Raw genomic sequence first — 144179 nt, 5'->3', positions numbered from 1 at the left:
TGAAATTCCTATTATTAAGAAAAATTGACTTGGTAACAGTAATAAACTTACAGAAATGACATCTCCCACACTTCCACATACCTGCATTAAAGGATGGGCACCATATTTTATTATCTAACATATTCTTAAGGTTTCTACCCCTCTTAAACACTATTGCCATCTTATCAGGTATCTTAAGGTGAACTGAAGGATCCTCCATCAGGATAAACCAAAACTTCTCAATAGTCTCCTTCAAATAATAAGAATCAAAAGAAAATGTGGTGATAAATTTTAAGGGAAAAGGTTCAGTATTGATGCTGTTAGTTTCTAAATTCATAGCATCAAATTGCTGCTCATTCAACACCACTTCAACATCATTACTTACATCTAAAGTCACAGGTCTATTAAGAATGGGCTTAAACTAACCATTATTTCTTTTATTAATAACCTCCACGATGATATCATCCACCAAGGGAGTGGGGTAATCTCTGTTAATGAACATATCTCTCAATATCTCACATTCAATAATAAAATCCTTGTCCATGGTGGTCATCCTAGCAGCCCTCACCATTTGTCCCTTCACCACACCTCTTTTCACATGAATGGGGTGAGAGCTGCCAAAATGTAAAAATGAATTTGAATCTGTAGGTTTACGATAAATCTTTGCTATATATCTATTTTCAATTATGTCCTTTCTTACCATAACATCCAGGTAAGAAATTACATCAGTGTTAAACTCAAAAGTAAACCTTAAAAAAGGTGTAGAAGTTAACATAAAATTCACCAAGGTTGAAGCTGTCTCATAATTTCCATTCAAAATGATGAATATATCATCCAAAAACTGGGTATACAAAACCACTTTCTCCTTATATAGGGGCAACTCAAAGAGTATTTCCTTCTCCCACCATGCCATTACACAGTTGGCAAAGCTCCCCCACAGGGGGAACCCATGGCAACACCGGTCTTTTGGAGATAATATTCATCATTAAAAATAAGGTAGTTATTGAATAACACTATGTCCAGTAAGTATTCAATAAGGTTGATTTCTTCACTAGGTGCACCTTTGTAAAGCAAAAATTCTCTTACCCATTCAATACTCAATGCTTGGGGTATCACAGAATACAAATCTTTAACATTGATCGTTAAAAAATAATACGATTCATTAAAATTAACTTTGTTCAAGGAACTCAAAAAGTCCCACGAATCCTGACAAATTTGTTTTTCAGTACCTAAAATTTTTTTTTTAATTTAAGATCAACAACCTTTGCACACCCATATGTCATAGATTTCCTACCATCCACAATGGGGCGAAAAGGTGGATTTTCTAAATTCTTATGGATTTTAGGTAATCCAAACATGACAGGAGTCACAGGGGAAGCCATACTAAGATAATTACACATCAATTTCAATTCTGCCTTCAGTAAACAATTCATTAATAAGAAATTGTATTTTTCTCTTTGCCCCATGAAATTCATTAATAGAAACCTTTTCATATGTCTCTGTGTTCAAAATCTGTAACAGTCTGTTATTATACTCAAATTCATCAATAGAAATCAGGCCCCCATCCTTATCAGGCTTTAGGACCTGTACACTCTGTGACCTCAACAGATTCAAAGAATCATATTCAACAGGTGACACATTTGGCTTGACATACATGGGTAGTTGGCTGTTCAATACAGTCCTAAAGTTAACCTCACAAAATTTTTCAAAAGTAGACAAAACATTGTGAAGGGGTGGGTTAACAGTACTCAAAACTGTAAGGTCATTGTTAAAACTATTGAAATTGCCAAACAGAATCCTAAGGGTCAACTTACATACAAACAATTTTAAATCCAGTATTGTTCCAGCCAAGTCTGCTCTCTTCGAGGGTACGAATGACAAACCCCTGGAAAGTAACTCAATCAATTGACTTGGTGGATCAAAAGTGGTATAATTAAAGATTTTAAAGTCCTTAGTTGAATTAGTAATTATTCGTAATTTTGACTGGGTCTGTACATCCAAAACGTCATGGTTTACGTTGTCGTTATGAGTTAACGTCTCCGTCGATTGTTCTTCTTCCACTGGGTATTCTGATAGTTTAACTAGCAACCTTTCCATGGATTCTGTTGATTCCCCTGTTGACCAGCCTGAAAACCCTGTTCATCCCTAATTTCACCATTTCTATTCAACCTTTCACTGCGCCTAACCAAATTATTAGTCACACTAGCCTGGCTGTTGTCTGTGGGCGTAGCCTGTGAAATGGGTTCATCTGATTGGAATGAATCACTTTCTTGCTCACCAACCAGAACAATCTGATTGGTAGACGATCTTAAATTAGTGGCAGGTGGGAGGGGAAAAGCAGTATCTTCAGAGTAGTCATGCCTATCCCTCTCTATTTTCTTATGTTTATTATCTTTAAGCTTCACTAAAGTGTTCTCAATGCTGACAAAAATGCGACTAAAGTCATATTTGTAACTCAAAAAGTCAACATGATTCTTAATGAGTTCTTCTAAAGGTAGAAGCTCAACTTTAAGATGCTCCATTTCCTCATTATAATATTTAATGAGGAGTTTCAGGTAGTCACAGCTCTGTTGATCAAATAACTTTAGCAACTCATTATGTAAAGGAGAGTTACAAATTAAACCTGATGGATATTTCCATTGACGAAGTCCCTTATGAATTAAACATAGTCTAATGAAGTCATTCAAATAGGAGACCTCGAGCTGTAATTTCTTAAATTTAAATAGCTTGTTATCAAACATTCTGAGGTTATCCACCAAAGAATTGTTTCGATGTTATTTTGGAGACCAGCAGCACCACTGGTAGAGTCAGCAATAAATAAAACAGACTCATTCAAGCAATTAATGAGAGAAGGGGTAGAAATATTATTGTCTTTTAGTTGCATTGAGTTACCAACCTCATTGTTGCTTCTTGGGCAACAGGCACCCCAATAATGAGACCCCTAGTTTCACGGCCAGAACCTGATGGAATTTGGAGGGAACCAGAAGAAATAACTGAAGCACTACTAGTATTAGCTTCCATTTTCTCCTGTCTACAAGGGAGAGAGTTGATACAATCAATCTTTGCTGATAAGGCGTCCACTCTGGAAGTCAACTGTTGTAATACCAAAGCCAAACCCCCTACGGTATTCACCTCAGTAGGGGAAGTTGAATTCTCTTGAGAGAATAAAGGTAAAGTGTTAGAGGAGAAACCACTTGCCATATTCAAAACTCAACTGAACCAAAAAACACGACAAACTAAGAAAACATCCCCAAAACATATGTTGTCAGTCTCCTGTCTGTTGATTCTCACACTTCCAACATTTATTATCTCTAGTGGTAAATATTTTTAATAGTCTATTTGGAATATAAAAATATTTGCGTAAACATTGCCATACAAAGATTCTGAATTTCCTAGCCCTCAAAGCTTTTTGTGGTAAAACCCCTATTTCTATCCAGTATTGAGTTATATTGTTTTCTGTTATCTCCTCCCTACTTCTTCTGAGCTCTTTATCTTTGTCAATCTCATTTGCTTGTAATATTTTGGCAGGGTGACTATGATGAGCATGACACCTTTTTTCAAGATCTTAATGCCAGTACTGTTTTTTTTTTGTTTCAGTTTCACCTTGGGTTGTAGAGGTTCTAGTATTAATTTCTTGGATCTAGAAATCACCATGGATGTATTACAAGGTACTTTCAAATGTACTATTTTTAGAAAAAACTACTTTTTGTCAATAACTTATGTCTAATAGCACCCTGATTTTATGAAAAAAAAACATAGTCAAAGGCCAATTTATTCATATATGTCGCCTCGTTAGTTTAGGTGGTAATTTTGAAAATGAAGTTTTTCACCTGAGACAGATGTTTTTTAGATGGAGGTTATACCTCTTGTTATTTGGACAGGATGGGTGATGAGGTCAAAAGTTTAAGGAATTCAAAATATCCACTGATTTTGATCAGAGGAATTCCTTTTTCTGGTAAAAGTAGACAATGTGACAATGATAATATATTCACAGGATTTTCTATGACTATTTCATCTGATGAATCAGACATCTGAAAAATTAACAAAAATTGGAAAATAATTTCTGGTAATAAAAACCTTGGTGAAGTATTAGGTGATACACCCGCATTTTCTTACAAGAAGAATTATGACTTTAAAAAATTATTTGAGTATATACTATACAAATAACCAGTACAAAAGGAAGGGAATTTTCCATTGTAATTGGTGTAAATAATGCAGATTATTCAATGAAGGTTCAAATGTGGTGTTAAAGCATAATAGTTTACAAATTTACTTGCAACTCAACATATGTAATTTATTTAGTAAGACAAAAAGGAGCACAGCAAACCGACAGAGCCAGCTGACAGCGTGTAAAAATAAACACATAAAATTCAGTTACCATAAAACGCTGTCGCGGGCGGCTATACCTCGTAGTCACAGTTCAAGAAGGCTTAGCGTATTCTTCTAAATGTCTTAAATACTACTCCCAAAAAAGGAAATCGTAGTCAGCAATAACAGAATAAAGTTAAATCCGTTGATACTACTCCTAAACATTTCCTGTTTGGGAGTAGTTTCAACGGATTTAACTTTATTCTGCTATTGCTGACTACAATTTCCTTTTTTGGGAGTAGTATTTAAGACATTTAGAAGAATACGCTAAGCCTTCTTGAACTGTGACTACGAGGTATAGCCGCCTGCGACAGCGTTTTATGGTAACTGAATATGTAATTTATTTGGCAACATATGACAACTGTCACTGTTTTTACACAGGAAAGACCATTAGGAATTTAAATAAATATAAATCAGAACATGTTTTAGCCATTAAAAATAAAGATGTTAGAAATGCTTTGGCCAAGCATACTATTACTTGTAATGATTTAAGTTTTCTTTTTTGTGGTTGACATTGTTAATCCAGTTCCTGTAACTGGTAACTTCAAAAACTACCTGGAGTTTAAGGAACATAACTGGCGAATCATTTTACAAGCTGACAAGTGACCAGGTATTAATGAATATATCAACATCAAATGCCTTTTAAAGGTTTAATTACTGTTCACCTTTATGTGTAAACCTATTTAAAGGATTTTTTTTGTGATTTTTGTAATGTCATATATATTTTAACATTTACTAGGAGTGCAGCTTTAATAGTTAATTGAGTTTGTCACATGACAGTTTTCAAAATGTATTTAATGATGGCTTTTTATACTGCACTACAGTTCTGAGGAAGTTCTGTTTTATACAATTAAAGAATGAAAGTGCTTAGCTTTATATCATGCAGTGGTCTTTTTTTCATATTTTAGATGCAGTTTGTTTGCCAACTCCAGTTCCCAGTGTTGCAAAGTTTTTATTTCTTCATTTGAGTTGGTGGCTTTCACTTTAGTTTTTTCTAATATTTTGCAAATGTCCGTTATATGGGTTTTCTGTTCTAAGTTTCCACTCCTTACAAGCAATGCCCATCTAGCAAAGTAGGGTGAGTCCTGTTCTTGTTTTCCTTCCCAAGGTATCCTTTCCATCTTCTTGAAGTGTCTCTTCAAAATTTCTCTGAAACTCAGCAGGAAGTCTGTATCCTGTTCTACACTCATAGGTTCATAAGTAGGTACTAGGCTATTAGCCCTAGGGCCTCCTATCTCATCAAGATTCCATCTTGGTATAACTGTTCCCGGTATTTTATGGCCATATTTTTGGTTTATGATTTACATGCCTTTGTTTTTATTGGTAATCACATTTTCTCTTCATTATTGTAACTAGACTAGATAGCCAGGCATGATTTTGTCCCGTTCTCCAAACTTTACCTCTTGTTTAATTTTCTGTAATAATGAGTACCAGATTCTTGTTTCTTCTCTCCTTAAAACACTTTCACTATTTCTTTTTCCCCTAACTAATTTTTCTTTTATTTCATCGTCTCCTTCCCCAATACCCAAAAGTTCTTATCTTGGCACTGCCTTAATCTAAACAGTATGTTGCCTCAATATATTTATTTAAATCAGGTGCACTTAAGCCACCCCTCTCTCTACTCATCCTAATCTTTTCCTATGCTATCCTAGTTGGATCATCTCCCCAGAAAAAAAAATCTCTCATTCAATTATTTATTTGTCCTAGAATCTTTCTTCCTGGGGGGGGTCCAAAAAGACTGGCATAATAAAGGATGTGTGGAGTGGTGTGGCAATGCAATATCCTTATTCTTTGATCTATCTCTAAATTCAAGTGTCTAAATTTAGTTATAGTACTTTAAAACTTTTGTGCTATTTCTTACAGGGTGTACAAGGCAAATTCTTGTATTGTCCTGACCAAATCTCCAGCTATTTTAATTTAGGTACAAGCAGCCATTCAATTTGTTCTTCTAACTGTGTCTGTGTTAATTTGTTTATCATAATTATTTTAGTCTTTCCCTTGTTACTTTTGTACCCAGAATATCTACCAAAGGTCTCCAGATGTTGAAATAATCACAGAAGGTCTCTGGATGGGTCCCTTAGTGTTAAAAGAATATCATCAGCATATGATTTTAATTTTAATTCGGTCTTACCCCATCTATAGTCTTTTATTTGTGATTTGCGAATTTTTCCTGCCAATCATTCCAGGTATATTGCAAATAATAAAGGAGACAAGTGACATTCTTGCCTATACCTCGGCTTAATATAAAGCTCCCTGATATATTCCACCCAGTAGTTTTAGTATAGAATTTGGAATTGCCACCTCCCTCAAAACCTGAAATAAAAACTATCACTCAGCTCTATCAAACACTTTCTCTGCATTCAAACTAACTAGTGCAAATTGTTCCCTTTCTGCTGTGCATCTTGTATTATTAATAATATACAATTAATAGTATCTAATGTCTTCCTACCTTCAATAAAACCACTTTGGTCCCCATGTATTAGTTACAGAAGAATTCTCACCAACTGACTAGTTACAATGCATGTGAAAATCCTATAATTGTGATTTAATATTGTAAGGGGTCTCTATTACTTATTATATCTTAGTTCCTTATCCTCTTTTGGCAATTTTGTTATGATCCTTTGTCAGCATGATCATGGTATCCCTGCTCCTTCTAGTATTTTATTGATAAGGCTAATCTATTTCTGCATCAATGCCTCTCCCCTACCTCCCCACCTCCATGGGAATTCCATCTGTTGCAGGCAATCTACCAAGGGCCTATTTACTCATGACTGTTTTAACTTCCTCCAAAACTTAACTTCTTTGTTAACCCTTCCCTTCTATCCATATATACATCCCTTCTTTATGGAGTGTTTCTCCCTCCTGTGCCTTATAAAGTTACTTGTAGTAAGTCCAGAACATTTCCAACTTCTCTCCTATCCTTACATGCTTTTTTGCTGTCTTTGGATCTGTTATATGAGGTACTGTTCTTTCTACCTATAGCAGTCTCAGCTTACTCTCTGTCACCTTCTTTGCCCTTGGTGAGTCTCTCAATTTCATTCATCCTCCCTCTGTTTTAGGACACCAATTATCTCTTTTTTTTCTCTCTTTGTCTTGTGATTTCTTTTCCCCCTTTTATTTTGTACATCTTTATGTTCTTGCATTACCTTTTTACTTTCTTTCAGTCTTATCCCTACAATATATTTTACATTATTCTCAACTTTGACCTGGATCATTGCCTTTTTAAGCCTAGCCATGCATCCCAAATCTCTGACAAGTTCTCACACCCCAAGGAGGGGCTTGGGAGATGAAACATTTACAAGCAGAGGCCTGGGAGATGAACCATTTAGAGGCTGCCTGTGCCCACTCTCTAATAGGTGCAAACCAGGGATGAGTTTCTTCTTCCCCATCCAATTGTCCAAGTTAAACTTGAATTGGGTTAGAGTGCAACTCTGCTTCACATGGATGAGGAGCCTGTTCCAGAGAAGGGATACATACCTTTCTCTCCAACAGGTCCTATTTATAATCACAGGCAAGGTTTAAGTCTTTAGAATAGGCAATTCTAGTGCTGTTTGTTTTGCGGATATGCAGGAGTCCATCAAAATTGGGTCTGACAATGCCTTGTATGCCAGGTATAGATCTCCCCTCAATAGTCTGTAGGGGACAATATACAGGAATAAGACCTTGAGGTGGTCTGCATAGGACATGTTATTTATGCCCTGTATTCTTTTAGTGAAGAACCTCTGTGGACTTTCCAGTTGTTGGATATAGTGGTTAGTACATACCAAAACGGGCATTATACTCAATGATAGGTCTGATGAATGCCAGATACAGTGGAACTATGACATTTCTGGACCTAGATGGCATACTTTTGTTTATATGTTGCACAAAATAGAATGATTTCCTCACTACTGTAGACACATAATGGTCAAATGGTTGATTATTGTCTATGTGTGTCCCCAAGTCCCTGACTACTGGGTCAGCTCTTTGGGGCGTGTTGGCAATATGATAGTTTCTAGAGGTGGATGACTTCCTGAAGGATAATATTATACATTACTTGGCATAGTTTTAGTCCATGGCTGTGACAGCAGTTACTTGTCTGTGTCAGCCTTTCCTGGAAAACATTTTTGTCAGTGGGGGATTCAGTGACAGCTCCTAATTTGAAATCATCTGCAGATTTAGCCAGTCAGATGCCATTGTCATTGTCCTTGACTCTCCTTGAGCTGATCCTTGAGGAAGTCCACTTGTAACTGGCCTCTTTCTAGAGGTGGACTCCCCAGTTCTAACTTCCTGGGTCCTGTCTGTGAGCCAGCTGGCTATCCACCAGATGACATAAAGGTTTATACCTAACTTCTTGGGTTTCTCAACAATGCCCGAGTGGGGTATTGTATCAAATGCCTTGGCCAGGTTAAGGTAGGCAGTGTGAACCATTTTGCCATCATTTAATTGCTTTGGTGACCTTCTCAAAGAAGTCCACTAGGTTGAGTAGGCATGATCTCCCCTTGACGACAAAATCAAATTGGGTTGGGTCCAGTGTCTGGAGGTTTCCTATGTCATTATTGATCATTTCCATGACAATTCTTTTCATGGGTCTGCATATGAGACTAGTGAGACTTATGGGTCTGTTGTTTCCGGGGTCTGTAGATGGCCTACCTTTGTGGAGAAAGATGACTGTTGCTATTCTCCATTCATGAGGCATAAAGCCTGTTTGGAAGCTACAGTTAAACAGCAATTCCAGACAGCATGCTAGGTCATATTGCATGCTATTTAGAAGGCACCTGGGGCTATTGTTTAGGTTCACTGGTGCATTGTTCTTGACCTTAGAGAGACATAGTAGTGTCTTAATCCAGGTGTTGTAATTTGCCTCTTGTAATCTAAATAGTGGGAATTGTCAGTGCCTGTTTAATTTCTACCTTTTGCCTAGGTCCAGCTAAATGGATAATAGAGTGTGATCAGAAAAAAGTAATAGGAGCTATTTCTGCTTTTTCACTAGTTCCTAATGTTCTCCCTTTTTAAAACCTTTGTCAGTCCTAGACCATCTTACATGTTGTGGAGAGTAATATGTGGATTCTTTGGCAGACTTAGGGTATTTTACTGCCCATACATCTTTTAGCCCATAAAGATGAAGTAATATTTTATATTTCTTTTCCCTACCTGTCAAATGTTTTTTTCCCCTTAGGGCCAGCCATTTCAGTACTGTTAAATATCATGCTCCAGTCATCAGCTATGTACAGAAGACCCTCCTGAAAATATAGTAAACTCTGCATCAATGTTAGTATTAATCTAATAGGTTCATAGGTTCATAGATTAGTACTAAGCTAACTGCCCTTACAAGCCATTTTAAGCCTAGCCAATTATCCCTTGTGAGACTCAAACCCTGCACTTTGTGTTTGTAAGGCAAACACCTTAACCATTAGACTACCCTCCCAACCCTAATGTTCACATTAGGATGAATGTATATAGATACTAAAATCCATTTCATCCCATTCATTTACTGCTGCCATGCACCCTAAGTGGTCTTCAAGAACTTCTCTGCTAATAACTTGCAGTGATCTTCTGAGAAGAATCACTACTTCTCTCCTTTTCGCCCCTATATAACTAGCACTGGCCATTAAAGCATATCTCTTTCTACTTAGTTTTAAATGTTCTTCCTCACTCAGAAGTATTTCCTGCAATAGTATAAATGCTGGGTTCTCTCCTTTTAATACATTAAGCAGCCAATCCCTTTTCACTGGGTGGGACATACCATTTACATTCCAGCTTACGATCCTTAGTTCCATCTATAGTACTTTATTTTACCTCCTGTGGTATCAGCAATGTAACTTTTTTTACTTAATTTTCAAATGCTGTCCACTTCTTTTCTGTGTAGCATTTGCCACCCTTTTCTTGATTTAGACCCCCCACCCCATGTTCTCTTTTTGTAATATGGATGTATGTACACAGTCATATCTCCAAGCCCTGTGTTGTCTCCTTCCAATTTACATCTTTGGTAGAATTTCTGTTCCATCCTTCTCCAGCTTGTCTCTGATTTATAGACTCTTCCATTCTTTTTTGTCTCGTTCCAAGTGTTTACATTTTGAAATAACCAAAAATGTTTTAAAACAATTAACTATATGCAACCTGTCTGCTGTTTCTTCCAAGAAGAGAGCATTCACTCTTATTCTGACATCAATGCTATGTCACTTCCCCCCTCATTTGTAGTTGGTAACAATATATGATGCCTGTGAGGTATAGTGAATGTACCACTCTCTCCCCTCATTGCCTTCTCATTCTATTATTTTCCAACACCCTGCCCCTAACAGTACTAATTATCATAAGGCCTGGATTTCTAATCTTTCTTCCTCAGTGATTTTTTTTTTTGTTCTTCTCAACTACAAATCCTAAGAGAATGCTCTCACTATCTATGGAGTGATCCATAATTTTATAATTCATAATTTATGTAAGATTCTCTTTATCTAGTGTCTTCTGTTTTCTCTTTTTATCTTCTGATTAACCACATCATTTTTTTCTTTACTTTTCTCCTTCTCTCCTTCTCCCATATCCTTTTTTTCTTTCTTTTTTATCTTTTAAAACTTCAGCTAGCTGCTTAAAACATGGAGTATCTTTTTGATCTTAAATCTGTAATCAGCACTCCACCTGTTTAGGATCAGCTGTAGAGATTTGACCCCTCCTATGTTCATTTATTAATTATTCAATCATCCATACTTCTCAACATCTTAATACAAGAAATCTGGACAAAACGCAACAAAAATAAAGACATATTTTAAATATTGTTTTATAAACTTAGGAAATTGCTTGAATAACAGGATTTGTGTCAGCATGCATTTTCTGAAGGATATGAAGTTGTTGTTGTTGGTCTTTCAGCTTTTCCCAGTTAGGGGTCGCCACAGCGGAACTCCAGTCCGCTAATGATTGTCAGTTTGTTTTTATGCTGTCGAGTTGCCAGCCCGATGCCCAGCCTTCAACGAAGGCACGCCCATTCAACGCATGTCTTTTGAACACCCACTCGACCGCGGGGAGGACATGCAGACTCCACACAGAAGGCACTCCCAACCCAAGCCGAGAATCAAACGGGAGAACCTCTTGCTGTGAGGCAACAACGCCACCTCTGCACCACCGCAGAAATGTTCTGAAGGATGTTAAAGTCAGTAAATAATGGAATGTGTTTGAGTTTCAGACTTCTGAAGGACATGAAGTCTGAAACTCAAACACATTCCATTATTTACTGACTTTAATCCTGAGATCATCCTATTGATTTGTCACAAAAACACAATTTTTATTAGGAATGGGCTAAAATATGAGGCAAAAATCTGGACATTATGTGAAAATTTGTACCGCTGAGAGGTATACAATCATCCCTCGTGACTAAACTTCTACTCCAGTTATTTGTTAGCGTTATATTTTCACCAGTTTTCCAAGCTACTCGCATACTAGGGAAAAATAGAAGAAAACTATGTTTATATAGCACATTTTATATTAAATAATCAATTTACAATAACTTGATGCTCAGGCCAAATGTTTCCTTCAGCTACATTAACCCCTTCTGAATATTCTTATTTCCTTCTTTGCTAGTTCAATTATAAGGGGTCACGCACAGCCAGATCTTTGTATCATTTCTTATTCAGGTCTTAACAGTTTACCCTTATCAAAATGTTAATATAAAAGGTCTGAAACCAATATCTATTCATTTTATCCTTTACTTCACGGAGGTGATATCCCTTCTTACTTGGCTTCCATATTTTCCTTAGTCTTGTCTTATTTATTCACCATAAGTAATGTTAGTTATTACTGTCTAATTTGTAGTCCTGAATTTTTATTCCTCTTCTCCTATATCAACTCCACTTTTTGTTGCAGTGTAGTGTATTTCTGAAACAACAAAAAGAATTTGAATGGCACCGGTATGCTTGTTGACAGTTTTTCACTGACCCCAAATAACTGTTTCAGTATCTTTTCACAAAATCTAATAAGTATCAAGTGTGTATTTCATTAATGATGATACTGTTATAGTACTATTGAGGTATGCTGGTAGGTACAATGTAGATATGATGAACACCAATGGCACAATAACAGCATTTACGATAATCTGTGCCAGACTTTATCTGCACCACATACTTGAGCAACTTCATGAACGCTGCCCTGCCATGACACTGATTCAGCCATTTTTGTCGGCAGACCTAGTGACGGTAATCCCCACTAGGTGATTACTTGGGTGGTTTGACTAGTGAGGTATCACCAGATGAAAACCTTGCTGAGTTTGTATCAAGTGGCCAAAATGTATGGTTATAAACTTAGCAATAGAAAAATATGTATGAAATTTTAGAATATTATGCTTAATATTGCAAACAGTGAGAAGATTAATTATAACTGTCAAAAGTCCCTAACTGAACATTTTAGCTGGGATGGCAACTCAGATATGCGGTTCAGTACACAAACAGTTAATGTATGCCAGTGATGTAGGGGTTATAAGTGAAGTTAACAAATCAAACTGGCACATTCTGACATCTCATAACCAAATACAAATTCAACTAATAAAACCAAACCAACAGCTCCAAGTACGATCCAAGATTAATAAAATTAAAATAAAATCCAAGGTAAGCACTTTCGGCTGTAGCACCAGCCTTCATCAGATGAAAGAAACATCATTATACATTCCCTTATATACAAAACCTCATTAATTAATTAATTGACAATTTTTAAAGCAATTAAAAAATTACATAATTAAAATCATTTATCTATTATCTATTATAAGACTTCATTTTTAAAACACTAGCAATATAAATAGTCTCATTTAACCCTGGAAATTTTCCATCATTTAAATAAATTTGCCACCAGTATTCTCTAGTTTCTAATGTAATTTTTCCATGGGCCTCCCCTAGGACCTACTTTAACTTGTTCCAAAACTAAAAAAAAAAAACAAAGCTATGACCTTGGTTCTTTTCTATATGCTTATAAAGATCATTAGTGTTCTTTAATTTACTAATGTCATAAAGATGTTTATATATACATTGCTTAATTTTACGTTCAGTTTTTCCTATGTAGTAAGAAGAACAATCTAAGCACTTAGCTGCATATATAACTCCCTTAGTATTACAATTAAAATAACCTGAGATACTAATAGTCATCCCACCCAACATAATTTCACCACATTCAAGAATGTTAACACACTGGCTACACATATTACACTTTCTCTTTTTCCATTTTATCGTAGTAATAGGATGAGAATTAGTGTTACACCAATCTTTTAAATTATTATCTCTCTTATATACTACATTAGGCTGACCACCCAGAACAGTATTTAATTCCTTGTCCCCTATAATAAGGGACCAATTTTTACACATTAAATGAAAAATGTTTTCACTATCATTCGTGTAAGTTGTAATAAAACTTAATTTCTCTCTTGACCAAGTACACAGGTCCATATTGATGTTCTGAGGTATCTCATTATTATTAATATTCAAGTTCTGAGGGGTCTCATTATAATTAATACTTTCCCCCCCTCATAGTCATATACTTCATCTATACCAAATTTCAATAAAGGCTTATATATCCTTCGTAGTCTTTTATCCACCACCTCTTTGGTTATTTTATCAATGAACTCTACTGGGTATTTCCTATTCTGAAACATTCTTCCAATAAAACTACATTCCTCTTTAAATTCATCCACATCTGTCACCATCCTGGCTGCTTGTACCATCTGGCCCTTTATGACTGCTTTCTCTACATGATATGGATGATCACTGGAAAAATGCAAGAATTTATTAGAATATGTTTTCTTCCTAAATATATTAGATTTTAAACATCTCCGTTCATAATCCTTACAAATTAATACATCTAAGTAAGAAATTTGCACAGTTCCAATTTCATGTGAAAAAAACAAAAAAACAGTACTCTGATTAATGTACTGTATAAATTATCTTATTACCTCTATTGGTCCATTCCATATGAAAAATAAATCATCCAAAAAGCATGTGTATAACTTAACATAAGCCATATATTCAGATGGAAACAAATATTTTTCTTCCCAGACAGCCATAACTACATTAGTATACAAGGGGCCCATTGGGGACCCCATTGCCACTCCTTTGATTTGTTTAAAGTAATGGCTGCCATGGAAAATGTAATTATTAGTTAACACAATTTCTAACAAATGGGACAAAGTGTTAATACTATGTTGGCCTATTGGGACCAAATCTGTAAAGAAATTCAGTGAACCATTCTATCCTTAATTGTTGTGGGATACATGTGAATAAATATTTGACATCTACAGTAATGAATACTATACCATCAATACCCATCATGGATGCCCCCACATTATTAACTTTTGACAAAAAAATCCCAAGAATCACGACATAAATAATCTAAGTTAAATACTTTATCCTTCAACTGTGTATCAACATATTTAGCTATAAAATATGTTTTGGAACAACCCGCATCCACTATAGGGAACAATGGGGGATTATTTAAATTCTTGTGTATTTTTGTTGTTCCAAATATTGTCGCCACCTTAGAATTTTCCACATACATAAATTTAGAAACCTCACTAGTTATTTGGCCCTGAGTCAACATATCTTCCAAAAAATAATCTATTCTGGAATATGAGATATTAATCTCATTCAATGAGGCTACAACATATGCATCTTCGTATAATACCTGCAGCATCAATTGATTGAAATCAATGGCATTCATCACCACTAAACCTCCGCCCTTATTGGGCTGCATAAAATGGAGGTCACCTCTACATCTTAAATCATCTAACAAGTTACTTTGTATTACATCCATGTTAGCATTTACCAATGATGTCTTTTGTTGTAACAAATGCCTAAAATCAAGTTCGCACATTTCTTCAAATAATTTTAGCACTGGATGTAAGCTAGGGTTAAAAGTACTTGGTATATTGTATGGGTTATTGTCAGGTGTAGATGCTCCCTGAAAAATCAAAGCCAAGTTAATTTTCCTGGTATATAACTTTAAATCTGTTATCAAGTCAGTAACTTTTGCTCATCTGTTTGGTACAAATGTTAAACCTTTCCAAAAAAATATCTGCATGTTCACGATCAAATTCAAACAAGCTATAATTATAACTTTTAAAGTCTCTGGTTTCATTTGTATCTAGTTGGTAAGTTACATTATCAGTCTGTTCACCTACCAGCTCTAATGAAAGTTACTCCATGAATAAGAGACTGTTCTCTGTTCCATTTGAATGGAACCCCTGCTGCATTCCCCCATTGGGGTAGTTCATATTCTTGTTCCGAAGACGTTCCAATCTCAAAAGCTGGCTGTCATCTAAAGGGACAGACTGTTGGTTTTTGGATATCACATTTGCATTAACAGCAGCACCTTCATTTCTACCAAAGACACATTCAGTAGCTTCTTCTTCCCTGTTTGATTGACCACATGATGGCTTCGGGTACACTCTACCATTGGAATAGTCCAGTTGGTCTCTTTGTAACTTTCAGGTTTTTCTTTCTGACACAATTTTACTATAATTGTCGACCTGGATGAAAATGTTCCGATACTGGGTTTGGCAAGCAGTAAATGCATTATTATGCTTAATTTTATCAAGAGCAATGATTTTTGGATTTAATTCTTCAATTTTCAATGAATTGTGCTTAATTAAATCTTCAAGGAGTTCACAGCCCTGCTGGTCAAACATTTGGATCAGCTCTTTGTGTAATGTGCTATTCTCCACTAACCCTGTTGGATACTTCCAATAACGCAAACCTTTCGGTACTTGTTTGCGCTTTATGCATTCATTGAAGTACACATTTTCATGCATTATTTTCCAGTACTGCCATACCAAATCATAAAAATCATCCAGCATAATACCAATGGTAGGTAATTTCTTACCCAAATGTCCTGATCCACCATCAGTTTGATTCAACCATTGTTGCAAGTCCAAGCCAAAGTCTACAGCTCCAATATTAGGGTTAGAAGCTACATTACCGGACAAGTGCTGATACTGCTCCTGTCCTGGTGGAATACTTTCCTGACTTTCTTCACCATCAGTCCTTTGCCTCACAGTTTGTTGAGTTAACATCCCATTACCAACAACAGTATTTCAACTCAATTGTTGGATTAATTGGGTTAAGTTGATGACAGATTGTTGCAACAATTCAAATTCCATCCTAGATACACCTGGAACATTTTGACATCTGATGACCACATTAAGAATACAGTTGGTGAGAGACCTTGTATTAGATAAAAAAATAAGAAGTCCCTTAAATGGCAGCTGTGTTACAGAACTATTTTTTTACCTTAAACTGCACAATGGGGCTGGTAACTGGAGGTAAAACAATTTACAAATATTCTCGAATAATCCTTAAGTTGATCCTCTGATGTAGTTCCAAAAAAACACGTTTATTAAGTAAACAAGTAAATCACATAAGCGCTTTCGTTTGGCCGCTGCCATTACTGCAATTCCACTATAGTCTAAGGCACCAGACTATGCAGAAAGTTACTGGTAATAGTTTCATAGTTTAGTACTAGGCTATCTGCCCTGGGGCATTTATAAGCCTAGCCATAGTGATGTGGCTTTCGCCACCCCATGTAATGGTACAAAAGTGTACAGAATAGATTTAGAATACTGTGCCTCTGTCTAGTAGTGACACAGTGAAGACCCCCTTACATAATAGAATTAGTTTACTGTGCCTCTGTCTAGTAGTGACACAGAGATGACCCCTGGGGTAAACCTATGATCTCCCATCCAGTCGTCAATATTTCTCTTGAAGAGAGTCAGTGAGGGGCTGAACTGGGATTCTGTTCCAGAGTATGGGAAGCCTCTGAGTTATGAATCTGTCCCTCCAGCATGTCCTATTCATATTTGTGCTGAGGTTTAAATCTTTAGCTCTCATGGTTCTGATGGATTTGGATTTTTTGAGGTGGAGCATGTCCATCAATTCCTGATTGGACATGGCCTTGTATGTCAGGCACAGATCACCTCTGAGTAGGCGGTACGCTACTGAATAGAGCTGGAGTTTCTTTAGTCTGGCAGCATATGCCTTATGTTGGAGACCCTTGATCCTCTTGGTGAGGTACTTTTGGGGTCTCTCCAGCTGTTGCAAGTGCCAGGTGAGGTACATACCAAATGGGGCATTGTACTCAATCATGGGCCTGATAAGGGAGGAGTATAGGGGTACAATGACCTCCTTTGATCTGGATGTGAATCCTTTCATGATAAGGTGGGCAAGGCAGAAAGTCTTTCTAACCACTTTGGCAACGTGGGTGTCAAATGAGAGGTCACTATTGACTTGGGTGCCCAAGTCTCTGATTACTTTTTCCATACTCAGTGGGTTACTGTCTATGTGATAATTTGTGGGTACTTTGTTTTTCCCAAAGGGGATGACTATACATTTTTTGGCATTTAGTTTAAGGCCATGAGTCCGACACCGGTTGTCTGTTTCAGTGAGGCCTTTCTGTAGGATGTATGTGTCAGCTGGTGTATCGACTATGGCGCCTAGTTTGCAGTCATCTGCAAACTTTGTCAGCCACAACCCTCCCATGTTTGCTTTCACATCTGAGAAATAAATGCCGAACAAGAGGGGTCCCAGGACAGAGCCCTGTGGGACACCACTTGTGACAGGCTTTGAGTCTGACATGGCTCCAGTGATTTTGACTTTATGGGTTCTATCCTTTAGCCAGTTTGCAATCCATCTTGTGACATATGGATTTACATTTAAGCTGTTGAGCTTGTCGATGATGCTTGAGTGGGGTATTGTGTCGAAGGCTTTAGCCAAGTCCAGGTAGGCTGTATGGACTGCTTTGCCCTCGTCAATGGCTCTAGTGACTGTTTTGAAAAAGTCAACCAGGTTCAAAAGGCAGGATCTGCCCTTTACAAAGCCAAACTGGGTGGGATCAAGTGTCTGTAGGTCCCCAATGTCTCTGTTTATGAGTCCCATAATGATTCTTTCCATAGCTTTGCAGACCAGGCTGGTTAAGCTTATGGGGCGGTAGTTACCAGGGTCTGTAGAGGTGCCTCCTTTGTGGAGTGGGACCACTGTTGCTGTACGTCAGTGTTCAGGTACATATCCTGTAGTAAGGCTAAGGTTAACTAGCATTTTTATGTGCGGGTTTAGCTCGTCTTGGAGTTCACGTAGCACGCAACCCGGGATACTGTCAGGTCCCATTGATGCTGTGTTTTTAGCTTTGCTGAGGGCAGTTCTCACCTGGACATCTGAGATGACAGGGAGGTTACATTCAGCTGGGATAAGTATTTCTTTTTTTGGGGGTGAGGGAGGGGAGAAATTTGCACTGAACCTGTCTGCCAGTATGTTGGCAATATCTGTGGGTTCAGTGTATTTTTTGTCATTGTGAACTAACTCTGTGCATATCTGAGGGTTTCCGCCCAGGTTTCTAACTTAGCAGAAGAAGGCCTTGTGGTTATCTTTAGTGTCCATAGTGATTTTTCTCTCAAAGTTGGCCTTGGATGTTTTTATGAGAGAACATAGCTTTCTACTAGTGCTGATCAGAAATGCCTTCTCTTTATGGGATTTTGCTCTGTCATGCAGTAGCTTCCTTCTTTTGTTATACAATTTGTTTATGGCTGGGGTCCACCAGACAGGACACCTGCCCTTGGTGGAGAGGGTCTTGGTTTTATTTGGGATTACATGATCCATGCATTCTTGGAGATGTCCGTAGAAAGCATTTGTGAAGGATTCAGCATTGTGGGATGTGGTTTCCACTGGCCCAGTGGGCTTAAAGGATACCATCTCAGTCTTAAGAAGTGTAAAGTCGGCTTTTGAGAAGTTTTTCACTGTAGTCTTTTGTGTTGGGGTGGAGGTGGGATATGTATATCCAGGGTGATTAGTTTGTGGTCAGATCTCACTAGTGAGGGGTATACTTCCGGTGTGGAGCACTTTGCCCCATGTTTGTGATGATCAGGTCTAGTATATTATCTCCCCTTGTGGGAGAGGTGACTAGCTGTTCCATTGCATTTGAATTTATGAATTCCAGGAACCTTTGGGCTAGGGTGTTAGGGCTAGAATAATGCACCCAGTCTATGTTATGGTAGTTGAAGTCTCCCAATATGATAGCGTTTGGTGAGACATTCATATCCTCCAATGTCTTCAGGAAGGCTGAATGGGGTTCCTGAGATTGGGAGGGTGGTCTGTAACATGCTACCAGTTGTATAGCAGTTTTATATTGTTTTATGGACAAAATGCAGTCATAAATGACTAAATGAGGCCCAAATCTGGCAGAAGATCACAGTTACACCACAACTATGAATGAAGCTGCAAGAATAAGGCCCAGATAGGAATTAAACTGCAAACAGCTAGTTTTTACAAGCTGTTAAGAAAATGAAAACACTGCCATCTGTGTTAGCATGTCTGGCAGGAGATTTGTGTATATTCTCTGATTAACTTGTATTGTATGCCAGCGTATCTAATTGTGAAAATGTAAATAAGTATTTGAAGTGTTCAGTATTTCCCTGTTTATACAAAATATATAAAGAATCTGTTTGTCTTTTGATACATTTCTAATAGCCCATGTTGGTGAGGGAGATTCTAAAGTACAAACTGTCTATGGAGAATCATCTGATCAGAAGGTGATGTCATTAGAATGTTCCTGGTTGCTAGGTGATTATTTGAACAGCTGACTGACAGGAAAAACATTTTTAAACAGCTGTTATATTTAAATAAGACAGTTGAGACTGTTAACCTGGAACATAAAAGAGACTGTTACAGTCAGTTACAATGCTGAGTAGTTAGTGAAGAGTTGCAGTCAGTGGATACCAAAAAAAAAAGGACTCACCAAAAACTGTAAGCCTGCCTTTGCTTTGCTGTTATGTTTTAGATTACATCAGAGACAGTAATCTCTAGTTAGATTAGGAAAGTTTACAGTAATCTCTAGTTAGATTAGGAAAGTTTAGTTATTTAGATAAAGTTTTTTTCTAAGATGATGGATTTCTATCCTACAGTTTAATTTTATATTTCTAGTGATCAAATTCTGGTATTTATTGAAAGTTATTTACATTCTTATAATCATTTTACTTATTATCAAATGTTTTCATTACTTTACATTGTTGCTGGACAATCAGTGTATTCTTTAGAGTTTAGAGAGTGCTTATACCTGTTTGATACTCCCCAGGTCACCTTGAATGCCTAGCTGCTTCTGGTCATAGCTATCATTTATGTTGATATTTAATTTTTAATAATTGATCACACTTTCAAGGGCATGTAGACCTGACTGACTCTGTTGGCAGAGTTTACTATTTGTATTGGGGAGGGCACAGCTGGAAATCTGTGTCAGGCTTCCCATAAGTGTTAGAGTGTGTGAGATTTAAATTTATTTTGAGTGTGAGTGAGTCAGAGGCCTTAAACTGGAACACATTGCTCTGAGCTGTAGGATAAGAGATTACATTTGGAATGGACAGAGGTATATAGTCTAGTCACAGAAAAAAAGATCATGTTCCTATTGTTCTCTTAAGGGAAATTGAGGAATTTTACTTGTGTGTGCTCTGTATTCTGGGTTTTCCATGACACTCCCACACTAGAGTCAGTAGTGAGGATCAGGGCTCCTTAATTACTGACCTGGGTTTTAAGTGGGGGATGTGACATTATTGTTGGCAGTCCAGTGGGATAATGGCCAGACATCACATGTAACTGTTGACAGCTTAGTGGGATTTGTAATTGGATTCCAGTAGCCTGTGGGTAGCTGTTATTAAGGTGTGCACTCCTGACAGCCAAAGGTAAACATTTAGAATTTCAATCTACCACAATTTATTTATTTTTTTAGTTAGATAGTCAGCAATAGTAGGCAAGGATGTCAGCAGAAGATTTTAGCAAGCTGACAAAGATCCATTTGGCTAAGGAGTGTGAAACCAGAAGATTGGTGCATGCCAACCTGACCAAAGATGCAATGATTTCAGCCTTGGTTGCAGCTACAGCTCAGACCAGCCATTTGGAGGATATCCACTTTGGCACTGGTGATGTGCAACTGGCTGAGATGGGACAGCCCACATTTTCTTCAGAAGATCTGAGAATTCATCTGAATTTAAGGAGATTGGAACTGGAGGCTGTGGCGAAGTGCCAATATGAACTGGGGGCTGAGTGGAAGGGGCGCCAATATGAACTGGAAGATGAGGAGTGAATGTGATGTCTAAAGACTGAGGAGAAACTGCACCTGGAGACCCAACATCCGGAGGCTGATGACAAACAGCATCAATGTGAACTGGAAACCAAATGTCTTGAACTGGAATCAGCAGTGACACTGAGGCATTTAGAAGCCGAGGACAATGAGAGACAGCACCAGCATGAAATAGTGCTTCAAACACTTCAAAAGGGTCATGGAGGCAATGGGGAAGGGGATAACTGGACCCCAGAAGCTGTAAAGGTCAGTAAATGTTTTCCTCAGTACAGGGATGGGGATGACTTTGATAGTTTTATTCATATCCTTGAGAGGGCATGTAGACAATATGATGTTGACCGTGAGCTCTGGATTCTGCTCCTGACTCCCTTACTCCATGGTAAAGCTCTTCAGGGTGTAGCAAATTTAAATAATGGAGATAGTTTGAATTATGACAAAATGAAATGTTGCTTGCTTGACTGTTTCAAAGTTACACCACAGATATACTGAAAAAAGTTTCATGGACATAGATGCCAGGCAGATGAACGTGTATGTGATTGTATTGCTGACTTAAGTACTTACTTTCACAGATGGGTGAGTGGGTGTAAAGTCACCACTTTTGAGGGACTGGCAGACCTTTTGGTGAGAGAACAAGCCCTTGGTACTTTGCCTGATGACATGAGAATCTGGTTAGCAGACCATGAGTGTAATTCTCCAGAGGAATTGGGGAGAAAGGGGGATCTCTACTTCGCAAGCAGAGCACCATTGCATAGGAAAGGAATACCCATGCTGCACATGGACATAAGGGAATCCATGGGGGGGGAGTCTAAACCATTCTAACAATGTACACCAGTAACAGGAGAAACTACTAATCCAAGTGCACAGTTAGCGATTAGATGTTTCAAGTGTAACAAGAGGGGACATATAGCAGCCAAATGTCCATTCAGGCAAGGTGAAAAACAGAAGATGAGGGAGCCAGTAAGTGTGGATGAAAAACTGCCAGTGGTAAGTTGTTTAGAAACAAATGGGCTGTCAAACTATCACCAAGATATATATCCTATCTTAGTAGATGGTAAACAGGTAACTGCTAAGAGGGACACAACTTCTAATATTACCATTGTGAGGCCTGTAGTGGTTAGAGAAGAGCAGTACATGCTTGGGCAGTCCACCTCAGTCAGAGCATTAGGACAGACCCCCATTCCAAATACCTTTGGCTCGGGTTCATCTTGACTGGGAGGGTGGAAGAGGACGCAAGCAAGTAGGTGTATTTGAGGATATTCCTGCAGATGTCCTGATAAAGAAGGACTTTGATGATGCAGTACCTTGTGTACATGCAGTGACATGCAGTCAGGCTTGAAGAAAGGCATGTAGGTTCAGTAGTGTGGGAGAGACCCAGAAAGATCTCATACCTGAAGCTGGGACTGGTGTGATGGCTATTTCAGAAAAGGTGCTATCTGACAGCAGTAAATTTGAATGTGAACCATAGCTGCTGGTGGGTACTGATGTTCTCTTTGACATGGTGACTGCAAGGATGGCGGTGAGTGGTGGTACTCAGAGTGACAGTGAGGTACAGCTTTCAGAAGTGACTAGTCTTCCTGTGGAAGGGGAGCTGGGCAAGGTCACAAAGGCAGAGTTGAGACAGGCTCAACTTATTGATCTGATGTTACAAAGCTTGAGAGAGATGGCTAAGGAGGCACCTGAGGCTCAAGGAAGAGGGGAGTCTGTATACTAGAACAAAGGTTTTTTGTATAGAGAGTGGATCCTGGAGGTGGGCTACTGCCCAGAGCTTACTGTCTGCCACTTTTAGCCATAGCACATGGTATTACTTTCTCAGATCATATGGACATAAGATGTACTAAGAGACGTATTATGCAAAATTTGTACTGACCTGAGATTGTGAAGGAGGTGGAGTATATTGTAGGACTTGTGAACAGTGCCAAAAAAGTTGGTAAAGCAGGGCACAAGACTAAGGCTCCATTAATGCCTTTGCCTGTTATTGAAGAGCCATTTCAGAGAGTGGTCTGGATATTGTGGGACCCCTGAGTATTCCAAGTTCTACATGAAAGAAATACAGCTTGGTGGTAGTAGACTATGCTACCAGATATCCTGAGGTGGTGGCTCTGTCATTTATTGAGGCAGAGAAGGTGGCAAATGCTTTGCTAGAAATCTTCAGCAAAATAGGGTTTCCACAGGAAATATTGACTGACTGAGGTGCCAACTTCATGTCAGACCTATGACTTGTCTGTGGAAGAATTGTGGGGAGAAACATCTAAAGATCACCTCTCTACCATCCATAGACTAATGGTCTTGTAGAAAGTTTAAACTCTACATTTAAGACTGTGCTACAGGCATTTGCAGACCAGTTTAAAAGGGTGTGTGACAAGTATTTGTCCCATCTGTTATTTGCGTGCAGGGAAGTACCACACGAATCTACAGGTTGTTCACCCTTTGAGTTGTTATACAGGCACAGGGTGAGGGAGCCTTTAGATTTAGTTTGAGACGAGTGGGAAGGTGAGAGTGAATCCCACAAGGAGTCAGTTGTTGCTTACATTCTCAAGTCCATGTAAAAGCCCAGTTTCATAACTAATAATCTGAATGGTTATCAAATACTCTCTATTCTTAGGTGCTTAAAAAGATTTTATAATTCTTGTAGATCAGTGTGTGTGTGTGTGTGTGTGTGTGTGTGTGTGTACCTTTAAGAAGCATTTCAAGATATAGCACATGCATATAAATACAGCGTTTATATCACGTTATCAAAAGATGAATTTCATTGGCCCCAAAACAACTAAACATGAAAATATCGAACATTCAGAACAGCAAATTTTTTCCCATGGAAAAAATTTGCTGCTCCAAAACACACACACACAACACAAGCACATCAAACAAACAGCAACCACACACATACACTTAAATTCCTACATCTAACACTACACTAAACTAAACATACTACTATCTACCCACTTACCTTAACCCAAACCCTAACCCTAAGGTCCACCACTATCGCACATTCACCTAAACCACGCCCTAACCCTAACTCACTTAAACCACCCCTAACCCTAAAGTTTGTCACTATCACACACACGCCTAACCCATGCCCTAACCCTAAGTCACTTAACCCACTCCTAACCATAATGTACAAACAATCACACTTACCTGAATCCAACCCATAACTTTCCACCACAGCGCTAAGAATAGCGAAGCCACAGAAACGGCCAACTGAATTCTTTCCCGAGAAAAGAATTTGCTGTTCAGCAGCTTTGTTATTCTTAGCGTTCGCTGAATAGTGCTCGATATCAGAACATTCGAAGTTTTAATACTTCGATGTTCTGATATAGACCCTAAATACAGGCCATGTGCAGGCAGCAGTGCCATTTTGAGAGAAGAGTCAGTGTTAACATGCATGTGTGGTAGTCAGTCTGTTTATAAGTTTACTTAAGTTTAAGTTACCAAGCTTCATTTCTGATGTGTTTGTGTGTAATAAAGCTGCCTGAACAGAAACCAAGAGTGTTTGTCTGTTTTATCCTGACAAGACAAGCAACATGGTGTCAGAACCAGGATTAGAAGAGCTACTTCTTCGAGACATGAGGTGCAGTGCTGAAGGTGAATGCAGATTAGAGTGAAATGGAGTACAAACACAGAAAAGAGCCAGAAACAAGCTAAATGTCAAGAAAACTGCACAAATTACTTATTGGGTAAAGAAAATGAAATGGCACATTTATAAGGCACAAAATGCATTATTAATCAAATGAGTACCACAAAAACATATTATTAAGCAAATGAAAGGTGCAAACCACATTAATAATTAAATGAAATGTTCAAAACCACAATATTTGATAAAACTAGCAAACCTATTCATATGGAGCTCAGAATCACCTTTGGTTTGCATAACAAGCATGTTTAAAGTAAAACTGGCACAAGATAAGAATAATGAGCATGATGAGAGAATAAAAAGGCATAACGAGTACAATAAAAGGGAAAACTGAGCTTAAAGAGCAAGGCTGGGTATAATCTACTATCTTGCATTGATTGAAGCCATTCAAAGCATAACTAGACTTGTTTGAAGTATCCAGAGTGTGTTTGCAAAGCGTGTGCTTTATTATGGTACAATTATTTCAAAGAGTTTGCTGTGTGCAAAGTACAATTACATTGCAAAGGGCAGTCAAGTACAGCCATTTTGAAAAGTTTCTTGTGCTGTATACATTTATTCATTGTGCTGCCATTTCAGAGTGTTTCAATCATTGTGCACAGTTGTTTCTCAAAGTACATCCATTATGAAAGGCTCATGCTGTGTACAGTTTATTTGCAAGGTGCATTCATCTCAAAATGTTTCTTACGCTGAGCTTCTTCTGCCATGTACAGTTTATTTGCAAAGTACAATCATTTCAAAGTATTTCTTACACTGATAAGGAGTGGTTTCTTAAAGCAGGAGCGGCCTTAGATCAACTGGTGCCCTAGGCAAAAGGGCTCCACGGCACCCCCTACCACATCACCTGGTACCCCCATCCAGGTCTACCTACCCCAAATAAATCCTGGAAAAGCTCACCTGCTAGAGCGGCGCCCTAAGCGGCCACCTAGTTAGCCTATGCCTAAGGCCGGCTATGTCTTAAAGTACAGTGATTTCAGAGTGTTCTTGTGCTATGGAGACTTATTTGGCAAAGTGCAGTTATTTCAAAGAATTTGCTGTGCTAGTGGGCATAATTACATGTACTAGCATAAAGTTCTGGCATATATATATTTGTGTGTGTATGTTTGTACATAATTTCAAGCACTTTGGAAAAATGTGCAACCACCAGACAAACGTTACATTACAGAGGCACTTATTTTACACAAGAGACCAAAAGCCAGGTAAAACTTTTGCAGCTTATATCACTGACTTGAGAAATAAAGCTGAAACATGCAGATTTGGTGGCTTGAAAGATGAGTTAATAAAGGACAGGCTTGTGTGTGGTGTTAACAGTGCTGCAGTGAGAAAGATTTTGCTTTGTGACAGTGATTTAACATTAAGCAAAGCCATAGAGATTTGTCAAATCCATGAGCTCACAAAGAGGCACACAAGTATACAAGTGATGAGTGCAGTTTCAGCAGCCTCCAGAGTACATGTTAATAGCATGCAACATGTGGCAAGCAGGAACGGGCCTAAGCACATGGCAGCAGCAACCCTTGTAGGTGTGGCAAGGAAACCCAAGAACTTTCTAGCAAATTGCAAGACTAGCTTAGTGAAAGGAGTATGGTCAGTACAGTACAAGGGTAAGTCAGCAAAACCGAAGTCAAGTCTTATTGTTAACTGTCATAATTGTGGTGCCAAACATGAGTCTAAAAGAGAGGTGTTTAACATTTGGTCAGCACTGCCACAGGTATAAAAACATGGAACCATTTACAAAAGTTTTGTAAATCAAGCAAGCCTCATGCAGTTATTAAGAAAGGTCACTAAAGAAAGCAAGTTGACCATATAGAGAGCTGCAACTCTACTTTGTATGTAGATGTATCAGTGGTTGGTGAAAAGGTTAATACAGTAGATTTATTGTCAAAGAACAAAGTATTTTCTACTGTCGTGATCAATGGTAAACCTACAGAGCTCAAAGTAGACACTGGTTCAAAGTGTAATGTAACATTTGCTAAAGTGAGGGCTGGTGAGCAACTTAATTTGGTCAATTGTGCGAAGCTTATTGCTTATAGAGGTGAAGAGATTCAAACCGAAAGCTCAGTAGTGCTTTCCTGCTATTCGGCTGGGAACAGATACAGCTTGTAATTGTATATAGTCCGAGGACCTGTGCAGTCATTATTAGGTCTCGCAGACAGTTTGAGAATGAAACTGCTTTCTTTTAACAAAGAAGAACATCATGTAAGCACATGTCCCAGTTCCAGCTTTACTGATGCTATTTTCTCAGAGTATGCTGATGTGTTCGACGACAAGCTAGGCAAACTTCCAGTTGTGTACTCCATGAAAGTAGACTCAGAGGTCAGTCCAGTGGTCAGACTTGCAAGAAGAGTTCCAATAGCTAAGCAGGACAAAGTCAATGTACAGCTGGTGCAGCAAGTTGTGATTTGTCCAGTCACAGAACCAACTGAGTAGGTATATTCCATGGTAGCTGCTACTCATACGAAGAATTTAAATGAAATCAGGATATGAATTGACCTAACAGACTTGAACAAGGCATTAAAGTGACCTCATCATCCTATGTGTACAGTTGAGATTGCAACCCTCATGTCAAATGCCACAGTTTTTTTTCCATCTTAGATGCAAACAGCTCATTTTGGCAAGTGATGCTTGATCGTAAATCTTTACTACTGGCTGCATTCAGTAGCGCATTTGGTAAATTCATATTCCTTAGGATGTCTTTTGGAATAAATTCTGCAGTTAAGTCTTTCAGCGTGCAATGGAGAACATTTTTTCAGGTTACCTGTGTGCAATAACAGTTGATTTACTAGTTGGAGACAATGATGAATTGGAGCATGACAGAAACCTCAGGAAAGTTCTGGACAGAGTGCGTGAAGTGAATTTGAAGCTCAATCCTCTGTAGTGAAAATTCAGACTACCAGAAGTTACTTATTTAGGTCATTAATTTACCAGCACAGGCTTACGACCAGATACTTCTAAGCAAGCAGGCAATCTTGAGCTGTCAACTCCAGACAATATCCAAGCCTTACAGCATTTTCTTGGCATGGTTAACTATTAGGGCAAATTTATTCCTGACTTTAGTGAGTTATCAGCACCTGTAAGAGAGCGGACATGCAAAAATGTTGCATGGTCATGGTTAGAACAACACCAAAGACCATTTGATAACCTCAAACAGCAAATTGTTAACCCACCTACTTTAAGATATTATGATGTCCACAAACCAGTAGTTCTTTCTTGTGATGCTTAAAGTTTGGTCTTGGTGCAGTTATTCTTCAAGAGGGCAGACCTGTTGCCTATGCATCTAGAACTCTTACCCAAACTGAGATGAGATGCAGCATGCTCAAACTGAGAAGAAACATTTGGTAATTGAGTTCACATTTTTGAACTTCTGTGATTATATTTATGGCCGAGCAATCCAAATAGAAACTGACCATCAACCTCTAGTTACTATTTTAAAGGAACCTATGCATTCAACTCCAGCAAGAATACAAAGAATGATGCTTAAATTGCAAAAGTACAATTTCACCTTATCCAGATTGCCCATAAATACCACAGAACAACTTGATGCAGAGAATTTTGACTATGATGTCAGGGAAGTGAGTAACTTTTCTACCACGAGACTTGTTGAGGTACGAGATCACACAAAGATTGATCCAATTTTGCAAAAGCTCAACCATTTCATCAATATAGGATGGCCATCAAAACAATCATGTGTATCACCAGAAGTACAACCTTACATCTGATTTTGTTAATCTTCTTTCCATTCATCACTGATGGGTTCGGTTCTGAGCCCCTCGGAACCGTGTCAGCCTAATACCAAGCTTGCGTGCACCAAAGACACTCGAGCTAATCTGCTACTCACAATGCCCTTCTCCGTTACCTCAGATCTCATTTGCCTCACAGCCATATAGCAGTGTTTCACCGAGCTCTCAAGCTAAGTGGTATTTTTCTTTATACTTTCTGGATATTAGCATATATTTCTCTTATTTAGTCACCCTCTAAATCTATTTCCTTCCTACTTCACTCATTTACAGTTATTTGTAACTTTCCTAACTAGCTCTCCCTTTCTTTTTACCATCATTGGTATGCTCTCTCCCTACCCTTGTGGTATCTCTTGATACGATCGTTGGCATCTTCTCTGTTTTCCTCCTTCCCCTTGTAGGTGTTTGATATTCTAGTTAACTTGTGATAAGTGTGTTTGGAAAAATGTCTGATAGAAAAGGGACTTCAGGGTTTAAGTATTGCACCTCTTGCAATGGTAAACTCCCTAACAGCGACTCTCACGATGACTGTGTTTATTGTCTGGGGGTTTCTCATCTCTCTGTTAAACCACCTTGTCAAATTTGCCAAAGTTTCAGCCAGCGGATGCTGAATGAAAGGAAAAATAAATTGATTTTGAAAGGCCTTCTTGCTTCTCCTTTCTCAGAGGCCCTTTCTGTGTTGGAGGTCTCAACCCCTCCTATGAAGGACAAGAAACGTCCCCACTCTGATCCCGCTTAACTGGCTGGTGATAGGAGTAAGACAATTAAACATAAGGCCCACAAACATTCCTTGGAGCATAGACTTGCTACTTCGGCTCTGACTACTGCTGCCCCAAGCTCTGCTCCAATTGCTACTATGTCTCAAGCCATGGATATTACTGGATCCTCAATAGCGGCACCACCTTCGGTGCCGACTCCTCCAGTTACATCACTGACCTTGCCTTCCAGTACACCTATGGCACCGACCTTGCCTTCAATTACAGCTACAGCACTGACTTTGCCTTTGACTAAACCAAAAACGGTTCCAACCTCTACCATTCCTTTGGAACCGATGATATCGACTCCGAGCACTTTTTCGGCACCGAGCCCTCTTACCATTCCATTGATTCCTTTCCTACCTGTCTCCAAATTAGAGACTACAGTGCCACTAGCTCAGACACCACGGACCCAATACTCCCCCTCCTTGGATCTATTCCTGGGTCAAATGTACAGCCCCTTTTTGGATCGACCTGACTCCCCTTCAGGAGTGTCTATGAGGTCCACCAGGAGTCTATCCAAACTTGATGTGATGGGCCTGTTGGATCAGCTGTTGATGGCCAGATGGATACCAAATGTTCCAAAGACTCATCCCCCTCTGGGATTTGGGTCTATCTCTCCCAGGACTCCAACGTATACTCCTCCTTCGGACCTGTCAGTTCCAAAGCCCATTGCTTTGAAGTCTTTTGTGGAACCCCATTCCTCTGCACTGACAGTGACTGTCACTGAGGCTTCAAGGCCATCCATTTGTTTTTTGGTTCCGACGGCACCATCCCTTCCTGTTGTATCCTGACCAGATGAGCTACAATTCTTAACTTACATTGTGACTCAACAAGATGAAAGACACCAGAATATATCCCCTCTTTAAGGGCATAGCTCTGTCTAAACTTCTAATTGGCTATTAATAGATGCCATATGGGGGAAAAGTTAAATTAATCAGATGTTCCCAACATCTTTATAAAGATGTGGAAGAGCACTCCACCACCAAAAAAAAGTAGAAAACAAACACTTGTCACTTCTTTGCCATTTTAAGGACAAGAGGAAGACAAGAACATAAGACAAAATTAAAAAATAAAGATTCCTTGTGTGACAGCATTTCTTTACCCCAGGCCAGTAATCGAGGAGCCTCAATTCTCACCACTGACACTTTTAGAGACCTCACTAAAAACAGAAATGGACTTACACCGTATTTTCAGATGCAGCTCTCTGCATTAAGTACAATTTTCCCTAAGAGCTCGCAGGGAACACACTGCAGACCTGAGACTAGACTCTCTGTCTCCCTAGATCCCAAACAAGAACCACTCTGGAGCACCGTTTCCCAGTTCTAAACCTGGGTATTTGATTTTCACACACACACACACACACACACACACACACACACACACACACACACACACACACACACACACACACTCCTGGGAAAGGCTGGCACAGATTTACTAGCTGTACCCCCTCTGCTCAGACTATAAGGTAACCACACTGCCACCAGTCAGCCACTAACTCTCTTACAAGGGTATCTAATTATACTGAGTAAAATCAATACTAATATAAATGATAGAGTATAACCAAAGCAGTAAGTCTTTTCGGAGTGGCCAAGGCATCACTAAAATAAGCTCAAGTACTCTCAAGATGTTAAAAGTAATATCTAAAAGACCAGCCACAATGAAAGGTATAAAAATATGTAATAATAAGTAGTAAAATAGAAAACATGAGGATACTAAATAAGTACAATCAACACCAGAGTTTCTGTCACAGGAGAAATAAAAATAAACAGTTGGACAGATTCAGACAGATGCAGAAAAAACATTACTTAACTAATATCATTGTATTTCCTGACTGGCCAAAATAACTGTTCATACCATAAGGCAAAATAGGATGCCGAGATGCTTACTTCCACAAAGCAAGGTGATGAGCTTCAAACTAAACTAAACTGAACTGAACTAACTCAACCTGACTGTGATAACTGTCATAGATCTTTATATCAGGTTCCAAAGAAAACAAAATAAAACATACTGCTGTTTGAGTTCCATGCTCTCAGTGCTGGTTATAGAATGACATTACATTTCATCACCTGACTCTGGTACAATACACACTCAGAGCTTTGCTAAGATCTGTTGCCGTATCCAAATCACAGAACAATTCCAAACCCCCCAACTCTTCCCTTCTAGAATTCCCCACCCAAGCATATACACTTAATCAGCTATAGTAAGACGGTTGATGCATTTTTAACACAAGCATCAGTACAAGTCAGTGTGACAGTCAAATGAAATAAAATTATTCACAAAACTCCAGCTAACTATGTTGGCATATGTTACACATGCACTGTCCAGATGGCAATGCCTCACATCATCACAAGTCTCCCCTCCTTTGAAGACCCAAGCTAGTTTTTCAAGTGACCCTGGAAAAACATTGCTTGACAGAAATGGGACTGTCTGGGAACACATTAACCCATACCCTGTCTTGAGAGTCCATTTGCATTGGTATTGCTGACCCCACTATGGAGCTGCACTATCATGTCATATGCCTGCAACCCTAGGCTCTACCTTAATAACTTGGTGTTTTGTTGGCTGACTCTATGTAGCCATGTTAAGGGATTGTGGTCTGTAACCACAGTGAATTTCTTTCCATACACAGGAGTCTGAAGTTTCCGCAGTGCCCATACTATGGCTAGACATTCTTTTTCTACAGCTGCATAACATTCCTCCCTGGGTTGGAGTCTATGGGTAAGATATTTAACTGGGTGTTCATCTCCCTCTGAAAAAAAATTGGCTGAGTACAGCCCCCACCTCATGGTTTGAAGCATCCGTCTGTACAACAAATGTTTTGCTGTAATCTGGACTGGCTAACACAGGAGGGTCCTCCCAAAGTCCCTTTAAGCTTTTGTAATGTTGGGGTCCACACCACCTTATCTGGCCTGTTTTTCCTTGTCAGGTCTGTGAGGGGAGCAGCTATTGTACTACAATTGGGAACAGTATAGTACCCCACTGTCCCCAAGAATGCCCTCACCTGTTTTTTGGAAACAGAGTCAGGCCATGCCTGAATAGTGTCCACTTTGGCAGGTTCTGCCCTAATCTTACAACTCCACACTCTATGTCCAAGGTAGGAGACCTCTGCCATACTCACCTGAAACTTTGGGCTTAATGGTCAACCCTGCCCTTTTCAGTCTACCCAGGACATCTCTGACATGCTTAAGGTGCTCTTTCCAAGAATGGCTGTAGATGGTAATATCATCCAGGTAAGCAAAGGCATAATCTCCTGCCTCTGCTAGGATATGAGCTACCAGCCTCTGGAAGGCTGCTGGGGCATTTTTTATTCCAAAGAGCATCTTTGTGAACTTCTACAATCCAAATGGGGTCACAAAGGCTTACCATTCTCTAATGATGGGAGTCAAGGGTACCTGCCTGTAGCCCTTGGTCAGATCAATAGTAGTTCGATACATAGCCCCACCCAGCTGGTCTAAGACTTCATCTGTCCTAGGCATGAGGTAAGCATCTGACTCTGTGTGATTGTTTAGTTTTCTGTAGTCCACACAGAATCTTATGCTACCACTTTCTTTGGTACAAACACCACTAGGGAGGCCCACGGACTGCTGGACTCCAGATTTTCCCCCAGTTCCAACATTTCCTGTATCTCCTCCCTCAGAGTCTGTCTGATTCACTCAGGCACTCTGTAAGAGGCCTGCTTGACAGGCCTTTGAAGTCCTGCATCCACATGGTGCTGCACCAGCTGGGTGCACCCAGGTTTCCCAGTGAACATGTCCCCAAACTCTTGCAACAATGTTCAGACTTCTCGAACCTGGGTATGGGATAGCCACTGGGATATTGCTACCCCTTCCACTGAGGTGTCAGTCTAAGCCTCATCAAGGAGATCAATCACCAGATCCCTCAGACTCCTCCTGCCATCCACTGAAAATACACAGCACCAGGGCCTCCCTATCATGGTAAGGCTTCATCATGTTAACATGGTGCAATTTGTGTCTCCGCCTCCTGCCTAGCAGGCTTACTATGTAATTAACATCACTAACTTTCCTTACCACGTTGAAGGATCCCTCCCAAGTTGCCTGCAGCTTATTGTATCTGACAGGAATGAGTGCCATAACCTGCTGTTTTACTGCATACTCTCGGACTCAAGCATTCCTGTCATACCAGACATTTTCTGTTGATGGGCTGCTGCCATGTTCTCATGGGCCAAGCCCATTAGTTCCCCAAGCCTCGTCCTGAGGTTTGGGACATTTGCCACAACAGACTCCTTGTGGGATTCACAGTCACCCTCCCACTCATCATGAATCAAATCTAAAGGCCCCCTCACCCTATGCCCATACAGCAAATAAAAGGGTGAAAAACGTGAATTTCTTGGTTACCTCTCTGTATGCAAACAGTAGATGGGGCAAATATTTGTCCCACTCTCTCTTAAACTCATCTGCAAATGCCCATAGTATGGTCTTTAGTGCAGAGTTTAACCTCTCCACAAGACTATTAGACTAATTCTGATAGGGTTGTTCTTTAGGTGCTTCACCCCACAATGCTTCCTCAGATAAGCCAACAGGTCTGACATGAAATAAACACCTCTGTCAGTCAGTATCCCTCTCAGGAAACCTACCCGCTGAAAATTCCTAACAAAGCATTTACCACCTTCTCTGCCTCGATGGAGGAAGGAGCCACCATCTCAGGATATCTAGTAGCATACTCTGCTATCACCACGATATATGTCTTCCCTGTGGAACTTGGGGTACTAATAGGCCCCACAATATCCATAGCTACCCTCTGAAATGGCTTCTCAATCGCAGGCAAAGGCATCAAAGGAGCTCTGACCTTGTCTCCTGTCTTGCCTACTTTTTGGCACTGCTCACAGGTCCTACAGTACCCAGTTACATCCCTTGCAATCCCAGGCCAATAAAAGTTCCTCATAAAACATCTCTTGGTACACTTTATGCCCTTATGACCTGCAAAAGGAATGCCATGGGCTATGGCTAGAAGTGCCAGACAGTAGGCTCTGGGAACTACCAACTGCTGTTACCTGACCCTCTAGCCCTCCCTCAGGGATCCACTCTCTATACAGTAACCCTTTCTTCCAGTATACAGACTCCTCTTTTCCTTGAGCATCAAGTGTCTCCTTAGCTACCTCTCTCAAGCTTGGTATGGTAAGGTCCAAAAGCTGAGCCTGTCTCAACTCCACCTTTGTGACCCCTCCCAGCTCCCTTTCCAGAGGAAGCCTAGTATCTTCTGATAGCAGTGCCTCACTGTTAGCCTGAGTACTACCACTCACCTCTGTCTGTGCAGTCACCCTGTCCACGGGAACATCAGTACCTACCAACAGCTGCGGTTCACTTTCAGGCTCACTGCTACAAGGTAGCTCCCTCCCTGAAATAGCAACATCACCAGCCCCAGCTTCAGGTGTGGGGTCTGTCTGGGTCTCCCCTGGCTACTAGACCTATATACTTGACTCCAATCCTAACTGCATGTAACTGCATGCTCACAATGTACTGCAATATCAAAATAATTCCCTATCAAGATATCAGCAGGCATATCCTCAAACACAGCTCTCTGCTTGCTTCCTTTTCCACCCTCCCAGTCAAGGTGAACCCTGGCCAAATGTATTTGGACTGGGATGTCTCCTAAAACTCGGATTGGAGTGGACTGTCCAAGCAAGTACTGCTCCTCTTTAACCACTGCAGGCTTCACAATAATTATGTCAGAGGCTGTGTCTCTCTTAGCAGTGGCCTGTCTTCCATCCACTAAGATAGGATGCAAACTCCAGTGAGAGTTTGATACCCCTGTTGTCTCCAGACAACTTACTACTGGCACGCTGTTATTCCCACTTGCTGGGTCCCTCACCTTTTGTTCCCCACATTGCTTCAGTGGACATTTGTATGCTACATGGCCCCTCTGGTTACATTTAAAATATCTAACCCCTGATCCTGGCTGTGTACTTGTACCAGTGGCTTCCCCTGTTACAGGTAGACTCTGCTGGGGTGATTTAGGCTATCCACCATAGGTTCCCTTACATTCTTGTGCAGAACTGGGTATCCTCTTCTTGTGCAGTGTTGCCTTGCTTGCTAACTAGAGATCCCCTTTTCTTCCCAGCTCATCTGCACAGTTATACTCTTGGTCTGCCAACCAGATTCACATGTTCTCAGGCAAAATACTAAGGGCTTGTTTCCTCATCAAAACATCTGCCAGCATTTTGAAAGTGGTAATCTGACACCCATCCAACCACCTATTAAAATAAGTGCTTACCGCAGCAATATAACCACATGCACTTTCATCTACCTTGCATCTATGCTCATAAAACTTTTTTCTGTAAGCTTCAGGTGTTAACTTATAACAGTTCAATAAACATTGTTTTACTCTATCACAGTTTAAACAATCAGGATCAGACATTTTAGAAGCAGCAGTTACAGCTTTACCGTGGAGTAAGGGGGTCAGTAACCATACCCAGAGAGCTTGGTCAACATTATACTGTTTACATACTCTTTCAAATACATGAATAAAACTATTATACTGTTTACATACTCTTTCAAATACATTTACTGACCTTTATTGCTTCTGGAGTCCAGTTATTCCCTTCCCATTATGTCCATGACCCTGCTGAAGAGTCGACATCTCTCTGTCATGCTGTCACTGCTTCTCTTTTTTTCTTCAGCCTCCAATCACCGCACTCTCTCTATGGTCTCTAAACATTTGGCCTCCAGTTCATGCTGATACTGCTTCTCCTTTCTTTCAGCCTCCAGTTCAAGTTTCTTTAACTCCAGCTTTATTTTTAAGTCCCCTGAGGAAAAGGTAAACTGTCTGTTTCTGAAGGCTGCACATATCCAAACCAGACTGGTCCATACTGCAGCTGCCATTAAGGCTGAAATAATTTCTTCTTTAGTCCAGTTAACATACACCAGTCCTTTGGTTTCACACACCTTAGCCAACTAGTTCTTTGTCAACTTATCATAATAATCTGCTGACATCTTTGCCTGCCTTTCCTGACTAAACTAACAAAAATAAATAAATCTGTTGTAAAAATGAAACTCTGAACATTTACCTTGGGGCTATTGAGAGTACACACACCTTCAGTGACAACTGCCCACAGGTTATTGAAGATTAATTAATATCCCACTACTCTGCCACATGTGACTGTCTCTCTACTCTGGCCCAGTAATCAAGTAGCCTCAATCCTCACCACTGACACTATGAGAGGCGGTCGCTAAAAACGGGAATGGATTTACACAGTATTTTTAGATGCAGCTCTCTGCATCAAGCACAGTTTTCCCCAAGAGCTCACAGGGAATATGCTCCAGACCTGGGATGGACTCTCTGTCTCTCCAGATCCCAATCAAGACTCACTTTGGAGCACTGTATCCCAGTTTCAAGTAGCTGACACTCAAACCTAGGTATTTGACTTAAACACACACACACACACACACACACACACACACACACACACACACACACACACACACACACACACACCTGGGAAAGGATGGCACATATTTACTAGCTGTGCCCCTCTCTGCTCAGACTATAAGGTAGCCATGTTGCCACCAGTCAGCCACTAAGTCTCTTACAAGGGTATCCAAAGTATGACTGCATTATTTTGCATATATGGGTAAATAGTTAATTGCCCTAAGATCATTTTAGCTTTTTCATACCTCTAAACTGTACAGATTTTTGTAGAATGCCCAGATTTTTGCCTCATTTTTGGTCTGTTTTTCATAAAATTGTGGTTTTCTGGCAAATCAGAAAATCATTGAGGAGTGAAGTCAGACAATAAAGAGACATTTGAGATTCAGACTTTCTACCTACCAGAAAATTCAAACTAGTAGAAAACCTGTTACTCTATCAACTTTCTAAGTTTGTAAGCGTAATATTTAAAAATTGTCCTTATTTGTGAGCTTTTGTCCCCCCATTTCTTATGGCTTTGTCCAGATTTTTTGGTCTAAGAGGTTGAGAGGTATGTTTTTGATGGAATGAGAAAAACGTCTTTGAGCAGGCTACATATATGCCTGGGATATTCTGATACACATTATAAAAGTGGGAGGTTGCAAAGAGAGACTATGAGAGGATCTAAGAGATGGAAAGTACCACTGATATACACCTGTGAGAGTTTTAATTTTCTTTTAACTTACCTCATCCAGACTGTCATGCTCACTATCAATGATTTTGTGGCATGAGCAGGGGACAAGCAGGCATCCATCAACTACCATCTGAGAACCCTGCAGGAATAGTGGAACACAGTCCATGCTCTAGCACTCCATTTCCATTGTCTGGAGAAGATGTCACATACATGAAAGAATTATGACAGCTGGAAGAATGTGCTGATTAGCATATTCAACTAACACACAGTACTATGAATTTTCTTCCAGTTCTCATGCATACCAGCTCATTTCATACGTATGAGCTACATATTCAACTACTTCAACCACAACATAAAAGTTTTCTTTTTTTTTTGTGTGTTGTTGCAGAGCTTTGTTTATGGTCATCACATGTCATATTTTGGTCATTAAGATACATGTGCCAAAATTATCAAAATGTTCCCAGATTGCCAACAACATATATTTTTAAAATACTTGCCTCTTGCTTGCCTTTATGTCTGACTCCATATTCAAACATAATGTGCAGTTGCATACTACAGCTGTGTACAATATGTTTAGTCCACAGTCAAGTCAATAATGCAGTTCTTAAACCTGCATCATGCTACTGATGTAAATGCACAAATCTTTAAATGATTCAAACACTGATGGGCACAATTTACACTTGTGTATTATGAAAACAAGCTTTCCCCAAGAGCAGCACTTTATCTTCTTATCATAAGTGCTGACCTAAATTTAATCTTGTGCTAGTCTGCAACAAATTATAGGGACTACTATGTTACATTTCTGCATAGTGTTTGTAATAAACCAGTTTTACCCAACCTTTTGAAACTTCTTAATTGGAAACAATGAAAGCGTGACCATGACATCTTAGGATTTTATATGAAGCTATTTTTACGCTAATTACTCTTGTGCTGCCTCCAGTCACAAGCACAACTGCTTAAAATTGTTCATTTTCCTCCTCTATGAACATGAAAGCCATCAATTTTCCTCTAATGCTAGTTTAATCATCTATTAACAATTCACTCTGGAATAGCATTAAGCTAGTCACACTTGTCATCCACTTTGGGCTTAACTTGACTCAAAAGGCACTGTATGATTTTAACTAAGACTTACTTTGCAAAGCACATATTTTAAGATGGGACTGGAGTTTTATCTAGTTTTACATGCAACTGAATAGTGAAAAAATCACACCTGCAGCTCAATAATAATGATTATTAGCTTGCAACCTTAAAGGGACAACCAGACAGATTTTTTGTTTTGATTCAGCCTTTCTTTACATTTCAGATTTGCTTTTCTTATCATGCTTACCTTTGGCTGGGGGGTGAGGGAAGAATGCCTGCAGGAAGTTCCAAAGGTGCTAGCCAAATTCCATCTGAAATTGCAGTTGTACTGACAACAGCTCCCCTGTGAGCCATTCATTAGTTTAATCTGTGCATTTTACCCATTGAGAAAAATAGTCTTTCAGGCATTTCACGACCTGACTGCTGCTGCTACTCTAGAAAGCACATCAGTAATGCAAGGCTTTTAAAACATTAGTAAACAGAGTTTTTTGTTACTTTCATTTCATATTTATTCTGCAGAGATTGTGAATCCAGGCCATCTACAACAATTTTATGACATGGCTTCTACCTATAGAAAGTATCTGAGTCAGGCAAACGGTAGTCAAAACCATATTTCTCTGTTTCATGTTTTACACTATTCTGATTTTTTAAATACTAGTCTGGTGTAGTGACTTTCTGACCTGCTAGTAATTCTACAGAAAGGAAGTGTGTGATAGAAGGTTGGGGCATTAGTAGACATACTCTTCTGTTCCTTTTTCAGCTTCTAGTTTGATATGTGCTGATTTCTGAATACTACTAGACAAATGTACTATTTTTTATGAGTGGGCTGCTTGTACATCTGTAGAAGCATGAGTGCTGCAAACTTTAAAAATTAGTGTACACTGATGTCCCTTTTTCCCTGGCACAGCTGTCTTTATTTTAATTATGAGCCACGAGCTGGGGGCATAGTTCCCCAATCCAATGTAAATCAGAGAGGAACACAAATCCAACGATTAGTTTATCCTGGGAGCTGAAACAAGACTGGATTGTGGATTTACAGGATATTTAAAAGTAAAATGACACTGTGGGTGGGAATGAAAGTGACGTGTCTAAGTGGGCATGACTTCTGTCAACTTAACTCGGACCCTAATTTTAAACACTGGAATTGTCCCTTTATGCAACTTGAAAGGATTTTCTCACCACTGTGGTCACATGGTGGTCAAGGGTGATGCTACTGTGGATGTGCATACCCACATCCCTAACCACTGGGTTGACTCGTAGGGGTGTAATATCAACATGGTAATTCGCCAGGATGGTTGACATAGGTCTTGGGATATGATGATAACCTCCCCACTTGCAATCATCTGCAAACTTAGCCATAACCTTTCAACATTTCCTTCCACTTCAGAGAAACAGATGACAGAAAGGAGCAGGCCCAGTAAATACACTCCTTGCATATGAGTGATAAGCTTGAATCAGTTGCATTAGGTTCCTTTTGCTGAAAATGATTACAAAGGAAAATTTATGATGTGTTACACCTCATTTCAGGTCTTTGCTATGCAATCGTAGAGTGAAGCTGTAATATGTAAGTGGTGAAATGTACACAGTGTTTGAAAGACAAAAAAAACATACCTTCAACAACTCCTACGCATCTATGTCAAAGAAGTAAGGAATAGTAATCATTGTTTTAGGACTACTTGAAGTCCTGGTAAATATTTTCTACAGCTGGTCACTTTTCAGCAGTGACATTTACGTTTCTCTTGATCTAGGCTCCAAGATGCATTTTTTTATATATTTTTCTTTATTTTAGACAGCAAAATAACCCAGTAATGCACAACTTAGTCTGTTGTGCATCTATAACAGAACATGTTGGCATTTTTCATCTTAATTTTTAAAACATTTATGCACTATCAAAAAAATTCTGGTGATGAGGATAGCATTTAAAAGTGTTTCTTTGTTTTGTTTTTTGTTTTGTTTTTCAAAAGAAATATCAGTGTCCAAATATATATCAGTGGATTAGAAATGTGATTTATTCATTGACTTCCTCTTCCTCTTCATCAAATGCTTCTTCTCCATCCACTGTAGCATCCTGGTACTGTTGGTACTCTGACACCAGGTCATTCATATTACTCTCTGCTTCTGTGAATTCCATCTCATCCATTCCTTCACCTGTAAACCAGTGAAGGAAAGCTTTCCTTTTAAACATTGCAGAAAACTGCTCAGAGATCCTTTTGAATAGCTCCTGAATGGCTGTGCTGTTCCCAATAAAAGTGGCAGCCATCTTGAGTCCACGGGGTGCAATGTCACATACTGCTACTTTAACATTATTGGGAATCCATTCCACGAATAAACTGCTGTTCTTATTCTGAACAGCTAACATCTGCTCATCCACTTCCTTCATGGACATGTGACCTCTGAATACAGTGGCAACAGTCAGATAGCGCCCATGCCTTGGATCACAGGCAGCCATCATGTTCTTGGCATCAAACATTTGCTGTGTTAGTTCTGGGACTGTCAGTGCACGATACTGCTGACTTCCACGAGGTGTAAGTGGTGCAAAACCAGGCATAAAGAAATGAAGACGAGGGAAGGGAACCATGTTCACAGCTAGCTTTCTAAGATCTGCATTCAGTTGACCAGGAAACCGTAAAGATGTTGTCACCCCACTCATTGTAGCTGACACTAGGTGGTTCAGATCCCCATATGTTGGATTGGTAAGTTTCAATGTACGGAAGCATATGTCATACAAGGCTTCATTATCTATGCAATAAGTTTCATCTGTGTTCTCGACTAATTGATGTACAGACAGTGTGGCATTGTATGGCTCAACAACAGTGTCTGATACTTTAGGTGATGGCATTACACTAAAGGTGTTCATTATTCTGTCAGGATACTCTTCACGGATTTTACTAATAAGTAGTGTCCCCATTCCAGAGCCAGTACCACCTCCTAGTGAGTGAGTGAGCTGAAATCCTTGAAGACAGTCACAGTGTTCACATTCTTTTCTCATTACATCAAGTACAGAGTCCATTAGCTCTGCCCCTTCTGTATAATGTCCTTTTGCCCAGTTGTTTCCTGCACCCGTTTGTCCTAAAACATAAAGAAAAGATTACATTTACAATGTGATGTACAATGATGTACAAATTATCCAAGTCATGATGCAAACTATCATATTACTCCATTTTTAACATAAAGTTTTCATATTTAGCACTTTCAAACAGTTTCATATTCTACAACAGTGTCAGCCTGTGTCCTCCCTTCAAGCTATTCCAACCACACATCACAGTTTCTGTAAGACAGTTTTTCAAAAAGCTACAATGTAACAGAGAAATCGTTTTTCAGCTTTTTGGCTTACCTCATGCAATTGTGATTATTTTAGTCTAAATAATAACTTCCAAATTCCCTGTTAATGATTTGAACTACTTGGAAGGGTTATTTCATGTTATCTGTCATTTTTCCTTTCTTTGAATCAGCATTCAGAAAAGAGTTTTCAGACTCAGATCATATGACAAAAGACCAAATCTCTCTCAGTATTTTCAGTTCCTTTTCCAGATTTTTTCTATTTTATTCACGTCCTTATAATATCAGTTCTAGAAATGAGAGTGTCACCCATTCTGAACATATGGAAAATAATGATATTTCTTCACTATCTCTGGATTCCCCTGCTAATACATCTCTCCATTTTCATGACACTCAGTACCACCAATCTAAACTGCCTTACTCTGTTTACATTACTTCATATTAATACTCTGCGGGCCTCATGCTGTAAATCTCCCGATACTTTTAATGCTATTAAATTCCCATGTTCAGTAACAAAAATCTAAACAGCATCAAAGAAAAGCGTCAATGTTTACAGATGAATGCACTAAAAGTTCAGTTATGGTTCACTGGATACATACAAATTTTATTTTAAAAATCAAAAAAACAGGTACTTACTACTGTATGAGACTTGCAAGACCTTGTTTATTATAGTAACAGTAATATATCCTTTCAAAGAAGATACCTTGCCAGTGAAATTCACGTGTATTATAACCTAAGGATGAACTTAAAGTGTATGGATATGATATTTTTAGTGAAACAAGCATTTCATAAATTTTGAACTTGATACATATCTGGTTATCAGTTTGTGAAAAATATATATACAAACACTTAAAAACTTTCAAGTAATGAGCCTTTTCTTTTACAGTTTTTGCCCCTGCTGCCTGCCGACCATCAGATCCTCTCCCAGACAATCATCCCATTCACTTCCTCATTAGATTAGAGTGGTCATCATTCAGGCAACTATCAGGGGTGGTTCGAGGTTTTCCATTTTCTCCAAGCCTTAGTGCATGCATATTTAACAAGGCACAGGGAGGGGATTTGTAATGAGCCATCAACCCTCAGTTCTACAAGGGAATTACTTCTAAATGGCCCTCCCATCCCCCACCCCTTGCAGCATAAACCGTGGTCTCTTGGGTCTCCATCAAGGAGATTCCACTACCTTGTCTTTTTACAAGTGTATGCAAACCCCCACACTCCTCTCAGAAGAGGGACATGATCTTCTCCCCTTCACTCGGCTGTCTCTATCAGGCTGCTACAGCTTTGGAGATGCCAACTGTACCCTGGTCACCTGTGTCACATTTAGGGCTCAATTATTCTGCAGTATGGAGCAGGCTTCTTGAAATCACCATCTCAGAGTAACTGCTTTTTAGAAAGCATATATTTACAGGGCTTCTGTCTACTTAATATAATCTTTCATTTATATACTGGTTTTATCCTGTTCAGGGTCACAGGGTATCCAGAATATATCCTAGAAAGCAACAGAATCAGGACTTTGAATTAGTTACCCATAGTTGGTGTGGTTTGATCATGAGGGTGAAGCCTGAGTGATTAAACAAAGCCCACTGTATATAAATCTTGCATTACTCACAGCCAGTTATGGTGTAGATCATTGCTAAATTGTTCTTCTACTATTAGTATGTCAAATACAATGACATTATTTAAGAAAAAAAAGACATCTTTTCGAAATAACGTCATTGCATGAAAGGAATTTATTTATCTTTAACCAGCTTCTGGTAAGTTTGGACATACTCTTTCTCTGCACAATACATCATTGATCATCATCTCTGCTGCTTTTGTTGTTTTTTTTTTTTTTTGTTTTTTTAAGTCTACTGAGATATCTTAGATTTTGGCAGAATGTGGAATTGTTTGTGTGATATAACTGGTCTGTGCTTTGTGTGCTTTGCAAAAGCTGTGGTTTCTGGCATATCATTGAGGAATAAAGTTACTAAAGAATAGGAAAGGTCTCCATTTCATGAGGTAAGAGGTTGCAAGGTATGCCATGCAGCTCGCCCCACAATAAAATCTTTATTTTTTTTAATTATGCTGCCTTGTTCTTCTCTGTGGGGCAGTTTATTAGTCAGAGAATTTTTTTTTTCATTTTAAAATCGCTGATTAGCAGCATAGAAAAAAATGAATTCTTGGAATTTGTTCCTGTGGGGAATAATGAATTTACAATAAGCACTCTGACTGGTTTGTCCAATCAGTATGCACATTTCTGAATAGGAATGACCATGTATTGTATAATTGCTATTAAGTTCTTCATACTGATCACTGCTGCATATGCTATACTACTGCTAAGCTATATGGGTTATATCCTGCATAGGATATAACAGTCGGCCAGCTTCCAAAGCTTCAGGGCACCTTCCACACACCATGACCATTAGTCATCTCAAGCTGAGCTGACTAAAAAGATAGGTTTGGGTACTAAGCCCTTCAGAGATTCCTGTCGTGAAGAGTACATCTCTAAGGCTTGTGAGGATTAATGGTCACCTTGTGCTGTTCCTTTGCTGGGCAGATAAGTTCCCTTCAGGGATAAAAAACTTCCATTATAAAAAATATTTGCTTATTAACACTTTCCTGTTTTGGAAAGTCATTTTAAAGTTAGGAGTTTGTGGTTTTACACACTGTCACAAGACTGTATTGTTCTTTTAAATGAGAATGTTTTTTTTCTCCTTTCAGTTTGAATATGTTTTAAAGTATTTGAAAACCATTTTTTTCTGCAGAGAAATTGTGTTCATTTTACTCTTTGGAGATGGGTATGTGTTTTATACTGCTTTTTACTGTGTTTTTGTTTGAAAAAGTGATTTAAGACTATTTTTTTACCATCTTTTGCTGCTTGTTATCCCAGAGAAACAGGACAATGGAACAAACTGTCAGTCCCACAGTTGGTCCTTTTTCCAGACACAGAAAGAAAAAAGTTAAGTAACAGCCTTTCCACCATAGCAGGCTAGCAATTTGCCTCAGCTGCAGGTAGGTGACTCTGCTCTGAGCATTTGTTTTACCTCTGGGCACTCATCATTTACTCCGGATCCCACTGTTGTAGCACCTACAGCCATTATGGACCAGGGGTTAGCCACATCTTCAGTGGCTGCTGAGATCCCTGCATGGGTAAGTGAGTTATTAGTCCTATGACAGGGAACACAAAAGGCTTCCATATTTTCTCATATTTTGTCAGAGTATTATGACCATTCTTGGGGAAGCTGCTGCTGCTGCCATTTGCAATAATGTTTGCCCCATTTTCTCTGTCAAAAAGAAAAACTAAATATGTATCTACTTCTCCTCAAATTTCCTTATACAGGAGTAGTTTAATGTATCTGACTCCGAGTTTTATTCAGGCTATTGATCCTTCTTATTTAGTGCTTCTTGGTGAAAGAAAAAAGAACACCTCTTTGCCTAAAGTGATTCAATATTCGAAATCTGAAAAAGAAGATGAAGGGACTGATACAGAGTTTCCTCCTCACTTTCCTGATTCAGACTCAGGAGAAGTCCGTTTCTCATTCCTATTTGGGGTTCCTCTCTCTTTGACACTGTTTCCCAGAATGTGCCAGTGTTTTCAGTGGGAGTACACTAAGGTTTCTCAGTCCCTCAGAAAACTGTATGAGCTGTTGTTACAGATGGAATTTCCAGAACTTTGTCCAATTCCATTAGTTCTTTCAGCTTCAAAGTAGGTGTGTGTCTCTGCCTGTTAGCCAATCTGCTGCCCCTAAAAGGGCAGACAATGTATAAAGCTCTTCAGTCTTTTTAAGTTTTCATATACTTTTCCCAAACCTGACTCAGCAGCTATAGCTTTAGTTAATTACTGCTGCTAAACAATTAATTACTAACTTACTCTTTCTTAGAAGGATGGGAAGATTACTGAAGGGTATGGGAAAATAGCATATGCTTCTGCAACTTAGATTTTCAGAACTTTGAAATGTGAGGATTATAAGATCATAGGAGGTTACTAGGCTAATGGCCCCATGGCTATTACAAGTCTAGTCAAGTCTAACCTGTGTTCCCAAGGGTGTCTGATTCAAGCAGTCACTAAAATCAGAACCTATTTCCCTTGTCCAAAAGGGACACAGGTGGAACCCCCCGGGGTGAATTTCTGGTTACCCATCCACTCATCCAACTTATTCCTAAATACAGCCAGTGAGGGGCTTTTTTTTAACATGAATAAGAAGCTTGTTCCAAAGGTGGGACAACCTTTGTGAGACAAATCTGTCTCTCCAGCAAATTTTGTTGATATCACATACCAGGTTAAGTCCGTTGAGCGAGTGACCCACGTGCCATTTGACTTAAAAATGTGCAGCATTTCCATTAAAGCTGGGTTACAGATTGCTCTATATGCAAGGAATAGGTCACCTCTGAGCAGTTTGCATGACACAGAGTAAAGTGACAATGATTTCAGTCTGTCCGCATAAGATAGATCTTGAAGACCCTGAATTTTCTTTATAAGGAACCTTTGCAGTTTCTCCAGTTGCTGCAGGTGTTTGGAAAGGAACATACCAAAGCGAGCATTGTACTCTATTATTAGCTTGATGAGGGAAGAGTACAAAGGGGTTCTAACCTCTTTTTTTCTGGAGGCAATGCCCTTACTTATGAGATGAGCAATATAAAATGCCCTTCTTACCACTGTGGAGACAAGGCGATCGAAGTTAAGGGTGCTATTAACCTGTGTGCCCAGATGTCTCACCACTGACTGTGTGCTTAAGGTATTGCAAATGATGTGGTAGTTTGCAGGAACATCACCCTTGCTGTAGGGGATGATAATGCATTTTTTGCATTAAGTTTAAGACCTTGACTTTAGCACCAGTGATTAGTCTGCATAAGAACTTCTTGCAGGATGTTGACATCGCTAGGAGTTTCAAAGATTGCAGTTTGCAGTCATCAGCAAACTTTGTCATCCACAGTCCTTTAGTTTTAGCCTGTACTTCAGAGAAGTAGATTCCTAACAGTAGGGGTCCAAGAACCGATCCTTGTGGAACACTGATTACGGGTCTGATGGAGGTACTGGAGTCCCCTGTTTTGACTGTATGAGTTCTATCAGTGAGCCAGTTTACAACCCACCTGACAATATATGGGTTGATACCCAGCTGGGTGAGTTTATCAATGATGCCGGAGTTGGGGATTGCATCAAAAGCCTTAGCTAATTCTAGTCAGGCCGTATGCACAGATATGCCCTTGTCTAAGGTTTTGGTGACTGTCTCGAAGAAGTTCACCAAGTTTAACAGACATGATCTCCCCTTGACAAAGCCAACTTGGGTGGGATTGAGTGTTTGAAAATTTCCTATATCTTTGTTAATAAGGTCTACGATGATTTTCTCCATGGCCTTGCAGGTAATGCTGGTCAGGCTAATGGGCCTATAGTTCCTTAGGTCCGTGGATGCACCCCCTTTGCGCAAAGAGATGACCGTAGCTGTTTTCCATTCCACTACGATGAAGCCAGTGCTTAGTCTGTGATTGTAAAGTGTGCTCAGTGGTGATGCTAATACCTGTTTTAACCCATTTAGCACACAGACTGGGATGTTGTCTGTTCCCACAGATGCTGTGTTTTTGGCATTGGACAGGGCATTTAAGACCTGCTCCTCGGAGATACTAGGTGGGGGACAGGTGTTGGGGATGGTTTGGGGTATATGTGGTGGGGACAGGGAAGTGAAGTTTTCACTGAGCCTGTCAGCCAGCAGGTTTGCTATATCTACAGGTTCTACATATGTAGTACCATTAACTATGACTTTGGCACAAATCTGGGCCTTAACTTTGATGTTACGGATGAAACTAAAGAATGCCTTGTGGTTATCCTTAGTTAGGGAAGCTAATTTGGATTTGTAGTTAGCACTGGAGGACTCCACTAGGAGACTTATTTGCTTGTTTAAGTTGAGGAGGGAGTGTTCTCAGTTTTGAGACCATTCCTTCCTACACATAGACTGCAATTTATTTCTCCTATTGTATAGCCTATTAATGGCAGTTGTCCACCAGGCAGGTTTGTTTTTCCTTGAAGATCTTGTTTTTATTCTATGAGGTACATCACAGTCAATGCAATTGTACAGGTGCTTGTATAAAGCAATAGTGTATAACTCAGCATTGGTGTCTGTTTCATCAGTGGGGGAGGGACTATGAAGCTATTTATGCTGTCACATAAGAGGTTGCAATTGGCCTTGGAGAAGTTTTTAGTCTTGTTGTTGCTAAGGTGGGGTCTTGTGTTAGAGTTACCTCTAGCAAGACTGATTTGCAGTCAGATCTCACCAAGGATGGCCATACACTGGGGAGGGGGGGTGCAGCAGTCCCCCATGTTGGTGAGCACCAGGTCCAGGATGTTTGAGCCCATTGTGGATGTGTCAACCAGCTGGTTCAGGGCATTGAAGTTAACGAAGTCCTGGAACAGGTAAGTGAGTTAGAACACGTATAATTTACCCAAGTCTATGGATGGGTAATTAAAGTCACTCGAAACCTGGGTGTTAGGTTGTATCTTGATTGATTCAAATAGATCCAAGTAGGCTGAGTGGATGTCCTGATTCATGGAGGGGGCCCTACAGCTGGCAATGACCTGAAGAGGGGGTCTTAACCTACAGTCAATTTCACCTGAAGTAATTCAATTTAACCAGTCTAGAGGTATATTTACCTTTAATGAATATTGACAATACCACCTCCTTTAGCTCTCATGCCTTCAGTTTGTGGTCTGAAGTGTGGAAGGAAATGTAATCTGGTATAGCTGGGTTGCTCTCTGCAGCCTTAAACCAAGTCTGTAGTGACTACATAAATGTCAGCATATTTCAGTGTGAGGACTGTTTCCAATGAGTGTAGTTTCTGGTTTAGACATCTAGCATTTAGCAGCACAACCTTGAGGTTGCTTTTAGATGGTATTTTTACATCAGGAATTTTGTTCGTGTGACATTGCCTAAAAAGGCACTATGGAGATGGCAAGAGCCTTAGCCAGTAACCGAAGTCCCAGGTGTGACAGATGAAGACCATCTCTGGCAAAGCATTGAGGTCTGTCGACCATGTTATCCCAGACTGACAGACACTGGATCTTCTTTGAATGACAACATAAACTAAACCAGTTGTTGAAGCCAATTATATTTTGTTTGTATTGAGGTATCATCCTAGGCGGAGGTAAATGCTGCTTAAGGGTAGGGACACACCTGCCTGAGACACAGAAACAGAGAGCTCAGCCATGTTTCTCTTCATATAGTCCAGTGTTAATGTTTATTCTGACCAGATGTGAATGTATGAGGAATGTTTGGTTTGCGGTTTCTTCTTGTGAAGAAAAACATGCTTTAAATGATTTAGTTTCTTCTATTATACTAATCACTGCTCTCGGTCTAGTGTGTGTATGACTCAGTTGATTACTTCTTCCAGGGCTATGGCTGTTACAGCTGTTACAATCATGGATCAACAAATCTTCCAGATATGCTAATTGTCTTAGGAGAGCAAGGGGCCTTTGATCCTGAATTTTAACAGATGAAGAACAAGGCTCACCTCCTTGGCTGTTAGAAGGGCTTTTCCTCATAGCAACAAATTAATAGCAAATAATTGTTTTGCCCATCCAGTCTCTCCATTTAAATGATGCCCTGCCAAAATATTTTCTTATCTAATTTCTGAATCCATCTTCTCATTCTTATTGCCTTTGCCTTTTCCTTTGCCTTCCTGCTCTATCTTGTTAACCTCCACAACATTTGCTTGTGAGTAATCACATATCTTAGCTAGGATTCAAGAACAAGAAGCACAAAACATAAGTTCACATTGTGCAGCTGTACATTGATGCCACTGGTTTTCTATCCATTAACACACTCATCATTCTAAAGCTGTGCTCATCTGCCAAATAAAAAAGGTATTTAAATGAGAAGCACTGAGTGAGAATCTGTTCTTCACCTAGAAATTGAGAGGATCTACCATGCTATCTCAATAAGCTTGAGGAAGATGCTGTTAGATTCTACAATCCAACCAATGGGCAAAATAGAGGAAAGCAACTCCAGCCAGGAGTACACAGCTACCCAGAACCAACAAGGACCTAATACAGGTGGCATACCCAACCACCACTCCTAAGAAATACGAAACTTAAAGGATCTGCAGCAACACCAACCCACAGGCAAGTTAACCACAAATGGTTCTAAATATAACACAAACAGCAATGGGGAAAGAAGACACCCCTGCCTGGTTCCTCTGATCAAACAGAAATTATCAGAGAGCCCCCCCCCCCCACACACACTTTCAGGCTTACTTGGCTTGAGCTCCACAGGGTGTTATAGAATATAATACTAGGTGTTACCCATGTAGTGAGCCAGAGCTAAGTCCCCTCTCCTACCTTCTCATGATGTCAGACTCGTCAATGGCCGCTTATTGCCATCCTCCTCCTGCTTCAACTCCTACAGGTGCCCAATCCTTGTCTCAGCTATTGCTGTCTCCTTAGGGGAAGCATGCATCCATATGCTGCACCCCCCCAGTTTATGATAGCAAATGCATTCAGTTTGAGCAGGTTTGGTAGACTAAGGCTTCACTTAGTGCAACATCTAGTACTCCTGCTGGGTTTAGCTCATGCTGCAAGTCAGAATAGGCTCACCCCCCCAACCCAGAATGAGTGAACAAGGACTGCCTCCCTCTCCTCAGGATGGATGAGCCAGCAACAATTGTTCACTCCCATCCTCCCCTGCAGCTCGAATAGGCACTTAGCTTTATTCTTCTGTCACAGAGCTGGCTCTAGTTCCTGAACAGATTTTGAGATATATATGGTCTCAGTTTGCAATACGTTTTCAAATCATAACTTTCAAAAACAAAATATTACATTTATCACACTGTGCATTAAACATTAATGGTAATCAATCTGTAATACATATAAATTTCCTTTTAATCATCTTCACTGCCTACCTACAGAAAAAAAGTATTGTCAATAAACTTTACAAACTCTTACATTTTTCTAAAAACTTTCTTTTTTCTTTAAAAGCTGAAAAATCAGCAAGCATAACCGAAAGCCAGGAGGGATTCCACTTCCATCCCTAGCAGTTGTTGATGATATTTTTTTATTGAATAAAGTATCGTATATTGTGATTCAGAATGAACTCCACTAACACATATATTACATCCTTAAACTACCCTTCTTATCCTGAAAATTCTGCTACTAATCAAGATCCATCCATCCATCCATCCTCAACCCATTTTTCCCCATTTTTGAACATAGGGTCTGGGTGTCATTAATCAATATGGTGCATCCAATTCATGTTCATGAACAACACTGCTTTGTAGGCCGTTAATACCATACACTGTTAATAAGTTAGCTGACTATATATAATTTAATTCTATTACAAAAGTCAGGTTTCTTTTAAGAAGCCCACATTTTTTTCTAACACATGTTTTAATTCTGTAATTTATAAAGTTAGTCATGCATTCAAAATAGACCACTTTCCAGATACTGTCAGCTTCAGGTCTATATCATTTAATCAAAACTCACTTTATCGAATCCCTCTACATCAAACATCTTTTCATCAAAGTCTCAAATGAGTGAACGGACTTTTAATCAAATTTTTTTGCAGGGCAAACCAACTGTTGGCCACCATATGGAATTTGCCCTTTTCCCCACTGTAGTGGATCTCAGAGTTGATATATTTAATTAGGTGGTGGGGGGCAGAGCCCCCCACAATGGGGCGGGTGGGTCGATGCCACCCACCTGGATAGGTTTTAAGTTTTTTTGATTTTTCTGTGGTCACTAGGGTGGCCTACTGTTATTTTGCCCTGGGAAATGGTTTGATTAAAGGTCTGTTCACTGATTTCAGACTTCGATAAATAGGTGTTCGACAAAGAGGGATTCAACAAAGTGAGTTTCTATTAAATTATATAGACCCATCAGCCTCGTGGGGCCCAATTAGTTGTTTATATCATATAATCACACACACTTAGAAGTTTTGACAGAAAGATGCCAGTGCAAATCCAGTGAAAGAGCTCCATTTAGAAATATTCTTCCACTAACTCCACATAATGTGCCCTGATATTATTAAGGCCACTCTGTAAGTGTGAGTGGTGCAGCAGTTAATGTTGTCACCTCACAGCAACAGGTTATCCGGTTCGATTCTCAGCAGGGGTGCCTTCTGTGTGGAGTCTGCATGTCTTCCCTGGGTTTGCTTGGATTTCTGGTTTCCTCCCACATTCCAAAGACATGCATCTGGAGCATTTCTCCCTGGGCATCTGCTGAAAATCGGCTCTGTCCTAGTCAGAATTTCCTAGTCAGCAAATGTTAAATAAATAAAAACTTAGCACTTCTTTCACAATTGTAAAATAAAATATCTAGCCTATGAAACCAACAGCAGATCCCTTATCTGCTGCTTAACAGTGAAACTGAGATTTTCATTGAAGTCTCTGAAAGTCGTTAATTCATTGGAAGAAGCATTAGATAATTTATTACTAAAACTGAAACTCCATGGCTCTGAACTCATCTTGTCAGATTTCTAAAAAATGTTTGAACTGCAAGATGATCAGATGACATACACTGTGAATTTACCACAAACCTTTTGTCTCTTTTTCTGTCTTTTTCTCTATCACAAAATATCAGTTTAAAAGTAATCCTCCATGCAAAGAAGTACAGAATAAATGACAAATGTATTAAATTCTGTTTCATGGTAGACACAAAGTTGAAACTTTTCCTTGCATTTTAGGGTTACCACTTGGCCCTCTTTGTGCAGGACAGTCCCTATTTGGCAATTGGATGTGATAATGTCCAGAGATTTTAGGAGAAAAATATTTCCCATATTTTCTTTAATATTTGCATAAAACAATTATTTTGTATCAGTACAACTAATGTTATATGAAACAACAAAATAATCTTTTATTTTGGCAAAAACATGAAGTTGTCCTTTGCACTAACCTTGAGTGTGGTTTGTCCTGCAAAGTCTCATGTTTCTAGCAAAAATGTTCCACTTTGGGCATTTGAATAGGTACAACCCTAAGTTTGCATATGAAAATCAATCACTATATTTCAATGTAATGTAAACAGTCAATTTTTCATTTTTGTCAACAGCATTTATGTGTATAACGTCTTGAATTTTCTGTTTTCTCCTGTTTTCCAGTTTGGGTGAACCAATATGCTCCGGATATGTTCATTTGCCTTGTGTTGCTGTGGCCAGTTCATACTTTATTTCAAACATTTTAAATACCTTACTAGCATCAGGAAGTTCTGAAATGTCCTCAACTTAATTGGTGAACTCATTCTGTTAATCATCTGTGTGACTGGACAAAGCAATGGAATGACTCATTAATACATTCAAAATGATCACATTTACCATAGTCTAAGCTATGTGGGTTTACCCCACCTGAATCAGGGAGTTGCTAAAAGCTTTGTGTACCAACCAGGTGCTCTTCCTGCAAGGAGCGCATGGGATGCTCCTATAAATCTTCTTGGGTGTCCACCATCAGTCAGCTGCAATCTTCGAGCTGGGTAGACAAGTCCCCACCAGGGAAAGTCTTCCTTTTAAATTGAATTTTATGTAGAACATTGTGTTTTTTGACAAGAATTCTATGTCTGGGTGCCTAGGAAACAAAGTGAAAGGGATGGACATATTTTTCTTTATGTTATGTGTTCTGATTGCTTTTTGTGAACTTTTTTGTACAGAAACATGTATATTTACGACTAAAAACTAGATCAGATATCAGTTTTGCTGTTTAGAGTGTTGGGGAAAGGATATTGTGCTTGTGGGATATTTTCAGTGTAAAACTTACACAGAGCCAGCAGATGTCCATTGTGTTTCACTGTTGCAGTCATTACACTTGGGTTATCCTGCTGGCAGGCTACCAGCAGTCGGCCTGAATTCAAAGTCCTGGTCCGGCATCGGTTGTTGTCGCCTCTTCCCTGACGTCAGTGCGCCAGGGATATAAAAGATGCAGCCGATGCCATTTTCTTCAGTCTTTCCTGCTGCGCGGTGCCCGAAGCAAAAGCAGTTCACAAGTACTGGTCGGCCGACTCCTGAGATTTTCGAAAATGAATTTCAGAGCCTAAGTCTTCTATAAAGTTAAGTACCCCGTTGGGGAAACTTTTTGATTGCTCCAGACAGATGTCAGAAAAAGTTAACAATTGTATTTCTTGTGGGAAGCAAATACCTCATAAGGATTTCCATTCTTACTGTATTCCTTGCCTAGGCCCTGACCGCGACGTAGCTAGTTGTCGGTTTTGTGCTAGATTTAACCAACGCACTATTAAGCGTCGGTACGATTTTGCTTTTCATTACTTTGGCCGAAGATTTAATTATATAATGCCGTCAGAGCAACCGACGACCGGAATTCATAAAAAGCACAAGGAAAAAGAAAAGGACAGGCATCCGAGGTCCAAAACCGACAACGAAGCCTCTTCTAGGCCAGTCGCCGGTTTGCCGGTTCTCAGTGAGGCGCTTTCGCAGCCCCTCACACCCGCTACCTCAGAGCCACAGGCCGCCTCCGACTCCCACGTGGAGACAGTTAGGCCTCTGGATACTGAAGGTATTCGGCCTTCGGAAACTAATCCCTCAGATGGGTCCGGAGCCGCTGAGCAGGCATCGGCTTCTGAGGGTGTTTTCAGACCTACACAACTTTATATCAAGCCAACTTCAGCATCAAAGACAAAGACTAGAACAGTTTTAAAGACAAGAAAACAAGTACAGCATACTCCAGGACAGGCTTCAATGCCTAAAAAACAGATGCTCAAAATGGCCGAAGACCTAATTACTTTGATCAAGGGTTCCCATCCACCCCTGATAAGAGGCCTAGGCAAGATACTGAATATGATTCCTCTGATCAGGTTTCCAGTTCCTCTGACTCTTCTTCAGAACAGGGATACTCTATTCCTCCCTATGAGGATTCTGATGCTGAAGAATCTATTCCTTCAGCTTCTCCTCCTGAGGATTACTCTTTTGGGGAAACCCTGCATACCATGAGGGAGCATTTCCACTGGGAGAGCCAAGATTACTCAGATTCTAAGAAAAGGCTCCGAGACTTTCTTCTACTACCTCAGCACAGACCTCTTGCAATTCCACCTGTTCTAGACATTGTAGATGATGTATTTTTAGAGTCCGGCCTGTCTCCCGACTCTCTACCTCCTGCACCTGTTAAGCCAGACAGATACTACAGGGTTCCAGATTCTCATAAATTTCTATATAAAAACCCTTCTGCTGACCCAGAAACTATTTCTCAGGGTCCCAAAGGGGTCAAGGCTTCCACTGTGAAAAACCCTGTCCCCTCTGATAGGGACTCTAGGGCACTGGACTGATGGGGGAAAAAAGTTTACACTTCTGCTACCTTGGGTGTAAGGGCTTTAAATTGTCAGTTTCATATGTTTAAATATCAGCAATACTTAATGTCTTTGTTAAAACAGAAAATGTTGACAAATTCTGAATGTTCTGAGAACAAGGAATTGCAGGATTTATTGCATGCAGCTGAACAAGTGGGAAAACATACTTTGCAATGTGGTTATGACTCACTGGAGGCCTCTTGCAGGGCCGCTGTAACAGGTTCTGTTATTAGAAGGCATGCTTGGTTAAAGGAACAAACTCTGCCTGATCATGTTAAAGCAAAATTATTAGATGCTCCATTACAGCATGATACTTTGTTTGGTGTTAAGGCAGAAGAGGTGTTGAAGAAAATGGAGGATAAAGCTAAATCTATGCAGACAGTGAAGGATTTCTTACAGGTACAGCCACCCAGATTTAGCAGGAACTGGCCTTCTAAGAATTGGTCCTTTCCCGTGTCAGACAGGCCACAAAGAGGCAGATACAGATGCCCTAGAGGCAGACAACAGCCCCAGGACTCATACAGGCCCAAACAATGGGGTGCTTCTACCTCCAAAAGCAGAGAAGACAAATCACAGCCATATAGGAAACAGTCCCAATGACTTCCCTCTGCCAATGCCAAGCACTTCTCTTTTGGCAGCACCCTTAGGGGGAAAACTAGCACTTTTTTCACAAAATTGGCACATGATCACCCAGGACAAATGGGTCCTAAATATAGTCTCTCAGGGCTACAGGTTCCACTTTCACACCCTTCCAAAGGCAAAAGGTATGCCAGACCTGCCACATAATCAATGGGCAGAGGCACAAAAATAAGTTTCATCTCTCATGGACATGAGGGCCATTCAACCAGTGCCACAACAAGAGCAGGGACAAGGATTCTACTCAAGACTTTTCTTAGTACCAAGAAAGGACAAAGCATGGAGACCAATTCTGGACCTGTCTATTCTAAATACTTTTCTGGACGTTCCAAAATTCAAAATGTTGACTCTGCAACAGCTTCTGCCCATGCTGGGCAAGAAGGCTTGGCTTGTAACTTTGGACCTCAAAGAGGCATACCTGCATGCCCCAATCAGACAATCTTGCAGAAGATACCTCAGATTCATAGCTGGCTTAATGCACTACCAATTATCTGCACTGCCCTTTGGCTTATCTACTGCACCCAGGGTCTTCACAAAATGCCTGGCACCAGTAATTGCATTTTGCAGACAAAGAGGAATTCAAATATATCCCTACTTTGATGACTGCCTTATTCAAGCGGAGACCAAAGACATTCTACTAAGGCATCTGGCGTTTGTAAAAAGATTACTAATTTGTCTATGGTACACAGTAAACGAAAATAAATCAAAACTAGTACCCTCTCAAGAGATAATATTCCTGGGTGCAAGCTTAAATACAACTGCCCAGATGGCTTATCTCACGCCAGACAAACAAAGGCAACTGACTTCTTACTTCAAAAGCATGGCAACAAAGACCCAGTTATCTGCAAGAAAAATTCTGCAGGCTCTGGGCTACATGGCCTCCTGCATTCTGCTAATTCCATATGCAAGACTGCATATGAGGAAACTACAATGGTATCTAAAAAGTGTTTGGACTCAACATTGCCACAGCCTGGAATCATTAATTTCACTCATTCCCTGCCTGCAACAGGAGTTTCGATGGTGGGCACAGGCCTGTTACCACAACAAGGGACAGCCATTCACTTTACCCACAGCCAGGCAAACACTAACAACAGACGCATCAGATTATGCCTGGGGGGCCCACATGGCAGGAAAATGTATTCAGAGCACATGGCCCCCAAGCCAAAGGCATCTTCACATCAATCAAAAAGAGATGCTAGCTGTACAAAATTCCCTGACAGCATTCAAGGACCTACTTCATTCAGGACAACTGCTAATAAAAACGGACAACACCACAGTTATGTGGTACATAAACAAGCAGGGGGGCACACATTCCTACCCCCTCTGCAGACAAGCCATGATTTTGTGGAACACAGCATTGACCTACCAAGTACACCTGCAAGCACAATTCCTGCAAGGAAAAACAAATGCTCTGGCAGACGGACTAAGCAGAAACCTCATGGAGCCTCACGAGTAGAAGCTAGATCCAAAAATCTTCAGCATGATAACAAGGAAATGGGGATGCCCAGACATAGCTCTTTTTGCCTCTCTTCACAACTACCAACTTCAGAAATTCTGCACAAGGACATCACAAACAAGCATGGAAAGTGGATGCCTTGTCATTCAGCTGGAACAACCTTACAGTATATGCCTTTCCTCCACTACCTCTCCTCCCCAAGGTACTCCTAAAGGTCAGACAAGAGAAGCCACAAATGATACTAATTGCCCCAGATTGGACACGCCAACACTGGTACCCAATCCTAAGGAGCTTGTCCCAAGGCCCAGCCTGGACATTGCCTCAAATTCCTCATTTACTGACCCAAGAAAACAATCAGATCCTGCACAGCCAACTCAGAACCCTAAATCTTGCTGCATGGCGGATAGTGTAACCATTCAGAATACACCTCTCTCTAAAGCGGTTATGGATGTTATTTTGGAGGCCAGGAGGCCCAGCACCAGAAAATCTTATTCAGGAAAATGGAAAAGATTCTGTGCTTGGAACCAGGCACAAGGAATTGACACGCTTGTCCCAAATATGCCTCAGATTTTACAATATTTAACTGAGATGCTGGACAAAAGCCTATCCTTCATCAATTAAGATCCATGCCTCTGCCATTTCAGCTCATTACAATGCAGACCCACCTATTTTTTCACATCCATTGCTTAGGCAGTTCCTCAGGAGGGCAAAAAATATAAGACCTCCAAGGAGAGCACCAATACCTGCATGGGACCTCAATTTTGTCTTGGAAAAACTCACACAGCCTCCTTTCAAGCCAGCCAATACAGCTGAGATAAAATTCATATCATGGAAAACAACTCTGCTCCTAGCAATAACTTCAGCAAGAAAAGTTACAGAGTTACAGGCATTAATGGCTGTGGAACCTTTTTATTATCTTCCATCAATACAGGGTTTCTCTAAGGACAAATCCAACATTTATGCCTAAGACGGTGTCCAGTGTGGCTCTTAACCAAACCATTCATTTGCCTACTTTTTTCCCAAACCCACAGAATAAAGGGGAGAGACTTCTGCATTCTTTGGACATACACAGACAGCTATGCTTCTACTTGGACAAAACTAAAGCTTTCAGAAAGACTGAGCAACTTTTAGTGTCATATGCTGCAGGATCACAAGGAAAGGCTATATCAAAGCAGACTATTTCAAAATGGATAGGACACTGCATTCATTTCTGCTATTCACAACATGGCAAGTCAGTGCCTAAGGGCATTAGGCCACATTCAACCAGGGCAGCAGCCACCTCAGCAGTCTTCCTCAGAGGAGTACCAACCAAGGATATTTTGGAAGCTGCAACTTGGACTTCAGTGCACACTTTTACTAAGCACTACCACTTACCTCTTTACTCTAAATCCAGAGGAGGCTTTGCCACTGCAGTTCTGCAGGGCCTTATAGCCATTCCTAATTCTGTTTTGACCCAGCCGCCCAACCTCAGCTTTGGGATTCAACCCAAGTGTAATGACTGCAACAGTGAAACACGATGAACATAGTACAGTTGTGTACTTACCATAAATGTAGATGTTTGAGTGTATTCACTGTTGCAGTCCAGGTTACCCACCCACCATCCCCCTCTCGTTACCCACCCACCATCCCCCTCTCTTTGCTGGGACTTATCTGTACTTCTCTCTCCTATACAACCTATGTGGTATATTTGCTTGTAGATGAAGGTATTGTTTATTTTTGTGCATGCTTTTATTAGCAATGTTTTTTAGCCTACCCTGTTGGGGCACCTGACATCTGGGGCAAGAAAAACTGAAGAAAATGGCATCGACTGCATCTTTTATACCCCTGGAGCACTGACGTCAGGGAAGAGGCGACAGCAACCGACGCCGGACCAGGACTTTGGAATTCAGGCTGACTGCGGGTAGCCTGCCAGCAGGATAACTCAAGTGTAATGACTGCAACAGTGAATACACTCGAACATCTACATTTATGGTAGGTACACAACTGTACTTTCCTTCTCTCACATACTTACCGATTTTTCAAGGCAACACTACCCTACCCATGTTCAGTTCTTCCTAAATTAGACTCCTTTGTATTACCTTCCCCAGCACACAAAAGGAAGAAAATTGCTAAGGAGTCTTGTAGGATGTTTCTGGCTCCTTTACTGCCTCAGACACTCATGTGTGACTCTGATGTGGTCGATCGTTGTTTCTCAGACCACCCTTCTTCTTACCCCAGTCCTCCTGGTGGAGCATTAGCAACCACTAAAGACAGGGGAAAATCACATCCTCTGTGGCTGTAGAAAAGCCTTGGGCAGGCCAGGGAGAACCAACTTTGTGGCTGACTGGGGAATGGGCAGGAGAAGGGATTTTACTTGGCCAGGAGTGGAATGTGGAAGCTAGAACCAGTGTATGTAAATGGGGCTTGCTGGACTGGGGGACAATGTTAGTGAGGAAAAACTATCAACCTGTCTCCACCACAATGGATAGAGCAGCAGCTCTACTGTTTTTTGTAAAGGAATGGATGGTTGCTTTTCAAACACCTAGTCAGTCCTCAGGAAGGAACAGAAATCTAATCCCTTCTCAGTCTAACAGGATTTTCCAGTCAGAAAGTACAGCTTTACAGGGGAGAGGCCTTCTTTTGATGATTCTCCTCAGTCTGCGCTCTTAGATTCTGAAGAAAACATTCCTACAGACATTCCTAATGAAGAAATCTCCTTTTCAGAAATTTTATCTAATACAAGTGGGATATTTCAGTGGAAGCACAGTGAAGTCTCTGAAGACTCAGAGGCTTCACTGTGCTCACACTGAAACACAGTGAAGCCTCTGTAGACATTTACAATTGTGTAAAGCAACTTCCATTTCTTCTATTTTGCCTGCTTTAGAGAGGTTTTCTTACTGCATCCATTTTAATGGACAGGCAACCTTTGATAGCCCAAAGGTTTGATAGATTATATAAGATGGCCAGTCTCATAAATTCCTGTTTTCTAATCCCTAGCAGGCTGCTAAACAGGTTACTGCTTATTACCCCATTTCCTCAGATAAAGAGGAGAAGGCAATATATACATTTGGGAAAGAAGATGCACGCTTCTAGTACTTTTAACTTTCAGGATTTTAAACTATACACTAGTGTCCTTTGAGAATATATGGAAGTCATTAACTAATATTCCATCTCCTAGGGTAATAAATTCTGTAAACACTTCTCAGTCAGCTGTTTATCAGGTGACCAAGCATGTTCGGAAGTGTCTTTATGATGTCTCTAATTCCTCTTCCAGAGCAGTTGTTTTTTGATCACTTTTGAGAAGACTTGCTTGGTTTCAGTCTCAGCACCTTCCCAATGAAGTACAGTCTGAGATCCTGAACTCTGCTTTAGATAAAGAATCTCTTTATGCCCCTGTGGCAGTTGATGTACTTAATATGTGTGAACAAAAGGCGAAACTGATACGAGTGATACAAACTTTTCAACCCTTCTTTTTAAAACCAAGTGCACAGTCTCAACCCTTCCTCTGCCCCCCTTCCTGACAAACAATTTAAACAGCAGGGTCCAGTACTCAGGTGTGAAAGCAATGGTAAAGAACTGGAAAAGCCTCAATAATACTCAGGGGGAAAGCAGTGACAAAGAACCTATAAGAAAATGGGAAAAGCCTAAAAAAAACAGAGGCAGCCTTCCCAGTCAGCATGAGATCTGCCTGTTCTGGCCTTGTCCCCTACCCTGCCAACCTCTCCATCTTCCACAGATTTCAGTTGCTCTTTTGGCATCAAATGGTCCCAGACAGTTGGGTTCTGAGGATGATTCACTGAGTGTACTCCTTGCAATGAGAATCCTCCATCAATTTCTGTGAATTCTCTCTTGTCCAAGTAACCACATTTCTCTATTTCCACACATTCTGCACAACACGATGTACCAGAGATTAACAGAATCACTGTCCTTCAATCTTCAAGACAAAGACTACTACTATTCAGGGATTTTTCTGATCCCAAAACCAGAATTCTGGTGGGCAGTACAGGATCTTTTGGCGTTATACCTTCATATCCCTCTTTTCTACCCAAAGTTTGTTCAGAAAATAATCTAAATCAATCTACAGATTTGCCTGAGTTCTTTCTGAATTATACCGATAAGGTAGAGTATACATTACATCAATTAGATGTTCACAGACAGCTCCGCTTTTATTTGCATAGAACCAAAGATTTCAGAAAGTTGGATCAATTTTTGTGTCCTTTTCGGACAAAAGAAAAGGATTGCCTGTTTCGAAAGTGACCGTCTAAATGGCTTACAGATTGCATTTCCTTTTCATAGACTAAGAATAACAGACAATTATCAGGCAGAGTAAAAGTTCATTCCACGAGAGCGGAAGGCTAGGCTTCCCATGGACACTATTTGTGCGGTTGTCACATGGGTGAGACCTCATACCTTTATTACTCATTACAAAGTAGATGTGGCCTCCCAGAACAGGTCTTCCTTTAGTTCCACTGTAATGAGGAGTCTTTTTTCTTGAGCCACCCTAGGATAAAGGTGCTAGGGACACTGTCCCAACCAGCAAAAATTACAGAGAGACAGGACAACATAACATTAAGAAGTTATGTACTCATCATAATGTTCCATGTTTGTTGTCCATCTCGCCTATATTCTTGCGTCCCACCCACCTTCCCCCTCCTTTGCTCCTGGAAAATGACTATGAAAGTATCACAGAAGTCAGTCTTGTATCCAGTACTTTCAAAGTGTTCGTTTCAGACCTACCTGAGAGGACTTGAGAGGAGGATTAGCCTTTTCACTTGACAATAGAAAGTTAAGGGCAGCAGTGGAGGTTGGCAGGAAGATTTAAAGAACAATTTGGAAAGATTGACCAAGCATGCTGAAAGGTAGCAACTGAGGTTCATTGGAAACAAATTCAAAATACTGCACCAGGCCACAGTCATTTTTGTGTGAAGTGCTGACTTGTCTAAACATGGGCTAAACTCTTGGCTAGGCTTATAAGGGCCTCAGGGCCAATAGCCTAGTAACTTCCTATGATCCAAGTATCCATTGTTGGAAGTAGAACAGATGGCAGCAAACAAGAAAAGGATCTGGGATTGTTCATTTCACCAAGGGCTCTGGCATACCTTGCGAACTTTGTGCAGTTGTTAAGAACTTACAAGGAGAAGAATTAAATGCTTTTGGAAGGAGTCCAGAAGAAGGACATCAGGACAGAAGGAAGAAATATGAGAAGCAGAAGAAAGTAGGGGCCAACTACTCCATGGATCTGTGAAAACACTTCTTCAAAGAGAAGGTATAAACAAATGGGAAGGACGAAATGAAAGGTAGAGGTGGAATCTACACTGGCAGTCAAGATTTAATGGGACAGATGGAGAAGGGGGGTCAGACATGGATGGGAAGAAGAATGCTAAAGGCACTTCAAGGGCAGACAAATAGGCTTATTTATAGTATTTATTTGAAGTTTGTTAACTTGGTTAGTGGTTTGGTGTATGACTCTTTTCAGCCCCAACCCAGGCTATAAGGCAGTACATATACACAAAAAATATTTATGATTTTTTTATTTATTTAACATTTGTTTACCGGGAAAGTCTGACCTCGAACGAAGCCAATTTTCAGCGGAGGCCCGGGAAGAAATGCTCCAGATGCATGTCTTTACAACAATACAATTTTTGAATACACATAGACAAAGATGAGTATTACATATAACTGAGCAATATACCAGATTTGACTAAACTAGCACCCTAAAACAACCTATTGTTTTGTATTTATGTGCTGGTTAAGATGTCGTTGTTTTCACTGTCCTGTGCTCATTCACTTTGAGCTGCTCCATGTTAATCACCAATGCTACTGACTGAGACTAAACCAGTCTTTTTTTCTGGCCAAACTTTCACCTAGAATAAGTACTTTTGCATGGGTACTGAGTTGCTGTGAAATCTTTGTACTTTTTCTTTGGCATTTATTCTGAGATCTGAGTTAGTTGCTTTGATTTAAACTTTAATGAAAACAGAGAAACAGCTGAGCCATTTCTAGGCCTCTGATTGTTTGTACAATGTTGAATTGTGCTGTTTTGCTATCAGCCATTAGATTCAGTTGAAACTATTTTTGGTATTGCTGTGGTATTATAAATTGCCTGTGTTTGCATGGCACTTGCTCATCATTAAGTTGTGTTTAATCATGCACTGCACAGACACAGTACTTAACAGTCAGTAGATCAAATTGCACCAGGTTTGCATGAGGTAGCTTGTTCCTCTTCATGTGTATTTATTTGTTTATATTTGTTTACCTGATCAACATTGACTAATTTCAAGCTCATCTCTGACTGGTAAACTATGTAGACTTGTATTATTCATGCTTCACAGATAGCACTCCAGTTAAACAATTCCTAATGTTTTAGAAACCATTTTTCTTTTTGCAGCCCACAAAAACTGAAAGCAAGGATTTGTGCTTTCCAAATGTCCCTGCAGCCAGCTTGGTTGAAATGAGCATTCTGAGACAATGCAGCAATTGTCTTGTATTTACTGACAACCACCTACGACATAAACAATCTGTCACAGTGTGTGAGAGATATAGTTATATAATGTTATTGTAGGCAATTTCTTACACAAAGCCACTACAGATAACAAGCAGGTTATCAACACCACAAGAACATCACTCAAAACCAACACATTAACCTTCGTACGCTGAGGTGCTTAAAAGTAACCTACCTGAACCACAGAGGCCAACTAAATGTAACTCAAGAAACAAGTACCCTCAGCAACCTCACAAACACACATCACAGGCAGCACCCACCATGAAACACACATATGTATAGGAGTCACACACTCAGTTCAAAGACCATAAAGCAAACCACTACACATACCAATATCCTCTTTTTATGTGACTCTGTAGTGAGATACAAAGGCACACCCCTCAACATATTATGCAACGTGAGGGTCACAGTCAGTTGCCTATCAAATAACTTGCAGGTGGTGCAGGGGGTTAAGGCTGTGAGCTGTAGTTCCTGTGGTACAGAGTTTGACTCCCTCAGCCCTCATTTGCCTACTGTGTGACCTTGACCAAGTCACTTAACCAAACAGTGCTTGAGGGCAACTAAGAATTTAAGTTAGACTTCTCAATGATCTCCTGGAGTGCAAGTCTAGTAAGAACCTATAAACCTATCAGGCACCTGGATTCACCACATCACATACGCACGCAAGTCCCTATACTGGAAGTACACACATGATGCAGTGGGTTTAAATGACTTGAGATGCACCTCCATGGACTATATTAGACGGACATGATTGAACTCTTGGAATACTGGCCTGAGGCAGGTATGAACCTAACCTTGAGCAATATTCCACCATCACCAGGAATAATTCCACAATATGAATAAAAGATAACTAACTTCAACAACTAGCTTAGATTCTGATATCAGTCTAAAGTGGTACAATATATATTTCAGCCTATGGTAGACAGTCTAAACTGTTTTGCCAGGGATGGACTAAACTATCTCCGCCCATGGCTTCCATATATTGGCTACAACCTTGCCCACTCCCACAGTGTCTTTTTAGGCAAGTTCAGAATTTTAAAGCTTCCAACATAACTAAACATTATCAAGACAACATTAAGGTATTGCTACTCAATTCTAAGAGCCTTAACAAAAAAAAATCCATACCCCACAAGTGCTACTTACCCTTGAAAACAAAAATATAAGCATTTTCACAGAGACCTCTTTCAAGACCAGTGAAAGCAGCCCATCAATGGTGAGCTTCAATGTCTATCACTCATACAGGCCCACCAAAATAAAGCACATATGAAAGATGAAGGTGTCTCTATATTCTTAAAAGTGTATTGTTACACTTTTCATGCATCTGTGTTTTACAGAAGATGTAATTTCTGTGTGTATTCCTGATGTTAAAGATACAAGTTGTTAGAAAACCAAACAAGGATTATGGTTTCATAGTTTCATAGTACAGTGCTAGGCTATCTGCCCTGGGGCATTTGTAAGCCTAGCCATAGGGATGTGGCTATTACCACCCCATGAAATGGTACAAAAAATGACAGAATAAATTTAGAATACTGTGCCTCTGTCTAACAGTGACACAGTGAAGGTCCCCTTGTATAACAGAATTAGTTTACTGTGCCCCTGTCTAGCAGTGACACAGATGTGACCCCTGGGGTAAATTTACGATCTCCCATCCACTCATCAAGATTTCTCTTGAAGAGAGTCAGTGAGGGGCTTTGCCTAATACGAACTGGGATCTTGTTCCAAAGCATGGGAAGCCTATGGGTTATGAATCTATCCCTCCAGCATGTCCTATTCATACTTGTGCCAAGGTTTAAGTCTTTAGCTCTCGTGGTCCTGATGGATTTGGATTTTTTGAGGTGGAGCATGTCCATCAGATCCTGATTGGACATGGCCTTGTACATCAGGCAGAGATCACCTCTGAGCAGGCAGTACGCTACTGAATAGAGCTGAAGTTTCTTTAGTCTGGCAGAATAAGACATATGTTGGAGACCCTTGATCCTCTTGGTGAGGTACTTTTGTGGTCTCTCCAGCTGTTGCAAATGCCGGGTGAGGTACATACCAAATGGGGCATTGTACTCAATTATGGGTCTGATGAGGGAGGAGTATAGGGTTACAATGACATCCTTGGATCTGGATGTGAATCCCTTCATGATGAGGTGTGCAAGGTAGAATGTTTTTCTGACCACTTTGGCAACGTGGGTGTCAAATGAGAGGTCGCTGTCGATTTGGGTCCCTAGGTCTCTGATTACTTTTTCCGTACTCAGTGGGTTGCTGTCTATGTGATAATTTGTGGGTACTTTGTTTTTCCCAAAGGGGATGACTATACATTTTTTGGCATTTAGTTTAAGGCCGTCACTCCGGCACCAGTTGCCCGTTTCTGTGAGGCCTTTTTGTAGGATGTATGTGTCCGCTGGTGTATCGACTATGGCGCCTAGTTTGCAGTCATCTGCGAACTTTGTCAGCCACTGCCCTCCCATGTTTGCTTTAACATCTGAGAAATAAATGCCGAACAAGAGGGGTCCCAGGACAGATCCCTGTGGTACACCACTTGTGACTGGCTTTGAGTCTGACATTGCTCCAGCGATTTTAACTTTATGGGTTCTGTCCTTTAGCCAGTTTGCAACCCATCTAGTGACATAAGGGTTTACGTTTAAGCTGTTGAGCTTATCTATGATGCCTGAGTGGGGTATTGTGTCGAAGGCCTTAGCCAAGTCCAGGTAGGCTGTATGGACTGCTTTGCCCTCATCAATGGCTCTAGTGACTGTTTCAAAAAAGTCAACCAGGTTCAAAAGGCAGGATCTGCCCTTTACAAAGCCGAACTGGGTGGGGTCAAGTGTCTGTAGGTCCCCTATGTCTCTGTTTATGAGTTCCATAATGATCCTTTCTATAGCTTTGCAGACCAGGCTGGTTAAGCTTATGGGGCGGTAGTTTCCAGGGTCTGTAGAGGCACCCCCTTTGTGGAGTGGGACCACTGTTGCTGTACACCAGTGTTCAGGTACATATCCCGAAGTAAGGCTAAGGTTAAATATCATTTTTAATGTGTGGGTTTAGCTCCTCTTGGAGTTCACGTAACACGCAACCCGGGATACCGTCAGGTCCCATTGATTCTGTGTTTTAGCTTTGTTTAGGGCGGTTCTCACTTGGGACATCTGAGATGACAGGGAGATTACATTCAGCTGGGATAAGTATTTCTTCTTTTGGGGGTGAGGGAGGGGAGAAATTTGCACTGAACCTGTCAGCCAGAATGTTGGCAATATCCGTGGGTTCAGTGTATTTTTTGTTGTTGTGAACCAACTCTGAGCATATCTGAGGGTTTCCGCCCAGGTTTCTAACATAGCTGAAGAAGGCTTTGTGGTTATCTTTAGTGTCCTTAGCGATTTTTCTCTCAAAGTTGGCCTTGGATGTTTTTATGAGAGAACGTAGTTTTCTGCTAATGTTGATCAGAGATGTCTTCCCTTCATGGGATTTTGCTCTGACGTGCAGTAGCTTCCTTCTTTTGTTATACAATTTGTTAATGGCTGAGGTCCACCAGACAGGACACTTGCCTTTGGTGGAGAGGGACTTGGATTTATTTGGGATTGCATGATCCATGCATTCTTGGAGATGTCCATAGAAAGCATTTGTGAAGGATTCGGCATTGTGGGATGTGATATCCACTGGCACAGTGGGCTTAAAGGATACCATCTCAGTCTTAAGAAGAGTAAAGTCTGCTTTTGAGAAGTTTTTCACTGTGGTCTTTTGTGCTGGGGTGGAGGTGGGATATGTATATCCAGGGTGATTAGTTTGTGGTCAGATCTCACTAGTGAGGGTATACTTCGGTGTGGAGCATTTTGTCCCCATGTTTGTGATGATCAGGTCTAGTATATTATCTCCCCTAGTGGGAGAGGTGACTAGTTGTTCCAGTGCATTTGAATTTATGAATTCCAGGAACTTTTGGGCTAGGGTATTAGGGCTAGAATAATGTACCCAATCTATGTTTGGGTAGTTGAAGTCTCCCAGTATGATGGTATTTTGTGGTACATTCATATCCTCCAATGTCTTCAGGAAGGCTGAGTGGGGTTCTAGAGATTGGGAGGGTGGTCTGTAACATGCTACCAGTTGTATAGCAGTTTTGCCTATGGTTAGTTGCACCTGTATGGTCTCTGATGCTTCATGTGTTGCTACTAACCTGGAGGTGTGGGTGTCCTTGATGAATATGGACACTCCCCCTCCCTTTGTGGTTCGGCCCGGGTTTGGGGGCCGAAAAGCATGATACGAGGTATAGCCTGGTAGCGCTGGGGTGCTCTCAGAAGCCTTGAACCAGGTTTCAGTTACTGCACAGACGTCGATGTTCTCCATGCTGAGGAGTGCATCAAGTGCCTGCATCTTGAGATTTAGACTTCTGGCATTGAGCAGCATTACCCTTAGTTTTTTTCCATTTCTGTTTTCTAAGGAGGTGGGTTTGTCTTTTGAGCCTTGCCTAAAAAAAGGCACTATGGGGGTGGCAAGAGCCCCAATATCCGGAAGCCCAGTGGTGACAGGTGTAAGCCATCCCTTGCGAAGCAGCGTGGCTTGTCCAACATGTCATCCCAGGCAGACAGACATTGGATCCCCTTAGAATGACACCAGTACTTGAGCCAATTATTAAAGCTGATCATCTTGTCTTTGTATTGTGGTATCATTCTTGGTGAGGGCAAGATGCTGCTCAGGGTCAGGGTCATACCAGCCTGGGCTACATAATCAGAGAGCTCCTCTATGTCTCTTTTCATGTAATCCAGGGAGGTACGTCTCAGGTCATTCACACCAGCATGGACAATGACGGAGTCATATTTGTACTTGCTTTGGAGTGACTTGAGTGCGTGTGTTATGTGGCGGATCCTAGCTCCCGATAGACAGTTCACAGTCACCCTCTCCTTGTTCAGCCTGGTCAGCAGGACATCAGTGTGTCTGACTATAGAGTCACCTATTACTAGTGTATCAGGCGTGGTGTTTGGCCTTAAGGGCTGTGATTGGTTGACACACTGATTTATTGAAGTATGTGCTGCATGTGTTTTGTTTTGAGGTGGTGGATTTTTGGATGTCTGCTTTGGGAGCCTCTGTTGTTTTGGTAAGTTTTTTATTAGCGCCTCCGAGTATGTCTTTGTGTTTTTATGTGTTTGGTTTGCAGTTGTGGTAGGTCAATGTGGGACTGGGATTGTTGTGTGTGTGGTTACCATCTCCTCCTGTCTGGTCATGCCAGCCCTGAGTTGAGAGATTTCAGCCTCCAGTTTGGCTATACAGTTGCATCTCTCACATGTATTTGTGTTTGTTGGGAGGAGGAGAGGGTTGTCTGTGTACATGAGACAATTGTAGCATTGTCTCAAGATACCCAGATTGACCAGCTGAACTGGAGAGGACGCCAGTAATCTACCACTCGACATGCTAGAACAGTATAAGGGAGTGCTGTACCTTTAAGGGAAGTGGATATTCACAGGGGTGGTAAGTAGATGTAGTGCTTTACTTAGTACGAGAGTGCTTACTTAGTAGAGAAGTATTGAGAACAAGTGCTAGGCTTATAATATAGTGAGTAGTCTGATTATACTAAGAGTAGAGCTTCCTTAAGGGAAAATTTGAAGAGCAGACCTAGCGGAGCCAGAAGTTTAACCTTGTTTAACCGTATGCGCACAACCGCGCAAAGCCATGCAAACGCGGATTTTAAACAGTGAACTACAAAAGAGCTAGAAATGGTCCAAAACAACCAATTACTATAGCTTCTTGTGCTGAGGTCACTTCCTACAGGGACAGGTAGGCTGCTCAAGGCTCCCCACTCCCACTGGTGAGCAAAGAAACTTCCTTCTATCCAAGTAAGGTAATGGACAACACAGGAACTACACCACAGCCCAGAATACAGAAATGCCTGTAAACTGGTCTAAACTAGTCGAGGAAGGCGGGAAACAAGGATTATTTTTTTGTTTTTTTGTTTTTTTGATAGAAACACACAGAAAATGCAGAAACAGTGATAAATCAGTTACACAGGCTAGCACACTTTAGTGGGCAGCCTCAACAGTTAAATTAAACAAACAAACAAACTTTCGATCAAATTCGACTAATATGCTTGTTGATATTTTAGTTTCACTGTTGAATCAGTTTTTTCCTTATGACCACACTCACAAAATGATAACAACTTAGATACTACCAATGGTTTACATACAACAGCAAAGCATTCTGGGTAATAAAAACCACCATACTTCTTTAAAAGAGCAGATGCTTATTTACATTATGGTTTCACTGGGTCAATGTTCAGCCATTGAAAGGAACTTCCATTGAATGGTTTAACATCGAAACCTAGCCATCGAACGTTCATTCAGCGAATGTTTGACGGGGAAAGTAACTAGATGGTCACCACTTCCCCATCTGCCCTTTTTCCCACTGTAGTAAGGTCTTGGAGTTGGTATATATAGTTGGGGGATTGGAGACATTACCCCCTACCTGGGTGGGTTTAAAATACTGCAGTGGGGCACACAGCAAAGTTGTAGCCAACTAGTTACTTTCCCCATCAATTAAATGAAATGAATGTTTACTGAACATTCGATGGACAAGTTTTAATGTTCAGCCATTCAATGGAAGTTCCATTTCAATAATAGATCCTCACATGTTTTCATTTTTAATGTACAATGTTCCTCCTATGAGGCATAGCTGTCAAATTGTCTTGCTAGGATACAGAACTCATCTGTTGCTTCACTTAGCATGGAAAAAGAGTAGCTTATACACTCATGTAGACAATGAGGCATTGTGGGTTCTGTCTTTCATAATGTCATGTCAGGAGTTTTTCGGCTTCAAGGAAGTTTTCATGGAGTGATGTGAGTCAACAAAATTAGAAACATAACACACTTTTTGCATCAAACACTGTAAAATTTCATATTGTATATGGTAAACAGATGACTCCACTCATTAAGAACCGGTTATTTACATTCATTATGGAAATTGTGACAATTCCCTTTAAAAAATTTACCTCCAGACCTGGAACTCCTCCACATCCATCTTACTATAAACAAAACCCCCTTATCACATCATAGCTAACCACAGGAGCCTCTCCATGTCCCCCTCGGCCTATACCTCCTCCTAATCAGTATGGCGTCCCTGTGTTTTAAGACAAACACCATTCTCCTGGGGGACTTCAACTATCCTGATAGACTTATACTTCCTTTATGGAGCTTTTCTCCCCGGGCCTCTGCTGAAAATGGACATGCATCCAGTCATCCGGCCAACAAATGTAAAATAAAAACATAAAAAATAAAATCCTCAGACATGTATGCCCAGAGATTTTTAGACTTCAAAAATACAAATTCCCTGGACCATTAAGTCTGCACCCCAGCCAAGGGAGATAAATGTCCTGTACTTGGTCTTCACCGATATGGGACAGCTCCACTCCCTGCCTCTTGTAACATTTTCCCCTGGTCAGATATGACCACGTGAGTCACATTTACCTTAAGATTAAAGCCTGAATCAGCCTACAATACCTCAGTACTTATAGATTACACAAAGGCTAATATGCTAAACTGAGTGATGACCTGACTAGATTCAAAAGCCCACTCCATCTTGATGATAATAACTGCTTACGCAGAGTCCTTTACTACCAAGTTCTATGCATGTGTAAATAGTTGCATAGATGCATCTGTGCCCTGAAAAATAAATACAATGCCAGTTTTAAAAATAAACCCTTATGGTAGAATCCTAACATAAACAGGCTCTATAACAAAAGTAAAAACTCATTACTCACAAAAATAATTCTTAACTCTTAAGATGCCAAAAACACTCTTGCTAGACTAAACAAGGAACTCTGGATCCCGATCAAATCACCAAAGTGCAATATGAGGTTAAATAGCTCAGAAACAATGCCCAGCACTGTGCAGAGCTAACAGTAAATGGTATCACATATTCAGACCTGGAAGACATAGCCAATGTATTAACACACAAATTCAGCTCAAACGTACCTCCCCTTTCCTCTCCGGTGTTTTCATATCAAATACCCAGATGTACCCCCTTCTCAAACCTCATGTGAACAAGTTCTCACGGGTCTATCTAAAGCCAAGCACACTATATCTATGGATCTTGACAATGCCAGGCTGCCTGCTGGCTAGCTTGAAACATGAAAGATCACCTAGTGAGGATATTCAACATCAGCCTCAAAACAGGTTACGTGCCAGATTTACTTTATTTTATTTAAGTTTGTTGACTTGGGAAGTCCACTGGGCCAGGAAGAGCCCATTTTCAGTGGAGGCCCAGGGAGAAAAGCTCCACAATAATTGCAAGTTACATTTCACATGTTACAAAAGGACATAGTTCATACAGCTAATTAAACATTTACAGATAAGCTCCATGATATTTCCAACTGGCTTGTCACAATGTTACAAAAATGAAAATACATAATTCAAAACAGAAATTTTAACATTTACATAAAGTGAATATTTTTGTTATAAACTCAATTGTAGGTTTAACATTTCAAAATATATAGCTACTAGCCATTAGTAGGTCAGGAAAATATTATCCATGGAGAGGGTAATAGTATATTTGAGATTGGAGAGTATAGTACAATAGATATTAGAGAGAAAATTAGTTTTTAGTAGGGGAGGGCTTGTTTTGGGTGGGATGAAGTAATAGTAGAGGTAGTTGGATGCATTAGTGCAAGGTGGAATGGGGGGTTAAGTTGGAGCGTGGCAAGAGCATTCCCATTTGGAAGAATGATGACAGAGTAGCTGAGATTTTAAATATGTATTGTTAGGTAGGTTGTGTAGGTGTGTGGGGAGACAGTTCCACTGTTTAGCTAAGGAGTGGGACAGCGGTAGATGGCCAGGAGGTTGTGCAGGTTTGTGGACCTGAAGGAGATTTTGTTTTTTGGATTGGAGTGAAAGGTTGGGAATGTAAGGTTTTAAGAAAGGAGTGAGAGCTGGGCAGTTGGCAGGTTTAAAGATGAGCTTGTGAGCAATGTTGAGTTGTGGGTAACTGAGGTAGTTGGGTAGTTCAAGCCAGTTGAGGGTGAGGAGGGAGTGGCAGTGGTGGGATGAGTTTTTTTAAATGATTGCAAATTTGGAGATCTTGTGGTAGCAGGATTCAAGTTTGGACCGAAGGCCAAGATGGAGATTGGTGAAAAGAGGGGCAACAAACATAAGGGAGGGGAGCAGGAAGGTAGATGCAAGGCAAGAGTTTGATGGGTAGAGGGGCTTAGGAAGCAGTTGTGTCTGTAGACGAGATAAAACTTTTGTTGGATTTTCTTGACTGTGGAGTGGATGTGGGTGTCAAATTTTAGTTCTTCATCAATAATGATGCCAAGAAGCTTGGTGATGGGAAAAATTTCAAGGAGGGTGTTGTTTTGGCTCTGTATGGTGAATGTGGATTTGTCAATGGAGTCTTTGGTAAGGGAAAAGAACAGTTTGTTTTTATTTGCATTTAGTGCCAGACGGTTAGACTGCATCCAGGTTTCTGTTTTGGAGAAAACTAGTTGGGTTTTCTAGGAGCTCAGAGGGGGAGACGGCTGAGCAGATGATTGTTGAGTCATCTGCATAGTAGATGACAGATGAGTCTGGGATGTATTGGTGAAAGTTGTTAATGAATAGGTTGAAGAGAAGAGAAGACGGCCAAGAACAGAACCTTGTAGGACACCTGTGGGTGTGGGAAGGAAGGGGGAGGTTGAAGTTTTCCATTGGACAGCTTGTTGGCGGTTGGACAAGGAGCTGGAAAACCAGGTGATGGTGGTGTGAGAGAGGTGTAGGGTGGAGAGTTTGGATATAAGTAGGGTGTGTGAGATGGTGTCAAAAGCCTTTAACAGATGTAGGAATAGTGTGGATACGAACCTGCCTGAGTCGCATTCAAGGTTTATGGTTTCAAGAAAGGAAAGAAAGGCAGTCATGGTGCTGTGGCCAGGGGGGAAGCCATGTTGGACAGGGGAGAGGAGATTGTTTAGTGTTAGGTGTGCCATGAGTTGTGCTTGTATTGTTTTCTCTAGTATTTTAGAAAGAGGGGAAAGGATGGCAATAGGCCTGAAGTTGGTGGTATCAGTATTTTTGCCAACTTTGTAGAGGGGGATGATGTAAGCATGGCATCAGATAGAAGGTATGTATGATTCTTGTATGGATCTATTTATAAGAATAGAGATGGGATAGGCAATGCTGCCTGCAGATTGTTTGATGAATGTGGGTGGAAGGTTATTGGGTGCAATGCGACAGGATTTCAGTTTGAGAAGTCTTTTTATACTGCTTGTGGGAATGGGCTTGAGACAGAAGGATGTGGAGGAAGGTTGATGATTTGGGTGGTGGTTGGGGCAGGAGGGGGTGGTGGTGGAGGAGGGGGGTGGGAAGGAGGCTGATAGTTTAGCTATGCAGTCTATGAAGAATGAGTTGAGATGAAATGCTAGATGAATGGAGGGCAGCAACAATCACTCCCTTGTACAAAGGTGGGGCTAATATGTAAGCCTGACCAGCCTCATCTGTAAGGCTGTGGAAAAGATCATTATGGCACTAATAAATAGGGATACAGGTGACCTATAGACTTTCAGCCCAATAAAGTTCAGATGCATGAAGGTCAGGTCTTACTCTCTTACCCTGGCTGACTTCTTCAAAAAGGTAACTGAGGCAATGGATGAGGGAAATCAGTAAAAAATGAATATCTGGATCTTGCAAAGGCATTCTATACTATCCTACACCCAGATATCATAGAAAAACTCTTCTAGCTAAATGTTAACCCCTGTGCAACTTATTGAATAGCAAACTGACTCACAAAATAGTACACAAGAAGTAATGGTGATAAGGCAATTTGTTGGAAGTAATAAATACTATACCATCAGTGTACTATATTTAGGTATGGCAACTCCCACAGAAGGCTGTTAATGTATAAAGATAGCAGTAGGGATCCTAAGACAGAACCTTGTGAAACACCCATGTTAAGGGAACTAGAGATGGACAGACTGTTTTGTGTGTGTGTATATATATATATATATATATATATATATATATATATATATATATATATACACACAGAAGGCCCTGCCACGTACGCCAAACTTGATCCACTATAAACTGCTAAACAGAAACCATTACTAGCTAACTTGAAAAGTAGAAGGCTGTGGCTATCAGTTAAAAAGGTACCTACCCTTCAGATACAAGAAAATTGGTCTTGTCAAAAAAAAAAAAAAAAGCTTTTTCTATATTTCGGTAAATTTCTGAAGGATGAAAACAGCAGTTAGTGTGCTATAAGCTCCCTATTGAAATGTCGGCACTCGAAATAGAGTGCAAACAAGCACAAAAAAAAGGCTGAATACTTGGAGAATAATGAATCTTGAAAAATCACTCTTCTTCTTCTTTAAACTTTTTTTTGCAGGGGGGAAGCCCCCCTGACCTCTCAAATGATACCCCCCTCAATCTAATATATAACAACTCTGAGATCTCCACACCTCAGAGAAAAGGGAATATTCCAAGAAATGCCATCTTGGGATTTAGTATACGTTAAGTCTGTTTTTCGATCATTCGGTCTCCACTTTTCAGAACTTGCTGTAGCAGGTCCTGACATTTCATGTGGTTACCAATAGGAGGTTGTAGGTTTGAATATACTCAAGAATCTGTTTATATATAGCTTTTTCCGTATCTTTGCTATGGGGCAAAGCCTTGCTATGGGCGTGAAGTCAAAGACTGTTTTGGGATGTGGCTCCATAAGCAATTTACAATTACAGAGGGCTTAAGACTGGGAAGAAGAATATCAGAAGGTAGGGACAGCTGGGGATATCGGCTACAGATTTTGTTTGTAAGTTAGACCTGGTGTTCAATAGCTTGGATATAGACAGAGGAACAGTGGACTGAATGTGTATTTGACTTCTGCAACATATTTCTCAACTACTTTACTGGACACAGATTTGAAGTAAAAGTGGGGAAAGTCAAGATTTTTCTATATAATGGGAGTAATTGTGCGAGATTATTAGTAATACTGAAGAATGTTGAAAGAGTAGTTGGAGAGGAAGCAATATTAGCACTAATTTTACTCAGGTTTGATGATATGTGTGAACTGGCTTGAAATTTTGAGAAAAAGATTACTGATGTTAAGTAAATGTATTGCATTCCAGACGGTTTTCAAATTTCCTAGCTGAGTCATTTGTGGGACTCTGATATGAGCAGTGCACTTTAACACTTGATAAAAACTGAATGTGGTGGTATTCACTATACCCCTTTTCCATTCTATCCATGCATCATGACTGTATTTGATTAATGTTCACACACTAGGGGTGATCCATAGAATACAGGAATATTTGAGACTCACCATTAGTAGTAAGATCAGTACTACTGTAAACTGGTGACAAGTCAGTCAAAGGAAGTGCATTTCATAAGAGTATTTCAAAGTTATTTGTGAAAGAGTTGGGATATGATAACTGTAGGAGGTGGCTGCAGAGTTTTAAAAGACCAAAAGGACAGAACAGAGTTATATTCACAAAAGTCATTATGGAGAAATTATAGGTCAGAGAGTTTGACTGGAATAACTGTAATAATTGCATCAATACAGGAATTGCTTTTGGTAACAAGAGTTTAGTCTGATGACATCTGTTACCATCTTACAGAGATGCTAAGTGTGAAGTAATCTATCTAATAGCACTTTCAGAAAAGAATTCCAGCTAAGGTTTAGTTCACCACAGATACATTATTGTCTTTACTAATGTTTAGAAATGATTTTTAGGATGTTCTCAAAATCAGATACAGAGGCAGGAGCAGAGATCTAAATAGTGGCAAAATAAAGTTTAGCAAGACCACCTATCAGTCATTGAATTAATGTCCAGTTGGGACTCATGTCAGTAACATTGTTGTGGACTAAAAGAGATGGGCGTAGATCGGCCTCTTCATGAATCACAGTTAATATCTCCTTCCTGATGTAGAGATAGGGCTATTGTTAAAGAACATAAAGTAAAGTAGTTGAAAGAAAAATAAGGGGAAATCCAGAAACTATTCTACAGCCATGATTCTGGAATGGCAAGTACTTTTAGCTTATGGAGATATATCCAGATTTCTAACTGTGCCCATTTGTTATTCAAAATGCATATATTCATGATGACAACTGAGAAACATTTTGAGAAGAATTTGGAAGATGTGGACTATGATACAGGAGCTGGATTTAGATGTATGCCACCATTTCACTGGATGGTTTCTGTAGACCATTTTAGTCATAAGAATTTGTGTTTTCCTTGTGAGTGGCGTTGCAAAAGACTTATAATGCTCCTACCATTGAATAGATAACAATAGTTTATAAAGATCCAAGTTTGCATGAATAGATGTCAATATTATTAACATCAGTGAATTTTAATTGCCTTTGGATGAGAGTCACAAAAAAACAAAATTAATTCAATGTAATGTAATATAATATAGCGTAATATAACATAATATAACAATTGAGGATGAGCAGACAACATTCCAAGTAGTCATCCAGATTACTATTACGTGTATCTCCTTGCAATTATGTTATTCAGCACACTCCCTTAAAAAGTCAGGTGAGCTTCGAAGTCCACCTGTGCTGTTACATATTAAATTACTGCACTGAAAATTTGTTAAGATGTTGTGTTCCTGAAGCTAATTTGATGATTCACATTATCTGAAAAAGTACAATATTATGTATATAGTTCTCACGGACATCTGTCCAAAGCCACAGACAATGTGAGGAAAAGTGGGTGGCTACCCTGGGTGGAAGCTATTAGGGAGTCCAATAAGCACTGCGGGAGGAGGTGCTGATTTGTCCCTGCAAGGCAGATGCAGTGTGTGCGTGTGTGTGTGTGTGTGTGCGTGTGTGTGTGTGTGTGTGTGTGTGTGTGTGTGTGTGTGTGTCCATGCATGTTAGGAACTGTAATAAAGGACTACTGAACTCTTTGCTGCCGTTTGTACTAAACATAGGAAATAACTACTTTGTAGATCATAGTAGCTCTTTACCTTTTACCTAGTGCTGAAAGAGGTTTTTTCTGTTCTCAGTTAACAGTGGGCGATTATTTTTGTTCTTTAGGGGCAGTAACTATAGGGGCAGTAACTAGGGGACTAATCAGGATTCCACACTGCCTCAGCTACAGTATGGCATCTGCCTTATTGTGGGTTAACTCTGGTGTACCCAAACTGATTAAATTTTCAAGGACTATTACATTCCAGATATATTTCTTAATGCCATACATCTTGCGATGAGTCTGCATTTATGAAAGAAAAGCACATATCAAAATATGCAACAAAAATAAATAACACTGAAATCTAAACTTAAGGTAGCAATCTGATAAAAAGTTGCTTTAAAAGTATTCATCTATTAAGATCATAAAACTATTTACAGAAATAATTGATGATCACTAGTTCTTTTCAAATTATGTACTATGTGCATCCTGCATTTCTAAATTCTCATCCGTTATTACCTCATTATAAAAAATGAGCGTGATGTTTTTATGTCTGAAGAAATACTTTTGTGATGTTACATAGATTCTCAAATGATAACACAAACCTGGATTTATTCCAACAAAATGAACTACAAAACCACTGAAACTTATAATACATTTAAAGAGAAGTCAAACAATCTATGTTCAGTATAATTTAAGTAATGCCAAAAAATATACTTGCTTTAGTAAACAGATGGTATTGGTCTTGACAGGTTATGTAGCTCAGCTATTAAGATTTTATATGTATGTACCTATCTGGCTAATTTCCCTTTTTCCCCTTATTTAGAAATCAAATCGTTTTATGTCTTGCAGTTCCTCTGATCTGACTGCTTACATGTTCTGCATTCATTTTTTTTTCAGCTGCACTTTCTAAGAACAATACAGATGCATAAAAATTGACCCTGTCCTGGCAAGGCATTAATCTTTCTAATCCCCAGAAGATCCTAAACTTCTATGTACTGATGTTCTGGTAATATGTTACATACTGTAAAAGGCAAAGCTGGATTCCTTCAGCATGCAGCTGTCAGCGTCCTTTGTATGGTTTTGTCAGTACAGAAGTTGCCGGGCTCTTAAACCCCAATTTAAATTATATTACATGTTGCAAGGCATCAATACTTTAGTTCACTTCAGCTCATGTGCTTGTACACTTTGTATACACACACACACACACACACACACACACACACACACACACACACACACACACCCCTTCACAGCTTCCGGAAGACAAAACAGTTTCACATCTCACAGTTTTATGTGTCATTATGAAACACATAGTTAACCAATGTCAGTACTTTCCTCTTACATACTGTGTAATTTTGTGGTGAATAACAGCAGTTCTGCTACATGACCTAATTCAGACATAACTCTAGTTAATGGTAAGCCATGTTTAGATGTTTTAGAATTCTGAACTACATATGTACTCTTAATACATGGATGGAGCAGTAGAGACAGGAAGGCAAGCAAGTAAAACAAAAAAATATTCCAGTGTAATGTAAGGAAACATTAAGAAAACCAAGTGCTGACTGAAGCCTCCAAAACTGTGTTTTTCAAGTCAAAAAGAAGATACATCTCATGCAATATAATGAAACACCATATAATATCAACGACAAAAACAATCTTTCTGTTTAAAATAAGCTGCTAAATTTTTTTTGCCTGTTATTCACCCTGAAGTAGATGCCTTATGCCAAAACATTCTGCCAACCAATAAAAATAGAACAGATGCAACTCTAGTGACATACGTTATGGGCCTTTTTAATTTATTTCTGCATATTTGGTTTCTGCCTTTCGCTTGACTACTTCAGCGGAAGTTAACATTGCTAGTACTCTTTATACTTATATGGCAATATATCGACCTGATGACAGTTAAACGACTATCAAGCAAGCACGTGCTAGCATGTAATAAAACTCTTTACCTGGACTTCAACTGAAGTTCAAAAGAAAAGTCAAGCTTCAAAGAAAAAAAAGAAAATTTTAACTTCAATAGATGAGGGAGAAGTCAGAAAAATATGAACAAAAATCAAGATATGTTACATGTTTTCTGTGTTTGTAAGTAACTTAAACAGTGTTTTGGAAGGCTAAGAATGTGTTTAGCTGCTTGTGGAAAATGTTAGAGATGAAGAGCTGTAGCTGTCTGCACTTAGCTTACATTAATAAAATAAGTAGGTATGAAGGGAAACTCAGGCTAACCAATGTCACGTCCTTGCATACTCTTCTGCATGGGCATAATAAATACTGTACTACAAAAACAGCAAGGAAAATCATGCATAGGGATTGTCACCTAACATTTGATAAATAATATAAAAAGACGTATAGAGAGCTCTAGTTTTAACGTTAAAAGTTAACAAAATGGTTATCTAATAGTAGATAAGTAAACAATCACGCAAAACAATTATAAACAGGCAAACAGCAGCAATCCACTTTCACGTAAAATGAAATAGTACAATTTAAACAAAACAAAAGAAAAAAATAACCACTAAATTCTTTCCTCACTAATTTTTGCCACTAGATCATTTTTGTAACAGGGCTACATTTCTCCTTGTAACGAATAGGGCTAAAAAGCAGCCAAAGAATATGCGTTCTTTGCTGTTGAATGATATGACAGGGATGGATCAGACAGTATGCAGTTTCAGACAGTATGCAAGACATTTTCAGCTTAATTATCACTGGGAAGATGGGAAGATGTCAGCTGCCAAGGCAGCTGCTTCCTAAAAGGACTGTCCACATTCTCTTCAGAACAACTGGCTGCTAAGCAAATGGGGGTGGCAAATAAGTCTGGAAATATGTGCAAGCAACCTACTAAAATAGTTTAGAACTTTTCTGAAGAATTCAGTCTTCATACGATTTCACTGCTGTTGAAGATCAAAATGATACCTTGCTGTTAACATTCTGCTGACCATGTTTCAGGACTAAATTTGGGAAATGGAGAGACACAAACACACAATATTTTGTCTCTTCTAGGAAGTTAGAGCAATCATTTTGCAAAATAATACTGCCACTGGAGAAAGACAGGGTAAAATAAAACTGGGACAAAACCATACACTACAGCAGCTAACACAATGCATTCCATGTTTATGTGAAAGTTTATATACCACTGGCAAGTTAACATTCTTAGACAAGACACCAGGAAGTCAAGAGCAATAGCAAAAGACCCCAAATCAGTTAAAGAGCATGTCTAAAACATTATTTGTACCTTGATAAAGCCTGTACATGGAAATGGCACTAAATACAGCTGCCAGTCTTGCTTCAGTCAGTCTGCCTGGCATGGATGTACCAATATCATTCAGGGAGACTTGGCAATTACTTAATGTGTTAATTAGTAAAGGTAATTGTCATACTAATCTATCTGTATGTTTCAAGCATTTAGGTAGGCCTTTAACTTTCTAAGAAATCTTTGGGGCCTTTCCAGTTGAGCAATATATTTAGATTTGTGCATACCAAAGGGAGCACTGTGTTAGGTGATCACTCTGATAAGGGAAGAGTATAGTGGTAGGATGACCTATTTCGATCTTGAAGATATTCCCTTGAAAATTAACTGAGCCAGATAGAGAAAAATTTCCCGACTACGATTGAAAATGATGACTGAATGAGAAAGAGCTATCCACATAAGCACACTGGTCTCTTATGACTGTATCCATCTGTAGAGAAGTACCTATACTAATATATGAAGTGGGAGCATCTTTATTTGATGTACTGCACTGTACTCTTGTATTTAGCATGAGACCATTTTTGATACAACAGGTACTTGCATATTCCAGCCATTGCTGGAGCTCCTTAGTTATCAGTTGATGAGTCAATAAATGCACCCAGATTGCATTCATCAGCAAATGTGGTCAACAAGTTAAGCAAAATAGGAAGTAAAATAATATCTGCCCATTTCTTATTATGTTTTCTTTTGCAGTTATATGATGACATGGCATTTTTCTTAATATAATCATAAAACCCTATACAGGTCACTTCTTTTCCATATGCTCTACCAAAAAATATTTAATTTTGCTTCTGTTTACCAGGTTTGTCCAAATGGGCTTAGTCAAAAAACCCTTTTCATCAGAGTACCTTTGAGAAAAGATCCAACATATTACAAACATTTTTAAACAAATATACATAACCAACATTAAATAATCTACAAAACAGAAGCAGGATCCAAAAATGAAGTTCCACAGCAAGTTTTATTAATTTAAGCACTTTCGTCGGCCTTAAGCCTCAGACTTCATCAAAAACACTTAGTAAATTATTTGCACACTTAAATATCTTCCTTGATAGTCACATGGTGCTGAAAAACACACCCCTCCCCATTTAATTACACAATTAATTCATATTAAAAAATATGTGAAAATTGACTCTATGTACAAAACTCTTATAACTATACATTAATAAAATAAATAATTATCATAAAATTCATGTGTTAAATACATTTACATCAATTGATGTTTGAATAAGTCTCAAAACAAAATATAAATGATACGATGAATATATGAACATTTGAATAAATAAAATATTTGTTGCATTAACCTTATCAATCCAAACATTCCATAAATAAATACCTAACTACATCAACTAGTTTAAATTATCAAAACAAGTCGTAAAATAATATAATATATTATGTAATATAAATACATGAAACTACTGAAGTATTCATACCTTTTGTTAAATATAAAATTCTGATTTTAGTTTTAAATAATTAGAAACAGAAAAGGTCTCATTAAGACCTGGAGAACTGGTAGCATTAACATGGAGTTGCCAAACCAACTCCCTATATTCCAACCATATGTCTTTGGGCCCACCCCTCATATCTTTATCAATAATTTGCTCCAAACCTGAGAATCTGAAACAGTGGCCACTATGCTCAGACATGTCTAGCTAGGGCATTAGACAAGTTAACCTTATGTATATTGTAGGTATGTTGGTAAATCCGTTTATTAAATGCATTTTTTGTTTTTCCAATGTAAAACATACTGCAGTGTTGGCAAATAGCGCTATATACCAAACATTGTGTCATACAATTGATCTTTTGTGTGAGTTTTACATTTCCATACCCTTCAATATGCACAACATTTGTTTCAAGAATATGGCAACATTGGGGGCAGTGTCCACATCTTCTCATAGAACCGCCCCCACTTTTCTGTGCATTCCTTTCCAAAATGTTTTTGATGTTTGAACTTCTTTTATAAATCACCAATGGCCTATATCCCATTTCCACTTTACTTTCTTTCATATCAGTTAGTATGCACCAATTGTTGTTAATGATATCTTTTATCTCACTGAAAACAGGACTGAATGTCAAAATCAAAGCCCTGTTGAAACCTTTATCAGTGACCCCAATGTTAAGGTTACCAAAACCACCATCAAAAATGTGCATGGTGGTTGTGTTTGACACATTAATGCACAATAAGGGAACAAAGTACCTATTGGTTCTTTTGTTGATAACTTTCTGCAAAATAGGGTCAATAAAAACTTCAGGGTAACCTCTCCTGATCAACATGGATTTGAGAGTATCCATTTCATTAATGAATTGTTCAAAGTCACTGACCATTCTTGCTATACTCACCCCTTGCCCCTTAACAAGTGATTTTTTCTGGTGTGGGGGGGGTGACAACTTTCGAAATGTAGCAAGGTATTAGAAAAGGTAGGTTTTCTGTATATAGTTGAATTAAACCCTTTTCTAACCTGGTCCTTAGTGATTTTGATATCTAAAAAGTGTATTGTGTCCTTTGTAGATTCCATGGTGAAAGAAAAAAGTTGTGCTATTGTTCAAAAATTGGTGAACATTGAGCATTTGAAGAAGTGCATAAGTGGGTTTTTCAGATAACTAATAGATCATGTGATTAGTGCTTAAAATTTTAAAGTAATGGAGGTAAAGGAAGGAACACAGTAGGGCAAAAAATATAAATCTTGTAGTTAAGAGGTGGGGAATAAAGCAGGTACATAGACATTTATATACATGGCTATCGTAAGGTTTATGCTAGAAGTATACAGGTGGAGGGTGACCAGTGTCACAAAACTGTTCAGGTATTGGTGAAGACAGATTGTGAGGCTCAGGTTTCTGAATGAATAGAAATGGCTTGATGATATGGCATGCTGAAGATAACAATGGCATGTATCCTGGAGATGTACAGAAGAAGATTAATTGATTTGATAGTTGAAGTTTTAGTTGTGTTTTAAATGAGTTTGCATTCAGAATGGACTTCAGTGGTAGTAGCATGTATTTCCATAGTTTAGCTAAACTGTTTGAATTCAGAGAATCACCTGCAGTATTAGATGATTTGGTTGCAGTGTTTTTTTTGTTAGAATAAAATCCTATTGATGGAGTGGTGTATTAAGTTGTTAAGGGCTGGGCAATTTTCTGGCTAATAGAGCAGTAGGTAGCTGAGAAGGAGCTAGTTGATGTGGTATTTCTAACCAGTTTGACTCTGAGTGCTAGGTATTGGTGTGTTCTATTGTTATAGTTTTCTGCAAATCTGGCTATTTTGTTATAACATTGCCCAAGTTTGGACAGTTGTGAGACTTGAAAGTTAGTGAAAATTTTGGCAGCATACAGGAGAGATGGGAGTGAGAAAGTAGAGGCTATACATTTTCTGGCTATGTCAGTGAGGTATGTTAATTGCTATGTTGTAGCTATCCTCCAAGAAAAAGAAGTTGTAGCTTGAATTCTGCTCACATAGCCACTTACAGCTTTATATTAGTAGCTTACACAGGGCATGGCTTGAGGCTAATGTAAAATAACTGATAATGTAACTCTCGGCCTTCCAGATATGTCCAAATATGGCTTGGGGATATGCCCATATTTTATTGGTTATTGTCACAGTGACCCTCTGAGAAGAAAATAGCACAGCTATGTGTGTGTCTAAAGTACATATCATAACAGTAGAACTTTGAGGAGTGGTCACTGTAACAGTAAAGCTTTTCCCTTGCTTGCATACTGTTGAAATTCAATGTAGTTATTGTAGTAATTTATTGTGGCAATTATATTTTGTTCTTTTCTTATAGTTTAAACTACACAGTCTATTCTTTCACTTATGAATATATTTTATTTGGAATTTATGCATATTTATTAATGGAATTTATATACTTAGTCAAGTTATACAATTTGCCTGTGTGCTTTTGCATAATCTACTTATTTTATTTATTTATACTTTATTGCAGGTTAGTTCCACTAAGCCAATGGCTACTCTTCAGGTGAGACCTGAGGTGGATATTCATACTAACTAGGGGAAATTTGGCAAGGAAAGTGCGGAACATTGAAGTTACTGTGTTGATTTACTGTGTATTGTCTTGTTCTTTTATTATTTATTGTTAAATATATTTAAAACTATCTTTGTGACAGATATATGTGAGAAATATTTAAGCTCTTAAAGTACTTGCATATCTCTGTGGTGACACTGTACAGGCCACTCCTAAATAGCCTTGCTCTTGGTCAGACTACCATTTGGATTACTAGTAACATTACAAGTAGGATTGGACACCCTTTGGCAACGGCCTTAAAGTAGCTGATAAGGGGTTCTGATGGTAGTGATAACTACCTTATAGTATGGGCAGAAGGGAGCATAGCTAGTAAACCTGTGCCAGCCTCTCCCAGGTGTGTGTTTGTGTATAAATCAAATCACAAAGTGTGTGTGTGTGTGTGTGTGTGTGTGTGTGTGTGTGTGTGTGTGTGTGTGTGTGTGAGCTACTTGGGCAGGGACACGAAGCAGTGGTTGGATAGAATGAGTGTTGGGAGGACTTGGCTTGGAACCATTGCTAAGGACTCAACCCTATAGCTGTGCGAGTGAGGAGTCTTATTGGGGGATCTGGACAGCAAGGGAGAAACCAGCCACAAACTGACTTTGATCTCTGAGTGCTCTTAAGGGAAAGTATGTACTTGTCATCCTCCCAGAGTGTACGTACCTCACTATGCCAGTGGTGAGGATTGAGGTTCTTGGATTACTGGGTCAGTGCTGGGCTCATTTTATGTGTTGACAAAAGTGCAGCTAGCAGTGTGGAGGAGGCCGATGCCCTTACCACTATAAAGTGATTCTAGGCTAAGTTCCATGGGCACAGATCAGCTGGCATCTGCATTCAGACAGCCTGTCTCTTAGGAACTGTTCAAGGACTCTTAGAATGCTGAAAGGTTTTTGAATCCAGTAAACATTTTTCATTGCATGAATATAGGATTATGATTGTGACAAGAAATTATCTTCATTGGGAGGAGATTCCTTCCACCTTGAGGACTAAAGACAGGGTTCTCAGGTCTAGAAGAGAACTGAATGCTTTCTCCAGTGGGAATATTTGTAGAACCAATGTCTAAGATGTCTACGTAAAGAAAAGTTGCCTACTGTTCCAACAGATAGTCTTTAAAGAGTAGCCCATCTTTGAACAGTGGTAAAGTTGGATTCCTGGAACAGTCCAGTAAGAATCTCATTGCCCTTAGCCAAAACAGGAAACATATACTTTGTGTTAATTTTCTTGAAATATCTTCATTCAACAGCACAAAATCAAATATCTTTAACGGCTGTGGCGTGAATTAAGCAATGTACCAATAAAATGCAATCAAGAAAAATTAAAGGCAAATTTTCACAATGGAAGACACTTAAGAATCATTGGTTTTCTTAACTGTAGGAAGAAGAACCTTATGCCACAGACTCTGAGTAGATAAAACCATTTCACATGTTTAATTTCCAATCCCATTTCCCTTCCCATCTGTAACATCTTGTATATATACATTTACAGGGGCATGTTTTATTGTAGAACTGAAATTTGCCACTAGATTGGACACATAACTGCGCAACTTATGATGGCATTGTTTTTGAAGGATTTACAAACCAGTCTGATAGTGTTCGTGTTGCTACATCAATAACGTCTGGCTCAGTTGTTAAACTTTAACTATTGATTGTGTTTCTTTTACTGTCTAAGATTTAACTCTGTCACACCTTTCCCACTATCACACACCCATATGGAATTCTGCATCCTTTAATTATCCCTCATGCTGTTACAGATACATTTTGTTATTATATTATTTTAAGATTTTTTTTTTTACTTTGATCTCATTTGACTATCAAGCAGTAGCTACAATTTTCCTGATTTAACCCTAACGTTCCTTTTGCATGTCTGATGACGGCAGAGCGATGCGCATGCTATGGGCTATTCCAAGGACATTCTGCCCATTTCCATGAGTGACACATCTCTCAAAATGCCTTCCCCCATTAGAATCAGCTGCTTCTGTTTGCTATCCAGCTTCCAACAGGGATTCCAAGATGAACAGTGTTCCTCACACAAGGGTCCCTTACTGTCCCTTGAGATAAGCAATTAGAAACTGCCTCGTTAGTCCTTTCATTTTCACCGCCAGCTTCCCCAGTGGCCTGGCCTCTAACTGAATAATTTAAGTTTTATCTCTCTACGAAGTTAGAATGCCTACTTTTAATTCTGCTGTGAGTTACAGTTATACTTGCTGCTTGCTTTACCTTTTTACTGTTAAAAAAAATCTATTTGTAAAAAAAAAAAAACATAAAAAGATATGCATAAAATGGCATGGAGTATGAGAGAAAACAAAGAAAAAAGAATGGAAAATAACTCCAGTTAGGCTCAGTATATATACTGGCATTCAAACAAATCAGGAAATACAAACACATCAACCCTTAGTAACTAGGTTTGTTTACAACTGGAATCAAGTGCAAACTATGACATACTTTTACTTGTTAGATTGAGCATGGTTAGGAAAGCAAGCAAACATCAAAGTACCTCAAGTTGAGCCCAATCCCAGACCACCATAAAAATGCTTCCCTCCTGGAAGACAGTGACGTCTCCCTCATATAGTACTTCCTAACTAAGGTGTGCCAGTCAGCTAACACTGAAGAGTTATGCAGCCTCTAAGTCCAAGAAATACATTTTCTAGCTACCATGGGTGTCTTTAGCTGATCAACCTTGCATCCTGTGTAATTCGTCTTCCATTCCCCAATAGCATGAAAACATTCAGCATTTAATAATGGGAGGCAGCAGAGAAGTAATTTTAACTGTTACAACCAACATTTCTAGAAATAGACCTGGACACCCAACAGAACATCACAGAAAAAATGAACACCTCTCAGAAGATATAGTAATTTCTGTTTAAAATCAAGGAGCAAATCTTAGTTGCCTATCACCCTGGACTGTCCTCTACATCTGTTTAACAATATGGACATGTCGTTTAACCTCCGCAGGGCTTTGCCATCATTAGATAACAATAAGGCATATGTGAAGTTTTTACACCAACAACTGCAACCTTAAGTGTAAGATTCTCCCTGCCCTCCCCATGCCCAGATTGGATCAAAGGACAAGATGGGGTCGAGAAGAAATGAGACATGATTTGTCTCCATAAAGTGAGAGAATAATGAAGTTTACAGATGAAGATCATGTTCACGAGATACAATTTTTGCTTCTAGCTAAACCCACAAAGGGCAGATAGGGCTCTATTCTGCCTATCCACGGTGGTGTAGCGGTTAGCATGGTCACCTCACAGCAGGAGGTTCTATGGTTCAATTCTCATCTGGGTGTGCCCCCTGTGTGGAGTCTGCATGTCCTTCCTGCATTCGTGTGGGTTTTCTCCAGGTGCTCCAGATTCCTCCCATGTTACAAAGACATGCATCTGGAGCATTTCTCCCTGAGCCTCTGCTGAAAATGGGCTCTGTCCTAGTCGGACTTTCCCGGTAAACAAATGTTAAATAAATAATTAAATATGATCTCTCTCTCCACTCAGCCATCCCCCCAGTAGCTAAAGTAGAATGAATGAGCCAATTCTACGTCCATGAGTTGACAGCAGATGGTTAGTGGAAACAGGCAGGAAAAAGACCCACCCAAAAAAGTACCTGTTATAAAAGCTCATTGCACTCCTGTTCTGAGCAGCAAATTTCAAAAGGGCCATGTGCCACTGAGGATTCAATATGTTCAGTGGATGCATTTTTTTTCTTTTTCTTTTAGGAGGTTGGGCTGCATTCATTGCTGCAACATGTCACCACCATTCCAGTATCTTCTGTTTTTGTCAGCTGCAGCAAGTGAGGCTTACTTTTGATGAAATGTTCAAATACAAAAGGCTGTACTTACACCAAAAATGATGAATTTGAAAAAGAATGCCCTTCTAAGCTAAAAACACACAATGCACTATTGATACAGAAACTGAGAAACTGACAGCTAATAAGAACTTTGTCAGTTACCTTCACTTCCTTTTACCCACCCTATGAAATACCTGGCGTTGTAGTTTAATTTGCATCAGGTATACTTTTCTTCAAAATAAATATATGTTTGTTCCACACCACTTTGAAATCTACCTCCATTTTGAGAAACTGACAGCCAATAAGGACTGTGTCAGCTACGTTCTCTTCTTTTTACTCACACTATGAAATACCTGTGGTTTTAGTTTATTTTGTATCATATATATTCCTCTTCAAAATAATTTTATGTTTGCTCCACACCACCTTGAATTTCCACTTTTGTGGAATCTACCTGCATCTACTGGTGTCAGCTCCATATGTCAAAATCACTGTCATTAAAAATACCTTCTCATATAAACACTCTCCTCATTGTCAATTTTCCTATTCTCCCAATCTGTGCCCTTCCTTTTTCTGTGAGCAGTTTATTCTCCTATTGACTCACTGTTTTCTAAGTGTTACTAATTCCACTATGACTTCAGAAAATCCTCTGTCATATCTCCCATCTTAGTTTCTTTAAAAAGGTACAAGTTAAGTTTCATTACTGTTTCCTCACAAGGCTTATGAAACATAGCATGTACTGGTGGCCGTCCTCTGAATGTGTCATTCCTATTTTAGTTTCCTGCAAGGACACGGTCTCCAAAAATTGAGTAAAATATTCAATATGTGGTTTAATCAACTGTTTTTATATAGGAACTGCCAGCTCATTCTTTGTTTTTTGGGGTGCTTCTTCTTATATACCACAGAGGGTGCTTCTCCTTATACACCGCAGGATGCCCAGAGCTTTTCTAAACATCTCAAATTAATTTCCACACGAAAGTCAACAGAAATAATTTTGCCAGTATTTCTTTTTACATTTACAAAGTGCAGGCTTTCCCTGGATTTTGTAAAGGTGCATTTCTTGGCATTAACTCTAAATTGCCACACATTAGGCCACTTCTGCAATGTTTTCAAAGTTCCTTTTATTCTGTGCCTAACTCCCTGCATATCTTCTTTTTCATGTTTCACTTACTCATGGACTGCAGTATAATGTGAAGCAGATACTGCAAAACTACTAATTTTATATTTAAAATATGTATCATTAAATCCTCCATAGGTTTGAGACAGATCACATTCAAAGTGAAAAAGATTCATTTTCTTTTGCTGTAACTAATGTAAACTTTTCTAAATGTCAGTCCTACTGCTATCAAAAATTATTTTACCTATATGAGTACTACCTTTGTTTAATGCTTTTTCTTCTTCTTCCTCTTTCGGCTTTTTCCGGTAAGGGATCGCCACAGTGGAGTTTTACGGTGTTGAGTTGACAGCCCAGCACCCAACCTTCCACAGAAGGAACACACACACAAACTCACACCTAGGAACAATTTAGAGTGTCCAATCGACCTACAGCATGTCTTTGGGAAGAAACCGGAGCACCCAGAGGAAACCCACACGACCACAGGAAGACATGCAGACTCCGCACAGAAGGCACCCCAGACAAGGATCGAACTGGAGAACCTCTTGCTGTAAGGCAGCAATGCTAACTGCTGCACCACCGTGGCTGCCCTGTTTAATGATACTTATACTTCTGAAATGTAAGTCAGTTCTGTTAGATGTTTCCTTGAAGCCCAGGTCATGGCTGAAAGAGGTCATTTATCCAGCCCAAAAGTTATCAGACTGCAATAAATAAAGTAGTGAAACAGTGATCTTGTAAGCTTTTGCAATGATTGATTCGATTGTAAAGCTAATCAATGTCATGCCATGAATCCAACCTCCCCCCTTCAGCTCAATATTTTTATTTGTATGATAAACTGTATAGCAAGAACTAAAAGTACTGATAAAGTATGCTTTCTAAAAACATGAAACTAGTAAGAAAAAGCAGATCCGCTTCAGAGTATCCGTCAGCTTTAATATAAAATTCACACTGACTAAGCGCTTTCACCCACAATCGGGTTTCTTCAGAGTCAGTACACATTAACAAAAGGGACAAATGATACGGATATCCAGATTAATAAGCCAGGAAACAGTTTTCCAAGCTGAAAGGTTACACCTGATTGATATGTTTAGACACAGAGGATATCCAATGGAACTACTTAATAAATTTAATATAGAGATAGATAGAAGACACTGTGATTTTAGGCCCATCCTACTGGATAGTACGAGAAAAGACCATACTGCCCATATTTCTGTTACAGGCAACTCCAATCAAAATTTCTTCTGGTATGGTTATGGAGTTTAATCAAACAGGAATTAGTTAGGAACATCATGAATAGTGTTTGGAATAGTGTCTTTACCCAAGAAATCAAGGATGCACTAGGCCCAGCTCCTAGAATTATTAACAGCAGAGGTTGTAATTTAAAATAATTATTTGAGAAAAATTGTATGCATCAGGACAATAGATCTACAAGAATGAGTAAATGTGGTACATGTAGTGTGTGCAAATATATAAATTACGGACCATATGTACAGATCAGCAATTAAAGAGGACACTTAGGTGCCCAGGACATTGCAATTATAATACTAAGATGGTAATCTATGTGGCTACATGTTTATCATGTACCGCATTTTATGTTGGGATGACCACAAGGAAGCTTAAACTTCGAATATTGGAACACAACAGGGATATAAAAAACAAAAAAAACTACCAATGCCCTTTTTAATCATAGCAAGACATGTTAATTTAAAAAATATATATTTTTTTGTGATAGATAAGTTGCCGAAAAGGGACTTTGGGGGAGATTTAAAAACTCTATTAGAAGTCAGGGAATGCCTTTGGCAGCTACATCTTGATGCATCTAATGCACCAGGCATCAATGACAGCATCTCTATACCTGTGTACTTAATATAAATCTCAGTTTATATAAAACACATGTTACTGTATGTATATTTTCGTGATTACCCATTTTACCACCCATGTACATGTTCAGTTACTGTGATACATGTTTTATTTAATGTTACATTTATATATGAAATTTTGATATATAAACAAATACCAGGGTAGAAATGTATTGGATATTACAGGGTAAACTTTTTCAAACATGCTCAGTTAATGTTACGATTATGCGTAGGGCTAAGACTAGGCAATATTACTGAAGATCCAGGTTTATTTCAAGTACATACCAAAACAGCCCAACACATACTTCAAAATGATGGTTTCAGGAAGTATTTGTAAAAGTACAGGCTTGCTTGAAGAACAACCTTAATCAGTTGCCAAGCGATTACCATCACAATTACATTTCTGTGAGTGTTAGATCTGGAGTTACGATTATCTTTACTCTGAGAGATTGGTTAGTCTTAAAGAGGTAATGTCAGTTACAAGAGTATGACGTGTTCCCAAGTGTAATGTAGCCACATAAGCAAGTCAGGTGTGCTGGCAAAAATTGTGTTGGTGGCTAGCAAACCAGTTCACTTGTGAAGTATGAGAAACAGTTTATATGTGATGAATGGGAACCAGTTCATATGTGAAGGACGAGAACCAGTTCATATGTGAAGGATGAGAATGTGAAGGATGGGAACCAGTTCAAATGTGAAAGATAGGAACCAGTTTATATGTGACAGATGGGAACCATTTCATATGTGAAGGCTAAGAACCAGTTCATATGTGACAGATGGGAACCATTTCATATGTGAAGGCTGAGAACCAGTTCATATGTGAAGGATGGGAACCAGTTCAAATGTGAAAGATAGGAACCAGTTTATATGTGACAGATGGGAACCATTTCATATGTGAAGGCTGAGAACCAGTTCATATGTGACAGATGGGAACCATTTCATATGTGAAGGCTGAGAACCAGTTCATATGTGAAGGATGAGAATGTTAAAGATGGGAACCAGTTTATATGTGAAGGATGGGAACCAGTTCATATGTGAAGGAAGGGAACCAGTTCATATGTGAAGGATGAGAGGCATACCTCTCAACTGTACAGATTTTCACCTCCTATTTTTGGTCCATTAAAATCTGTGTTTTTCTGGCTAATTAGTGGCAAATAATTAAAGATTTAAGTTACAAAATAATAATAGACATTTGACTTTCAGACATCATACCCTTCAGAAAATTCATGCCGATGAAAAACCTGTTATTTCATCAACATTCTAAGGTGATAAGGAGCAACATTTAAAACTAGTCACTATTTTTAGGCCTTTGTCCCACTTTTATTTATGACTTTGTCCAGATTTCTTGCTCTTAGAGGTTGAGAGGTATGATGAGAGGTAAAATGCAGGAGTCTTTCTGGCAGGACAGTGTGGTTTATGGGATCAAATGGCTTTGTAGAAATCTGACTATAGCAATAACTCATCTACCTATGATGAGTTTTAAATGGGTAAAACTGCTCATAAAAAAAGTTTTTCTGTCTCATATTTCCTAAAATTAAGCATGTGCCTGCCCACTTAACTTTTGTTAGGAAAACCCCACTAAATTAATTTGTTACACTGAGGAGAATGAAAAATGACAATGAAGTTTAGTTTCACTTCCATCTACTGCTTTTAAAATATTGATGTTTTCTGACTGGAATATTTTCCACCTATAATTGTCAGACTACAACACAGTAAAAAGGCTAGTAATTGTGCTTTATATTTGAGAGACAACACAAAGGTTACTGCAAAAAAGCTATTTACACAGCAAGTGAAAAAAATCACAGTCTTATATGTGTGTAGATATGTAATTACTTACTACAGATATTCTGAGCTTTACTGCAAAAATAAAGCTTCAACAGTAAATATTTCAACAATGGTGGCATTCCATTATCTGCCAGCACGTATCAATACAAACAGTTATTTACACTTTTAACATGAAAATTAAACATTATACTATATAAATAGATACAATTTATTATGTGATGCCTGCACATATCTAGTGCTTACCAAAGATAAAGTTGTCAGGTCTAAACAGTTGACTAAGAGGGCCTGATCGGATACTATCCATTGTTCCTGGCTCCAAGTCTACTAGAATTGATCTAGGTACATATTTCTGGCCTGTAAAATAAAAAAAAAATAACATATTAATTCAAATCCTAAAAGCAAAATAATACATGCTTTACAGTATCATATATCGTAGCCATATAAAAACATTAATACAGTGCTTGATTTATCTGTCACATTGTCGCAAGTGTTTAAGATAGCAACCTTGTATCTCAAGCTAAAATAAAAAGCAAGCTTAGTAAAAGCCTTCCTCCCAGACATGGGTTCCATTAATTTCTGTGCAGTAAAAGTCAGCTAAATGAAAGCATCCTCTACCTTGCAAAGCTCTGCATTTCTTTTTTCTTTCAAGCTTTTCATCACTATGCTGGCACGCATAATGGCAGTAATCCTTACTGTCAAAGGTTCTTACTGTTATGTTTCTTGTCAAAGAAACTCATTCCTTACACTGACCCCATCCTGTCTGGGTCACCAGAAACCTAGAATACATTAATATCTGATCCCAACCCCAAGGACAGCATTAAAATGACTGCATCGTATTCCTTGTTTCCTTCTTCCTGGTTTGTAACTCAATGCCCCACACTCAAAACATTAATTTGCCGTACCACCGGCCTGGCAGTTGCATGCTTTTCAAATTATCTTAAGGAATTTCTTTAGTCAATAGCTACGAGAACAAAAAAAAATAATCTGTAGTAGTTATTAAATCAGGTAGGCCCATGTTGCTGAGCACTGACACTTTTTATTTTTCATCAGAAATAAGTATGTTGTGTCCTGCCTGTATGTACTTGCATTGAAATTATTAAAGTTGTGCATGTTTTTGTGTTATGATACTTCATAAATGGTACATGGCTACTGAAAAATAAACATATGTGTACTTGCTGAAAAACAACATTACATCAAATGTAGCAGCAATCTGGACAGAGTAAAATGACTATATACAAGATGATGAAACAAAAAGCAGGGAAAAAAAATCTCTCCGGCCCAGTGAATCTGCTCATTTACTCAAATTAGTTTATTACAATAGAGATACATTTGTTCACTGGTGTTGCCTTGCTTTTCTGTTTACAAAGATTCTTTAATGCATTTAAATATGAAAATATCCAATGCTGACAGAAAAAAGGCCAACAAGTCAAACTGATTTGTTAGTATGTTGCACAAAGCCCTGGCAGCTGCCTTCATTTTATGTAAACCTGTATGCCATCTGTCCCATTTCAGTTAAGAGGTATCTATTGTTTCCACAATCTTGTTAATAACCAGTTCAGTTTTCTAACCATGTTATCCATAAAATAATATCTCCTCTCAGCCATTCTAAATGTAGCTCCATTTAGCTACTACCCATGATGTCTAACCCTCATCTGTCCTCCCAGTCTCCTTATGCCTATCTTCAGTGATAATACCCCCTCTTCTTTCTCAAGTAATAGTCTCAGCTTTTCTGGCATCTCTTCACTTGACATGACAGTTGTCCCATTACCCACTTTCTGCAGCAGCTTCTCCCTAAATGGTTTCCTAGTCCCATTACCCACTTTCTGCAGCAACTTCTCCTTAAATGGTTTCCCAAATGAGCGTAATGTTCAGACTCAGCCTCACCACTGGCCTGTACCCTGGAATTATGCCCCTCTAGGTGCCCCTCCTAGAAATGTCCATCTTATTAGTGTTTTAGCCCTTTGTCTGCAATTTCTCACGCTGATGCTGCTGATTTATTTTAGGTGTGAGGATGATCATCAAGCCACTTTCTATGTCTATGTTTGCAAACACCCTCTCATCACACACCTTGGTGCATTACTTATACTTTTCTGCACTGCATTTATTACTGTGGTTATCTCAGCCTGCTATTCACATCTCGAGTACTGTGTTCTGGCACCCATGTCTACGGGGCTTAATGTCTCTTGTAACATTTTGGTTATTGCATTATTCACCTCAAGGAATCTTTTGAAGTTTTGCTTGTTGTAAATATTGTACATATTGTGGGAAGAAATAGCCAGGGAATTGTTATGGCTAGGCTTGTATAGGCCCTAGGGCCAACAGCCTAGTACCAACCTATGAACCTATGGTCTTAACCACCACATCAAGTCTTGGACTGCATCTACAGCTTCAGGATTATAGCTTTGTGGCATCTATGTCTTTTTTTAGTTATGCCTCTAATCTCAAGACCACAACACAGCAATGCACTGAGCTGACTGTGAACAATATTACCCACACTGAGGCTGAAGATATAGCCAACCTACTGGCCAGTGAATTCAACTCTAACTTTACCCCTCTCTTTTCTCTCTCTCTCTCTCCCCTACATCCTTCCCTCAAGAAATACCTGAAACTGTCTCACCTCCAACTATCACACAAGACCAACTCCTAAAAGCCCTATCAAAAGCTAAAAATATTGAATTGATGGGTCTTGACAATACCACTGGGTCCATATCAAATAGCATGAAGCTTAATTTAGCTACTCCCCTAACAACACTGTTCAGTGTCAGCTTCCCTACAGGTTTTGTAGCAAGCAAATGGAGAACAGCTATGGTAATTCCCCTGCATAAGGGAGGACCTTCCACAGATCCAGGCAATTACAGACCCATAAGTCTGACCAGCCTCATATGCAAAGCCACGGAAAGACTTATCATGGAATTGATCATTCAGGAGATAGGGAATCTCCAAACACTGGACCCATCTCAGTTTAGATTCATCAAGGGCAGGTCTTGCTTACTGAACCTGTTGGATTTTTTTTGAAAAGCTCACCAGAGCAATGGACAAAGGAAAATGGTACACACCACATATCTTGACCTGGCCAAAGCTTATAATACAATTCCCTACCCAGGCATAGTAGGAAAGCTAAATAAACTGGGATTAAAGCCCCATGTCACCTATGGATTGCCAGTTGGCTCACAGATAGGACACAGAAATTCAAAATATGGGAAGCTGCCACCACAAAGAGACCAGTCGCCTGTGGATTCACGCAGGGTTCTGTTCTGGGACCTTTCCTGTTTTGCATCTACTGCAGATGACTGCAAGCTAGGAGTAGTCACTGAATCCCCAAATGACTTAGCCATCCTACAGGAAGGTTTGTCCCAAATAAATAAATCGTGCCAAAATTATACACTGAAACAAGATGCCAAAAGATACATTATCATATTCTTTGCTAAGTCATCTCTCTGGGGAACTACCACAATGGCAATATGCCCCTAAGAGTTGACCCAGTTGTTTGGGATTTGGGAACTTATGTAGATGGGAACCTAACTTCTGACCAATATGTGTCCATTGTTGTAAGAAAGTCTTTCTGCATTGCATAGCTTAGAAACAAAGTAATTGTGTGTAGATCTAGGAATGTCACTATTGCTCTTTACTCAGCCCTCACTAGGCCAGTCATTGAATTTAATAACCCCTTTGGCATGTATCTGTCCAGACACATACAATAACTGGAATCCCTATAGAGATACCTTAGATACGTGGCCTAAACACATATGTCCTACATGGACAGACTCAAAGCCCTGTCGCTATACTCAGTATCCTAGAGACTGCTAAGAGGTGATGTGTCTAGCATACAAGGCATCCTCCAACCCAATACTGATGGATTTACTGTACATCAGCAAGTCAGATGCTGTCAGAAATACTTGGTCTACTGATCTAAATCTTTTTCTGCAAATCTCAACAAAATGGTTGGGGGGCACAAGTTTATCTTGCAAAGGATACCACTGCTCTGGAACAGACTCCCCATTCATGTAAAACAAAGCTCATATCTGTATATATTCAACTGCAACTTAGATCTATGGATGAGAAACAAATAATATGCCCCAGGACTGCCCCCTGTACTACTAATGGATGGGGCAGCTCCTAAGTGCATGAAGAGGTCTCATCAAATTATCTGTGGTATGATCACAGTTATTCTCACTAAGAGTAACATATAATTATTGACCATGCGGATGGATAAAGCCAGTCTACCACAACACAGGACAGGTTAACTCAAGCACCAAGACAGGAATTGAATAGGCTTATAGTGGTCTGCAACTGCAGCTAGTCTTGTACTCACCTATGAATCTATATTTGCTTCTCAGTCATACACTAATTAATTGATACTGCACTGATCACCACATTGTAATAGTCCTGTCTGTTGATCAGTCGTACACTAATAAACTGGTTTTGCATTGATCATCACATTGTAATATCCCTGCCTGATGCTTAGTCATACACCAATAAACTGGCACTGCATTGATCACTACATTCTATTATTTCTGCCTGCTAATCAGTTGTGCACTAATACGTTGGCACTGCATTAATCACTACATTGTAATATTCCTGCCTGCTACTCAGTTGTGCACTTACATTGGTACTGCATTGATCACTACATTGTACTATTCCTGCCTGCTACTCAGTTGTGCACTAATACACTGCTACTGCATTAATCACTACACCGAACTGTTCCTGCCTGCTACTCAGTTGTGCACTAATACATTGGCATAGCATTGATCACTACATTGGAATATTCTTGCCTGCTGCTCAGGCACTGTGTACTACTATGTTATTAAACACCTCTTGCTTTACTCTGATGTGGCATCCATGACGGCTTTTCAGGTGGCCCTTATAATACTATACTGCAACGTGCTATACTGTACTCAGCTATACTGGGTTGTACGGCATTGAGAAATATTAAGTCGTACTATATTGTGCGGTACTGTATTGTAGTGTACTGAGGTATATTATGCAGATTTGCAGTGTTGTGTATTATCATGCAACCATTTTCACTGTCCCCTTATATATATCATACATCTACTATACTGTGCTATATGTGTAGCACTATTTTCACACTGTTTGCATTACTGCACGATCCCTTTATATATGACATAGCTCCCCTTCTGTTGTAAATAGCCCAAGATCATCAAATTCCATAGTATCACATCACATGGTGGATGCCACCCAGTGATTCTATATCAGTCATGGGTTCTCAGTCATCCTCTGCTTCATCTGTTGCCAGTCTTCTGGCACTATTTACTCTGTGGCAGTGTACAAAATGCCACATATTTACGGATAATCATTTGTTGGCATCACAGAATAAGATCACATGTAAGAGGGGCAAATATTTATTATAACTGGATGCAAACCTCTCACACAAACTGGTCACTAGTCTGCATACCAACATGGCAACTAAGCAGCAAGACAAACATAAAACTTTTCCATGCCGAAGTGCTCCAAAATTCACATCCAAAACCATAAACATATTCTCTGCATGGCACCATAGATGCATGCACCACAGCCAAACCTCAGTAACAAACTACTATCCATTCTGTACCACATACAGCTCCTTCCTGTGTGCACCATCTGTATCTTTGGCATGTCATCTTGTTAGGCATTGCTAAAAGACATCGGACAAAGGACAGATATGACTTGATCTCTGCATGCATTAACTACCTTGTAATGCATTAACTACATCAGTTGCTCCCACCCAAGTGTGAAATATTATGTGGACTGTAGCCCACCCTGCTTTTGTAAAGTATGTGTAACACTGAAATGTCTGGTTCATTATAGTACCTCCTGAGACCTTTCCAAGGACTCGGTTATTTAATACCTAGTCCATACAATTTAAATCCAACAAAGTACTGGATGTACATTGATATGCTAACCTGGTATTTATCATAGGAACCTGCTTTATGCAAACTTTGCCCCTTGCCCTTTTATGCTATTTCATCATGCCTTTGTGTTATTCATTGCCCTCAGTGAAGCAGTATTGATGGTGAGGTAGCAATTCATTTTAGGTCACAACTGGACTGCTTCGGATAAACTGTAGTTATACCAACTCTATTGAATATATCCTTGTTGAGGACTGGATGGTAAATTTCTGCTCATATACTATCCACTCAGTTACTCTTCATCATCATCACTGCATGATTATCTAAGGTGGGTAGTCAGTAGCCAGACAGGTGTACAAAGATACTTTCATCGAGTGCTGATACTGCAAAGCAATTTCATTGAAATCCACATTCAGTGATAATGGAGTCTGCACTTTTCCCCACTTTTGCATGACATGAGTTGGTATATTTACATAAGTTTGGGGGTGTTGAAGTGTCACCAGAAGAGTGGGGGTGCAAAGGGGCTTGTCTCACTACAAAAATATAGTCTAAGATTCACTGAAAGTGGCATTCAGGGTTCCCAGTGGGAGTGGGTGTACACCAGGGTTCAGCTCTGAGCCCACTGCTGTTCATACTGGTAATGGACTACATCAGCAAACAGGTTGGAGGGGTCAGAGCAACAAAGCTGCTGTATGCAGACGATGTGGCAGTACAGGCAGACTCTGATCTAGAACTTCAGCAAAGGATAGGAGAATGGAATGCAAATCTGAAGGCACATGGGATGAAACTAAGCACAGATAACACAGTGGTAATGGCAGCAGATTGGGGAAATCAGAAGAAGCTGAGAATAGAGATAGATGGGAAGATAATGGAACAGGTAAACAGCTTCAAGTATCTGGGAGGATTGGTTGAGGAGAAGGGTAGTCTGAATGAAGAGGTCAAAGCTAGAATCAGAGGGGCTGCAGCCAACTGGCATAGAGTATCAGGTGTAGTATATGACAGAAGAATGCCAAAGAAGCTGAAAAGTAAGGTGTACAAGACAGTGGTGTGACCAGTACTACTGCATGGTACAGAAACCTGGGCAGTAAAGACAGAACAGTTGAAGAAGCTAGAGGTGATGGAAATGAAGTGCCTTAGAAAGGTGGTAGGATGCACACTGCAGGACAGGCGAAGAAATGAGGACATAAGAGCAGAAGCCAAAGTAGTTCCAATTGCAGAAAAGATCAAAGAAAACAGATTACGATGGTATGGGCACATGTGTAGAAAAGTAGAACACAATCTGGTGAGGGAGATTTGGGACAGACAGGAAGAAGGTAAGAGGAAGTGAGGGCGTCCAGCAAAGAGGTGGATGGATTGTGTGAAAGAAGATCTGCGACAATCAGGCATGAGTGTTGAAGAAGGCAGGAGAGTGGCACTGAATCGAGAGAGTTGGCGACAGTTAATATGATACCCCGACCCCATGTAAATGGGAAAAAGGGGATGGGGATGATGATGATGATGACGATGATGATGGCATTCAGTGATTTTAATCTGTGGTATTGTCACTCACTGAAAGGTCCTTTAGCAAGCTGGCATGAATATAGTTAATCCTGGGTAATTTTAACAACTACATTAATTATCAAGACTCACTTGAGGGACAGGTTCCTAACTCAATGTGTTTCCAGCCTATGGAATAAGTTACCACTACAGGTCAAGCAAAGTGTAACTTTGTCTACCTTTAAGGCTAGTCTTGATGACTGGATGGGTAGACATACACTTACACCAGTGTCATCTTGTATGGCCCTGTTTGATACAAGAGTTGGGCACTGTTAAGTATCTGTAAAGGATGGCAAGAACTTTTAAGTATATCTACTTAAACATATTTATGAATAGGCCTCTTGTGGTCCCCGAGATTGCTTACCTAGTATTGTTCCTATATTTCTAATAATTAACAACCATGAACTAGCCATGGAATTCGTCTGTCTTATGGAGGACCTTGGCTTCAAGTTGTTTCATCTGACACATTCTCAAGTCAATTCTTTGGACTTGGTCTGTACAGCAAGCTTCATGGTGGAACCTATTATTAAACTCCATTTAGATCAAATGCTACTTGCAACTATGACTATAATCAGTAATATCTGTGGACATTAATGGAGACTGGAATCAAGAATTACCATTCTACATATTAAAAAATATAGCATTCCACACACACACACACACACACACACACACACACATACACACACACACACACACACACACACACACACACACACACACACACACACACACACACACACTCTCTCCTTCTCTGAGAGAGAGAGAGAGAGAGAGAGACAGAGAGATATGTGTGGATAATGGTTTACTATCATATAGTAAAATCTACTCCTTTCGAGTGTTAATATGTCCGAATCACATGCTTGGAAATCTCAACACTAAACACATAAAATGTCGAAGGCAGCATTTTAGTAAAGTCGAAATTTCGAAAATGTCGACTTTACTGAATTGCTGCACTTCCACTCAACATTAACAAATACTATTGCAGGGGGGCTTGCCCCCTTGCACCCCCCCATGTGGGGGGCTGCACCCCCCCCTACTTATAGATAGAAACTCTGAGATCGTACTACAGTGAGGGAAAGGGCACATTTCCCAATCCCCACTATAGTGTGATCTGCACCACAATGTCGAACCTTACAACAGCAAATGCTTGCTATTGTAAGGGTCGACATTGTGGCATTCTTAATTTCAGTTCGGCCAAAGGCAGTTTCGCACAAGCGATCGACTAAGTGGTTGTAAGCCATGGATAACATATGTGTGTCTTTGTCTGGGTGTGTGTGTGTGTGTATATATATCACACAACTATATATGACACACTTTCTCTCTATTATATATATATATATATATATATATATGTGTGTGTGTGTGTGTATAGGTTCATAGGTTGGTACTAGGCTAACTGCCCTTGCGAGCCATTGTAAGCCTAGCCAATTATCCCTTGTGAGACTCAAACCCAGCACCTTGTATTTGTAAGGCAAACACCTTAACCATTAGGCCACCCTCCCAACCCTATAGATATGGATAGACGAAAATATAGATATATATATATATATACACATATACACAAATACACAAATGACACAAATGTGGATATATGTTCTCTAGTCAAACTTACAACTGATTGAAAGCAGCAGTTATAAATCTGCTTAGTTGAATGTGTACCTAATCAAACCATGTCTTTAGCAAATGAAATGATTGTCAAAAGGTGTAATTGACAATTGAAATGTATACAATTACCATTACGTGCACAGGGGTGGAAGTTGTTACCACTGGCTTCATGTGCAATATAGAAAAGGACTAAATTCACATCTAATCTAAGCATGCATAGGAGGTATATATTCGACTGTGCAATCTCAGTATGGCAAACTTATGCTGCATATACATGGGTACTTATTCCCTTTAGAGAAGCTGTTAAGAGCAAGAATATTAGGCCAAGAAGTTTAAGATGACGATTTAATGCAAAGGGAAAGTTGTAAAAGTCCCAGGGATTTGTGGTGGTGAAGTGTTGTTAAAATAGCAGACATCAGCTTTTACTAATACCTGTGATTTTGAGCATTATCAAGTGCATGAAAGCTTGAGAATGAGAGCAGCCATTTCTTGTGATTCCTCCCGCCTCCTCATTGATGATGTTATGGTGTTCACCTCAATGGAAGCAGCTTCTACCTTACCATTACATAAATCAGTGGCATAATGTGTGCATCATATACAACATTTGCAGTTAACTTTTCATAATCTAGCAAGTGTCACACTAGAAAATGTGGATGTGCCCAGCTGGGAAATAAATAATGTTGAGTTTGTGGGCAAGAAACACAATGACAGCCATTTTGGATTAGTTGTTCTTCAGGACTGATGTAAATTTATCTGATTTGTCTACTGGAACTATTTGGATTATGGATGGGACATTTTTAAACAAAGGGAGTGTTTGCCATCTATTAATCAGTTTGGCGGATTCATTAGCTTTTGAGGTATAACTAAGACAGCACTACTAATATACATGTTAATGTCTTGAAAGTCATACAAGGCTTATAATTTACTGTGGTAGGCCGTCTTTAAGCTACGTAATGTTAATGTTTAGAAAGTCGTACATGGCTTATAATTCACTCTGGCAGTCCATCTTTGAGCTACATAATGATTTCCAGTCAACAGCTATGCAAGAGGTGCAAAGAACAACAGCTGTTTATTTTTTGTGCAATACAAATTCCTGGCTTGTCTACTTAGTACAGGTCTTGCACTGAATTTCAGTTGAGTGTAAGAAAGTTATTGGCCCTGGAATTTTTAGATGAAGATCCACCTCCATAGGTATCACAAGGGATAAAAAACTAAGAGTAATGCTACTCAACACCAGAAGTCTAAACCTCAAGATGCACGCACTTGAAACTCTCCTTAGCATGGAGAACAGCGATACCTGTGCAGTAACAGAAACCTGGTTCAGGGCTCCCGAGAGCACCCCAGCACTACCAAGTTATACCTCATACCATGCTTTTCAGCCCCAAAACTTGGACCGAACCACAAAAGGAGGGGGAGTATCGATATTTATCAAAGATGCCCACACCTCCAGGTTGGTGGCAAAGAACGAAGCATCAGAGACTATCCATGTGCAACTAACATTGGGTAAAACTGCCTTCCAGTTTATAGCCTGCTACAGACCACTCTCCCAAACCCAGGAACCCCACTCGGCTTTCCTGAAAACACTGGAAAATATGAAGGTCTCTCCAAACACCATTATATTGGGCGACTTCAACTACCCAAACATAGACTGGGAGCATTACTCCAGCTCCAACACCCTAGCCCAAAGGTTCCTAGAATTCATAAACTCAAATGCTATGGAACAACTTGTTACCACTCCCACAAGAGGGGAAAACATACTGGACCTGATCATCACCAACATGGGGACTCTATGCTCCAGACCAGAAGTGTATCCCTCACTGGTAAGATCAGACCATAAACTGATCTCACTGGATATTCACATCCTGACCCCACCCCCTGCCCAGAAAACCACAGTGAAAAACTTCTCTAAAGCAAATTTCACACTCCTCAAAACTGAGGTGGAATCCTTCAACGCCCCCGGGCCTGTGGAAAATACGGCCCAGACCGCAGAATCCTTTATAAATGCATTCTATGAACACCTTCAGGAATGCATGGATCATGCAATCCCAAATAAAACCAAGACCCAATCCTCCAAAGGCAGACGTCCTGTCTGGTGGACCCCAGCCATAAACAAACTATACAATAGAAGGAGGAAGCTACTACATGATAGAACAAAATCCCAAAAAGGGAAGGCATCTCTGATCACTATTAGCAAAAACTAAGGGCACTTATAAAATCGTCTAAGGCCAGCTTCGAGAGAAAAATTGCACAGGACACTAAGGATAATCACAAGGCTTTCTTTAGTTATGTTAGGAACCTGGGTGGGAATTCCCAGATATGCTCAGAATTAGTCCAAAATGACAAAAAATACACCAAACCCACAGACATTGCCAACACCCTAGCTGACAGGTTCAGCGCAAACCCCCCCCCACCAAAAGGGCAAATATCTATCCCAGCAGAGTGCTGCCCCCCTGACATCTCAGATGCTCAGGTAAGAGCCGCCCTCTCCAAAGCAAAAAACACAGCATCAATGGGACCAGACGGTGTCCCGGGCTGTGTCCTATGTGAACTCCAAGAAGAGCTAAACCCAAACATAAAACTACTGTTCAATCTCAGCCTTACTACAGGATATGTACCCAAAGAGTGGCATACAGCAACAGTGGTCCCTCTCCACAAAGGTGGTGCCTCAATGGACCCTGGAAACTATCGCCCCATAAGCCTGACTAGCTTGGTCTGCAAAGCTATGGAAAGGATCATCATGGACCTCATAAATAAAGATATTGGGGACCTACAGACACTGGATCCTACCCAGTTCAGCTTTGTTAAGGGCAGATCCTGCCTCTTAATCCTGGTTGACTTCTTTGAAACAGTCGCCAAGGCCATTGACGAAGGGAAGGTGGTCCACACAGCCTACCTAGACCTCGCAAAAGCCTTCGATACAATACCCCACTTGGGCATTATAGATAAGTTCACCAGCTTAAGGACAGAACCCACATGGTTAGAATTGCTGGAGCCATGTCAGACTCCAAACCAGTTACAAGTGGCGTCCCACAAGGCTCAGTCCTGGGACCTCTCTTGTTCAGTATATATTTTTCGGAGGTACAGGCCAACACAGAAGGACTGTGGCTGACCAAGTTCGCAGAGGACTGCAAACTGGGCGCTATAATCGACTCTCCAGCCGACACACGCATCCTCCAAAAGGGCCTCATAGAAACAGACAACTGGTGCCAGAGCCATGGCCTCAAGTTAAATGCCAAAAAGTGTATAGTCATCCCCTTTGGCAAAAACAAAGTGCCCACAAATTACCACATAGGTGGTAATCCATTAAGTACAGAAGAAGTAATTGGGGACCTGGGGACCCAAGTTGATAGCAATCTCTCATTTGACAACCACGTGGCCAAAGTGGTTAGAAAAACATTTTATATAGCCCACCTAATCATGAAGGGATTCACATCTAGATTAGGGGAGGTCATCGTGCCTCTTTACTCATCCCTCATCAGGCCCATAATTGAGTACAATGCCCCTTTTGAGATGTACCTTACCAAACACCTGCAGCAACTGGAAAGACCCCAAAAGTACCTCACCAAGAGGATCAAAGGGCTCAAACAGATGCCATATGCTGCCCGGTTAAAGAAACTCCAGCTCTACTCAGTGGCATACCGCCTGCTCAGAGGCGACCTGTGCCTGACGTATAAAGCCATGTCCAACCCGGAATTAAGGGACATGCTGCACCTCAAAAATTCCAAATCTCATCGAGCTACACGCTCGAGAGACTTGAACCTCAGCACTGTAATAAATAGGACATGCTGGAGGGACAGATTCATAACCCAGAGGCTCCCTTCACTCTGGAATAAAATCCCAGTCCAGGTTAGGCAGAGTCCCTCATTGACTCTCTTCAAGAGGAATCTTGATGAGTGGATGGGAGATCGTAGGTTTACCCCGGGTATCACTTCTGTGTCACTGTTAGACAGAGGCACAGTATACTAACCTCGAAAAAGGGCATAGCAAAATTAATTTAAAATGGGTGGCGAAAGCCAAACATACTCTGGCTAGGCTTATAAATGCCCTAGGGCAGATAGCCTAGTATGAACCTATGAACCTATAAGATGATGTAGCAGATACATTTTTCCAGGCTTAGACATGAGCTCTCTATGGAAGTTTCACTATTGCTGAAATATTTTCAGGAAGTGTATGTACTGAGAAAGGCCAGAAAATGTTCTATAAGTAGGGGTGTGACATCAAGATTTCCCCTAATATTTCCTATTAAAATCCATAACATCTCTGATTTAAATGCGGTATGTTTAGCTCATACTCAAAATTCCATTGAGGCTTGCCACAGAGTGTCTAATGTTTACTAGGTAGATGGTTGGCTGATTTATACTGCATAAGGACTGCTCTTGTAAGACAGAAAAACAGATTCAGTGAATTGCAGACAAGAAACGCTGCAGTCTTTCCTCAATTTCCTAAGAAAATAAAATGATTTCAATGTGAAGAGTGTTTTGTGTGCTACGGGATAGAAAATCTTATGATATACATATATTCGTGAAAGCGATTGCTCTGAATTAGAAAGTTTTAGCCATGTGTGACATTGGTTCAACCATACATTGTCTTCCATTCGTAGTTCTCATTTGGATGTGTTATATCATCACAATAATATGATGTTCTATGTTTTTACAGTTTGGATGTTTACACTTTTTGATTACTCACATTATTTTTGTAGTGGGGATTTTCTGTGTGTCATGCTTTAAATGTCTTGAGGACGCCCACATGGTGAAGTTGTAGATTTGCACTCTGTAATATGTTTACAGTTATTTTAGGCATGGTTGTTTGTACATTTATCATTGTCTGGACACATCCTTTTATACCAAAGCTTAACCCTGAAATACATACCACTTATATGTTATGCTTCTACTAGAATTGCATTTTGACTACATTTTGTATTCAACTTATAGTGAATACTGTAAAGAAAATGTTTGATTCTGTGTTACTGTATTTGCTGTAATTGCATCTCTTTTTTTATTGTAATCTATTGTATTTTATTGACCTTTGGGACCCATTCATGCCTGAGAAGGGTCTTCAGGCCATAACACCTATCATGTTAACAAATGTAAGCTAAAAAATCACCATGACGATGAAAAAATAACCTCATCGTAAAATATTAAAAAGGAAACTGTTTCAATGAAATGCCATGAAAAATGTTTTTTACTGCACATACATGGAAGTGTAGCCATTTACCAAATATATCTTGATTTACCTGAAAGGCATTCATTGATTTATATTGTAGACAATTTTTTTTGAGAAATAAAGCCAGTCACTCAATACATCAGAGAATCATGGACAACCTTCACATTTTCATAATACATGTGACTGCATTTAGAAAAAATAGTGATATGGGTGGGAGGTTGGTGTAATGGTTACGGTGTTTACCTTACAGACACAAGGTGCAGGGTTTGATTCTTACATTAGGTAATTGGCTAGGCTTAAAATGGCCCACAAAGGCAGTTAACCTAGTACTAACCTATGAACCTATATGACGTAGCTCCCTCTGCTGTAAGTCTTTCCTCCTGTATAACAAAGTGGCAAAGAGGTGTCACCCTGACATCTAACCTTTAACCTTGTCAAGAATCAGCATTGTTCTGCTCATTTTTCAATAAAGAGAACATAGGAAAAAAATCAAAATGTCTTCTCCCTAATAGGTATCTAATGTGCCTGGCTGTAACATAATTCTGAATATTTGGCAAATCACTTGAAACCATTTAAGAGGTATTCATGAAAGTGGGAGAAGGTTGATTTGGGTGCCATGTCAAATTAAATGTATGCTTATTCATGAGAAAATATAAAACATATCCCACATCAAATTAAAATTTAGGTATGCTTATTCATGAGAGAATACAGACCTTATCCCACATCAAATGCCAATTCATGAGGCAGTACAGAGATTATCCCACATCAAATTAAAAATGTACATACACTTATTTGTGAAATAATACAGAGGAGGAACACTTTTATAGTCTACGCAACTAACTGCAAAGGCATGAATGGAGCACGACTGCTACATTACTTTGCCTTTTATGATACATGTCCCTTCACAAAGCCAGATGAAAACATGGGACAGCTTAGACAAATTCTTCACAGTTACTACAATAAGCAGATTACATTCAGTATCCCCTGTATCAACTTGACATACCAATGAACAAATTACCTAGAATTTAAGGCCACTTTTCAAGTCTGAAATCACACACGGACATTATTTAAACAGACACAATTTTTTAGCTAGCAGTATGAACCTTGTGAATTCTCCATACAACACAGTGCCTAGGAGTCAAGGCTTAATTTCAGAAGGTTGGTTGTCAACATATTCTTGCATACTTTCAGAAGTATCATCTCCTGGACAATTTTTGCTTCAGTAGTGTTAGAAGCATTAAGGTGGGAGACAATGTTCTTCAGTCCTTCCCCTCCCTGTTTCAATGGGAACTGTCACTACAAATTTCTTTTATTTCCCAGTATTGTTTGCCAATCCCAAACTTCCCCAACACATGCAAATATCAATTTGAATTTAGAATGTATCAACTCCTTTAGGATAAAATACAGAAGTATACAATCCTAGCAGTTCCTGGAGCAAAGGCAGGGAGGGGTATAGACGTCAGCATCATTTCCATTTACACTGTCATCCATGTTTATAGTGACATGTACAGAACAGGATCCCAGATATATAGGTACTTTATTTACAAAATTACATATATTAACACCTTAATTGTTCACCCCACTGTACATGTTCAGAAACAGCAAAATACATCAGCAAATATCTTCGGACTAAATGTTATTTAGTTCCCACTAATACACAGTATACTAAAATGTAGTTAAAATCATTTAAAATTAAAGTAAGTCATAGAACTTCATTGTGACAGTAAATTTTTAAACTGTAAACAAGTCAAGGTTCACAATGAAAAACAATTAGCTTTGACTGAAATCAGCGTTAGGTACTGAGCTCACTAAACTGTCAAAACTTAATATAACACTCAAAAATGCAGTGTTCGCATTGATATCTGCAACACCATAAAATATTATAATCAAGCATTACAGAGGGGCTTCACTCCCCTGCTTCCTCTTTCATTTTCATTAGATTTAAACATGCATACAACAACATATGCAAAGAACGGCCATCTCAGTCACACACAACAAACATACTGTTAACTGCTACAACAGCACTATCACTGCATGACAATCCAGCTGACAGAACACCACATAGCCTGTGCAGGGACAATTTGTATATATACATATATGTAGGTATACTGTATATATGTTTATATATATATGTGTGTGTGTGTGTGTATTTGAATACATACAAAACATATATAAGCACACACACACACACACACACACACACACACACACACACACACACACACACACACACACACTAAATGTATAAGGAACATCACATATACTTGACAGCCAGTGACTGCATAGTATATACCCTCTCTATCTCATCACAACATACACAATGAAATATTATGCTTGTCATGGATATATTTTTTACATATACTTTCCTGCTAATATATTTATGACATCACATTTAGCAAAGATGTATGGAATACACACCTGTCATGTAATTTTTCTTATGTGTTGTGTTGTAACACTGATACCATACTACAACTTTCAAACTTAAAATGAATCTTTAGGGGATTTCACCAACCTGCATCCCAACAACAGGTAATTAGTATTTCAATAATAATTCAAACATTTTTATCTGAACAAACAAGTCATGATATTTACTTAGTGGGATCATTATGTTTTATCTTTGCTTAACCAGCATTTCACTAAATTTTTCAATATGTTGGTTATCATTCAATCTGCTATCAATCATTATACACGTAGATTGTTACACTGCATTAAATATGTTGGCTATCACTCAATGTATTGCTCCCTGTTGATATACATATACATACATACACACACACACACACACACACACACACACACACACACACACACACACACACACACACACACACACACATCTTGCTCTATAGATTGGTGATACCATCAGGTAGTTCGGAACATGAACATTTTATTTTTCCTAAAAAGAACTTTGAATGGACACTAAAATATTTAGCCACTGCGTTAGCCTGCTCCTAGACTTCTGACAACTGTAAGAATCATTTTATTTGTTTAAGTAAGGCATCTTTCAATGCATGCATTTTTACATTCAAGAAAACAAGTTTTGTACAGAATTACTGGCAAATCTGTCTTACAAGAACTATCCACAAGTATGCTGAAAGACATACTTTGACTCCACTTGTGAAATATAAATGTTGCTCTCCATTTATAAACATTACTTAAAATGGCTTTATAAAATGTAGGTCATGCTTGACTCGCCTTGCAGAGTTTTTTTTCCCACACTATAAGCAGAGTTTTCGACAACAAAGTATTAATAAGTTCAGCATATATGAATCTGTCAAAGTCTTTAGCACTATAATTAATTACGGGGGTTCCGATTGCTTTATTTATACATTAAGCAGATCCTATGCTTAACACTACATTAATAACTGGCTTACATTTCACAAATTCATAGTCAGCAGTAAATATAAAAATGGGCTGTAATAATAAAACACAGACTGCCTCATTCATATTTGCTGGGGCCTGGTCTGTTTAACCTATTTCTTCGTCCATCCCCAGAAACACTTCTATCCATCTACTGCTCATTGAGTGCAAAGCTTTCATTTCATTGAGCATAATTTAACAAATTCAGCTCTGTGATTGTGGCTTTTCATAGTAAATCACTGCTGGTGTAGTTTCGAAGTATGCAGTGGCAATGATTCATTTCTTTTGGAGAGTTTTCCCTTCTTCATGTTTGTGTGAAAGTGGTGTTGGTATATATAAAAGAGTAGGTGTATAGGGGCTTGCCCCCCACCATAGGGGAGCTAAAGGGGATAGTCCTGCAAAAAATGCTTACTTTTCATTTTTTGTTGGAGAAATTTTTCTGACCAGTAATGCTTAGCGAGTTAATTTCCTGCTGAATTGTAACTTGACAACTCATAGTACAAGGATTTAGGTTAGTAAATTTCTCGTGAATGCAAACATTCTATACATCTGGCAAATCTGTAGCCTGCATAAAAAGGGTCCTTTTTTGGGGGGGATCACCACATGGACTGGTTATGCAATTAACAGACTTACTAAAGAATAGAGGGCATGGTTTAGTATGTATTCTCAGAAAGTTAGAAATTTGCTGGCATCAATATAATATCATTTACAAAGACAATTCTATCTCTACATTTGTTGCAATGGCCTGCTAGGCTGGAAAACCTCAACCTGCCTAGTAAATATGACCTCTCTCTGAGGGGCAACTTATGTTTATCATAAAAGGCTTTTAACAACCAGCATATTTGCTTTCATTTTAAATCATATTCAAATATTAAGTCAAATAACCTTTATCTGAATAACATATGAAAAAGGCACATGTATGTTAACAAAAATTGTGGTACAGGATACTTAATAAGACATTGTTACTAGCATGCAAAATTCAAACATTCTTTACAAAAGAGGGTTGATGGTCAGAAATATAATTATAATACAATGGAGCATTTACTCCACAAAAGATTATAGTAATAAGGCATCCACATCTATTAACCATACAAGGAAACAAAACACAGTGCACTGGTGTTGACGGGCTTTGTTGCTGAACCTGCTCTAATAGCACTTGTCACACCTGAAGCCAGTAGCATGAGGTTCACTAATTATCTGAAAAGCACAAAGGTCTACCCAAAACATACCATGTATAACAGTACATGAGCTTTTAGAATATATATTTGGGAAGTTAGATTCTCTAAAAATATAAATTAAAAATGACCCCAACATGTTTATCATGCTTTAAGATGATATGGTTTGTTAAATGGTTTTCTTTGGAATTCCCGGTTAGCTAAAATAGGGTTTTGCTCAATATGCCTGTTAGTCTATCACTTATGGAGTTTTATTTGTGTTTATTTCTTGTTCTTCTTTTATTTAAATACTGAAAAGGAACATTGTCTAGAAACCTGCATAGCCTGAGTGGAGGGCTACAACTGGTGGGAGTGGGCTAAATTCATTATACTGATATACTCTGGAAGATGTTAAAAGATAAGATAGAATTCCACACATCTTGACTACGTACATGCTATAGCATTTCTGAGTGCGTCTGGATCCTGGTCACTTCATGAGCAGTACTCACATCTCAAAGGTATCCATTTATTCCTGGTGGAGTGGTGGGTCTAGAACCACTGTCCTGCAGGGGAGAATATCTGTGCATACAGATAAAGTAATGCCGAAATTTAAACTACTGTTATATCTGAAAATGTTGCTGCTTGGTGCAAGAAGTGGAACAGAACTACTAGTCACCGGAATGAATATTAGAAATCTTCCCATTTTTGAGGTGGATATAAAATGACATTTGTAAACTATAATATATTCATCAGCAGTAGAGAGGTTAGCTATTTTTGTGAGGTGACACATTATGTGGGTTTGGAAATCATATTTACCAACCTCAACTGATTTTCAGTAACCTTCATTAGAGGTGTTGAGACAATGTAATAATGGATACAGATGAACACCTAAGAATGCTGTTTTGAAATCTGTCAGTCCAATCCCATCTACAGTTTTCAGAAGACATACTCTAGCTTTTGCACACACCCCTACCAACCTAATAAGGAAGCCCACCACACTCAGCCCCTTATAAGACCTGTTTCTTCCCCATCCTGCTTCTCTGGTAGTGAAAGGAGAGGGCTTGGTTTGAATTGGCTTTTCTCAAGACTAATAAAGAATTTTAAAGACTTGCATTGAAATGTCTCTGTTCTTCACAAACTTAGGCTTCAGTGGGCAGTGGACACTACTGATGTCATCATGTGCACTACACATAGAAGTTTCTACCTGTTCATGCCCTGCTTCATATAGCCCATGTCTGCCTTGAATGCCAGCAGGGATGGTGCACACTCGTAAAGTCTTTGTGTGTAAATGGATACCACAACACACAAGTCTCCACATGTACTTGCCCATCTTCACGTAACCCAAGCCTGTCCTGATTGCCTTGGAATGGTAGACCTAATGCTCTTCTTCACAATATGCCCCCTCAGGGCTGTCCTTGCTCTCTCACTCCCCCCCCCCCCCACACACACACTTAGGTAAGGAAGCCACAGGTGGCGACTCACTTCTACCAACCCCAACTGACTCCTATCAGCCCAGCCTGCAAAGTCAACGTCAGATCGGTGATACTACAGTCCAGGGTTAACTCTCTGCTGCACACAGCCAACTATGCTAGGCTGGTTTCTGACTTTTTCCTACAACAAATCTTACCTTTGAGAAGCACTGCATCCATATCAGTACTGGAAAGAGACAGGAAAGGTTTGGTCTGTGTATAAGAAGGGGACAGAAAAACTCCTTCTGGACTGAATGTATATTTTAAGCACTGATATGCTTAAAAAAGATTCCAGTATTTGAATTGTGTGATTATATTGTTTGCAAAGCTCAGTATATGATGCGTATGGTTACCTATATGGCTGAACATTTTTGAGCTCTAAATATGTTAAATTATTTCACTCCATTCAAAGGGATGCTGTGTTTCTTTGCATTTTATGCTCGTTAACTTGTAATAATTAAGCCTGTACCCAATGGCCTGCTTATTTCCTGCCACTATCCCTGTTATCAGAGTGGGAATGAAGAGACACAAGAACAAAATATCACATTGTCATGTCAACAGTTAAGCTCACCCCTAAAATGGGGCCTGCAGCACTGGCTCATTGCACAGATGCATTGATAGCAGCTACATGCTCATTACTGTGCAGCAAACTCCCTTATTTTAGGTCTGAGTAACACTGCCCTAACACATGCACTCATACAGATGGTAGTATTGCTGCAAGCCTAATCTGCCTCCCCTAGGATGGGGGAACTGAATTTGGCCACTCACTCATACCTTCCTGGATGCTTCTTTCTGTGCTCAGATCCACTAGCTGAACTATAATTTCTTTCATACAGTCAATCCTCCATCTATATGCAACATAGATCTGGCTAACCATTTAAAACTTTATGCCTAGATAAATATACCTTTTGGGCTAAAGCAACTAATGACTTAGACTAGTGTATATGCATTAGCTCAACAGTCTGAGAAAAATTCCAAATTTATGTAACGGCTTCCAAAGCGAGGGTGCAGACACTTCCCGACTCAAAAGAAAAAAATGGCATGAAACTGTCTTTACATAGTTCTACATGAAACCTGACAGGAGAACCAAAATGTGGGAGAAAATGCCAGCACCCATCAAATATGCATGTGGACACAGAAACAGCATGCAGACTGCACACAAGGCACCCCAGCTAAGAATCAAACAGGAGAACCGAGCGTTAAAAAGGGCAGTCTCAGTCTTTTTAATCAACACTTCAGTGGGAAGTACACACTACTGATGTTGTTAGGTGCACTACACAAACAAGCTTCTACCTGTTCCTGCTCTGCTTCATATAACTAAAACTAACTGTACTGTTTCTTCTTCAGTTTGGATTCTTACAAATGCTACTCCAGTCCACCTTACTTTGCTTTATTTTATGCATGGTTCCCTGTTGTGTTCTGTAAATGTCTGTTTCATGAGAAGATGATTTTATCCTTCATCTAGTTTGATACTTCTTACAATGATCTTCTTCCTACTTTTGCATGAATTTTAGATTAAAATCATTTTCTCCCATCTTCACACTCTCTTTGTCTCTATAATCAGACATAATCAGATATCCTGTTGTCCATTACTTTTTACTCGTTATTAAGACCACGTTATCTGATGCTCCTATGGATATACTCCTTATTCATACCACTCCATTTTGTTTATGATTCAACTTACATGTCCTTCCCTCTAGTGACCTGAGCAGTTTGTCTTCATTAAAGCATTGCTCTTGCACTCTGACTTCCATTTTAATAAATAATTGGTATGTACTCTACCAGACATAGACATACCCCCCCATCACTAGTGTATGCTTTCACTGGCCAGACCTCAAATATTTTCCCTGTATGGTTATCAGTGCCCTAGTGCCCTGTCCAATGATTGTTCCTTTTTTGGTGCTGATACGTTGGTGGGCACTTGACAGATGAATGTAATTCATTGTTTATATATACAGTTTTACTATTAAAATTATGAATGGAGATGCTCCGCAGATGGAAAACTCGAAACATGGATGATCCAATTTCTATCTTGCTAAACATCTCTGTGTTGAAAGTTCATATGAGCGAATGCACAGTGCATTCGCTGATATGAACTCGAAGTACTGTACAGAGATCGTGATACAGGCGGTTTGGGAAATTCATCCCTTTCCTCATTGTAGTGCGATCTCGGAGTTGGAATATATAATTTGCAGGGGGTGTGGGGGGCACAGCCCCCCATGGAGGGGTGTGGAGGGGCTTGCACCCTGCACGTGATGTGAGGAGTAGGATTAATTTACCTGTGCTTCTACACAGACATTTTGTCCTGCGACATTTGATAGTAAACCTATCTACATATATACTATATGTAGAGTCTCACATTGGCTATTTAGTGTTAAAATTGTGAAAACAATTACATGACTGCATAAGAAGTCTGGCTCCTGGATGAAACTGCTCAATGACATAAAATACAGTTGCCAAGCATTTTTTTCATGTTTTTTTTCTATTTTCTAAGTAGCACTTTGTGAACGTAATCAATCAGTTTCCATACAAGCTCAGAAAGGGACACAGACAGAAAGCCCAATGGAAGTTCCTAGTCACCTCATTGATGAAGCAATATGAACCCGACTTTAGACTACTTTTAGAAATGCGTATTGCTCAGCTGCAGTACATAAATTCTCATTTATTCTCCAATTACCAGCTTAATCCATTTAAGACTGCAGGGGAGCCAAAGTCTATCCCTTAACACAGTGGGTGCAAGGCACAAAAACTATTTTCAGAATCTCTGGATACATGCCGATACTCATTCACTAATGGCATACACATCTACAGGCAACTTAGTGAAATACCGGTTCACAGACGGCCCATCTTTGGGATGTAGAAGAAAATGCCAGCACCCATCAAAAATCCATGTGGACACAGAATTAACATGCTGACTGCACACAAGGCACCCCAGCTGAGAATCAAACAGGAGAACCAAGAACTCTGAGGGTGCTGCACCTAGATATTTTAACATTAAGATTATCAGTACAAAATCATCTATCCCATTTGACTGTGTTAATCTAAGTATCTTCACAATGGTTGTCTCCACTGCATGCCTTCAGATACTACATATTCAGTTGCCTCTGCATGCGTATGGTATTACAAAGTATTGCTGCAAATCTTGCATCTATAACACCTTCTTGTGTCCTCTTCTATATACCACTGACACATTCTGAAGCATACTTTGATTTTTATGCCCTCCTCTCTTTAAACTAATTCCTATGTTTTTCTCTTTTTCTGTTAGCATGGTGTCATCTTTCACCCCTTCCTAGAAGGATATGTTTTAGTGTCACTGAAAATATACCAGACACCAAACAAATCTTTCTGTTGTAACTTCATTTTCAGTAAAACTACCTTTCCAGACTAGATCGTTAGCACTTGCCACACTACGTAGCCTATATGTGCACCCTAAACAACTACATCAGTGCATAGCTAGCTTTACATTCTTGGATTTTATTGCAATTCCCAACAAGCATATGGTAACCAGTCTTATAAGTTCGCTGGTAGGATACAGTGAAAACCTGCAACTGCATGCATCCTGGTGCTCTTCCAACAGTATCCTCCCTTTACCCAGCTTCAATTTTCTTTCCAGTGAACCCAGAAACAGCAAGATTGAAAAACCGTTAAATACAGCTATGGCACTATTTTCTATGACTCATATTTCTTTCTGACACCAACCTTGCCATGAAGTAATGATACTGAATTGGGAAGAGCACATATGACAGAATGAAAAATGTGTAAATGTTGAGTTTCAGATATCTCACCAAAACTGAAACAGATTGACAGTGGTCTCTGTAGCTGTGAATGTCCCTCATAATGTGCAGTGACTTTAGTATTGATTATATATGCATATTTAAGGATGTAGGAGTAATGGTCCCCAGCATTAAGGGGTGCAGGGGGATTTGACCCTTCCTGCACAAAAAAACTCTCTTATTTGATGTTTTATGTGAATATCATTTTTGGATTTTTGTGTGATCAGCATTTGCCCAACTATATTTCAAAAGTGCAGCCCAGATTCTAATTTCCATTATCAAGCCCTCAACCCTAAATCTGAGCATTGACCCATCGATGTCTAACACTTACCATGAAACCCTCAGAAGCCCATCTCTGCTTACTTCTAAACAACACAGGAGGAAGGCAGTTACAGCATTCTTTTTATGGCTTTTTGTACTTCTTTTCCCAGGCAGGGTATAGTTCTAGATCTCTAAGTCTCCCCTAATATGACATCTAAATCATACCACTCATATCTTTCATTTACATCCTCTGCAGAATATCAGCATCTGTTTATGCATAATCTGCAAAGCTAGAAACAATATTCAAATGCCCCATATACAATGTCACAATGTCTTCCAATCTTCTGAAGGTAACTCTTACATTAAGTATCCCAGAAAACTATTTGCGCTGGTCAATTTTGAGTCATTTAAGTTGCTCTTGACATTTGTGGTAATATATCAAAAATCCTTCTACTCTATCTCTGTTTCATACTGGCTTCTACCCAATAATTAGTCATAATCTGTGTTATTTGCATCTTGGAGCATGACTTTGTGACTAAATTTATTATAGATGAATCACTTCCACCACTATCTTCATTGCATAGATGTGCAAACTCACTGCATATTTCATCATTACTCCTACATCTGACCTATATTATTAAACTTGCTAAACAATTACTGTTGATCTTCTTCCCCATTTACATTGTTATTACAGTTTTCTCAGTATATGTACTGCTATTTCACAATATATGTGCACTGGGCTACCTTGGCAGTCTGCTCCATAGTACTGTACATCCACAATTTTATTTTTCGTTTTTTTTTTTTTTTTTTTTGCTTTAGGACTATATTACTTTGTACACATCCCCTGATTGTACAGCAAACTCACTGTATACATTATAACTTTTCAGTACATATCTTATTACTAGATCTTATCTCTAAGTCTGATAAGGGAATCTTCCAGTTTATTCACAGACATATGTATTTTTATTGCTGTGCATTGTATAGGTATTTTAGTTTTATGTCACATGAGGCTTTATATTTTATTCTGAGCCCCCCCCCCCCCCCCCAGCTTTCTGTGTTGGAAGGAAGCCTTCTAGCTTATCAGTGGGAGTGGTAAGCACTAGGTAACCTATCTACCACATAAGGAGTGGTTCTGGCCCAGAAATTGTAGTTACTGGCCATTTGGGCAGTTTTTCCATCTCTCTCAACTTTCTGATTTAAAAGCCCACATTTGCACTTGTTTCCCCCTTTCCTGTAACTAGTTTAGTCCAGATACAGATTCTTACTTTTAGCACTTGAATTTGCTTATTCGTGAGCAGCACTTGTTCAGAACTTGTAAGCACTAAATAACCTACTAATTACTACAGCACTCAACCTTCCTCATTACCTAGAGGAAAACAGTTTTGGTACTTACTTTCCTCACTTGCTTAGAGAAAAACAGCTCTTGTACTCACTTTCCTCACTTATCTAGAGGAAAATAGTTTTTTATTCAGGCATGTCCAAGGGTCAGCTCCCATTGTTCTATCCTGTCTATCTGATGAATCTGGGCATCTTGGGGCAATGTAGAAATTGCCTCATGTACACAGACAACCCTCTCCTCCTACCACCCAACACTACAACCTGTGAGAGATGCACTTATCTAGCCAAACTGGAGGTAAAGCTCACTCCAATCAAGACTGAACTTGACAGTCAAGAGGAGAAGGTAAACACTTGCACCACACCACACTCATCACATAGTCTCACTAAATCTACACCACCAAAATCCACACATAGAAACACAAAAACATTTGCGGAGGCTCTCAATAATAATCTGTCAGCTGCCTGTCGGGTGCCAGGATCCACCACATAACCCACGCACTCAGGTCACTCCACCATGTTGGTGTGAATGACCTGAGACGTACCTCCCTGGACTACATAAAAAGAGACATGAAAGAGCTCTCCGATCTTGTAGCCCAGGCAGATATGACCGTAGCCCTGAGTAGCATTCTGCCATCACCCAGAATGAAGCCGTAGTACAAGGACAAAATGATTGACTTCAACAATTGGCTAAGCTTCTGGTGCCATTCTAAAGGGATCCAGTATCTGTATGCCTGAGATGACATGGTCGACAGCCCACGATGCTTTGCCAGAGATGGCCTGCACCTGTCACCCCTGGGTTTCTGGATACTGGCTAAGGTTCTTGCCGCTCCTATAGTGCCTTTTTAGACAAGGTTTAAATGACAAATTCACCACCGTAACAGGAACAGGCAAGCAAAAACTGAGGGTGATGCTGTTTAATGCTAGAAATCTAAATCTCAAAATGCACTCACTCGAGGCACTCCTTAAAATGGAGAACATTGATATCTGTGCAGTGACTGAGACCTGGTTCAAGGCTCCAGAGAGCACCCCTGCACTACCAGGCTTTAACTCATACCACACTTTTTGGCCATGTAACCTGGACCGGAACACCAATGGCAGAGGTGTGTCCATATTCATTAAGGATATCCACACCTCCAGGCTAGTTGGTCAGCATAATGCAGCCGAGGTTATCCAAGTGCAACTAACTTTGGGCAAAACTGCAATCCAAATTGTAGCTTGCTACAGATCCCCCAGCATGCCCCAGGATTCCCACTCCTCTTTTCTTGATGTACTAGAAAATATTAGGGTTCAACCAAACACGCTAATAATGGGCGATTTCAACTACCCCACCATTAACTGGGAAAACTACTCATGTACCAACTCCTTTGCTCAATGCTTTCTGGAATTCATAAACTCCAATGCCCTGGATCAACTTATCCACACCCCCACCAGGGGCAACAATATCCTAGATCTAGTCATTACCAATACGAGTGACTGGTGATCCACACCTGAAGTCAACACCTCATTGGTCCGATCCAACCATAAGCCAATTACCCTAGATATCCACATCCTGCCTCCACCCCTCATTAAGGAAACCATGGTAAAAAATTTCACCAAAACCAACTTCATGCTTCTTAAGACAGGAAGTGGTAAACTTCATGACACCCATGCAGATGGACAATACAGTTTTGACTACTGAATCCCACACAATTGCACTTTATAAGCACTTACATGAATGCATGGATCGTGCTATCCCAAACAGAACCAAGACGCTATCCTCCAAAAAAAGGAAGCCAATCTGGTGGTCCCCTGCCATAAACAAACTGTACAACAGAAGGAAGAAACTCTTGCAAAAGAGAGTAAAATCCCACGAGTGGAGGAGCTCCCTGGTCAGCCTCAGTAAGAAGCTGCGATCCCTGATAAAATCCTCCAAAGCTAGTTATGAAAACAAAATTGCCACTGATTCTAAAGACAACCAAAAAGCATTCTATAGCTATATCAAGAATCTCAATGGCAACACCCAGATTTGCTCTGAGTTACAGCACAATGGCACTAAATATACAGACCCAACTGATATTGCCAACATCCTAACAGATAGGTTCAGTGCTAACTTTACCCCCCTCTCACCCCCTAAAGAGCCCATCTCTATACCAGAAGAATGCAAAGTTCCTGTCATCATGGCTGCACAGGTAAAAACCACACTCTCCAAAGCCAAGAACACAGCATCCATGGGACCAGACAACATCCCAGGCTGCGTTCTACACGAACTACAAAACGAACTGGCACCCCACCTAAGTACCATGTTCAATCATAGCCTCACCTCAGGCTTTGTGCCTGCTGAATGGCGCACAGCAACGGTTATCCCACTCCACAAGGGGGGAGCCACCACGGACCCCGGGAACTACCGCCCCATTAGCCTGATGAGCCTGGTCTGCAAGGCCATGGAACATATCATCATGGAACTTATAAACAAAGACATTGGTAATCTCCAAACTCTGGATCCCACCCAGTTCGGGTTTGTAAAAGGCAGATCATGTCTCCTAAACCTGATAGACTTCTTTGAAGCAGTCACCAAAGCCGTAGACAAGGGTAAGGTAGTTCACACAGCCTATCTAGATCTTGCCAAGGCTTTCAGCACCATCCCCCACTCTGGAATTATAGACAAACTCACTAAACTAGGTATAAATCCCTATGTCACAAGATGGGTTGCCAACTGGCTCACTGACAGAACCCACACTGTGAAAATAGCAGACTACAAATCTGACTTCAGACCAGTGACAAGTGGAGTACCACAGGGATTAGTCCTGGTCCTCTCCTGTTTGGTATCTACTTCTCTGAAGTACAGGCTAACACAGTGGACATCCTACAAAAGGGCCTCACTGAGACAGATGCCTGGTGTCAAAGCCATGGCCTCAAGCTCAATGCTAAAAAGTGCATTGTCATCCCCTTTGGTAAAAACTCTGTACCCATGAACTACAACATAGACGATAGTATACTTAACACCAAAAGTGTGATAAGAGACCTTGGGACACAGGTGGACAGTAGTCTCTTCTTTGATAATTACATCGCCACAGTAGTCAGGAAATCCTTCTACGTGGCACACCTCATCACAAGAGGTTTCTCATCCAGAAAAAAAGAGGTCATTGTTCCCCTCTACTCATCACTCATTAGACCTATTATAGAGTACAACTTCCCTTTTGGTATGTACCTCACAAGACACCTACAACAGCTGGAAAGGCCGCAGAAATACCTCACAAAGAGGATTACTGGCCTCAAACAGATGCCCTACGCAGACCGTCTCAAAAAACTCCAGCTTTACTTCTTCGCATATCGCCTACTCAGAGGTGATCTCTGCCTAACATACAAAGCTATGTCAAACCCAGAGCTGTTGGACATGCTCCACTGAAATCCCAATCCCTCCGAGCTACACGCTCTAGGGACCTAAACCTTGTCACCACAATAAACAGAACATGCCGGAGGGATAGATTCCTGTCCCAGAGACTTCCCATACTCTGGAATAAACTACCTATCTATATCAAACAAAGCTCCTCATTAGCACTCTTCAAGAAGAATCTTGATGATTGGATGTGAAATAGGAAATTCTCCCCGGGGATCACCTCTGTGGCTCTGCTCAACAGTGACACAGGAAAATAATGTTCTTGGGTGGCAAAAGCCAGGGTACCTTTTTGGCTGGGCTTTTATAGGCCACAGGGCCGATAGCCTAGTACCTACCTATGAATCTATGTTATGTAAAATGTGTTTTGCACCTAATTTCTCAGTGGTGATATCTTTATAATAAGGCTTTTCTTCTCAATATTCTCCTGAAAATGATACCTCATAGTTGGACATTAATGGTCAGCAAAAGTACTAAGTAAAGAAATTAACTGACACTGATCTGCAGCCAGACTATGCAGCCCATAAGAAAGATATCACAAGTTAACGGCCACACAATTGACTTTAGTGGGACCACACTGGCTGCTTGCAAAGTACAAGTGACTCCTCTCAGAACCACAGTCATAAGTTTATAGGTTTATACTATGCTAATGACCATCAGAGTCTTCATAAGTCTACCTAAGCAACCCAACCCTGTTTTCTCCTCAACTACTTTGGATGCTTCCATATGGTGGGGTATGTTAGAAAGGAGGTAGCTAAGGATTATGTGTGTGGAAGGGGGTATGCTAGTTGGAGATTAATTTACTTACTGTCAGCCTTTGTCCATCAGAGACATATGGGCCAGACTGGGGGGTGAATTTGCAAACTCCCATCCAATGATTAAACTTTTGTTTGAATATAGCCACAGATGAATTCTGTTGACTACATGTAATTCAAAGTCCAGATTACTGTTTACCTATATTCTCTGATCCCCAACTGCCGGGTCAACTCTAAAGAGTGTTATATTAATGAAGTAATTAGCCCGAGGGGACAATTTCCCAAAGGGCACTATAGTGCATTTCTTTGCAATGAGTTTCAATCTATGGCTTTAGCACCAGTTATTTATTTGTATTAGACCCTCCTGAAGCTGTCACGGGGAGAATCTATGACCGCTCCCAATTTACAGAGATCTGTGAACTTGATGAGCCAGAAGCCTCTGACATTAGCCTTGACTTCTGAGATGTAGATGCCAAACAGGAGCAGTCTCAACATGGAGCCCTGGGACACTCTGCTGGTGACTAGTCTCCTGGTGGAGGTGATCTCACCAATCCTGACTTCTTGGGTGTTAACTGCATGCCAGCCATCAATCCAACCAGTTATGTAGGGATTTGTGCCTAGTTCTGAGAGTATGTCAATAACTGAGTGGGGTATTGTATTGAATGCCTTGGTCAGGTCAAGGTAAGTGGTATGCACCGTTTTCCCCTCAGTCACAGCCTTAGTGACCCTCTCAAAGAAGTCTGCCAGGTTGAGTAGGCAAGACTTTCTCATAATAAAGCCAAATTGGGAAGGGTCCAGTGTCTGCAGCTTCCAGTGCTCTTGTTGATCACGTCCATGATAATTCGTTCCATGGCTTTGCATATTAGACTTGTCAGAGTGATGGGCCTATAGTTTCTGCAGTCAATTGATAGCCCATCCTTATGAAGAGGGATGACCATTGTGGCCCTCCATTCACCTGCCATTTCACCCGTTTTGAGGCTGTAGTTGAAGACTGCCTTAAGTGGTCATGCTAGTTCACTTTTAGGCTGTTTAGGAGGAAACAAGGAATATTGTCATGTCTCACTAAAGCAGTGTTTTTGGCCTTAGTGAGTGTCACCAGGACTTGCTCATTGTTGACATTTGGGAAGATATGCTAGAAATTATTTCACAGGGGTAGTGGGGGTGAAGTTAGAGCAAAATTTATCAGGCAGTAGATTCACTATGTCATCATGGTCAGTGAAGGTTATGCCATTAACAACCATTTCTGTACACTGCTGAATGTTACCTTAAAGTTACTGATAGCTGAAGAAGGCCTTGTGATTGTCCTTAGCCTGGAAGATTATCCTGTCCTCATAACGTGGCCTTGTTGAACTTTATTAAATGTCTCAAGTTTCTTGCTTAGTTGAATTAGAGAGATCTTGTCTAAATGAGAGTAGTTCTTTCTGATTTTTAGACATGATTTTTTTTCTTTTGTTATACACCCTGTTAAGGTAAGGATTCCACCAGTGGGGTTTGATTTTCGTGTTAGATTTGGGCTTACCTCTGGTTGGTATGTCAGCCTCAATGCAGCAATTTACATGTTTGTACAGTGTTTCTCTGAATAATTCTGCATACGTACCTATTTTCTAGGGTTTGAGGGAGCTGTGAATTATGACAGACTACCACTTAATAGGATGTGGTTTGCTTTAGAATAGCTCCTAATTGTTATAGGTAGAGTTGGGTTTTCCTGGTTGTTTTTATTTCAAGGGAGACAGCTTTGTGGTCTCACTGCACCAATGAGGATGTGACACAGGGGAGGGTGTAATGCTTTCCCATGTCAGTGAGTACTAGGTCAAATATGTTGGATCGGGTCTATATCAGAACACTGAAACCGATAACGTTGAACACTCACATGAGCGAGAAAATCATGTCCGCAAATTTTGTTCGTGGTACAATGAAGACAGGGATTTTTGCCCTTTCCTCTCTGTATTGCGATCTCGGAGTAGGCATATATATTTGGGGGGGGGGGGGCTAGCTCCCCACAATACTGTTGATGAATATGTGAATATTCGCTCATGTGAGCATTCAATGTTGTCAGTTTCGATGTTCTGATATAGATGCATTTCATCATATGGTTGGAGTGCACACTCTCTGTTCCAGGGTGTTCGCACTGATAAAGTCCAGGAAACATTGTGCCTGTGACTTAGAGGCAGTGTACATTTCCTAGTTTATACAGCAGTAATTAAACTCTCCCATGAATAGACTATTTCGTTGGATGGTGAACACCTGTAGTAGATCTAGGTGAGAGTTGTAAGTTTCATGGGGCATAGAGGGTGACCTGTAGCTGGTCAGGACAGGGTAAGGAATCTTGTCTATGGGGATTTGGATGTGGATGAACTCCAGGGCATCATCCTGTTTAACCAGCCCGGAGTTGTATTTATTTCTAACACAGATCAAGACACCTCCACTTTTAGTCCCTGTCTGTACTGCTGTTGGTCTAAAAGTGTGGAAGGCACTGTAGCCTTGCACTGCTTGAGTACTTTCTGTGGCTTTAAACCAAGTCTCGGTAACAACACAGATGTCTACATTCTCCAAAGTTTGAAGAGCTTGTAGGTGTGGAGGTCCTTTTCATAAGACAGTTTTTCACACACAAAAGAATCCCAACTTATTCATAAGACATCATAGACAGCAGCAGCAGAAAAAAAGTCCCAGATGTACCCAAGCAGAAAATACCATCAGCTGACCTTAGTATTTCCACCATCACTTTACAGTACTGAAAAGGTATTAAATTACTGCTTTCAAAACTTCATCCTCTGAAAGCCTTATCAAAACAAGTAGGTATCATTCCATCTGTCTCCTCTTTGCTAATATGTCATCACCTGACTAATAAAAGTTTATATTGTACTTTTTATCTGTCCTTACATGACTTTGACACCAAAAGATACATCTGACTGCTAGAAGCAGGAGAAATCACTTTCCTTGGATCTCCAGGTTTAACAGTTACCTTTCCAACTCACTTGGAATATATTCCTTATATGTTCCTTGGTTTATATTCATGACCTTCAAATGCACGTCTAGTCTCCTGTATCACTATGTAATCCAAAACAAATACATATAAATAATAGAATAATCAATTACTTTAGGTCTAATCATGTCACAAGTACAGCATCATCTTCATCTCTGTAATCAAATCTAGTTATCTTTCATTTACTCAGCATTCAGCTCCTTGCAACTCAGCAGCTTGCAGCTGAATGTTCATCTTTGTATTCCATTGCAAAATGCTCAAAGACACAAACTGTACCTGTAAAGTATACCTTTTCTGTTTTTGTGCAACTCAGAGACAGTATATTTATAGACAGAGGGTATGGGGATTGCCCTCATTTTGGGAGGGGGAGGTGCAGGAGAGCTACTTCCCATTGCAAAAAATACCTTTTTTTCACAATTTGCTGCTGATGGATAGTATAACATTACTCTAGCAATCAGCACTGACAGTATGAAACGTGTACAGTTGGTGGCCAAGTTAAATAAAGTGGACCCACCAAATCTGCACAGTCAGTCCCCTTTCTCACTCAACGCTGTTCTCACGATCAATAACTGCTTTCACCTGCTGCCACACTTGTATTCATTAATGCATTTAATTTTGACTTCATTTCCTGTAGCCTCCCAGTAACTCAACAGTTCTAGGTAATCCCACCCCCTGCCACAAGGTTGACATTCACCAGTTATTCCATAAACATTCATATACTCATTCCTCATAAATTCAATTCTGATGGTTTCCAGTCTTAGCTCATTTTGCTCCTTGTCTCCAGCCCCTTGTCTTGACAACAACTTAAGCATTTCTTTTCACTTACACAGTCCCAAACTAGGGAAAGTTCACACAGTCAAAAAAAAAAAAAAAAAGCAGATGGCTTCCTATCAAAAAACATCTGTCATAAATATCTATGCTACCATCCTAAAATATATTGATAAAAAACTTGCTTATCATAAAATAAGGGTTTGTTCTATCATACCTTATTTCTTTTTATAAAGTGGTACTAGTTGTGAAGTGGAAATTGACCACACACAGGAAAAGAACAAGAGAACCATGAGAATATTAAAGTATGCTTCTCAATTTACCCGTTTAATTTTTATTAACACAGCCATTTAGCAAATCCTATAGGCACTTAAAAAGTGAAACTGCTATCATGTATTTTCCATATGTCGTTATGTAAAATAAACAGTAACTCACATCATGTACATATGTTCTTTTCCTTTTTTTACTCAACAGACTTCTGCTATAGCTTAAATTACTATTTACTGAAAAAAGAAATAACAGCCATGTTCTTTACCTAGCTCGACAACAACTCAGTAATCTTTCCAGATCTAAATTGCTTAAAGCAACTTAGACAAGACAGTATATTTCCCACTATGATTTAAAAAAAGATACTTTTTAACAATGCCTGGCAATTTCTTATTATTATTTAATGGGCTGTAACCATAGATTGGTGAAGATATTAGCTGTGAGGTAGAACATATGGTATTGGCACATACCTAGAGATAAAAATGAGCTTGACTTTGATTTCTGTTCAGAACTTTGCAGGTGCAGGAATAAAACCTTTTTATTCAAAAATCATTGAACTAATCATAAATGCTACTTTCTCATAACTGCCTCTTAAATGCAATGCAAAAACATTCATTCAGCTCATTTTCTGATACCTCAACAGCCAGGAGAAGCACTAGGTCTCTAGCAAACCTGAACTTTAAAAATCAATCTTGACATTATAAAGAACCACCCAACCATCACCTCTAAGTACCACAGCTCACCACTGTCTGATTTTGCCTCATATTTTGCCCTGTCCCTCATAAATCTTTTGGGTTTCTAATAAATCATGGAGGCTTAAGGTTTCATATTTTTATTATTTAGAAAATGAATATTTATACAAAACCATTGTTCTATTAACTTTTAAAGTTCACAAATATAACATTTAAATATCTTCCCTAATTTTGGGCTACTGCCCCTCATAATTTTTTGACTCTGTCCCTGATACTTATGAAAAGATGTTGACAGCTATACTAAATACATTCTATTAAGAAACTTTACAGTGCGATGAATAACATGAATATGTATAATATATAAATACGGGTTCACTTTATAACATCGAAATACTGAAATGTCGAATTTCAGTATCTCGAAGCTATAAAGTCGAATGTTAAAAATAGCGAACGTTCATAATCGCGAATTTGACGTATGTCGAAAATATGTCGAATTCGCGGTTATGAAGTTGCGCTATGTAATGTCCGGGTTTGTGTTTTGTTGGTGCGCGGTGCCGTGTTTGGATGTAGGTGTTATGTCAGGTAAGTGAGTGTTTTGTAAGGGTTTTGAGTGGGAGTTAGAGTGTGTGTGAGGGATTGGAGAATGTGCGTGTGTGAGTGAGCTTTTGTGCTGTGTTTGTGCGATCTCGGAGTTAGTATATATAAGTAGGGGGGGTGTGGGGGGTGTATGTGTGTTGTTTTTTTGTTTATGTTGTGATGTGGGTGTTGTGTTGTATGTTTAGTGTAGTGTGTGCGGTGTTTTCGGTTATGTGGTTTCGCGGTTTTTGTTTATCGGTGTTTTGTGGATTCGGTTTTATAGTCTCAAGATACTGAAATTCGATATTTCAGCATTTCGAGGTTATAAAGTGAATTCATATATACAATATATATTACGCATATACACACACTCTCATACACCCATATGTGTGTGTGTGTGTGTGTGTGTGTGTATAAATAGATAAATATTACTTCAGAACCAGCTTGGTTATGACAGCCATAGCCAAATCCCTGCTTAAGGACACTTTGTTTCATGAGATCATATAAATGTTTGTCTTTTCCCAGTTAGGGGTCGCCACAGCAGAACTCTGGTCCGCTAATGATTGGCAGTAGATTTTTTATGGTGCCGAGTTACCAGCCCGATGCCCAACCTTCAGCGAAGACACACCCATTCACACATGCCTTTCAAACGCCACTCGACCGCAGGGAGGACATGTAGACTCCACACAGAAGGCACTCCAGCTGAGAATCGAACAGGAGAACCTCTTGCTGTGAGGCAACAACGCTACCGCTGCACCACCGCGGCTTCCTTCATTAGATCAGATAAATGCTAATATCATTTTGATCAGTTATTTTTAATAGGTTTTGACTGAAATTTTGGGTATGTTCACTTTCATTATTATTTTTTTTATACAGTGTAATCTAAAGATATTAGCAACTTGCTGAAATGTGGTGTCAATACTTTATATATTTTTAGAATTTGCAAGATAGAATTAATTGTGTTTTATTCCATTCACTATGATCTGTGTGTGTGAAGCTTTTTGCACTTTGTAATTTTGCTAATTGTTTTTCTTAGAAGGTAATTGGAGTTCCTGAAATTTACTTTTTTTATATTTTCAGTTAGTTATTTTTAATGAAGCAGTTTTTTTGTTTTAACTTACAACTGCCATACTATACCACTGGCTAGATACAGACCTTTTGATGAGGGTGGAGATTTTTTTTCTTCCAGTACAGTTAAGGTTCACCTCCTGAGTGGAAACTTTAAACCCTGGTTATGGCAGTTAGGTACTGTGGTAAGGACATATGTAGTATCCCACTGGAAGTCCCCTCCCTCCACCGATCATCTTAATGGGAGAGTTTGCTTGAATTGATATACAGGTTAGGTAGAAGATTGGCTACAAAAGGTGTGCCAAAGTAATAAAAGGTGCAAAAACACAAAAGAAGTGGGTAAAATTTCTGGGATACTAAAGAAACAGTAATCCTTTGGATAAGGTTCCGATTTCACTGGATTAGTTAGGATTGTTTTTGTAAGTCCAGCTCTTTGCATATGTAGGAGTAGGGATTTAAATTTCAACATTTCAGCATTTTGACATTGCAACACTGTATATTTAGTGTTACACTTTTCAGTATAAAATATCTGAGTAAGTTGACGTGGACTCATTTTGAATAAGCATATCATTTCCTGCTGAATTATTATTTTTGTATTAAATGGTACGCTACCAAAAACATGCACTATCTCGAATGGGGGGGGGGGGGGGGCACATTATTCAGCTGGCATACAATTCCAAAAATCCTAGCAATGCAGCTGATAATCTGCTTCAGCAATGGCATGAATTAATTCACTGAATGCCAGAAAGTAAGCACAGAAAAATGTGGATAATCTTCTGATGAACTTAATGTCACAATACTTCTTCTTTTGTTTTCTTTATAAAACTGACTGAGTACTCTTTTCAATGCTGTTACATATACCAGCACTGAGACATTATACCTGAGCACATTTAAATTTTTTCTGCCAGCAACAGATTTATTTTCTTAATACCCTGATCAGATTTATGATTGTTATTCCATGATAATTACATAATTTTTGTTATCCATATACAAAGAAGTTTATTAGAGGACCAATCTTCAACTATAATAACAATGTCCACACCAATGTTTCAATGTTTCAGTGTGGGTATACAGCCAAGATCCTCAAATGAGGTCATAAGAAGTCATTCTCCATCTCAAAGCAGACCAAAGCGCTCTGTCACCAAATCAATCATAAATTCTTCTCAACGGTACCTACTTCCTTCTGCTTCTCTCCATCTAAAAACAACACTATCCCATTAACTAATGTAGGGTCACTGTCACTGTCATCTTCTTTCTTTTCCCACCCAGATATACAAGAGACTCATTCACTATTTTTACCTTACCTCATAAGCAATACTTTAAATTCTATTCCTGCACCTCTGTATTTAGTAATCTCAATGGCTTTGGGACAACATTTGCAGTCACTATTACTTGAGCAACTTAAATTGAAAGAAAAGAGAATTCCCCAAAGTAAATCAACCACTGTATGCACAATCACATGTCCAGAGCTGTTCTTCTCCATCTTTGATAATTAATCGTCCTTCAAGTTACACTATATATTCTAGGTGACATCATGTCACCTACAACATCTTATGTGACACTCACTGTCTCTATCCCAAGGAGCACCACAGTTTTATCTCATGCTGTTGGATTCAGCAGCACTAAGCCTTGATTCATTTAGGTAAGTGGGTAAATTTGTGAACCTTTTTTAGCTATGACCTGTACCACAAGGGTAAGGGTAAAAATAACATAGATATGTACATATTTAAGTGAACATATGTGGGAAGAAACTGGAGTGCCTATAGAAAACATACATAGGTGTGAGAAGAACATGCAAATGCCATACAGTGACCTAAGGTCAGGATAGAACCAGAAACCCTGTAGCTGTAGCGTTGTCATGATGCATGATGTTTATCCATGTATATATAGTCACCCACACATATATATATATATATATATATATATATATATATATATATATATATATATATCGATAGATATAGACAGATATATATATATATATATATATATATGTGAGAGAGAGAGAGAAATATATATGCACACACACACGTATAAAAGCAAGTACTTTGCCTTCACTATTCTTAAATAACCAATACTGGTTGACAATCCTCAACAGGAGACACTGATTGCTGCATGTGTTACATATCAGAAATGATCATTTATATTGACAATTTGTGCAATCCGCCACTTCAGTCCTTTTATATACAGAGCTGTCCAGCTTGCACAAAAGTTACTCATGATTTCACAAATAGACTTCTGTCTCACAGAAATTACTTTTAACTCCACTTGGTTTCATATTCTGAATCTTACTTTGAACCTGCCACTTTCACTCTTTTCTGAAAATGCTGCATCCTTGAATAAACTACTTCTTATACGGGGTCATTTACAGCCACTCCACACATCCTCTTTACAATCTCCACCATCTGCAATTCAAATTCATCAAACCTTCATGATGTACATGGGGTTTCTCTGGATATTTGAAGGCTGTAGTGCAATTCTTGGAAAAGGAAAACAAGTGCAATAAGAGGGAAATATGCACTAATTATGAACGTGCTAAATCTCAGAGAATTCTCTCTTCTCTGAGGTGATCCCAAAGTTAACTAATGGAAGTATGGAGGGTGGATTCTCCAGACTGACATCTGGGGGTGAAAGGGAGGTCTCCACCTGCAAAAAAGCACTTTTAATGTTTAACAGAAAATAGTACATTATGCTGTTACTTGAAAAACATTGCATTTTATTTTTAAGAGTTCAGAAACTGTTAGACTTTTGATAGCTTGGCCAGTTTCTGTTCACTTAATACATTCCATTCTCCTCCTTCAATGCAATTCCTTACTTTAAATGTCATCCTACTCCAGTTGTCACCAGACAAGTTATGTATATCTGCTTGTTGCTTTTCCTACGACATGCTTAGTTCTTGAGCAACTTGGGAAACATCTCTTTTTTATGTACACTATTTTATATTAAAAATAGAATCTGTGTGAATGCACCCTGATCTCTAGACTGCACTTGTAAAAGATAACTAACCAGTGCAGCATGATTCTACTTGGTACTAGCTAACTAATTAATTTTGCTGGGATATTCCAGCCTTATACCTAACAAGTTATTTTTAACTAGACTACTACTCAAAATAAAAAAACTACAAACTATACATCAACTGTGCAGTACATCTGTGTTCAACTTCTGTTCTAATCCAATAAAAGTCTAACACAGCAGTCAGCTAATGCAATAAATAATCAACAAGCGTGATGCTTTACTGTAAACCCTTGCAGAAATATGACTCACTGTACTAACTTTATGTCAGAACTAACATGATGTAGCAAGTAGCTGCAGCAGATCTCGTTTTTTTCTTGCTTTATTAACAGATCTCTGCAGTGTTGTATTAATGCATTGTGGATGCTTTCTCATGGTTTATTCTATGCTTGACAGAGTTCAATCCCATATTATTTCAGCCACACTCAATTTATGATGTTTAAGATACGTAAAAATATTTTATATACATACTGCCTCACTAAGCTTAAGAAACCAGTGCTAAGCAATTTCAAATGACCAAAGATAGATTATTAAAATATTATTTAAAATTATTGTTTTACGTTAGACTGCAAGTCTATTATATATTGTTTATTGCAAAGCCACAAATATACTAGCAAGGTTATCTGCCTCCTAAATCCAGGACAAAGATTTAGAAACAGAAACAAAGGGCTGGTGCTGCAAGTTTAGGGCATGACTTAAAAACAGACATTTTCTTTGGAAATCTGATAGGTAAAATGGTCTGTACAAAGGAATTTCCTTAAAAAGTCCATTGATAATTTGCTGTGTAACATTATTTTATGATTTGAATCCACTTTGTCACAAAATAGGCATTTTGCATAGAACATGGATTTAAAAAAAAAAGCTGAAGTTAAAAAAGACAGGTGAGAGGTGTATGTCAGAAGATGAGTAAGGATGAATAAGGAGCACATGACTTTTACTCCCCTCCCCATTTTACAATAAATCAGCTTCCTGTTACCAAGTTTCTGATTCAGACAGACTCACACGATGATTCAGTATAGTAGACATTGATCCTCTCCAGCTGCAGGGCCGAGTCTCCAATGTAGCCTCCTGCTGGATCGATGCCATGTTCATCACTAATGACTTCCCAAAACTGAAACAGAAGAATAGTAAGTCGGGGTCACTATATATGCTTAAGGAAATGCTTTATAAAAGGTTAGGACCAAGTAAGATTATTTCTAAATCTAAAATGTTAGGACTAAATAACATTATTTCTAACTCTATTGAAGTTAAATGCAGACATCTCACTCAATTTCTGTCTCCACATTAACTCAACAACGTCTTCTGTAATGCGGCTACTATAAAGGCTAGATGTGTTTTTCATCACCCAGTAAATGGATGTCTTGTAAAACATGTCTCATAACATCAGAATTAAAAGACTGCTTGGCATTTGAAAACAAGCTCTCACATGTGACTGAATAACGCGGAATGAATGTATACCCTTAGTACTGATATCCAAATATGAATGAAATGCAAACTATGTTTTGGGTTGGAGAGTCTCAGGGGGCAGCACTTACTTTGCAACAAATTGTTCGGGAGCCGGGAAAGGGTGTTGATGTTCACACTGCCACTCCCTGTCCATGAATTCTTTGGGGGAAGTAAGTACGCCACCACTAATATTCATCATTGTCAGTAAGTCATGATAGAGGGTACTTAACACAAAACTAAAATCTTAATACACTAAAGTGCTTAAACTGGATCACTCGAGTCCTGATTTCATGTTGGTAGTTATTTACCCCTTCCAAAAGCACGCACAATTCAAACCTTCTAAGGAAATGCAGTCGTAGTAGCTTGATGGATACAATACTGAGACAGTTAAATGTTTTACAGTGTGCGCAAGCAGCGCCCTTGTTAGAAGTTTCACCATAGAAAATGTCATAGATAAACCCACTTTTCTTCAGTCAGAAACAAGACTGCACTGTATCCACCATACTTCAGTCCAAAATACTCTGGGAAATAGAAAATAAAGTCAAAGTGATGGGTGGGTATCATAATGAAGATAAGGAGAAGTGACAGACTTACCTTAGTTCCTATTTGGTTGCCGCACTGACCAGCCTGTATGTGCACTATTTCGCGCATGATGGTGGGGTTTTACGACGACCTTATCTTCTTAAAAGCTTCCTTTCTTGTTCAGTTGGACAGTGGACACACCGCTGCCTTGACCGACTGACAACTACAGGAGGATCAATGCCGAGCTGTAACATGAACTTTTGGAATATGTGGCACAGCCTCCTGGGCGGGGTGATACGCGTGAGTGACAGCGACAGCTCAGCTTCGAACTCGGATTTTTACTATTTTACGAATCTGCTCCAACTACTCATACTGTGTGCACACCCCCACCCAGCCATCTCCCTTCCAAACATAAACGGTACACTTCTCCCAGGTAAGAAAAAGTACAAAGGACTGACAAAAACCTGCACGTTAAACTCAAAGTTACTTATTAAACACCCACCCGGTTACAAGAGTGTCTCGTTTGCCTTGGTCCAGCTCTGTAAATGCTGCAGTTTTCTATAGCACATTATCCTATATAGTACACAGCTTATTTGACTAGTTTATTTAGTCTTGAGTAGTTGACTACCATATCTCTAAAATGTCCAGATTTGTGTAGAACGTCCATGTTTTGCCTCATATTTTTTGTCTCTTTCTCATAAAATTTGTGTTTTTAGGACAAATCACTGAGGAATGAGATCACTGAATAATTCATATCCTTCAGAAAGTGCACACCAATCCCAAAGCAATAGGGTTGGCACCTTTTCAAATCCCCAAAGTGGGACATTTTTTGTAGAAACGTGAGATCTTGCAGGACAAATCCAGGGGCGGCTCGTGCTATAGGAATGCAGGACTGCAGCCCCCCACCTGTACAATAAACTTTTTGAAAAATAAAATGTAAAAAAAAAAAAAAAAATCACGGACTCCACGCATGCGTGCATGGTTCCTGAGAACTCCATGCACGCATGCATGCTCATTCCAGAGTTCCAGACTGTTCTGTTAGACAGTCCGGATAGGAAAGGCAGGAAACTCTGCCCTTCCAGCCCAGAGGTCTGTGCGGTGATGATCGCACAGACTGAAAGGTCACCAGACTGCATCGCCGGCAGGAAAGAGGCTCCAGCCTGCTACTCTCGTGGGACTAGCCATCTCTCGCGGGAGACCCATGGACGGGCGGCCTCTTTGTGGAGGGAGACCGATGCGCGGGCCAGGGGATTCATGGATCGGCGGCCATTTTGTGGAGGACAGATAGTGGATGAATTTTGTGTGTGTGGGTGTGTGTGTAAAATGCCCCAGATGGTGGCAGGTAGAGAATAAGGCTTGAACCCTGTACCTTGAGCCCAGGTGGCAGGAGCCTGAATTCCCTACCCACCACCATTTGTAAAAGCATTGCAGATTTTTCCCTCATACTTGTTCTATTCCTCAAAAAATCTGTGGTTTCTGTATTGTGTCCTTGCAAAGCTGGTAGTGCATTGGTGCAGTGGTAGCATTGTTGCCTGATAGCTACAGGTTGTTTGGTTTGATTCTTGGCTGGGGTGCCTTACCTTTTCTGTGTAGTCTGTATGCCCTCCCTGTATTTGTTTCCTCTAGTGTCCTCCCATCTTACAAAGACATGTGTCTTATCTGGAGAGTTTCTCCCTGGGCCTCTGCTAAAAATTAGCTTTTGTTCCAAGTCAGACTTTCCTGGTTAATAAATGTTAAAAATGACACGCATTTGAATATCAGACTTCATATTCTTCAGAAAGTGCATGGTAACGCAAAAGCTTTTATTCTAGCACAATTTTCTAAGTGTATAAGATGGATATTTGAAATTTGTCCCTATTTTTGGGATTGCATTCCCCCATTATTGGCTTCATCCAGAATTTTTGTGCTAAGGTTGAGAGCTATGGTAAGAACTGAATTCACTGAGTATGTTTGGGGGCTATATTCCCCCATTACTGGCTTTGTCCGGGTGTTTTTGCTAAGAGATTGAGAGCTATGGTGAGAACTGAATTCACTGAATGTTTGGGGGCTGTATTCACCCATTATTGGCTTTGTTCAGTTGTTTTGTGCTAAGAGGTTGACAGCTGTGCTATGGTTAGAACTGAATTCACTAAATGGTAGCCATTTAAGTTTCCGTCTTCCTCTTTCATAAAACAGCTGATTTGGCATAGTGGTATGTTGCTCTGACTGTTTTGCACAGGGTCCTCAGTTTAAGGTTTGGCAGTGAAATGTATGGTGTTAACACAGCATTTTATTCTAGCAATTTTCCAACATTATACAAGCAATGTTTAAAATGCGTCCCTGTTTTTTGGGCTTTTGCGCCCCCCCCCCCAATAAACTTTGGCTTTTTCCAGATTTCTTTGTGCTTCAAAGTTCAGAGATACAGCTGAGTGAGTAGATTTTACAAGAAGATGAGAGCTGCAGGGGAGCAAAAGTTTAGTGCTGCTTATGCTGTGTCTGCTTGCCTTGTTAATAGCACAACAGGTAGTATACTTGCTTTTGATGCAGAAGGCTGTGGGTTCTACTCCCACAGTAGATAGATGCATTGCTGATACTGTACTTTGCAAAGGGGGAGGATGCTGCACTCCTTTTTGGCGAAGATACCTAGTGACTATGAGTGTGTTATTGTCTGCCATCCATTCCCTATTGCAATATTGCTAGCTTAATAACCAAACAAATACTGCTGCACTCAAAGAGTCTCCACGTGAAAATAAAACGTAGAATCTGCTAACCAACACTGCAAGACTCACCACGAAACAGGTAAAAAGCACAAGTCAAGACTCTTGAATTCTTCAATACTGAAACAATTTATTAAAGGTAAAAATGCAAGATAAGCGCTTTCGCGTACTACAACGTATGCTTCATCAGATCTACATTGTAATGAAATCTTCCAGTTTAAATACAACCTTAATTAAGACCAATGAATCAATTAACTAAATGATTAATCCCTCTAAAACTTATTTAAAGGGATATAACTATGATAAATCATTATACAAAGACAAATGCAACTTATAAACCATAAACTGCTCAAATATATCCAACATGCCTACTAAATAATTCTTTAAAATAGTATCTAAAAGAATATATATACTATTATGGTGAATATATAAATAAAAAATAAAAAATAACTAAAGATTAATGAATGTATACATATATTAAATCAACTTAAAACCACTATAACACACTATTTAATATGAATTAAAGTTGCACTAAACGCATTAGATATTCATGTCAAAGAGAAAAAATGCATCTTATCTGACATTAATAAAAACACTTATACAATAATAGTACTAAGCTCAATAGATAAAGCTTGCTGCTATATGTGTATAAAACAATCTCTATACATATATTGTAATATGCAAATAAATATACAAATATATGTGTATATGTCAGTATAAAATATATATAAAATATATACAAAAATACATGCACTCAAAAGTACCTAAAAGAATATTTACTAAATCAAACAGGTCATCAAAACCTTAAACTTGGCCCAGGTGTTATTTCCTGGATACTAAAACAGGTTTGAGTGAAACATATAAGTTAAGTCCTGGGTGCACGTGTGCTCTTAACTTAAAAATCCACTCTAGTTCCACCTTCTCTAGCTTATTCATGTGGTCCCCTCCTCTCTCACTTCTAGTTACTATCTGGAGAACCCTAAAACTAAAAGTGTGATCATGGAAGGAAATAATGTGCTTAGCTAGGGCATTTTGTTCCTTTTTCATTCGAATATCATACACATGATTATAAACCCTCTTTTTAAATTGTCTCTTTGTTAACCCTACATAGAAGGCTGTGCACTTATCACACATGGCTAAGTATACCAAACTTTGTGTCTCACAAGTAGCATAAAATCTTGGTACAAATACATAATCCAGTGTAGGATGGATAAACGCTGTGCTTTACTAATGTACTTGCACATATTACAATTTGTACATGGGTAGGTACCAACTACCCCTGTCTTGTCTATGTCCACCTGTCTTTCTGATTTAAAACTATCACATAATAATCTTTTTAGATTCTTATGGTTGCGGTAGGCAAAACTTGGTTTATTGCCTACTAATTGTAAGGTGGATTGATCCATAGTTAATACTTTCCAGTTGTTCTGGATAATATTTCTTATGGCTATGTAATCATTGGTATAGGTGATGGTCAACCTAACTTTATCTCTAGCCACTTTATTGCAGTTTACAGTCTTATGTCCCATCATATTTGAAGGTTGATGTTCCTGATACTTATTAAAAGTTTCTGACTTTATAGCCTTAACCATCCTTCTATCATATCCCTTCTCCACAAACAGTTCTTCCATAAGTTCAACTTGCTTCCTCTTGGTGGTTTCGTCTCTGCACATCCTATCAAGTCTGATAAACTGGCCCCTGATGATCCCTGGGAAGACATGCCTAGGGTGCATGCTATCGAAGCTGAGGAGCGTGTTCTTCCAACAAGGTTTCCTAAACAGTGTTGAAATCAACCTACCTGCTTGTATACTCAAACTCACATCCAGAAAGCTAATCTCCGAATAAGAGGCTTCCAAGGTAAAACTCAAGAAGTCACTAGTGGTTTCCAGATAGCCAAGGAAACTTTCAAATTCAGCCTGACTTCCTTCCCATACAATCAGTATATCATCCACAAAACGCTGATACACTACAATCTTTTTATACAACTCGTGGGTGAACAAATACTCTTTCTCCCAGTGATAGACAACTAGATTGGCATACGTGTTGGCACACGAGGTGCCCATGGCTACTCCCCATTTCTGATGGTATAGTTGTTCCCCAAAGGCAAATATATTGTATGATAAGACCAGTTCCAGCAATTGACAAACAAGAATTTGCCGGTCAGTGCTCAAATCAGTATTAGTCAACAGGAGTTCCCTAATCGCCTGTATCCCTGCATCATTGGGGATAGATGTAAACAAACTCTTTACATCTAATGTTATTAGCACATGGGCACCTTGTACCAAGTAGTTGTCTAATCTCTCTAGGTAGTCGAGTAGTTGGTATGTATCTTTCAAGATATGTGGTAGCTCTTCCACCATGGGTCTTAGAGTTTTTTCCAAATAAAAAGAAATGTTATCCGTCACCCAGCCATCGCCAGATACAATCGGCCTCATGGATGTGCATTTGTCTTTGTATAATGATTTATCATAGTTATATCCCTTTAAATAAGTTTTAGAGGGGTTAATCATTTAGTTAATTGATTCATTGGTCTTAATTAAGGTTGTATTTAAACTGGAAGATTTCATTACAATGTAGATCTGATGAAGCGTACGTCGTAGTATGCGAAAGTGCTTATCTTGCATTTTTACCTTTAATAAATTGTTTCAGTATTGAAGAATTCAAGAGCCTCGACTTGTGCCTTTTACCTGTTTCGTGGTGAGTCTTGCAGTGTTGGTTTACAGAATATTGCTAGCTTATCATTTTTTTTAGTGTAAGATAGGCAATTTATTCCTCAAGGGTAACAGGCACTTTATTTGTAGATGAAACAATGAAATACAAAGTTGTTTGCTAGCAGCAGCCTCTTCATTAGTTACAGATCTCTTTAATGTGGAATTATTCAGATGACTTTTACTTCGGAGATTGTGCATATGTACTGATACTGGTGGACTGCAGAAGTTTGAGTAGACTTTTATGATGGAAATGTTCTGAATTGGGCAATTTTGTCATTACTGGTGCATGCATTTTGTTTCATTGTTTACTGGAAAAATTTCAAAACAAATTTAAAACACCCTCTAAAACTGTACTGTGTTGTACAAGGAATATAATTTAATACAATCAGGAAGGTGTATGAAAGAGCAAGTGTATGTTTCGTGTACAAGGGGCCTGTGATTTGAAAACAGTCCAAACCCAAAGTTAATCTGTCACTGGCAAAATGTATTTTCTTTGAATGTGGGTTTCAATGCTGTTTCAGTGAATGTGAGTTTTCAAGGGCAGAGAAGTTTTAATGCTAAGTCTGTTTTCATTGTGAGACTGCATTGCTTTGTTTAGCAGATATGATATCTATTACTGTTTGCGCTGTAAAATGCAAAATAAAACTTGCAAATGAAGTCCAAATCATCGCAGAAGTAAAGCAGTATGCACATTAGTGTTTATGGTTTTGTTTTCTGGCTTTTCCCGGTTAGTGTTTATGGTAAATGGGGTGAAAGAGCCAAGTAATGGTTCATTGGAATGGCTGTAGGGGGGGAAGCTCCATTCGACCATGATTTTGTGAGGGGGGAAGGGCAGCAAACTCAGACAGCCCCGGCTGAACTATGCCTCTCAACTGTCCAGATTTTTGCAGAATGACAAGATTTTTGCTTCTTATTTTTGGTTTGTTCCTCAGAAAATTTGTGGTTTTCTGTCAAATCATTTAGGAATGAAGTCACTAAATAATGACAGACACTGAGTTTCAGACTTCATAACCTTCAGAAAAATGCATGCTAAAGCAAGACATGTTATTCTATCAACTGTCTCAGTTTGTACAAGAGCAATTTTTAGTACTGTTTATAAGTTCCCCCAATATATTTGGCCTTGTCCAGATTTCCTGCATTAACAGGTTGAGAGGTACGTGCAAATAAATTGCTTTATAGAATTAGTCATATCCAAACCTCTCAACTGTACCGATTTTGGCTCAAAATGTTGCTCTTCCCATAATAATCTCTCTGCAAAATGGCAATTTTGGAAGAAAACATGGAGGGTTTACAATTAATAAATAACTGTAATAATCAGTCATAGATTGCTTTTATTTCAGAAATGCATGTAGATTCTTTTATTTTGTCAGCTGCTCAAGTTAGCAGTACTAGTATTAAAAGTGTCCCTTCTTTGCTGGTTCCCAGCTGTATTGTGTGGCTATTTTATATTTTTGAATCACATTTTTGGTCCATTTTTCATACAATTGTGTTTTTTTGGCAAAAGTGGCAAATCATTAAAGACTGAAGTTAGAAAATAATGACAGACATTTCAGTTTCAGATTTCATACCCTTCAGAAAATTCATACTAATGCAAGACCTACTATTCTATTATCTTTCTAAGTTTATAAGAGCAGGATTTAAAAATTGTCCTTATTTTTGGGCCTTTTTCCCACTTCTATGTATGGCTTTGTCCAGATTTCTTGCTCTGAGGTTGAGAGGTATGACAAATATGTCAGGGCCATCACAGTCAGCCAGAGACATTTCAAATTGTTACATACTTGTTGCACCCCACTCCCCTATGTAGAGACTCTGGATGTGTCCAAGCAAGGCAAGGAACATTATACAGTGTAAATGTGCAGACTATCCACCCATCCAAGGTAGACACAAGTACTACAATGGTTTTTCATCTGTCTTTGATTTTGCAGATTGTTCTGGTTTCTGTCATAGTTTTATACTGTTGATTTATGCTTATTATTCAGAAAGCGCCTGTTGCTCTGTGTTTAAGTAGCAATGTTTTAACGACCATCTGGTAAGCTTGCCTGAGATTGTAAGATGCAAGTAAGTTTTAATAAGCATACTGTTAACGAATTGCCAACATTGAAAGCCTTTCTGTTGTTGCCATGCAGAGAATACTTACATAACTAGATAACATATAAGCCTTGAGTATTGAAATGCATATGACAGTATTTATAATAAAGGACAGAATTACATTATTTTAAGAGCTCATTACAGGCTTTACCTGCAAACTAAACAGAATGCCAATCTATCATGTGTGGTCCATATCCTGTGCAGTAATCCTTTAAGCAATGTATGTTGAGCTTGTTTCCTGTTTGCTTTTCATTTTTTACTTTGATCATGTTTTCCCCATGAAACAAGTAGACAGTTGTCAGGCAGCAGGTCTTTTTTTGGATAAGAAACATTTTTACAAGTGGGGGTATCACAGAGATTGCTACTTTCAGCATGTTACTTGGTACTTTAATAAAGCTGAATATAAATTATAATTAGAACCGCAGTGCAAGGAGAAGTGTTTTGAGTTGAGTGCTGCTTGTTTTTTTATACTTGATTTTAACTGGCATTCCAGTAATGTATTTAAAAAGTAATTTATTTTTTCATGCCTCACAACCTTTTTGTTTCCATCTAGATATTAAGTAAGCTGCCATGCAGCCAATGGATTGAAATATTTTTTTTCTTCTACACTTTCCTTTTTTCTTGATTGGGTTCTCATAATGATAGTTTGGCACCCAGGGCAGTGTATTTAATTAAAGTTACAGTTTTTGTGGTTTTGATCATAGCTCCTCCCCTTTTTAGTTGGCCACACCCATTCCCATTGACCCACCCATTCAGCTGTCTCCTGCAGCCCCCCTTTGATTTGAAGTCACCAGCCGCCACTGGACAAATCATACCCACAGCCAGTGCAAAGGACAGAACTTAACTTTTTTGCCAAAATAAAAGCTTATTTTATAGCAATGTTGCTTATGCTATGTCATATAATATTTATGTGTTTCAGATACAAAATAACTGTTTTATGCAACTGTTTTAGAAAGCTTAAGAAATATATTTTGTCTTAAAATCTCAGGACATTTGCGATTTATTTTGTTTTTTTTGCAGGACACAACTGCCCATATTGGGACTGTACCTCGCAAAGAGGGACAGGTGGTAACCCTACAAAGCAAATCCTGTTATTCTGGCAACTATCTGGCTGGGATGCTTTCTGTGTATAGTCTACATGTCTGCCTTGTGTTCGTGCAAGTTTTCTCCGGGTGGTCCGGTTTCCTCCCATATTCCAAAGGCAGGCAACAAGTGGATTGGATGCTACATTGGCCATAGGTATGAGCATCGTTCTCAAATTATCAGGGGCATGTTTCAACAGAATCAGAGACAAACCCAGAAAAAAAATCAGGGACAATCAGGGACATTTGTAAAATATTAATATTATTAACTTGAGACGTTGCAGAATAAAAGAATGTTAATTACTATACATTTTATGAAATAAAAGAAATCTATAACTCTTACTGCCATCATTTATTGCATATAATTCACCACCTTTCCTCCAAGATTCACCAGTTTTAGGAGGGATTAAGAGGGACAGAGCTAAATTTTGTCTAAATCAGGGACATCCCTGGAAATCAGAGACAGTTGAGAGGTGTGAGTGTACGTGCGGGAGTGTGGTATGGAAGAACAGCGGCAGCAATATGAAGCTTGACTATAGACGATTGTCATTGCTTACATGACACCCCGAACCCATGTGCAAAAACAGGAAAAGGGGTTTTGGATTGGTGGAGAGATTTAAAATGTGTTCATATTTTGGGGCCTTTATCTATCTCCAACATTAGTTTTGATTCTGTCCAGATTTCCGGTACTAAGAGGTTGAGAGGTACGAAAATGAAAATCAACTGTAATTGAGCTAATAAGAAAATAAGCAATATGATTAACATACAAAAATGTGACAGGCATAAATCCCCAAAAAAGAATACTACACTATTAGGTAAGAATTCCCTACAGCAGCACATAACTAGCCAAAGTAGTTTAAGTAAGGATAATCAGATACTTAACTAATTTTGCCTCAGAATTTTGATCTGTCCTTCATAAAAAAAATGTGAGTCTGGCTTAAAAAGGTTAGGGCTACACTCCTAAGGTATCAGATATTATAGTCAGAGACTATGTATACTACTACTGCTACTAATAATAATAATATAGTGCATGGAGCAGGGTGATTATGCTCTGATATCTGGAAAAAGACAAATCAGTTAAGCATTTCTATACCACAAGACTCACCCCGGGATTCAGCAAACTTTCATGCAGGAACAGCTTATTCCTGCCCGGAAGGGACCATTCCCGTATAGCACGGCAGCGTGCCATGCATATTCATGAAGGCACGCTGCCATGCTGTTAAACGGACACATTTCTGTGTATGAGTACAG

General features: G+C 39.4%; 1 protein-coding gene across 1 annotated transcript; it reads right to left on the bottom strand.

The window, feature by feature from the left end:
* Positions 1-39155: 39155 nt before the first annotated feature.
* Positions 39156-134633, bottom strand: TUBB6 (tubulin beta 6 class V). Its single transcript, XM_044067367.1, has 4 exons — positions 134424-134633; positions 133386-133494; positions 93625-93735; positions 39156-41733 (listed from the first exon to the last, which is right to left on the bottom strand). The coding sequence occupies exons 1-4, from the start codon at positions 134478-134480 to the stop codon at positions 40673-40675; spliced, it is 1338 nt and encodes a 445-aa protein (XP_043923302.1). The 5' UTR covers positions 134481-134633; the 3' UTR covers positions 39156-40672.
* Positions 134634-144179: the final 9546 nt, after the last annotated feature.

Source organism: Protopterus annectens, chromosome 3.part1, assembly GCF_019279795.1.
Source record: "Protopterus annectens isolate FY-2018-M chromosome 3.part1, PAN1.0, whole genome shotgun sequence".
Lineage (NCBI taxonomy): Eukaryota > Metazoa > Chordata > Ceratodontiformes > Protopteridae > Protopterus > Protopterus annectens.
Note: the sequence above shows the minus strand (reverse complement) of the source record. Positions and strands in the feature narration are given on the sequence as shown.

Excerpts from the sequence above, each read along its gene's own strand:
- TUBB6 (XM_044067367.1), bottom strand. The coding sequence starts at position 134,480 with ATGCGCGAAATAGTGCACATACAGGCTGGTCAGTGCGGCAACCAAATA. Across the intron at positions 133,495-134,423 it reads GCAACCAAATAGGAACTAAG|TTTTGGGAAGTCATTAGTGA; the intron begins GTAAGTCTGTCA and ends CTTCTGTTTCAG. Across the intron at positions 93,736-133,385 it reads CTACTATACTGAATCATCGT|GCCAGAAATATGTACCTAGA; the intron begins GTGAGTCTGTCT and ends TTTATTTTACAG.